Below are 141,330 nucleotides of genomic sequence, written 5' to 3' on the forward strand. Positions count from 1 at the left end.
AAGGCCAGCATTGCCTTGTTCCCACTCCCTCTACAGAAAGCCAGATATTTTTGCACTGTAGCAAATTACAGACTGAACTTGTCTCCCTGTGGCTATAATCACTAGAGGTTATTTGTTTGTTTGCTTTGTTTTGTTTTTTGAGATGGGTCTTTCTCTGTCACCCAGGCTAGAGTACAGTAGCGCCATCACAGCTCACTGCAGCATCAACCCCTCAGGCTCAGGTGATACTCCCACCTCAGCCTTCCAGGGTCTACAGGCTCGAGCTAGCATGCCTGGCTTTTTTTGTTTTTTGTTTTTTTGTTTTTTCGTGGAGATGAGATTTTACCATGTTGCCCAGGCTGGTCTTGAACTCCTGAGCTCAACCAGTCAGCCCGCCTTGACCTCCCAAAGTGCTGAGATTACAGGCATGAACCACCACACCTGGCCCACTAGGGATTCTTACTGACTTCACTGTAAGAAGCCTTTCCCCAGGTACCTCCAGATGGAAGCTTACAGGTTGGTCAGTCCGTTTCTTAGAGATGTTTCAGAGGGCATTGAGTATTTCTGAATCAGCTTCACTCTTGCATCATCTGCTTTGACAGTTTTGTTGGCTCCTGTAATGAGAAAAAGGGGGGGAAATGCAGCAGCAGCTGAGGCTGGCTTCCTCATCCCACCCTAGGAATCAGAGTCTCAGCTGTTGATAAACATTTCTAGCCATACCTGGAAAGAGGACCTTGCTTCTGTGTGTTGTATGGTTCCAAGAACTCCATGGTGAACTTCCTATGACAAACCCTCGATAACCCTCAAGTCTTCAAACCTGATGGTATACCTCATTCTGTTCCCCCGTCTCCGGCATTCCTCACCCACCCACGCTAACTGGTCTTTCCGAAGTTCATTTCTATAATATAGGATGTCCTTGGATTCAACAAACATTTGTAAGTGCCCCTGAGCCTGGTCCTTTGCTAAACACTGGGGATTGAGAGATGAGACACAAGCCCATGGGGAAATGTATGTTGTTAATTAGAAAAGTGAAAAACAAAATTGTGTATATGGGATAATTCCAACTGTTTAAAAAAAAAAAATCCTAGGAAAAATGCAAATTTCCAAATCAGCATGGTTGACTGAGCTAACTCAGGTAGGTACCCACCTCTTAAACCCCCATTTATTTGAATAAATGGGGATGCTGACCAAAGTAGCATCACTTTTCAAATAGCCTATTTCAAAGACAGAAATGGAAATCTCAAGGTGGCAAAAAAGAAGGCAGAATTCATCCTGAATATAAGTGGGGTTTTTTTGTTTGGTTTGGTTTGGGTTTTTTTGTTCATTTGTTTTGTTTCTGAGACAGGGCTTCGCTCTTGTTGCCCAGGCTGGAGTGGAATGGCGCGATCTCGGCTCACTGCAACCTCTGCCTCCCGGGTTCAAGCGATTCTTCTGCCTCAGCCTCCCAAGTAGCTGAGATTACAGGCATGCGCCACCACGCCCAGCTAGTTTTGTATTTTCAGTAGAGACGGGGTTTCTCCATGTTGGTCAGGCTGGTCTCGAATTCCCGACCTCTGGTGACCCGCCCCTTCGGCCTCCCAAAGTGCTGGGATTACAGGTGTGAGCCACTGCCCCTGGCCTAAGTGAGTATTAAAGTCACAGTGTCTCCAAGACAATAGGTCTGGGTATAGGTGGGCCTCAGGCTAGGGACTAAGGTTTGAATGCCGCCAGGGAGATAGGACACAGACTCAGGGCCTGGTAAGATAGAAACTGAAACAATGCTGTGGCACTTGGAAAGGCTGCAGGGGTGGGATTGAGGTGGTGGGGGGCGGTAAAAACTGGAAGACTACTAGCTGTTGTTGCCTCTGGGAGATGAGGTTGATACCACTGAAGGCCCACATGCTTGTGGTTGGAACACTTTGGGAGCCCGGGAGCCCCAGACCAGCCTAGACAACATGGCGAAAACCCATCTCTACAAAAAATAGATTAGCTGAATATGGTGGTGTGCGCCTGTGTCCCAGCTACAGAGGAGGCCAAAGGATGAGAATTAATTGCCTGAGCCCAGGAAGTCGAGGCTGCAGTGAGGTGTGATTGCACCACAGTACTTGAGCCCAAGTGACAGAGCAAGACCCTGTCTAAAAAAATTTTTTTTTAAGTCACGGAAGCTGGGTGTGGTGGTTCATACCTGTAATCGCAGCTCTTTGGGAGGCTGAGGCAGGAGGATTGCTTGAGGCTGAGATTTGGAGACCAGCCTGGGCAACATAGGGAGACCCCGACTCTACCAAAATTAAAAATTAGCTGGATGTGGTGATACATGCCTATAGTGCTAACTACTATGGAGGCTGAGGCAGGAGGATCACTTGAGCCCAGGAGTTCAAGGCTGCAGTGAGCTATGATAGTGCCACTGCACCCCAGACTGAGCAACAGAGTGAGAAACCCTGTCTGTAAAAGAAGTTGTTATTAATTGAAAAAAGATTTAACAGACTGGGTGCAGTGGCTCACACCTGTAATCTCAGCAATTTGAGAGGTGGAGGCAGGCAACTCACTTCAACTCAGGAATTCAAGGCCAGCCTGGGAAACATGACGAATCCCTATCTCTACCAAAAAAATACACAAATTAACTGGGCATGGTGGTGCATGCCTGTAGTCCCAGCTACCTGGGAGGTTGAGGTGGAAGAATTGATTGAGCCCAGGAGGTTGAGGCTTCAGTGAGCCATGATTTCACCACTGCACTCCAGCCTGTGCAACAGGGAGACCCTGACTCAAAAAAAAAAAAAAAAAGAGAAAAGAAAAACTCACTAGGTGCCGGGCATGGTGGCTCAAGCTTGTAATCCAGCACTTTGGGAGACTGAGGCGGGTTGACCACCGGAGGTCAGGAGTTTGCAACCAGACTGAACAACATGGTGACACCCTGTTTCTGCTAAAAAAATACAAAAATTAGCTGGGCATGGTGACGTGTGCCCTGCAGTCCCAGCTACTCGGGAGGCTGAGGCAGGAGAATCACTTGAGCCTAGGAGGTGGTGGTTGCAGTGAGCTGAGATCATGCCACTGTACTCCAGCCTGGGTGACAGAGCCAGACTCCCATCTAAAAGAAAAAAGAAAAACTCACTAGGAAGGAATCTTGAAGTCTTGGAGAAGGGAGAACAGTTAGTGAGGCCTCAGAGGAGGGGCTGCCTGAACTGGCTAGGGAGAGGCCCAACCTAAAAAGTTTCAGCTGCCAAGGCCCATGCCTGAGATCAGAACCCTGTCTTCTGGCTCAGTTTTGCTTGCGGGGCTGCTTTTGCACAGCTGTGTTGTCAGGAGTCTGTCCAGGTTTCTAGCCAGTCATTGCAGATAAATTTTTTCTTTCTCTTGTTTTTGCTCTCTGTCTAGTCTTAGTCTCATGCAAATTTCTAAGGCAACTGTACTTTAGCTGATCTAGATCCAGTTCAGCCCAAGCAGCTGTTTTTCAGGTTGTGGGTCGGCGGGGCTGGACACCTCCATGTGAACTGGATTCAGGTTTGCCCAATGTGGCAGAAGTTGCAGCAGCTACCCAGGGCACGCTCTTCTCATGGATCACAGAAACATAAGAGACCAGATGAAATCACACAAGCACATTTCAAGCCTCTGCTGTGTCACAAGAACTATCATTCCACTGGCTAAAGCAAATTACATAGCCAAGCCCAACATCAGTGGAGTAGGGAAGTATAGAGCCTGTGTTGGGAAAACTTTATGAGGTTATATGGCGAAAGGTGTGTATGTGTTGTCTTATTACAGGGGAGTGAAGAAACAAAACCAATAATGCAATCAGCCATACTATTAATATATATCAGTAGGAATAGAAGGTAACCACATATAACATCTATGTATATATGTGTGTGGAAAGGATTACACCAACTCTTTTTTTTTTTTTTTTTTTTTTTAGATGGAGTCTTAACTCTGTTGCCCAGGCTGGAGTGCGGTGGCATGATCTCGGCTCATTGCAACCTCCACCTCCCAGGTTCAAGCGATTCTCCTGCTTCAGCCTCCCAAGTAGCTGGGATTATAGATGCATGCCACCACACCCGGATAGTGTTTGTATTTTTAGTAGAGACAAGGTTTCACCGTGTTGGCCAGGCTGGTCTCGAACTCCTGACCTTAAGTGATCTGCCTGCCTCGGCCTCCAAAAGTGCTGAGATTACAGGTGTGAGCCACCGTGCCCGGCTGAGAATACTTGTTTTCAAGCAACAAAATTCGAGAATCAGTCTTTGAGACTCCATGGCCAGAAACAGCACAACATTCCACTGTATACAGGGTGCTTTGGGGGTCCTCAGTGTTCTGTTTATTGGAGTGGTAGTTACATGTTATATTTGCTGTATAATTATTTGTTTAACTCTCCATTTATGTTTGGGGCACTTCTCAGTATATTTGCTAGAGTTCAAATGTTTAAAAGTTTACAAAATAAAAGGAAGACTGAGCAGAGTAAGACAAGCCAAAAAAGTATTAACTCAGCAGGAATGGGAAAAGTTATGCAAGGAAGGAAAACTAAATATCATACTGCTGGTTCAGCTGTGATTAGAATTTACATAGTCATAATGGAAACACTGAATACTGGTCTAACCAGGATTACAGTATGATTCCATTATTACAATGGAAAGAGGAGTGATGGGAAATGTTGGCATGTGTGGTACTGTTGGTAACAGTGCAGTCTAAGCTCTAAACTCTCATCATTTATAAGGGGAACTAATGCCTAAAATTGAAAAATCAACCAGTTGCATGTTATTTTGAGATTTTTTAAATTATTGTTAATGTAGTAGCAGTATTTACTTTTAAAACTATATTTATGTATTACTGTGGTGAAAAAGCAACTACATTTTAATAAATGGGTATTTATCTTGAATGCATCCACTCCCCACCTTTCCAATTGCCAAATTTCTCGTCCAGGCCACCATCCTCTCTTGCTTGGAGTATCATAGCAGATAATTGGTCTTGATGCCTTCCCATCTCTCTCAATTCCTGATTCATCTGACATCTGCAACCAGAGATCTTTCAAAAACCAATATTCTAGGCCAGGCACAGTGGCTCATATCTATAACCCCAGCATTTTGGGAGACCAAGGCCAGATGATCACTTGAGGCCTGGTAACACAGTGAGTCCCCTTCTACAAAAAATAAAAGTAAAAACATTAACTAGTGTGGTGGCGTGTGCCTGTAGTGCTAGCTACTGGGGAGGCTGGGTGGGAGAATCAATGGATTCTCCAGGAGTTGGAGGCTGCAGTGAGCTATGATCACACTACTCTCATTGAGACCTGGGTGACAGAGTGAGACCCTCTCTCTTAAAAATAATAAATAAATTTTATCTCAGTCCCTTGCTTAAAAGCCTTTCAAAGACTAGATCGCAGGCAATGTTGTCTCCTCCCTTCCTCTTTGTTGACAGAGCCCCAGTTTGAGGGGCAGCAGGATCTCCAGCCTGCTGCTGTGAGACTCGGGCAGTTGTGACTGGTTTACAGGTGGACACGCAGGGAGAGGTCTTCTGGAGAGCTGAGATCAGAGGACAATCAACTGGCTTCAAATCTAAGGAGAGGCACAAAATGGAAGAGATGACATGGGCACTGGTTACCTGGTAAACACAAGTGGACACTGGTGAGGGACTGGGTCATGGAGATTGCAGGAGTCTTTACCTTTTTCAGGGTTTTTCACCATGAACCCCACTGGGAGCACACAGAAGACTGGAGAAAGTTTTAATAAAATGTCTCAAGATCTGGAAGAAGACAATGGCAGTCACTGTGAAAGGATCACAGTGCTCCACCCAGACCCTTCCCAAATCCTGTCACCCCCTTGGGTGAAGCCCCCTTGCATCTGGGGGAATGAACCAGAACAAAACAAAACTTTCCCTGGGCAGGGGCAGGAATACACACTGGGCCCAGAACTGGGGGAGGAACAGAAGCACTAAGGAGGCCATAACCCCAAAACCCAGGGACACAAAGGGCCTGACAGAGACAGACTTGATCAGAACAGAGAATTCCCTCCTCCTCCACCTGCCAATGGTAAGCTGACAAGCCTTGAGTAGAAAGTAAAAATGTTGGAGGAGAGGGACAAGAGCATGGAAAGAAGACCCTTTCTGAGGGTCACAGAGGGAAGACTTGAAGCTGAGTGGGGAGCACACATGGAAGGAGGAAAATACCTCTGGCAGGCCAGCCCGCACCCTCGGTCCAAGGTGTCATTGGAGGAACTTGAAGCTTCTGCATTGGGGGTAACCATCACAACAATAAACCTCAAACCTAGCCCAACTCTTTTTTTCTCATTTATTTTTTAGAGACAGGGTCTTGCTCTGTTGCCCAGGCTGAAGTGCAGTGGTGTGATCGCAGCTCACTGCAGCCTCAAACTCCTGGGCTCAAGCGATCCTCCTGCCTCAGCCTTTGTAGGAGATCAGTCAGGGTGGTGGGAGAAATTGTAGGAAAGACACAAACCATCTTGGAAGGCCGAGAGGTTTTGCAAAAGCTTCGGAAGGAAATTATGGCTGAAGGCAGCCAAATTCTTATCTGGAGCCTGAGAGCAAAGGGCAGATAACAAGGGAATTGTATAGGAACTTATCTAGATAAATTTGTTTATTCCTGTGTCCAGAAACCAACCTTTGATCATTCACACACAGGACTGCTCTCTACTTGGGGTGTTGACAATGTTTATTACCCACAAATTGTGTTTGCTCCAAGGCTTTGTCATTAAATTTGTACTAAATAAATGCGAGGGCCACCAGCTTAGGGGGACTGCTAACTCTATTCGGCCCCTAGTGCCGGCAGTCCCCTAGCCTGCTCTTTCACTGGATATCTGTGTCCGAGTACTCCTTTCATCTGTCGTTTGGCCAGAGTCTGTGAGACAGACTTGACAGGTGGTTCCCTGTGTGAGGAATGCTGCAACAGATTGCAATGGAGCCCTCAAAAATGAAGGTGAAGAGACCGCGCAGTCAGTAAGTCATTGGTGCCTCCTCAGCATTTCCAAGTTCAAGGGAATTGCGCAGGCTAGGGTTTCATCATGGAACAACAGTTGTCAGCTCAACAGCAACAGAATATAGAAGTATTAAAAGAGCTGCTAAAAGCTAGCAGAGCCTCAGTTTCACAGGCTCAATTATGGGACCTAATGCAAACTGTTGTTTCCCATAACCCATGGTTCTCGGAAGAAGGTACACTAGACGTAAAGCTCTGGGAACAAGTGGGGAGAAATCTTAACATCATGCACGAGGGCAATGGTTGCTAGTAACATCTTTAACGTTATGGGGCTTTAGTTAGGACTGCTTTGGTCCCACTCTACACAGAAGAGCCTAAAAAGGTAAGGGAGGTGGAACCGTCACCTACCCTGCCGCCTCTTCCTTCTCCCTCAGCCCTGCCATTAACAGGCAAAAATAACAAAGAGGAAACAGAGGTTTTGCCTGAGCCCCCTCCTCCAATAAATTGGAAAAAAGACAAGGGATACACTACAGCTATGGGACCCTGTCTTAGGCAAGCAGCATTAGAAGGGGAGCTCTTAGCCTGCCCGGTAATGCAAGATTGACAAGGCAATCAGGTATATGAGCCCATTTCTTTTGACGCTTATAAAGAGATAAGAAAAAAACATTAAAGGAAATGGAGCTGCTAGCCTGTTTATGAAAGGAATAATTGAAGCCATAGCAGACAACTTCTTTTGACACTTATAAAGAGATAAGAAAAAGCATTAAAGAAAACACATCCACTAGCCCATTTATGAAAGGAATAGTAGAAGCCATAGCAGACAACTTCCATATCACCCCATGGGACTGGTCAGTGCTAGCTAAAACAACTTTAAAGGCCAGTCAATACCTCCTCTGGAGGGCAGAATTTGATAAATTATGTGAACAGCAAACCTTTTTCTAATTATGGCCACTGTTATTCCTCCCCTACCCCTGATGTGGCTCTCTCAAAATCCTATTTGGGTAGAACAGTAGCCTTTAGAGAGAGAAATTACAAAAAGCCCATGAATTAGTTGAGGAGCAATTAAAAGCTGGCCATATAGAACCGTCAAACAACCCTTGGAATTCGCCCATTTTTGTCATTCCCAAAAGGTCTGGCAAATGGAGACTTTTGCATGACTTACAGGCTATCAATGCTAATTTGCAACCTATGGGGCCCCTTCAACAGGGCCTCCCTTCCCCCTTGAGGTGATTCCTCAAGATTGGCCTATAGTCATTATTGACTTAAAAGACTGCTTTTATACTATTCCCCTTGCAGAACAGGACTCAGAAAAATTGGCATTTACAATACCAGCTATCAATAATGAGAGGGCGGCCAGCTTGCTGATTTCATTGGAAAGTACTTCCTCAAGGGATGCTGTTCTGTCCTACCATGTGTCAGTATCATGTAAATCAGGCTTTGCTCCCCAGTAGAAAAGAATTTCCTAGTTGCAAGATTGTTCATTTTATGGATGATATTTTACTAGCAGCCCAAACAGAGCCAGTACTTTTAAGTTTATATGCCTCTATCATAAAGAATACTCAGTTAAGAGGTTTAATCATAGCACCTGAAAAAGTACAATTGAAATATCTTGGATACATACTAACTTCGCAGTAAGACCTCAAAATGTTAAATACTAGCAATTTACACACCTTAAATTATTATCAAAAATTACTGGGCAATATTAATTGGCTTTGCCCCACCTTGGGCATAACTACTGATAAGTTACAAAACCTGTTTTCTATCCTAAAGGGCAATACAGCCCTAGACTCTCCCAGGTATTTGACTCCTGCAGCAAAAAGGGGAAATTGAGGAAATAAAGCAAACTATTTCTCAGAGGCAACTGTATCACATAGACCCACAATATTCAGTTCAATTGTTTGTTTTTCCTACTAAACATTCCCCAACAGGATTAATAGGACAGATGACCCCAGGACTACGCTTCCTAGATTGGGTTTTTTACTCACATACCAGGACTAAAACACTGTCTTCCTATATCCAGCTAGTTAGTAAAGTTATCTACACAGGCTGCAGACAATGCAATCAGTTGCTAGGTTATGACCCTGATGTCATAAGAATTCCTTTGAGTAAAAGGCAATTTGGAGCAGTATTGCCCCTATCTCTAGATCTTCAGATAGCATTCTTTGATTACACAGGCCATATAGAGCATGCCCTTCCTGCTGACAACCTAATTCAGTTCTTATCTCGTACTCCTGTAGTTGTGCCTACAAAAGTAGTTCACTCTCCCATACCCCAATGCTTTAATGCTTTTTACTGATGGCTCTGGTAAAAATGGAAAAGCAGCTATTTGGTGGAAACTGCATAATTTCCTCACTCATTCTGGATTTACTAGCACTCAGAGAGCTGAGTTTGGAGCCTTAATATTGCCCCTGGAGGCCTTTTCCACTCTGCCTATCAATATCGTTAGTGACTCTGCTTACTCTGTTTGTTTATTGCAAAACCTTAAAACAGCCCTCATTAAGTTCACTCTCGAGCCCACCCTGTGTGCACTTTTTCTTCAACTTCAGCAATTGCTGGATCAATGTACACATCCTATTTTTATCACAGTTCACTGCCTGGCCCACTGGCTTATGGCAATGAACAAGCAGACCTGCAACTTACGACATCACTGCTTGACCAAGCCACGCAGTCGCATCAATTTTTCCACCAAAATTGGAGGAACTTAACAATTTCAACTTTCCCAAAGACTAGCTAAACAAATTATCCTGTGATGCCTGGATTGCCAGCTTATAGGCATGTCCCCTCCTTCAACAGGCATTAACCGTAGAGGACTAGAACCTAATCAGTTATGGCAAACAGATGTTACTCACATCCCTGACTTTGGAAAACTAAGATATGTACATGTATCCATTGATACCTATTCTCACCTACTTAGTGCACATGCTCTTCCTGGAAAGTCCACCTGATATGTTATTAAACATCTCTTAACTTTTGCATTTATGGGGCAGCCCACAAAAACTAAAACTGATAGTGGCCCAGCTTATGCCAACTCACAATGTCAACAATTTTGTCACACGTGGAACATCCAACATTCCACAGGCATCCCATATAACCCCCAAGGACAGGCCATAGTAGAACGTGTCCACTCTTAAAAATATGCTCAAAAAACAAAAAAGGGGGAATATGAATAAGGACCCTGCAACACTACTAGCAAAAGCCTTATTTGACCTTAATTTCTTAAATTTAAACGATAAATTTCAATCAGCTGTAGAAAAGCACTTTGCTAAAACCTCTCAAGACATAAAACCCACAGTTTTCGGCCGGGTGCGGTGGCTCAAGCCTGTAATCCCAGCACTTTGGGAGGCCGAGACGGGTGGATCACGAGGTCAGGAGTTCAAGACCATCCTGGCTAACACGGTGAAACCCCGTCTCTACTAAAAATACAAAAAATTAGCCGGGCGTGGTGGCGGGCGCCTGTAGTCCCAGCTACTCGGGAGGCTGAGGCAGGAGAATGGCGTAAACCCGGGAGGCGGAGCTTGCAGTGAGCTGAGATCCGGCCACTGTACTCCAGCCTGGGTGACAGAGGGAGACTCCGTCTCAAAAAAAAAAAACAAAAAAACAAAAAAACCCCACAGTTTTATTGAAAGATGTAAACAGTAATATATGGTGTGGTCCAGATGAATTGCTAACAAGGGGAAGAGGATACGCTTGTGTTCACATCACCTCAGGTCCTCTTTGGATTCCAGCACAATGCATCAACCTTATGGTGTGGCTAGGACCCAACCTGGTACCAGAAATGAAAGAAATGTTCCTTCAGGACCCACAGCCCTGAACAATGCAGCTTCCTCAGACGACACAAGTCCCGGACATTACCTGGGGGATGCTGAAGAAAACAACCGAGGAGGCTGAGCGAATCTTGCTCTGGACACAAACACCATTCACTCCAGATAATTTATTCCTTGCTATGCTTTATTAACCTTTTTTAATTCCCTCACTCTGCCTGCAACCAGTACCTGCTACACTCTATTGGGTCCATCTTCTTTTTTTTTTTTTTTTTTTTTTTTTTTTGAGACGGAGTCTCGCTCTGTCGCCCAGGCTGGAGTGCAGTGGCGCAATCTCGGCTCACTGCAAGCTCCGCCTCCCGGGTTCACGCCATTCTCCTGCCTCAGCCTCCCGAGTAGCTGGGACTACAGGCGCCCACAATCGCGCCCGGCTAATTTTTTGTATTTTTAGTAGAGATGGGGTTTCACTGTGGTCTCGATCTCCTGACCTTGTGATCCGCCCGCCTCGGCCTCCCAAAGTGCTGGGATTACAGGCGTGAGCCACCGCGCCCGGCTGGGTCCATCTTCTACATCCACTTTTCTTCCACCCTATTACCTGGGTGGACACCCCCTTCCCAGGCTCTAATAACGTAACTGCTTGGCTGGAAGGGGTTAACATACCCCAGTGGGGTTCCTTAGTAATGACACACACTGAACTGAGGTGGCAAGTAACACTACATGTCACTCCTTGACTGGAAAAAAATAATGTTACTGATTCTATTCATGTTTATCTTATGTTATTTACTAATTCTAGGATGCAAAGCCAGAATACAAGCAATGACCACTACACCTGACAAACCTGTTGCTGCACACGTCTGTACTCTTCAACCAACAAAACCTGATACAAAAAACAGAAAAGGGGGAGATGTAGGAGATTGGTCAGTGTGGTGCGAGAAATTATAGGAAAGACACAAATCTTCTTGAAAGGCCGGGAGGTCTTGCAAAAGCTTTGGAAGGAAATTATGGCTGAAGGCAGCCAAATTCTCTTACCTGGAGCCTGAGAGCAAAGAGCAGATAACAAGGGAATGTAAAGGAACTTAATCTAGATAAAATTGTCTACTCCTGTCTCCAGAAACCAACCTTTGATCATTTGCATGCAGGACTTGGGGGATCAACAATGTTTATTACCCACAAATTGTGTTTGCTCCAAGCCTTTGTCATTAAATCTGTACTAAATAAATGTGAGGGCTGCCAGCTTAGGGGAACTGCTAATTTTCTTCAGCCCCTGGTGCTGGCAGTCCCCTATCCCGCCCTTTCACCAGATATCTGTGTCTGAGTACTCCTTTCATCCATTGCTCGGGCAGAGTGTGTGGGACAGACTCGGCAAACCTTCCCAGTAGCTAGGACAACAGGCGAGCACCAAAAATGCGCAAGTAATTTTTATTATTTTTTTATAGAGATGGGGTTTCACTATGTTGTCCAGGCTGATCTCAAACTCCTGTGTTCAAGCAATCTTCCTGCCTTGGCCTCCCAAAGTGCTGGGATTACAGGCATGAGCCACCCACCCAGCCTATCACAGCTCCTGACTAGGTCAATTCAAACCCCCACACTAAAGGCCTAACAGAAGGAAAAGTGTGCCAGCATGGTGAAACCCTGTCTCTACTAAAAATACAAAAATTAGCCAGGCATGGTCATGCATGCCTGTAATCCCAGCTACTCAGGAGGCTGAGGTAGGAGAATCACTTGACCATGGGAGGCGGAGGTTGCAGTGAGCTGAGTCGAGATTGTACCACTGCACTCCAGCCTGGGCGACAGAGTGAGACTCTGTTTCAAAAAAAGAAAAAGAAAAAGACAAAGAAAACAATGATGTGTACTATAAATCCTAGGTCAATCGTAAACATTAACTTTTCCATATCTTTCCGACTCAGCCCCATGCTCAGTGGCGGAGCATGAAACAGGCCTAGCCAATGAGCTCATGGCATTCTTCTGGCCACAGTGACCGATTGGTGACTGAGTCAGAGACAGTGAGACACTGCAAAACTTTGCTTGGAAATGCTGGGACAATGGCAGTTGCTCTATTTCACAGAGTAAGACCGGGACATATGTGACATCTGCAGCCACCAGAGTCATGCTAGGACCCCAAAACCTGTTGGAGGATGCATTCAACATGAAGAGGTAAGGAGATGAGCGATGGAGAGAGGCTATGCAGAGGGGTAATAACTTTTTAATTACAGAAGCCAAAAAATCCTCCTCTTGGGAACTTGTTTTGGGTGGGATTTTCAATCACTTGGTTGTGTAACAAAATACTATTAATACAAATTTAGCAGCTTAAATGACACAAATTAATTATCTCAGTCTCCATGGGTCAGATGTCCAAGTGTGGGTCAGCTGAGTCCTTTGTTCAGGGTCTCATTGGGATGAAATCCAAGTATTGGCCAGGGCTGTGATTTCAACTTAGGCTTGCAATCCTCTTCCAAGGTTGCTGAATTCAGTTCCTTATGGTGTAGGACTGAAGCCCTGTGCTCCTAGAGGCCGCATGTCATTCTCTGCCATGTGGCTGCTTAACAGCCAATAGGAGAGCATCTGTGCTGCTTTGAATATCTTTCAGGGAAGGCCTGGAGGCTCTTTGATGTTTTTTGTTGCTGTTGTTTTTGTTGTTGTTGTTGTTGTTGTTTTTAAGATAGAGTCTCACTCTGCCGCCCAGGCTGGAACGCAGTGGCATGATCTTGGCTCACTGCAACCTCCACCTCCCAGGTTCAAGCAATTCTCCTGCCTCAGCCTCCCAAGTAGCTGAGACTACAAGTGTGGGCCACCACGCCTGGCTAATTTTTGTATTTTTAGTAGAGACGGGGTTTCACCATGTTGGTCAGGCCCATCTCAAACTCCTGACCTCACGTAATCCACCTGCCTCGGCCTCCCAAAGTGCTGGGATTACAGGCGTGAGCCATTGCACCCAGCCTCTGGAACCTCTTTTTTTTTTTTTTTTTTTTTTGAGACGGAGTCTCGCTCTGTCACCCAGGCTGGAGTGCAGTGGCCGGATCTCAGCTCACTGCAAGCTCCGCCTCCCGGGTTTACGCCATTCTCCTGCCTCAGCCTCCCGAGTAGCTGGGACTACAGGCGCCCGCCACCTTGCCCGGCTAGTTTTTTGTATTTCTTAATAGAGACGGGGTTTCACCGTGTTAGCCAGGATGGTCTCGATCTCCTGACCTCGTGATCCGCCCGTCTCGGCCTCCCAAAGTGCTGGGATTACAGGCTTGAGCCACCGCGCCCGGCCGGAACCTCTTTTTTTTTTTTTTTTTTTTGAGACAGAGTCTTGCTCTGTCGCCCAGGCTGGGGTGCAGTGGCCAGATCTCAGCTCACTGCAAGCTCCGCCTCCCGGGTTTAGACCATTCTCCTGCCTCAGCCTCCCGAGTAGCTGGGACTACAGGCGCCCGCCACCTCGCCCGGCTAGTTTTTTGTATTTTTTAGTAGAGACGGGGTTTCACCGTGTTAGCCAGGATGGTCTCGATCTCCTGACCTCGTGATCCGCCCGTCTCGGCCTCCCAAAGTGCTGGGATTACAGGCTGGAGCCACCGCGCCCGGCCCGGAACCTCTTTTAAAGGACTCAACTTGATCAGGTTCACCCAGGCCAATTTCCCTTTCGGTTACTTCAAAGACAACTGATTAGGGATCCTCATTATATCTGCAAAATCCCTTCATCTTTGCCATGTAACATAACCCAATCGTGAGAGTGAAACCCTGTCATATTCATAAGTATTGCACACGCTCGAGGGGAATTTCTGTCCACACATGCGTACCATGCACACCATTGGTGGGAATCTTGGTGACCATCTTAGAATTCTGCTGTTCTCTTTTTGTTTCTGGAATTTTCCGTGTTCTCCCAGACTTCCAGGCTATAGCCTGTCTGATATATTTTCACCTGGCTTTACTTGTCTCTCTTCCCAGTTGAAAGCTGAGCAATTCACCTGTCACTCTATGTCCTAGCTCACAGCCTGACATGGCTTTGGTGCTCCATAAACATTTGTTAATGGATAAGTAGGTGTGATTCTCACATTGTAAGTGAAGATAAAAATGCTAAAATACTGTAGTTCTACCCTACTGGCTCCATCCAGTCCAAATTCAAATATGACTCAAGAGGCCCTGCCTGACCTGCCCTTGTACACTTCTCTGCCCTCACCTCACTTTCTCTCTCATACCATACTGTAAGAACATTAAATCACTTCCTGTTTCTAATGTATGATTTGCTTTCTCTTAGCTCCATTCCAGTGCCTGTGCTGTTTTCTTGACCTAGGATGCTCTTCCTTACATCATTGACTGACTGACTCGTACCCATCCCTTGATAAACAGCTTGGAGGTTACCTACCCAGGAAACTTCCTCATCACCCTCTCCTGCCCCATTGTGTGGTTCGTGCCCCTGTATGGGCTTCCACAACCCTCTAAGCTTCCTTCTCCTTTCCTAGAACTTGTCATGCCTTCTATGTTAAGAGTCCCTCTCCTCTGCCAGCCTGAGCTGTCCTGGAGAGTAGAGAATGAAACTGTATTGGGTCCCAGGAAAGGTCTGATCTAGAGTTAAGACAATTTGTTGACCAAACAAACGAGTTCAGTATTCTCCATGTTTGTGATTCTGAGTCTTCCAAGATGTCTGTGCTTTCAGGTGTCCTGGGCCCCCGTGGCAGGCCAGCCTGGCAGGCTCTGGCTGCCCTGTGGTCTCCAAGCCCAGGCCACAGGGCACCGTCACAATGCTCAGATCATGGCCTGACAGCCTGTTTTCTATTAGTCCAGGAAAATTTTTGAAAAATTATTGCCCAACACATGGAACTCCTTTCAAAAAGGGTAGGCGTGGGAGATTACGAAGAAAATGACTGTCATTTAGAGCTCCATGCTGATGGAGTGTAGTTAGGCAATGTGCTGCCCGGAAGGTAGAGTACCAGTCCAGAACAGGAGCTGAGTATCTCAACAGGCACACCTCTTCCTTCACCCTGCTGAGCACTTGACATTAGCTTGAGCATCTCTCCCTTTTCCCTGAGAACCAGCCACTTCCTTTTTTTTTTTTTTTTTTTTGAGACGGAGTCTTGCTCTGTAGCCCGGGCTGGAGTGCAGTGGCCAGATCTCAGCTCACTGCAAGCTCCGCCTCCCGGGTTTACGCCATTCTCCTGCCTCAGCCTCCGGAGTAGCTGGGACTACAGGCGCCCGCCACCTCGCCCGGCTAGTTTTTTGTATTTTTAGTAGAGACGGGGTTTCACCGTGTTAGCCAGGATGGTCTCGATCTCCTGACCTCGTGATCCGCCCGTCTCGGCCTCCCAAAGTGCTGGGATTACAGGCTTGAGCCACCGCGCCCGGCCACTTCCTTTTTTTTTTTAACAGAGGGTGAGGGGGGCCCAAGCTTCGCAATGACCACACAACTGTTTAGTCCTAGAGTTGTGGTGGTGGGAATGGGGTGGGGGTCACTGTTCAGTCACTACCAAAAACAAGAATCCAACTGACTAGATGGCCAGCACAGTAAACTGAGAAGGGAATAAATACCTCAAATTGTTTGAACAGGTTACTCTTAAATTGCGATCACTTAATTATTCCTTCAATGGGCACTAAGCGTCTTTTAACCTCAATGATGATTTATTTCATTTCATTTCTTTTTTTTTTTTTTTTTTTTTTTGAGATGGAGTCTCACTCTGTCTCTTAGGCTGGAGTGCAGTGGCACAATCTTGGCTCACTGAAACCTCCACCTCCCAGGTTCAAGCAATTCTCCTGCCTCAGCCTCCCAAGTAGCTGAGATTATAGGCAAGCGCCACCATGCCCAGCTAATTTTTGTATTTTCAGTAGAGACGGAGTTTCACCACGTTGGCGAGGCTGGTCTTGAACTCCAGACCTCAAGTGATCTGTGGGCCTTGGCCTCCCAAAGTGCTGGGATTACAGGCATGAGCCATTGTGCCAGGTCTCAAAGATGACTTAGAACAAAGACTAGAAATGTTTTCAAACTTCTAGTGTTAATTTTGCATTAATGTGTAAACATGATACTTTAAATTCTTATAATGTTTAAGATAATTTCAAGAGCTTGGCACTGTGACTCATGCCTGTAATCCCAGAGCTTTGGGAGGCCAAGGCAGGAGGATCCTTTGAGGCCAGGAGTTTGAGACCAGCCTGGGCAACATAGCGAGATTCCCCACCCCCTCTATAAAAACTAAAAAAATTAGCCAGGCATGGTAGTCTTAGCTACTCAGGAGGCTGCAACAGGAGGATAGCTTGAGCCCAGGAGCTTGAGGCTACAGTGAGCTATGATCACTATTGCACTCCAGCCTGGGTGACAGAGTGAGACTCTGTCTCAAAAAAAAAAAAAAAAGAAAGAATTTTGAGAATTCTAATAGATTATTCTTGTACTAATTACAAATATGTATTTGAATAATAGATTCAGACTGTTGATTTTAAGATGAAATCTCATTTGTATTGACACATTTAAAAGTACTCATGACTCAGTATTCTTATAAATTTATTATATTTACAAGAATTACACAAGGACTTGAAAGGCTTTGCTAGACAGAAAACTGTGATACTTAGAAAAATGAATTAAATTTATAAATGCAGTTTCAAATGTTCAAAGAATTTTAATTAGCTAAGTTTATTAATGGGACCAAATAAGTGATATAATTTACTAGATTTATGAATAAAACTGTAAAATTTGGCTGTGCGCGGTGGCTGCCTGTAATCCCAGCACTTTGGAAGGCTGAGGCGGGTGGATCACGAGGTCAGGAGTTTCATGGGTTGGAGGTCTCAGGATAATAAAGAACTGTTGTAGTTGGGGGTGGGAGGTGGAAGAGAGTCATCAAGCAACTGGAATTATAAGAACCTCAGCATAAAGAGCTAGTACTAGAAATTCGGGAGGCCACAATCACAGTATCAGGGACGTAAGTAAGGGAATGGATGTCCAACTGGAAAGAAAGGAACGTCACTGGAGACGAGAAGGAAATCAGACCTGATAAGCCAGAGTGCTACTTTAGATGAGTGGCCACTATTTTGCACAATGTAAGCGGGGCACTGCTCACATGAACGTCTACGTGAATGGCGCTCCCAGGCCTTGTGCAGTGCATAACCTGCGGACCCGTATGAGATGAACCTGCTAGATCCCCAAGTACCCAAGAACTGATGACAGGAGTTCGTGTGGGGAGATGAGACAGGAGGTAAAAAAAAATAAAAATCCTTGGTAAGCAAAGATTTGTCATAATTGTGGAGTATTTACTATATGCTTGGTAATGTTCTAAACACTCTCAATAACCCTGTGAGTTCAATATTTTTATTATCATCTATACTATTTAACAGATGAAAGAAGCAAAGGAAATGACAGCCGGTCTTGAGCACACTCGTTCAAAAGCGCCACACTCTACACCGTAGAGTCTACAGCGCAGAGGAAACTAACTGCTCAGCGCGCTCACCGCCCTCCTTCCGCGTCCAGGCGTAGCGCAAGGTCACGTGCCGGCGCGGGGCGGGGCCAGCGGGGCGCCTTCGCGCCTGCGCGCCGCTGGCCGACCGAGCGGAGCCTGCCGATGCCGAGCGGGCGCTACGTCCAGCGGTCGGAGCCGCGTTTTCTCCCGGCTCCGCCACCAGCCGGGGCTCGGGTGGGGGCCCGGGCCCCCGGGGCATGGCCCTCCGGAGTGCGCAGGGCGACGGCCCCAACTCCAGCCACTGGGACGGCGGCACGGAGAAGGCAGGTACGGAAGCCGACCAGGGCGCCGGGAGCGGCCTGCGAGGGCGGCCCAGGGGGCAGTGGCAGCTGGTGGCGGAGGCGGTGCCGGAGGGGCGCGGGCTGGCGACCCGGGGCTGCGGCGGGGTTCCGGGCGGCGAGAGAGGAAGAGGCGGAGGGCCCGAGGCACGTCTGATGGGGAGAGGGCCTGGAACGGGGGGGCTCGGGCGGGTGCCGAGCTGACCCGAGGGAGTCTGGCGGCAGAGTAGCGTCCCCAGGCAGAAGAGCGGGCGGGAGCTCCGCGCCCCGGCTTTCTTCCGTCTGGAGAGGACCGGGACTCCCCGAGCGCTGGCAGGCCCACCCCGTCCCAGGCGTCCGCCACGTTCGCAGACTCCCGGAGCCGCCTCCCCGAGGGAAATCAGCTCTCCCGAACTTCATTCACTGTCGCCGGCTTGATTGACGCGCTGTCCGCGTACCGCCGATTTAATTACCATACAATTCTCCCTTTAAGGTGCACAGTTCAGTGATTCTTAGCACATTCACAAAGTTGTGCAGCCATCGCCGCTGTCTGATTCCGAAATGAAACCCTTACCCATTAGCAGGCACTCCCCATTCCCCAGTATTCACGAAGCCTGGCAACCACAAATAGACTTTCGGTCTGTCTTCTGCCACCTATTTTTAATGTTGATTAGTTGTGTAAAAGCGACCTGGCGCTATGGCTCCCGCCTGTAATCCCAGCGCTTTGGGAGGCCGTGGTTGGAGGATCGATTGAGGCCAGGATTTCGAGGTCAGGCTGGGAAGCATAGCGAGGCCTCATCTCTACAAAAAGTTTTTTTTTTAACGCCAGATGTGGAGGCTCGAGCCTGTGATCCCAACGACTCAGGAGGCTGAGGCGGGAGGATCGCTTGAACCCAGGACTTGGAGGCTACTCTATGATTGCGCCATTGCACTCCAGCCTGGGTGACAGATGGAGACCCTATCTCAATAATGAGTAAATTATTGTATACAAAGCGATTCTATTTTTTTTTTTTTTTTTTTTTTTGAGACGGAGTCTCGCTCTGCCGCCCAGGCTGGAGTGCAGTGGTCGGATCTCAGCTCACTGCAAGCTCCGCCTCCCGGATTCATGCCATTCTCCTGCCTCAGCCTCCCAGGTAGCTGGGACTGCAGGCGCCCGCCACCTCCCCCGGCTAGTTTTTTGTATTTTTTAGTAGAGACGGGGTTTCACCGTGTCAGCCAGGGTGGTCTCGATCTCCTGACCTCGTGATCCGCCCGTCTCGGCCTCCCAAAGTGCTGGGATTACAGGCTTGAGCCACCGCGCCCGGCCGCGATTCTATTTTTATACTCTTTTAGTTTGGACCATTTCTGTGAACTCATGTTTTTGTTGCACATTATGTTCTCAAATGTTTTTCATTCAATAAATACATGACAGTTAAAATTATGAATGTACACCGTGAACCAAGTTAAATAATCTTTTTTCCTTGAGGAAGACTAAGGTGACATTCCCCATTTCCAGTCCTCTGATGGATGGTACCCATAACAGAGCCAAACACGTTATTCAACCCACGTATTTTGAGGAAGCTGCTGGTATTCATATTTTATATTTTATTTGGGCTCATTTTCTGTTTTTTCCCTTTTTCTCATGTTCTGATACTGAATGAAAGTGGATGGAGCTCTGAACCCTTTGGCACCGTAACCCTTTCATTACTGGTGTTTGTGTGATGTCTGTCCTCAGTGGCATAATAGTCAATGCTCTAGGCAACATGGGTCTTGTGACCTGTTGGCAGTGCAGCTGTGTGTCTGTTGCAGGACTTTACCGCCTCTAGTTTCCTTGATTTTGCTTCTCTGGATGAATGGGACAAATTTAAAAATGAGGTTTTTTGTTTTTGTTACTGTTTTGTTTTTTAATCATATCAGAGTATTGTTGGCAAAGTTCCTAATGCTTATCCCTCTTTTGTAGCGTTTATGATCAGATTGGTTTACTCACTAGACTGGTTTTTTTCCATTATAGGGGTGAAACATTCTTAAGTCTTTATAACCTGCTTTATGTTCCAGGTAGTTAACAGAATTTTTGCTAATTTGGATACTGTTTTGTAGAAACTACTAGTTAAGACCTCCAAAAACAGAGGCTACTTTGTTTTATTTTGTGTTTAATAGGACTCTTACCCAGACTGAAGAGTCTCTGTGGTCTCCTGCTGTGGTCTTCTGGTACAGACATGGAGTTAAAGCATTTTTTTTTTTTTTTTTTTTTTTGAGAGATGGGATCTTGCTCTGTCACCCGGGCTGGAGTGCAGTGTCACAGTCAAAGCTCACTGTCACCTCCCAACTCCTGGACTTAAGTGATCCTCCTACCTCAGCCTCCTGAGTAGCTGGGACTACAGGCATAAATTTTTAAGTTAATTTCCAATGTCAATGTCAGGAGTTGTGGGTGGGTGTAGGGGGATGTCTGTCTCCTTCCCTCCACAGAAAACGTCCCCAACCCTCCATTGTTTTAAGACTAGCATTGCTTAATGTGAGCTTAACTTCAGTTTAAAGACTGTAAAGCTTTTATGATAATGCAAGCTTAAACCAAATAATCAGTATGGAATTTTGTACTCTCACACGAGATTCCATTATATAAATTAGTTGATCCAAGTTCGTATTTGTTTTGGTGATATGGAAAAATACATGAAAAAACTTTTAGATGAGGCATGGATAGTGGTCATCTTTAGTTGTTACTGTCCCTTCCCTGTATATTAAGTGCCCTAATCCAGGTGATTTTGGACATGCCTATTACTCTGAGGAGGCAGAAATCTTTACCTGGATTCTGTAGCCAGAGTTGGGAGAAATTTAAGACAGTAGTGGGTTGTGTCATCTTCATCTGAACCATTAAGAACAACAGTTCAGTTAAAGTGTCCCATTGTTAAAATTAACATTTTAGGGAGTTGAGTCTGATCTCTCTCCCTGACTACAAGACCCTGTTGCAGTTGTTTCTATACCTGTTGCTGTGGTACCCCTCAAATGAAGTCTGCTTTGCACTCTTTATAAATAAATAAATAAAAATAAGCATTCTAATGAAGAGTGGGCCAAAGTCATACCTATCTTCCTTTGTCGAATGAATTACTTTTCAGGCATCAGGGATTTATTTATAGCAGTCTTATATTTTGCAGCCAGCTGTAGGACAGTCATTTTGTTCCATCATGGTTATGATAGCCAAGACCTCTACTGTAAAGGAATTTGGAAGGTTTCAGCTTTGGAATAATAGTGCACTCTCTTGTAAATGGGGCAATAAAGAAATTGGAGAAGAAAGGATTGAGGGAGATTAGAATGACATACATTCTACCTCTAGATGAAATGTGGGCTTTTATTCCAAGCAGATATGGCATTCTCAAGTCCAGAAATGCGTGTCCTGCTCTAAATCTATAAAGTTTATCTTGAAATACAATACATAATAGGCGTTTATTTTAATCTTTTCCTGAACATCCCAAGAATAGCTCTATGGTGTTTCTCTTTCGGAAATAAACAGGATGTCTGTGAATTTGTTTTTCAGTGGAGATGCTGCTAACCTCCCTCCCTGTGTCATCTAGCAGTTGATCTCACTCTGTATTCATACATCTTTTGCTCACTTGAGTTTTCTGTTTCCTCTTCCCTTTTTATGTCACAGTGAAAGTCTATACATTTAGTTGGAATAAAGTATTTGTCAGAGTGGCACACGTGTGAGTGCTTTCTCCATCGGCCACTGACATTTACTCACTAGGGTGTGGGGTTGAGGAAGGTGGTGTTGGGGCCTGAAAAAAACAGCAGTCGAAATCCACACTGGGGCAGCATCCTACTCTGGGAAACACCAGTAGTTTTAGAAACAGGCCAAAGAGTCTGCAGATCTGTTTATAGAGAGTTCTGCAGTGAGCATCATCTTAACAGTATGGGAAAAATAATGTCATTTACTGCAAGCCAGTTTTTTCCAGAGGAACGATAAACTAAATCACTTATTATATTCTGCGTGTATTTGTTGCGTTCCCACAGAGTGCCAAAAATTTTGAAATAGTAAGTAAATTTTGAAATGCAGTATTAAAAATAGAATTGGAGGCCAGGTATGGTGGCTCAATGCCTGTAATCCCAGCACTTTGGGAGATCGAGGTGGGAGGATCACTAGAATCCAGGAGTTCAAGATCAGCCTGGGCAACATTTTTTTTCTCTACCAAAAAAAAAATATACACACACACACACACACACACACACACACACACACAGGGCAACATTTTTTTCTCTACCAAAAAAAAAATATATATACACACACACACACACACACACACACACACACAGAGTAACTGGGCCAGATGGAGCCTGTCTGTGGTCCCAGCTACCTGGGAGGCTGAGGCAGGAGGATCACTTGAGCCCAGGAGGTCAAGGCTGCAGTGAGCCACGATCGTGCCACTGTACTCCAGCCTGGGTAACAGAGTAAGACCCTGCCTCAAAAAAAAAAAAAAAAAAAAAAATTGGGACAGAATCTTAAGAGAAATGAGTTATGGGAGGTATGATTTGAGGATTTGAGTTTAGAATTAAGTAACATTCTGGCATATGGTTTGCCAAAACCTCATGGAAATTCAGTTGACTGCATAGTGTTTTTTCCCCCAAGATACAAGATTTCCTTTCCCCCAGATTGCCGAATAACTTATTTAGAAAGAGAGGTGAGGTGGATGTATGTCTAAACAAACTGAAGAAAAATTATCATACTCTTAGCAAATAGGTTAACAAGATTTTTGAATGTCAGCTTCCCTCAAGCAGTATTCAGTATTGCCGCTCAAGTGCTGTCAATTTGTGATGTGTGGAAAGTGCAGGGGTACTCCCAAGTTAAAAAAAATTAAATATGTTAGATTTTTTTCTCTTTGTTGGAAATTCTTCTCAGGTTTTGCCTCCACCAATGTTATATAAAAAGTCTTCTCTGTTTCCTGCGTGTTTTTGACCCCTCTTGAAAACATACAGCCTGGTCTTCCAAAGGATGGCCCTCAGGCCCAAAGTAAAATCCCTCCTTGTGTTCCTCCTGAGTGCAGGATAAACCCAGACTCCTGTGCGGGATAAATGCAGCCCGGCCTCTTTTACTGCGGTGCTGCCTGCTTCTGTTCTCTCCCTTTACCTGACACTTCAGCGTCATAGAACTCTTTGTTTCCTGGATATGGTGTTTCTTTCATGTGACAAGGTCTTTGCATATAACTCTTTTCTTCTGCCTGGAGTACTTTCCCCTTAACACACTCTTCCCTTTGGCAAAATTTTCTTTAAGAAGGTACCAGAGGCCGGGCGCGGTGGCTCAAGCCTGTAATCCCAGCACTTTGGGAGGCCGAGATGGGCGGATCATGAGGTCAGGAGATCGAGAGACGATCCCGGCTAACACGGTGAAACCCCGTCTCTACTAAAAAAAATACAAAAAAATAGCCGGGCGAGGTGGCGGGCGCCTGTAGTCCCAGCTACTCGGGAGGCTGAGGCAGGAGAATGGCGTAAACCCGGGAGGCGGAGCTTGCAGTGAGCTGAGATCCGGCCACTGCACTCCAGCCTGGGTGACAGAGCAAGACTCCGTCTCAAAAAAAAAAAAAAAAAAAGAAGGTACCAGAGCCCAGTGTGGTGGCTCACATCTGTAATCCTATCACTTTGGGAGGTTGAGGCAGGAGGATTGCTTGAGCCCAGGAGTTCAAGATCAGTCTGGGCAACATAGTGAGACCCCACCTCTATAAAAAATTTTTTTAAATTAGGCATGGTGGCACAGAAGTCTGAGGTGGGAGGATCGCTTGAGCCCTAGAGGTTGAGGCTGCAGTGAGCTGTGATCGTGCCGCTGTACTCCAGCCACGGCAACAGAGTGAGACCCTGTCTAAATAAATAAATAAAAATTAAAAAGAAGGGCCAGATGCGGTGGCTCACACCTGTAATCCTAACACTTTGGGAGGTCGAGGTGGGTGGATCACCTGAGGTTGGGAGTTTGAGACCAACCTGACCAACATGGAGAAATCCCATCTCTACCAAAAATACAAAATTAGCCAGGCATGGTGGCGCGTGCCTGTAATCCCAGCTACTCGGGAGGCTGAGGCAGGAGAATCGCTTGAACCTGGGATGTGGAGGTTGCAGTAAGCCAAGATCGCGCCACTGCACTCCAGCCTGGGCAACAAGAGTGAAACTCCATCTCAAAAAAAAGAAAAAAAATTGAAAAGAAGGATCCAGAATATGTTCTTGGTGAAGCCTTTCCTGACTGCTTTAGAAGTAGTCATTCTTGGCCGGGCACGGTAGCTCACTGCTGTAATCCCAGCACTTTGGGAGGCCGAGGCAGGTGGATCACCTCAGGTCAGGATTTCGAGACCAGCCTGACCAACATGGCAAAACCCCGTCTCTACTAAAAGTACAAAAAATTAGCCAGGCATGGTGGTGAATGTCTGTAATCCCAGCTACTCTGGAGGCTGAGGCAGGAAAATTGCTCGAACCCGGGAGGTGGAGGTTGCGGTGAACCGAGATCGTGCCACTGCACTCCAGCCTGGGCAACAAGAGCGTAACTCCATCTCAAAAAAAAAAACAAAGAAATAGTCATTCTTTCCTCTGGATTTTCATAATCCCTTAGATTCTATTATATATAATAATTGTTTGTGTCCCTGCTGTGAGCCCTTCAAGGGCCGGGAGGGAGTAATTCATCTTTTGTATCCCCAGTACAGTGCTTAATACAAGTAGACACTCATTAAGTGACAGACTGAAGAATGACTGGACAAATGGGCAGGCAGATGAATGGATAGAAGGGCACACCTGAGTCAAGAGCTTGACACATCTCATGAACAATTGACTAGGTGCTATGCTGACAGAAGAAACTGGAGATTTTTGTTTATTTTTGAGACAGAGCCTTACTCCGTCACCCAGGCTGGAGTGCAGTGGCACAATCATGCCTCACTACAACCCGCCTCTGCCTCCTAAGCAGCTGGAATTACAGGTGCACGCTGTCACACCCAGCTATTTTTTGTAGAGACAAGATTTTGCCATGTTGCGCAGGCTGGTTGCTCTCCAAATACCGGGGTCAAGCAATCCGCCCACCTTGGCTTCCTAAAGTGCTGGGATTATAGGCATGAGCCCCGTCTCAACTAAAAACCATGCCGGCAGTGCTTTTTATTTTATTTTATTTTATTTTATTTTTATTTTTATTTTATTTTATTTATTTATTTTTTTTGAGACGGAGTCTCGCTCTGTGGCCCAGGCTGGAGTGCAGTGGCCGGATCTCAGCTCACTGCAAGCTCCGCCTCCCGGGTTTACGCCATTCTCCTGCCTCAGCCTCCCGAGTAGCTGGGACTACAGGCGCCCGCCACCTTGCCCGGCTAGTTTTTTGTATTTTTTAGTAGAGATGGGGTTTCACCGTGTTAGCCAGGATGGTCTTGATCTCCTGACCTCGTGATCCGCCCGTCTCGGCCTCCCAAAGTGCTGGGATTACAGGCTTGAGCCACCGCGCCCGGCCTTATTTTTATTTTATTTATTTATTTTTTTGAGACGGAGTTTTGCTCTTGTTGCCAAGGCTGGAGTGCAATGGCACGATCTCAGCTCATTGTAACCTCCACCTCCTGGGTTCAAGCGATTCTCCTGCCTCAGCCTCCCAAGTAACTGGGATTACAGGCACCCGCCACTACACCTGGCTAATTTTGTATTTTTAGTAGAGATGGGGTTTTGCCATGTTGGTCAGGCTGGTCTCGGAACACCTGACCTCAGGTGATCCGCCTGCCTCGACCTCCTAAAGTGCTGGGATTACAGGCATGAGCTACCAGCCTATTTTATTTTATTATTTATTTATTTATTTTATGAGACAGAGTCTCACTCTGTTGCCCAGTCTGGAGTACAGTGGCGCGATCTCGGCATACTGTAACCTCTGCCTCCCGGATTCAAGCGATTCTCCTGCCTCAGCCTCCTGAGTAGCTGGGACTACAAGCGTGCACCACCACACTTGGCTGATTTTTGTATTTTTAGTAGAGACAGGGTTTCAACATGTTGGTCAGGCTGATCTCGATCTCCAGACCTCAGGTAATCTGCCCGCCTCGGCCCCCCAAAGTACTGCGATTACAGGCGTGCCCAGAAGGGGTTTTATTTTTAATGATTTCTAGGTAGGGTAACCATTTAATTTGGCATCCAAACTGGGACATATTTGAAAGTACAGGGAACAAAAAGGGTTTGCTGTGAACAATTTGCCAGTACTCTAGGTATAAACCAGGAAGATCTCAGACAAACGAGAACAAATGGTCACCGTACTAGGTTACCAGGAAACAGCAGTGAAGCCAGGAGGGCAGGTTTACCGAGGTGAAAAGTCACTTGTATTATCTTTCTGTCTGCACCTCCAATTGCACATGACTCCAAACCAGTTAGTGCCTCTGTTTATGTGGTTTTTATGTTTCAGGTCTCGTAGGTAGCTCACCTGTGACTTACTACCAACTTTAATTTATGTTAATAATGGGCCGGATGTGATGGCTCATGCCTATAATCCCAGCACTTTGGGAGGCTGAGGCAGGCAGATCACTTGAGGTCAGGAGTTCAAGACCAGCCTGGCATGGTGAAACCCCATCTCTACTAAAACACAAAAAACTTAGCCAGGCGTGGTGGCAGCATGCGCTTACAATCCTGGCTACCTGGGAGGCTGAGGCCTGAGAATCATTTGAACCCGAGAGACAGAGGTTCCAGCGAACCAAGATTGCTCCACTGCACTCCAGCCTGGGATACAAAGCAAGACTGATGCAAAATAAATAAATAAAAATAAAATAATAATAATAATGTACAGCTTTGTCATGGAAACAGTTTGTAGACTGTGGTCTCAGACTAGAACATTGCTGGGGAAGCTGCTTAGTGTCCCTTCTAAAATCTAATGTACCTTCTGATGTTAGTCCTTTCTAAAATCTACCCTATCTTCTGGTGATATCTTCCACTTCACATGAACTCTGGTGCCTTGCGTCTAATATATACTACATAAATGTTTTTTCATTAGTCTATTTACTGTCAAATGGAAGGGCCGTATCTCTTGGCCTTTCTTCTGTATCCTTCATCCCAGGCCCTGAATGTCCTTCCTTTCCTTTATGTGTATACACATTTAGTTTTATTGTAACAAGGCAACTTGTACTTTTTTTTCCCCTTTTTTCTTATATAAGCAGGTGAATCCATGTTCTTTTTGACTTTTTTTTTTTGAGACAGAGTGTTGCTCTTTTCACTCATGCTGGAGTACAGTGGCATGATCTCAGCTCACTGCATTCCCCACCTCCCAGATTTAAGCGATTCTCCTGTCTCAGCCTCCTGAGTAGCTGAGATTACAGGTAACTGCCACCATGCCCAGCTAATTTTTTTTTTTTTTTTTTGAGATGGAGTCTCGCTCTGTGCCCCAGGCTGGAGTGCAGTGGTGCGATCTCGGCTCACTGCAAGCTCCGCCTCCCAGGTTCACGCTATTCTCCTGCCTCAGCCTCCCGAATAGCTGGGACGACAGGTGCCTGCCAGCACGCCTGACTAATTTTTTTGTATTTTTCTAGTAAAGATGAGGTTTCACCGTAATAGCCAGGATGGTCTTGATCTCCTGACCTCATGATCCGCCTGCCTTGGCCTCCCAAAGTGCTGGGATTACAGGTGTGAGCCACCGCGCCACGCCTAATTTTTGTATTTTTAATAGAGATGGGGTTTCACCATGTTGGCCAGGCTGGTCTCAAATCTCCTGACCTCAGTGATCCACCTGCCTCAGCCTCCTGAAGTGCTGGGATAGGCTGGGTGTGGTGGCTCACGCCTGTAATCCCAGTACTTTGGGAGGCCGAGACTTGCGGGTCACAAAGTCAGAAGTTCGAGACTAGTCTGACCAACATGGTGAAACCCTGTCTCTACTAAAAATACAAAAAAGAAAAGAAAAAATTAGCCAGGCATGGTGGCGCGCGCCTGTAATCCCAGCTACTCAGGAGGCTGAGGCAGGAGAATCACTTGAACCTGGGAGGTGGAGGTTGCAGTAAGCCGAGATTGCGTCTCTGCACTCCAGCCTGGGTGACAGGGCGAGACTCTGTCTCAAAAAAAAAAAAAAAAAAAAAAAAAAAAGGGTAGGATTACAGGCATGAGCCACAGTCCCTGGCTGCTTTTGGTTTTTGTTTTTTGTTTGTTTGTTTTTTGAGACGGAGTTTTGCTCTTGTTGCCTAGGCTGGAGTGCAGTGGCATATGGCATCGTCTCGGCTCACTGCAACCTCTGCCTCCCAGGTTCAAGCGATTCTCCTGTCTCAGCCTCCCGAGTAGCTGGGATTACAGGCATGTGCCACCATGCCCAGATAATTTTTTGTACTTCTAGTAGAGATGGGGTTTCTCCATGTTGGTCAGGCTGGCCTCGAACTGCCGACCTCAGGTGATCTGCCCACCTCGGCCTCCCACAATGCTAGGATTACAAGCATGAGCCACATGCGCCTGGCTGTTGTTGTTGTTGTTTTGAAACAGAGTTTTGCTCTTGTTGCCCAGGCTGGAGTGCAATGGCGCGATCTGCAATCTCAGCTCACCGCAACCTCTGTCCCCTGGGTTCAAGCAATTCTCCTACTTCAGCCACCTGAGTAGCTGGGATTACCGGCCTGCGCCACCACGCCCAGCTAATTTTGTATTTTTAGTAGGGACGGGGTCTCTCCATGTTGGTCAGGCTGGTCTCGAACTCCTGATCTCAGGTGATCTGTCCGTCTCGGCCTCCCAAAGTGCTGGGATTACAGGCATGAGCCACCGTGCCCAGCCTTGTTTTTGTTTTTAAAGACAGGTCACCAGGATACCTTCCTCCTTTTCCTGCCAAGCCCATTCTGCTGGAGTGGAAAAGTCCAGTGCCTTGATAATAGGGTCTTGCTCTGTCACCTAGGCTGAAGTGCAGTGGTGCTATCATAGCTCACTGCAGCCTTATACTCCTGGGCTCAAGTGATCCTCTCGCCCCAGCCTCCTAAGTAGCTGGGACCACCATGCCTGGCTAACTTTTCGTACATTTTGTAGAGACAGGGTCTCACTTTGTTGCCCAGGCTGTTCTCAATCTTGTGGGCTCAAGCGATTCTCACACTGCGGCCCTCCACAGCACTGGGATTACAGGCGTGAGCCATTGTACCTGGTTCCCTTAACTCATACACTTTTGTTTGTTTGTTTTTGGGATGGAGTCTCACTATGCCTCCCAGGCTGGAGTACAGTGGTGCGATCTTGGCTCACTCCAACCTCCACCACCGGGGTTCAAGCGATTCTCCTGCCTCGGCCTCCTGAGTAGCTGGGATTACAGGCGCGCGCCACCAGGCCAGGCTCATTTTTGTGTTTTTAGTAGAGACGGGGTTTTCACCATGTTGGTCAGGCTGGTCTTGAACGCCTGATTTCGTGATCCGCCTGCCTTGGCCTCCCAAAGTGCTGGGATTACAGGTGTGAGCCACTGCACCTGGCCTTTTGCCCGTACACTTTTAACATTTAAAACTGAGCATCATCTTTCCAGTGAAACAAAAATAAAATTTAAAAATGAACAGGAACAAAATTACAATACAGAATTCAATTCCAAGTAAGATCCTACAGGTTATGCTGATTCTCCTAATCAAGTGGTGAGGCTCGAACCATCATTAAGAGAGAATTTATTGATTTATTTAAACTATATATATATGGTTGAGGCTGCAGTGAGCCATGATTGTGCCACTGCACTCCATCTTGGGTGACTGAGCAAGATCCTGGCATCAAGGCGTTGGACTTTTCCACTCCAGCAGAATGGGCTTTGCAGGAAAAGGAAGAAGGTATCCGGAAGCAATGGGAGACAAAAGTGAAGAAAAGGCAGATGTGATGGGTGCTGCTTTGGATTTAACTTAAGAGACCAAAGATAGGTGGGTCTGAAGCCGAGAGAATGTATTGATTGATTGATTGATTGATTGAGACAGAGTCTTGCTCTGACGCTCAGGCTGGAGTGCAGTGACGCTATCTCGGCTCACTATAACCTCCACCTTGCGGGTTCAAGCGATTCTCCTGCCTCAGCCTCCTGACTAGCTGGGACCACAGGCGCCCGCCACCATGCCTTGCTAGTTTTTTGTATTTTTAAAGTAGAGACAGGGTTTCACCATGTTGGCCAGGCTGGTCTCAAACTCCTGACCTCAGGTGATCTGCCTGCCTTGGCCCCGTACTTGGTCTGTACTGGGATTACAGACGTGAACCACTGTCCCCGGCCGAGAATTTATTTTAAAAAGGTTGTCTTGCACTGCAAGGATGTCCGTTAAACATCACAATTAAGCATGTCAAGAGAGTTTTGCTCCCCTTCCTTTTTAAGGTACAGTTCTCAGGTTAGCTTGGCCCTGACCCACTGTAGTCTCTGAGCTCTTGGTCATTATTGTCTGCACGCGCCTTTTTTGACAATTATAGTCTACTGCCTTGTGACATTTGGTGTTGTCTCGTGTAATGTTTCTTGTGTTTTTGACATATTTTCTCAATGGTACCGACAACCAGAAAGAACCGAAATACAGGAATCATCCATTTAAACTTCAGCAAGCCGTCCCTAAAAGCAGACATTCTGTATGCAAACTCTCAGAGCCTTTTACTCCTTTATTTCCCCTGATCTTAGCCAAAAGGACAAAAAGCAATACTCTGTTATTTCACATAGAAAAATGATATGATGGCTACTAACCACAAATTCCCAACCAATTTCCTTAAAAAAGTTATTTATTTATTTATTTATTTGTTTATTTATGTATTGGAAGGCTAGTCAAGTAAAGCAGTGGGAGTGGAAAAGGAACAAAGAAATCTGATTGTCATGAATGAGTTGTAAACAGCACCACACAGGAGACCAGCCCTAAAAAGCAGTTTAAACATGGCAAAATGCCTATGAGTAACAGACTATCGCATAAGGATGTAAGATGCTTAAAACATTACTTATTATGGTTTTTAAGGAACAGTTCCTTTGTATGCAGTGTCACAGCCCCTCACCCCACCAGCCACACTGGAAACCCAAGTACCCTTTGACACTCTGGTTTTGAAAACAACTCTGTGTTGGCCAGGCATGGTGGCTCACACCTGTAATCTCAGAACTTTGGGAGGCTGAGGCAGGTGGATCACTTGAGGTCAGGAGTTCGAGACCACCCTGGCCAACATGGTGAAACCCCATCCAAAAAAAAAAAAAATTAGCTGAGCGTGGTGGTGCATGCCTGTAATTCCAGCTACCCGGGAGGCTGAGGCAGGAAAATCACTTGAACCTGGGACAGGGAGGTTGTAGTGAGCTGAGATTGCACCACTACACTCCAGCCTGGGCGACAGAGTAAGACTCCATCTCAAAAAAAAAAAAAAAATCTCTATGTGATTCTAATGTTTTTACCAGTTGTAGTAACGTGTAACAGGAGACTTTTTCATGTGGTTTTGTTTTCAATGTAGTACTGAGTTTTGGTGACATGCATTTTTCCTATCTAAACAACAGGAAAAAATTGTTACAGTAAGAGATGTATATGCTCTGTGAAGTTTGGGAATTAAGAATGAACAGACATTCTTTTATGAAAACATTGACACTAACTGCTAGATATGCCTGAATTTACTGAGCATTTATTATAATTGTAATTCCTTGCTTGTTACTTACACAGTATATCTCCTTAGTGCTTTGCATATTACGTACTAATTAAATATCTGTAGGTTGATTTGTAAAATACGTGTTGTTTCAGAGTGAGGAGAGGAACTAAAATTTAATAAGTGTCTACTGTGTACCATGGTAACTATCCTGACAAGAGGGTGTCAGTCCAGAGGCCCAGAGCAGGGAAGTCATCTGCCCAAGATTATGGATCAGATAAGTGGCAGACCCAGGATGTGAACCAAGATCTGTCTGATTTTAACACATCTCTTTTTTCACTTATCTTTTTTTTTTTTTTTTTGAGACAGAGTCTCACTCTGTTTCAGGCTGTAGTGGAGTGGCGCAATCTTGGCTCACTGCAACCTCCGCCTCCCGGGTTCAAGCGATTCTCCTGTCTCAGCCTTCCGACTAGCTGGGATTACAGGCGCAGGCCACCATGCCCAGCTAATTTTTTTTGTATTTTTAGTAGAGACGAGGTTTCACCATGTTGGCCAGGCTGGTCTCAAACTCCTGACCTCAGGTGATCCACCCACCTCGGCCTCCCAAAGTGCTGGGATTACAGGCATGAGTCACCGCGCCCAGCCTGGCTTACCTGTTTTTTTTTTAAAATGTATTGGGAGGCTGAGGCAGGAGAATCACTTGAACCCAGGAGGCAGAGGTTGCAGTGAGCTGAGATTGTGCCGCTGCTCTCCAGCCTGGTGACAGACCAAGACTCCATCTCAAAAAAAAAAAAAATGTACGTATAGGCTGGGCATGGTGGCTCACACCTGTAATCCCAGCACTTTGGGAGACTGAGGCAGGAGGATCACAAGGTCAGGAGTTCAAGACCACCCTGGCCAACATGGTGAAAGCCCATCTCTACTAAAAATACAAAAATATTGCTAGGCATGGTGGTGCATGCCTGAAATCTGAGCTACTTGGTAGGCTGAGGCAGGAGAATTGCTTGAACTGGGACCCGGGAGGCGGAGTTGCAGTGAGCTGAGATTCCGCCACTGTACTCTAGCCTGGGCTACAGACCGAGACTCCATCTCAAAAATAAAAATAATTTTAAAAACGTATAATTATTTCTGGGCCAGGCATGGTGGCATGCACCTGTAGTCCCAGCTCTTTGGGAGGCTGAGGTGGGAGGATCAGTGTTGCCTAGGTGTTTGAGGCCAGCCTGGGCAACTTAGAGAGACACTGTCTCTTTATTTTTCTTCTTCTTCTTTTTTTTTTTTTTTTTTTGTCATCCTGGCTGGAGTGCAGTGGCACGATCTTGGCTCACTGCAACCTCTGCCTCCCGGGTTTAAGTTATTCTTCTGCTTTAGCCTTCTGAGTAGCTGGGACTACAGGTGAGCACCACCATGCCCAGCTAATTTTTGTATTTTTATTAGAGACGGGGGTTCACCATATTGACCAGGCTGGTCTCAAACTCCTGACCTTGTGATCCGCCTGCCTCGGCCTCCCAAAGTTCTGGGATTACAGGCGTGAGCCACCACACCCAGCCGACACTGTCTCTTAAAAACAACCACTAATAATTATTTCCAGTCTGTGCCTATGATTTTTGGTTCAGACCTATAAAAAGAGACTTCCTTTTTTGGCGATTTAAAATCTGTTTTATAATGGGCTCTCCAAGCCTCCCCCATGAGGGCCAGTAGACTGGGCCTGAAATGACAGTACATGTGGCTATGAGCCTTTATGCCAGCAGGCAGTCTTAGAGCTCAGAGGAGATACTACCTGTACCTCACATCAAAAAGGAGATTGAGTCCTAGGCAGAAAACATGCACGTGCTGAATATACGCCTAATTCTTCCCTATCGTTATTTTCAGACTTTAACGCCAAAAGGAAAAAGAAAGTGGCAGAGATACACCAGGCTCTGAACAGTGATCCCACTGATGTGGCTGCCCTTAGACGCATGGCTATCAGTGAAGGAGGGCTCCTGACTGATGAGATCAGACGAAAAGTGTGGCCCAAGCTCCTCAATGTCAATGCCAATGACCCACCTCCTATATCAGGTAAGGGGAGTCGGGGAGGCTGTGAGGGGAGTGTATCTAGGAGACAGGGAGAAAAGAAGTCCAGGATCTTTAATTTTTATGGTCCTTTCAAACCAAGGGTATATGAATAAATCTAGAGTGTTTTGGGAAATGCTTGGGCCCACTCTGAAAATAAGGCCAAACCAATAAGTAGAATTTAATTCAAAAGTGGGATGAGTTCTTTTTTTGCTTTTATTTTACTTATTTATTTATTTTTAAGACGGAATCTCGCTCTGTTGCCCAGGCTGGAGTGCAATGGCACAATCTCAGCTCACTGCAACCTCTGCCCCCTGGGTTCAAGCAATTCTCCTGCCTCAGCCTTCCTAGTAGCTGGGATTATAGATGTGCACTACCACCCCTGGCTAATTTTTGTATTTTTAGTAGAGACGGGGTTTTGTCATGTTGATCAGGCTCGAATTCCTGACCTCAAGTGATTCGCCTGCTTCGGCCTCCCAAAGTGCGGGGATTACAGGAGTGAGCTACCACGCCCAGCCAAGTTCTTTTTTTATTAGGGATTAAAATATCGCCTAGGCAAGTGAGTTTATTAAAAATGTATATGCTTTGTTCTACATACTTGCTTGGCAAGTATCTTTTAAAAATGCATATTTTGGGCTGGGCGCTGTGGCTCACGCCTGTAATCCCAGCACTTTGGGAGGCCGAGGCGGGTGGATCTTGAGGTCAGAAGTTCAAGACCAGCCTGGTCAAGAGGGTGAAACCCCGTCTCTACTAAAAAAAAAAAAAAAATACAAAAATTAGCCAGGTATGGTGGTGGGTGCCTGTAATCCCAGCTACTCGGGAGGCTGAGGCAGAGAATTGCTTGAACCCAGGAGGTGGAGGTTGCAGTGAGCTAAGATTGCACCACTGCCCTCCAGCCTGGGTGACAGAGCGAGACTCCGTCTCAAAAAAAAAAAAAAAAAAAAAGCATATTTTGTGGCTGGGCAAAGTGGCTCACACCTGTAATTCCAGCACTGTTGGAAGCTGAGGCAGGAGGATCACTTGAGACTGGAAATTTGAAGCCAGCATGGGCAACATTGCAAAACCCTGTCTACAAAAAGTTAAAAGTTAGCCAGACGTGGTGGTGCACCGCTGTAGTCTTAGTTGCTTGGGAGGCTGAGGCAGGATTATTTGAGCCCAGGAGTTTGAGGCCAGCCTGGGCAACATGGCAAGATTCCATCTCTAAAAGTAAAGTAAAATTAAACACACAAAAAAACACCCTCTTTTGTCCAGACACAGTGGCTCACGCCTATAATTATAGCATTTTGGGAGGCTGAGGCAAGTGAATCACTTGAGGTTAGGAGTTCGAGACCAGCCTGGCCAACATGGTGAAACCCCGTCTCTAGTAAAAATACAAAAATTAGCTGGGTGTGATGGCGCACGCCTGTAATTCCAGCTACTAGGGAAGCTGAGGCAGGAGAATCGCTTGTACCCGGGAGGTGGAAGTTGCAATGAGCCGAGATTGTGCCAGTGTACTCCAGCCTGGGCGACAGAGTGAGACACTCTCAAAAAAAAGAAAACACTCTCTTTTTATTTGGAAATACTGAGATCCTTTGGAGTTGTAAAATCCTGTAATTCTGTGAAAAGAGTTACCTAACTAATATGCAAGGCCTATGTAGTAAAAAGAGTTCCTTGGAATGCAGTTCAAAATAGTAAAGAAAAGTCCTGCAGAACAGTGAATCCACCCTGCTGGCCATTCACAGTGAGCTCACCTTGTAGCTTTCCTGCCATCATGGCAAAATGCCAACTGCTGAGGATTCTTTCATTCAGTTGGCAAATATTAGTTGTGCTATGATTGTGTGCCAGGTACTGGAGGTGATTGAAACAGGACTTCTGCCACCAAAAAGTTCACAGTGTCATGATGTCACCCAGTAGGTGTCGAGTTGCCACTTGTTACTATCCTTGGAATTGGCTGCTTCAGAGCAGTCAGCTTTTTGTTGGAAGGCTAAGGCAGTGCCATATTCACACCCTGAATCCTGAGATGATGTTCTACCAGGTTCCAAACTTCCCTCATCTTTTTATACCATGAAGCCTGCATGTGAGGAAGTGTTGCCCAGCCTTACTAGCTTTTGATTTGGGTTGCGAGGGAAATGTATGCTTATTATACAGCCCTTGGTTTGTTTGGGGAAAATGTACACTTGTTATATATGTAACAGCTAGAGACTGCCTCCTTACTTTCACACTGTATTGGACGTACCAGCTGAACACAAGGACTGTCTCGTCTTCGCAGCGTCTTAGTTTTAGAATTGCTGGGTCAAGAGATGTTAGGTGGTTCTTTGTGTGAGTCTCAGTATACCTTTCTAAACAGCTTAGTGCTCCCACAACTTTATAGGTGTTAGGGTGTTTTTCAGTGGTGTATTTTTCCCACATTCATGATTTTATTTGATCCTTGGAAGGGAATATCCTCATTTTGTAGCTGTGGACTTTGAAATTCAGAGCAGTTCCCAGTGATGAGCAGTGGCCTTCTGCACGAGGCGCCTGTTCTCCTTACATCTTTGTTCTCCTTCTCACCCCATTGTATTACCTCCTGGGAAGTCTGTGCTCCCTTCTCTTAGGGTCATTGTGACTTGCAGGAAACATAATGTTTGGAACTAAACTAGGGATTCCCTGCCAAATGTTGTATCTTGAGTCATATCCTACTCTTTGGGAGAAAGCTGACATGTGTCCTCTAGGCCTTTTGCGTCATCCTAGAATGTTTTGCTTCTGGTCTGGCTTCTTGGACATTCCTGCAGTAACGTTCCTTTTCCCTCAATAGGGAAGAACCTACGGCAGATGAGCAAGGACTACCAACAAGTGTTGCTGGACGTCCGGCGGTCGTTGCGGCGGTTCCCTCCTGGTGAGAAGCTCTCGCGGTCCTGCCACATTTGGAAAGACTGTATCTGTCCCAGGTCATACCATGTGACCTAGTATGCTGGACCCTGCCTCCTCAGGGACCTTCAGAACTCTCCTTTTGCTGAGTCATCCTTTTGTTGCCTGGTCACTTTCAGACCCCCACTGTGAAAGCCTGAACCAAAAATAATTTCTCCTGGCCTAGAGGTGGTGAATGAGAGAAGAGGGTTTGTTTTTCCTTGAAGCCACAAAAAGGAGTTAATAAGAATTGTTAGAGCCATCAGTCTGGTGTTTAAGAGCAGATTGGTGTGGAATTGGGCACCAACAAGAATGATTAATATCTTAATTAGGTTTAAAAATAATGATATCTTGCGCATACATATGTAAGATTCCTTAGAGGGAAGAGAGGACAGTCCCTGTTTGTGTAAGAGTATATTCCTTAATTTGTTCAGCAGCGATAGATAAAAAATAAATAAATACAAAGAAAACAAAAAAAAGAGAATATATTCCTAAAATTACCTCTTCATTTCTGGAAGAAAGAAAAGAAGGACCGTTGTCTCAGTTTTCACAGTGAAGGGAACTGGGCAACAAATGTCGCATGGATGACCTATTTTTCTTCCTCTGGCAACTCCACCTTTAGGTTGTGAAGAAAGGAGAATTGCTAAAGGGAACAGGAGCCTCTGAGCTCACTGCCTCCCTCTTCTGGACTGTGCTCTGGCCTGGCTTTTGTTGTTGAAGGGGCTGCTTTCCTGCTGGCATTCCTGCTTCCTGGACAGACTTTTGCAATCCCCAGGTAGCAGTAGTCTGCCAGCGTGGTTTTGATAAAAGCACATGCCCACGGTCCATTCCCTTTTCCTAGCCTGCTGGTTTGGATGAGATCACATAGGACAGATGCCTCCCTTTTTTTTTTTTTTTTAAAAGACAGAGTTTCACTCTTGTTGCCCAGGCTGGAGTGCAATGGCACTGTCTCAGCTCACTATAACCTCCGCCTCCTGGGTTCAAGCAGTTCTCCTGCGTCAGCCTCCCAAGTAGCTGGGATAACAGGTGCCTGCCACCGCGCCCGGCTAATTTTGTGTGTGTGTGTTTTTAATAGAGAGGGGGTTTCACCATGTTGGCCAGTCTGGTCTCGAACTCCTGACCTTAGGTGATCCACGTACCTCGGCCTCCCAAAGTGCTGGGATTACAGGCGAGAGCCACCGTGCCTGGCCCCCATTTTTCCTAGGTAGCCTGTTTTCCCTCTGAACCCTTTATTCCTCTTCCATTGATGTAATATCTGTGATATTCTTTCTGTAGGCTGAACTTACCATGTGGCTTCATATTCTTTTTCCATTCATGGTCTTCTGGGCTTGACTCACTGCTCTTTTGCTGAAAATTCACACAGGGTTTAATTTTTACTCTCACTCCTTTCACTGCTTCACCTATCAGCAGCCCTGGGTTTGCTTCATTTCCTTATTTATCTTTTAGGGTATGCTTTCTATTTGAGAAGGGATGGGGTAAATATGGGCAAGAGGTGAGCTTTGCTCTTACCTGCAATCCTTTGTCCAGTTTAGTTTGGGCCCTTACATTAGCTGCTTTCTCTCTCTGAGTATGTGTTTGTAACTAAAAGCTAATGGTATAGGGAAGCTGTGCATGTGCCGTTCTTCTAACGTGGCTCATGAGGCCAAGGCTTGGCATTTTTACTGCTGGCAGGACTAGCTCTGGACTCTGAAAGAACTCCCAAGACAGGCTTCCCTGTTTCCAGCTATAATACATCTTTGGATCAAGAAGATCGGTTTTTCCCGTAACGTTTGCTTTGGTTTAAAGGGAAACATGCAACTTTAACATTTTTTTATTTTTATATAATTTCATACTTACTGAAAAGTTGTAAAAATAGGACAAAGAATTCCCCAGATACCTTTTACCCAGATTTCGTTTTGTTTTCACATTTTACTACATTTGCTTTTTTAGCTGCTTTCTCTCTTTCCTTCACTTTACACATAGACATACACTTTTTCTCTGAACTATTTAAGTTGCAAACATGACATCTTTTTACCCCTAAATGTTTCAGGATATATTTCCTAAATATAAGGCTCTCACAAAATCACAGTACACTGAGCAACATCAGTAACAACACTGAAAAATAGTTAACTAATTAATCCACAGATTTTACTCACATTTCACCATTTCTTCGAGTCATGTGCTTCACTGGAGAAGGAAATACAGATTTATGCGTTTCTCATGCTGTCATCATATCTCTTTAGCCATTTTTAATCTGGAACAGTTCCTTTGTACTGTATGAGAGGCCAGTTATTTTTGTGAAATTTCTCTTACTTTGGGTGTATTGGGTATTTCTTCATCGCGAGATGTAGGTCTGTGCGCTGTTGATAGGAATCCTGCAGGCGTGATGCTGAGCTCTGTCAGTGCATCGCATCGGGAGGCAGAGGCTTCTGCGGCTCCCATGGTTGAAATACTGCAGTTAAATAATGTGTCCCAGCAGTATTAACTGCAGCGACTTGGTTAAGGTGGTGTCTGCGGCTTCCCCCACTGGAGAGCTAGCGGCTGCCTTTTCCTGTATGCCAGGTGGTATCAACAGTGGATCCTGATATGCGTTGCCAAATTATTTGTAATTCATTTTCCTTTTTTCTCTGAAAATTCATTGCTGGCCTTCTTCGACCTCCTTATTAACTAGGCTGCTTGGTGTGTTCAAAGGCATCTCCTCTCTGTTCCTGTCCCCAGGCATGCCAGAAGAACAGAGAGAAGGGCTCCAGGAAGAACTGATTGACATCATCCTCCTCATCTTGGAGCGCAACCCTCAGCTGCACTACTACCAGGGCTACCATGACATTGTGGTCACATTTCTGCTGGTGGTAGGCGAGAGGCTGGCAACATCCCTGGTAGAAAAATTATCTACCCACCACCTCAGGTACCAGTACAGAAGGACGTGAGAGGACAGGCATCACTCCTCAGCCATCCTGGGGATAACTCATTGGCCCATTTTCTGGTCAACTTTTTTTAGGAGCTTGAGCCCTTGCCATCCCCAGCCCTGATCTAAGTGTTTGGTGACCAGGCTTATTGAATTGTCTCCCTCCAGGGATTTTATGGATCCAACAATGGACAACACCAAGCATATATTAAACTATCTGATGCCCATCATTGACCAGGTGAATCCAGAGCTCCATGACTTCATGCAGAGGTACATGTGTGTCCGCATTTGTGTGTGCATGCATACACACACCCACACCCCTCCTCACAAGCCGAGCGCAGTCTCCTCATTGTCTTGGGGGGATTTGTTAAGTTCTCCCAAGTTGTTCCAGTCACCAGCAATCTGGATAATTCCGTTCTTGGAGCACTTTTTGGGGACTGTGCTCTTTGGGGGACATATCCCATCCCTGGAGTTTACATCTAGTGGGGAGAGGTGGATAAGGTAGGTATGCCAAGGTAGATGTTGAGATGATTGCCACAAGAGAAACACGAAGTCCTGTGGGATCCAGTGGCGAGAAGGAGAAGGCTGACAATGGGTTGTTTTATTTCCTAAGTACCAAAGAGAAGAACTATTTTTTTGCAAATCCCATGTGATGTTTTGTTTCTTCTCTGTTTAGTTGGAAATGTGTTCTTGGCCAATGCCTCTTTTTAAAAAAAAATTTTAAAAGGTAATGGCTATGCCTTTTTTTCTCTGAGACGGAGTATTTGCTCATTGCCCAGGCTGGAGTATAATAGCGTGATCTCAGTTCACCGCAGCCTCTACCTTCCAGGTTCAAGCGATTCTCCTGCCCCAGTCTCCCAAGTAGCTGGGATTACAGGCATGTGCCACCACACCAGGCTAATTTTGTTTTTTTAGTAGAGATGGGGTTTCTCCATGTTGGTCAGGCTGATCTCGAACTCCCGATCTCAGGTGATCCACCCACTTCGGCCTCCCAAAATGCTGAGATTATAGGCGTGAGTCACCGCGCCTGGCAGCTACATCTTAAGATATTTCATTTGTCTCATGTTAATTGAAAAATTAATGCGGTCATGTTTTCAGGCCTGGGAATATGTACCTGTGCCCCCCACAAGGGTAAGACTTACTCAGAAGGAGAATCATGGTGTAGTTCTCCGAAAACAACTGCTTCTCATTCCTGTAGTTGACATTTGTTGGCCATTAGGAGAGCACCCAGTGAGATAAAGCGGCCAGGACCCTGTTGTGGTGTTAGTGTCATGGTACACCTTGAAGACTTTGTATTAAGTATTTTCTGAGGAGAAGATGCTGAATTCCTTGGTAGCTGAATTTTCCAGAAATTCTATTCCTTAATGCTTCCTTCTCACCAGCACTGAGGACAAAGAAGGCCCAGAGAGAGGGACGGGATGGCCCACAGGATCTGACACCTGGCTTTCCTTTGTTTTTAGTGCTGAGGTGGGGACCATCTTTGCCCTCAGCTGGCTCATCACCTGGTTTGGGCATGTCCTGTCTGACTTCAGGCACGTCGTGCGGTTATATGACTTCTTCCTGGCCTGCCACCCACTGATGCCCATTTACTTTGCAGCCGTGGTAGGTACAGGCCACGAGCCAGCAACTAGATTCACCATCACCCATCCCACTGTGGTCATTTTCCCTGAAGGGAAACCTGGGGATTATGGAAAGATGCAAAAGACAGCACTTTTGAGGCTGGTGTGCCTGGACACCATTCTATGCAATATTAATGGGGGTGTCACAAAAAAAATAGTTGTGAAATGCTGGGTAAACAAAATCAGATTTTTTTGCTGCATGGCTCTTCTGAACCTTTAAAACACTAATCTGCATTGTGAATTGTCAGGGTTCCTATTGACATTGCCTGGAACATATATTCAGCTGATGAACACAATTAGGGAAGTAGTAGTACAAGCTGCCAACTCCAGATTTAAGAAGAGATCTGGTGTCATGATAGACAAGGGAGTGGCTTTTGGTGGAGGGTGGGGGCTCCAGTTAGTAGAAGGGCCTGAGGGATGGCGTGGAGATGGGAGTTCAGGGAGAAGGGCCTGAGGGATGGCGTGGAGATGGGAGTTCAGGGAGAAGGGCCTGAGGGATGGCGTGGAGATGGGAGTTCAGGGAGAAGGGCCTGAGGGATGGGGTGGAGATGGGAGTTCAGGGAAGTCTTTCAGTGGCCACTGGTCCCTTGAGCATCCGTGGGTTTGTGGACCAAAAGTCAGAAGGAAGATGCTTAAAGGGAGCAAGACTGTTCTTTCTACTGTTTTGAACCATGTCTTCTATGCTGGAGCTCCAGGAATCTCCCAGTATTCTTCTCCTTTCTTCTAAAAGAATCTCCTTCATTTCTTTCAAGATTTAAAGGGACACCTGAGCAGCCCAGTGTACCTGAAGGACTCAGATTGTAACTGGTCAGCCTTTCATGTCACGTGGTGGGAGTTCGCAGGAAGGGCCAGACAGTAGGAGTAGCGCTGAGAGTATACATGTTATTACTTCCTTGATGGATACAAGAGTTTGCTGAACATTTGGGCTGAGTCCTGTCTGTAACCAGTTTAAATTCATCTCCAAGGATAATGGAATGCAGGCAGCCCAGGCCCGTGTGTCTGGCCTCTGACCGCAAGGCTTTACTACCTCCCCACAGATTGTGTTGTATCGCGAGCAGGAAGTCCTGGACTGTGACTGTGACATGGCCTCGGTTCACCACCTGTTGTCCCAGATCCCTCAGGACTTGCCCTATGAGACACTGATCAGCAGAGCAGGGGACCTTTTTGTTCAGTTTCCCCCATCCGAACTTGCTCGGGAGGCCGCCGCCCAACAGCAAGCCGAGAGGTGAGCAAGGCTGGGATGCTGGTTGAGTGGGGGTGGCTGTAAATGAGCAGCTAAGTGAGGGAAGGTTTGTGTCTGGTGGGACAGGATTGGGGCATGTTTTCAGAGATTGAGCTTAGGCCAGTGGAATCCCCACTGTAGACATATGGGTCTTTATCAAGAAGAGCTTTCCCAGCAATGAAAGGCTCTGCCCGCCGCCTATGTGGTGTAGTTTTTCTTTTCTCCTCTTCTTTCATACCACTTCCTTCCTTCTGTCTCTTTCCCCTGCAGGACGGCAGCCTCTACCTTCAAAGACTTTGAGCTGGCATCAGCCCAGCAGAGGCCTGATATGGTGCTGCGGCAGCGGTTTCGGGGACTTCTGCGGCCTGAAGATCGAACAAAAGATGTCCTGACCAAACCAAGGACCAACCGCTTTGTGAAATTGGCAGTGATGGGGCTGACGGTGGCACTTGGAGCGGCCGCACTGGCTGTGGTGAAAAGTGCCCTGGAGTGGGCCCCTAAGTTTCAGCTGCAGCTGTTTCCCTGAAAGCCAGAGAAGACCTTCCTCTTACATCACATTAAGGTCTCACCCTTCCATGGAAGGATTGGGCGGGGTGGAATTTCCTTTATTAAAAGGGTTTCTGTCTAGAGTTTTCTATTCCTGCCACCCTGCCCTGCCTGTTGGTGTTTGCCTTTACTTCAGAGGCCAATAGGAGAGCCTACCTGACACAGAGGGCACTTGGGGGCCTGGCACAGAATCTTATGCCCCTCCCAGTGGGCTTCTGGATGGGCTCTCTGCCACCTCCTGTGGTGGTGGAGGAAGTGGGTTTCTGAAGCTTCCAGCTGCCTTTGCAACCTGCTGGGCCTGGGCTGCCCTAGTTACCGGGAACCTCCTAGTTACCCCGTAGAAAGTGAGCTGGAGCACGGGATGCCCTCTTCACTGCTCCTGGTCTGCCCGCATCCAATGAACACAGGAGGAGGGGCTGCTGCTGAAGGAGTCAGGCTTGAGATTGAGAACAAGAGGCCAGAGGACTCGTCTGGGAGCATGATCGGCCCCTCTTACTAGCAGCTCCGAAATCAGAGACAGAAGGGAACTAGGTTAACTTGTTAAATCCTACTTATTTTCCGCCTAGAGATTGCATGGGCATTTCCAGTCAAGTGGGAAGGAATGCTCATTTTTAGGGCCTAGACCTAGACTAGTTTTGCCTGCCTTTTTTTTTTTTTTCCTCCCTGTTTTCTTCTACAAGCCACAAAACATTGCTTATAAAAAGTACTTTTGTTACTATTTTTAGAATATATACACCCCATATGTAAATTACCCTCACTTTTAAAGTAATAATAGTTCCTTCACAGAAAAAAAAAATAGTTCTCATCAGAAGGATGAGCTTCTAAGATCCTGAATTTTATTTTCTACTTGATTAACATTTCACTTTAGACAGAGTTGCTATTTGCAAACAGCTTTCCACTTCCAAAGTGCCACTTTCTGACCAGTTTTTCTTCCTGTTTTCCTCAAATCATACTACTCCCACATAGGCGCCCATTCACTACCTTAGCGTCGTTTTTTGGGTCTGATTTGTCTCGTCAACTGGTCTCTCCCACCTGGTTGGAAATGTCATTGGAAACTTGCTGGCACCCAGAAAGGAACAAATGGAGCCTGAAGAGCTTGGCAGGAGCCTGGAACAGCCAAATTCCCTGCCCAAGCTTCTCCAAAGACTCTCCAGGCCTTAGGGAACAAGAGGCATCACTCAGTCCTTCCGGGACAGCTTCCCTCTAAGCAAAGCCAGGTTTGTTTTAGATTAACTCTGGCCTGAAAAAAAAAAAAGTGCCTTTTGCTGCTTTAAATAATTGGGGTATATGGTATGAAGCAGCCATGTACTTGTATTTTCCTGGTCTTTCCTGGGCACTGATCTCTCTTGGCAGGTGTTTTCTTAAAGTGAACACACCAGAAGCACTCCACCCCACCATATCCAGACCTCCATGCCCTCCTTGCATGCCTGTTGTGTGCAGGGTGGAGGGTGTCCCACATGCCAGGCAGCTGGCGAGCCAGAGCAGCTGGGAGCCCTGTCCACTGAGTTACACTAAGCACTTTATTTTTATTTATTTTATTATTATTTTCTTTTTTCTGAGATGGAGTCTCTGTTGCCCAGGCTGGAGTGCAGTGGTGCAATCTCGGCTTACTGCACCCTCCATCTCCCAGGTTCAAGCAGTTCTCCCTGCCTCAGCTTCCTGAGTAGCTGGGACTACAGGCATCTGCTACCATGCCTGGCTAATTTTTGTATTTTTAGTAGAGATGGGGTTTCACCACATTGGCCAGGCTGGTCTCAAACTCCTGACCTCAAGTGATATGCCCGTCTCGTTCTCCCAAAGTGCTGGGATTACAGGTGTGAGCCACCACGCCCAGCCACTACGCACTTTAAAACCAAAAAAAGCTCAAAGTGATGGATCATTGTCCATGGCAGGAGCCCCACCTTGGGGTAAGCCTAATGTAGATGGATTAATTTAGAAAGTGGTGTATTTATCAGGGCAAAGGAAATTCTTCCAGAGGTGATGATGCAGCATATATTCCCAGTGCTCTCCCACAGCAAGCTGGCCCTCTTGTCATCATTTCAGTGGGCGGCAGCAGCTGCCCCTCCTTCCACAAGCACTCAAACCTGTTTGTAAATACTGAAGGAATTGATGGGGTTGAGGAAAAGAGGTTCATGTGACCAGGGTCCCAAGGCCACAGCTTTTCAGATCCTAGGAAGCAAGTGGCATTTGCTTGAGTTGTGGCCTCCGAAGGATCATGTTTATCTGTTTTGTAACTTTGCTGACACCAGGATTCTCCCTGTCATTGAGAAGAAAGCATTATCTAATTACCTTCAGGTGGTTTACTTATTCTGTAAAGAATATGTGTAAATATTTTGTACAGAGCCCTGTATCAAATAAATAGCCATATGTGGTTACTAATCACCTCTTCTGTCATTCTGTCCTTGCCCACCACTCAGTGGGAATGGTCTCTGATCTGGATGCTCCCCACCTTCCATGTCAGGCCCAGAACTATGCCGTGGCCTGTGGATCGTGGTCGGCCTTGACTGGCTAGGAGACCTTGGGCAATATCTACAGTCCTGCTGTTTCTATTTCATCTGCAAGAAGTATGACCCACATGCTCCAGCTGCTGCCCAGGGCACCGTGATATTTTATGTGTGTGTGTGTGTGTAGATGTTTTTGTCCACAGTTCTGGTTCATCACTTCCATAGCCCTTTGTTGGGGCACTGCAGGCCTCAAAAATGGAATCTCTGTCTGTGACCTTATGCCCTCATTTCACTTGCTCAATGCCAGACTCTAATCTGACTGTAGCTCATAAGACCCTCATTCCAGAGAGGGTCCTGCCCCATACCCGGGAAGGAGGAACACTGCACAGAGAGATCAGGAAGCATCTAGACCGACAGGACTTGCTGGGTTTAGACCTTATGCTTTTTGTCCAGTTTCATCTCAACATGGTTGCCATGCTTCAGCCATGCCTATCCAATGATGTCTCCATAAAAGGCCCAGGAAGGTAGGCTTTGGGGAGCTTCTGGAGAGCTGAACATGTGGAGGGAGGGAGGGGAACGAGAATTTGTCCATGTGCCAAGAGGATGGCACACCCCTACTCCATGGGGACAGAAGCTCCCTCATTTGCCCAGGACCCTTCCAGACCTCACCCAGTGTGTATCTTCATCTGGCTGTTTACTTATTTGTATCCTTTCTAATAACATTTGTAATAAACTGGTAAACATAAGTTTCCCTAAGTTCTGTGAGCCACTCTGGCAAATCATCCCACCCAAAGAGGGTGGTCAGTCCAACGTGCGGAGGGGGCAGTCTCGTGGGACAGAGCCCTGAACCTGTGGATTCCATTTCCAGATACTATAGGTACGGTCAGCACTGAATTGAATTGGAGGATACCCAGCTGGTGTAGGCTGCAGAATTGCTTGCTTGCTTGGTGTTGGGAGAAATCCCCAACACATTTGGCCACAGATGTCTCTTGGCGTTGAGAGAGCAGCAGAGGAAAACACAGTTTGAGTTCATGTTTTTTCCACTCTGGGTACTGTCACAGTTGACGCAACTGGTGCGGGTCTGGGGTGCTCTGGGCTACGTTTCACACCCTGGTCTGGGGATCCTAGGAGCTGGCATTTGTTTTTGGATCCTAACCAGAGCTTGATGTGCCGCTTCTTCTCCACATGGCCTTTCTGTCCACAAAGGAGCTGCTCAGCCTGCTCTTCCCAAGCTTTCCAACATCCTCCAGACACTGCCGGCGGCTGGGGAGCGCAAGCGAGCACAGAGCAGTGCCCGGTACAGGGCCTCCACCCTGGGGATGGGGCCATCAGGGAGACCCTGTTGTCTGTGTTCATTTCCTTGGCCCAGAGGGGAGATGTGCAGGTTCCCAGGGCCAAGCCAGTGGCACTCGGCTCCTGCCACTGTGGGCCAGGGTCACGTTGCCCTTTGATCTGACAGTCGTGGGGTACACAGGGCTGCCCAGGGCACTGTGCTGCCTCTGCAAGCTCACACCAGAACTGCACTCCAGGAGCAATCTGTATCCTGCAGCAAATTCAGGGGCGCTTTCATAGAAGGTGAGGGTGGAATGTGGAGGATGAATAGAATTATGATAATTGGAGAACTGAGGAAGGGTATGTGTGGGATACTAAGAAATATTTGGTCTTCCTCCTGGGTTCCTAACACGGGGCTCCAAGCTCCAACAACCCTTGAAATTTCATGAGTGGTGAATGTCTTGGTATTCATAACCCCTTTCCAGCCCATTTGAGTTAATGCTAATGAAGTTGTTACAGTAGGGCCCCTAGATTGCCTCAGGGTCGCTCCTGCACCAGAAAGTCCAGGTGATTTTGAAGGTGGAAACTTTCAATCCCAAGCAGTGACTCCTGGGAGTCCGGCTGACTGAGGTGGAGCACTTTACAAACTTGAGATTCAGGGCTGGGCGCGCGGTGGCTCACGCCTGTAATTCCAGCACTTTGGGAGGCCGAGGTGGGCAGATCACCTGAGGTCAGGAGTTTGAGACCAGCCTGGCCAACATGGTGAAACCCCATCTGTATTAAAATACAAAAATTAGCCGGGCATGGTGGTGGGTGCCTGTAATCCCAGCTACTCGGGAGGCTGAGGCAGAAGAATTACTTGAACTTGGGAGGTGGAAGTTGCAGTGAGCCAAGACTATACCACTGCACTCCCAGCCTGGGAGACAGAGCAAGACTCCGTCTCAAAAAAACAAACAAAAAACCCAAAACTTGAGATTCCAGTGGCTGCCAGTTGCTCCCATCCCTTACCCTGTTCATCTCGAGTGTGGCTGTTCCTGCCCGCACTGCATCCCTGAGGACACCACACCAGGAAGCGTCAGGGCAGGGCGATCCTCAGTTCTGATTCACTCTGGCAAATTATTGAACCTGAGGGGGTGGAGTCATGGGAACCCCTGAATGTGTAGTTGGCCAGGAAGTGTGGGTAGCCCTGACGTTGGTGTCAGACATCTGGAAAAGTGGTGTCAGAAAACACCACACAGTATGCAAGGCTGAGGGGAAACGCCAGTGTAAAAATAACACGTGAGTAACAAGTTTAGGTGGTTTCGGGCCAGCAAAGCCCAAGAGGGCTCTGGTTTAGGGTCTGTGGAGGAAGGTGGCCCTGTCCGTGGAGCATCGGGGCCGGGTGGGGATGGCTATAGTGCTGTGGAGAGGAGTTAAGCCTGCCTTGAGGGTGATTTGAGGGTGAAGATAGGCCTTGACCTGAGCTGGGTTTGGAGGGAGAATTATTGGTGGCCTGATGGGGTCTCAGACTGAGGGTCAAGTGTGTCCCTTCCTTCCTGGCTGGATGAGCATCTAAGTCACTGCCTCTCGGAGGCTCACGTCCATAACAGTAAAGCAGGGATGGTTTTGTCTCTCCTGGAGGGCTTCCTGCAAGAGTGTTGGTGAAATGAATTTCTGTTTGTGAAGCTGTGCATTTTCGTCAGCAGTTATCAATCAACAAACACCTGTAGCCAGTCCTGCACTGGGCCCACGATCACCCAGGGATGAAGTGGTGACTGAAAGGAGGAACAGGCCAGAGGCTTCACCAGCCAAGAGGTGACGGGGCTGAGACTCAGCCTGGCTCTATCTTCCTCCCGCTGCCACTATCCCCTCTGGTGTTCTGGTGGCCCCTGCTGCCAATTCCTGCTCCTCACGAGGGCCCCTGCTCCCTGGTCTTTTCTCCAGACTTCCTCATGGTTGGCACTTGGGAGCACCAGGCTGCGGGCTCACCTCCAGCTGCCTGCATTTGAGCAGATTCCATGCCAGCCCCAGGCACTAGAGGAAGACATCAGTGAGCGCCGGCATAGGCCACGGGGCCACCTCAGTGGCAGCTGCTCTTTATCTGAGCAATGGGCTTCCACTCACCTTCCCCTGCCCCTGTCCTGCACCTGGGGAGAGAATGATCATTGTGTCACGCAAGTACATTTGGGACCTCCTGCTGCTTCCTCTAGATGGTTTGAGTCCAAAGCCCTGGGGTGTAGTTTTCATTCTGCTCTGGAGAGCTGGTGCTGGGCTCTCAAGGTCTGGGCCCCTGGCATGGGGGGAGCCTTGGGAGGTGGAGGCCCCTCCACCTGGCCCTGCAGTAGAGGGTGCCCTGGGCCTGCTCGTCTTAGATCTTTCACTCACAGGTGCGAGGAGCATGGAGCTGAGGCAGGAACCGGAGTTGGCCCCGCATACCTCGCTGCCCCTCCGCACCACTGCAGCATGGACAGGGCGGGTCAAGCAAAGCCACAGCCAGCACAGCCCTCTCTGACCGTCTCACCCTCACCTGTGATACACTGTGGGTAGAGACCCACTTCATTTTCCTCTTAAGAGAAAAAGGATGGTGCAAGGGCACTGGAAAGGCCTGGGCGTGAGTCCTGGGGTGGTCAGGACTGTGGCAAACCGGAGGGTATATACCACATGAAGAGACTTGACATCTCTGCGACTCCATTCCCCCCATGTGGAAGTGAGGACCTGGCATTACCAAGCTTTGACATTTTCAAGAGAAGCCGGGCATCGAGATTTTAATGTAGTAAAAGATGTTGCCAATTTAAAAAGATTGGCAACCAATTTAAATTTCTAAAACATTAGGTGGACTGATTACAGCCGACGGCACCACAAGAGAACAATCTCTGCTTTTGTCTGGTGCCCAGGCTCCTGAGAGACACTAGGCCAGGCCCTGGCAAGAGAGGGAAGAGTGGGTATGAGACAGCATCTGCCCAAGTGGGTCCCATCCACGCGCCTGCAGCCTGGCTCTCCTCTGCTTTTTCTGTTTCCTCCCAGTTGGTGGTTCTGCCTGGGCCTTTCTGCCTCCAGGGCCGGGAAGGCTGCCTGAGTGCGCCCCTCATCCTCTGCGATGGTCGACTGCCCTGAGCCAATGCAGGTAGTGCCGGCAGGACCCAGTCCACTCACACATTCTGGGACAGCTCTGCGCACAGTGACTGGGGCCAGCTCTTGAGTCTTGGCATCCAACAGCAGGTGGCAGTGCCTTTCCAGAGGCCAGAACAGGCCCTTCCCCACAAAACCACAGGCCTTCAGCAGAAGAGGCGCCCTCCACCTGCTATGATGATGGTCACATCACAGCGTGGACAATAAATACCAGATCTCAAAAGGGGAAGGAGGGTGGGTCACAGAATGGAGGAAAAACTTACAGAATGAGCATCCCAGGACCATGTCTTAGTCACCTCTGACCAGCACTGAGTGGGTGCTAATCAATACTGCTGAATCGATACTTTGCCGTCTTGCTTGAGATGTGAAAATTAGGATGGACCTCACCCCTCAACTGCAGCAGCTTGGTTCCTTCTTGAACTATCGACCTGCCAACCCTGGATGCCTGCTGAGAGGTCAAAAGGGAGCAGGAGTGGCAAGACTTCCCCTCCCGCCCCTAAGCCCATCCTTCTCTGCAGACTTCACATACTGCACACTCCGCCTGTTCTGGCTGACGGGGACCCAAGCGCATCCTGGTCCAAGGCTGGGCATGGGGTCCACGTCTGGTAGAAAGGTCCCAGTGCTCAGTCACAGCCTCATTCTACCATCGATGGACTGACAAGTCAACTTTCTGAGGCAGTTCCCAGAGACCTCGGGATCCTACCTGTGTGTAGGGTCCCAGCCCAGGACATTCAGTTCCTCTCAAGGACATCACACTCATCCTTTCGCGGAAAACCATTTTAATTATAATAGCTTACACACGCTGCAGAGAGGGAGACGCAGAACTGGACCTGAGGGGCTGTGCTTTCAAACTGCCCAGTCTCCTTCCCGGCTCTGAACAGGTTAGCAAGAGTTCTAAGCGCCCCGGGCCTCCAACCACAAAGGCAGAGAACAGTTAGCCCCGGAAAGCTGACAGGGGAAGGCAGGGAGGCTGAGAGTGCTTGGTATTCGAAAGATGAGTGTTGTGGTGGGCGGAGTATGGAGTCACACAGAGGCTCCACCCAGCAAGGCCTCTGGCCAGGGGCTGTGTTTAAGGCTGGGGTCAGGCAGATGTGGGAGCTGCAGGGGAGAGAAGTCTGGCTGGCAAGCCCCAAGGGAAGGACAAACGCACTGGGGCAGATGTGACCATGGACAACAGCAGTGCAGGCAGGGCCCCTACAACGCTACAGCAAGCAAGGCCGTCCACGAAGCTCAGGGACTTGGTCTCCGCACAAAAGCATCTCCCAGCCAGAAGTTGGAGCCAAAGCCCCAAGCCCAGCCCTGCCCCGTAACAGAATGTGGATGTGGGGCTGGGTCAGCATGGGGTCCCACCACTTGCTCAGTGGCAGTTCTGACAGCTTGGGTGGCAAGGAATCCCATTCACCCTGCAGCGGCAGCCCCCGCTGGTGTCTCCTGGGCCCTAGAAGATGACAGGAAGAGAAGAGAATGTCAGGGCAGTGCAGAGACTGCCCCCACAGCCGAGTACTCTCCCACCTGGGCCTTTGCCTCTGCAGGCCCTCCTGCAAGAATGGCCTTGTCGGCCTCAGCTGCCTGATGGAGAGTCACTGAGGCCTTTTCTGGGCTCCCACAGCACTCAGTCTACCCAAGCCTAGATCCAGGAACAGGCCAGGGAGAGGATCTGACCACTCTGCATATTCTAGACATGTCAGCATACTGGCAGCATGCAAGAAGGCAGTTTCCTCCGCCTCTACCTGTCTGAAAGTCTACCTGAACGTTACAACAGGCTCCCAGTTCCAGAGCACACCCCTAATAATGACAGCTACCATTTGCAAGAGTGCTCACCAAATGACAGACTCTCTAAGCACTTCTCTTGCAATTTTTCCACTTGATTCTGACAACAAGCCTGAGATAAGTCCAGCTATCATCTCCATTTCACAGAGGAAATAGGGCTGAGAGAGGTGAGCGGCAGCCTAATCACACAGTCAGTATGTGCCAGAGCCAGGGGCCAATCCACCTCTAACTCCAGATGGAACCTTTACTTGCTGTCCTCTAGGGCAAGGGTGGGCAAACACCTTTTCTACAAAGGGCCGGTCATTTTGGGCTGGGCAGCCATATGGCCTCTGCCTCTGCAGTGTGAAAGCAACCACAGACAACATGTAAATGAACGAGCACGGCTGTGCTCCAAAGCACTTTACCTATGGACACTGAAATGTGGATTTCATGTAATTTTCATGTCACAAGATAGTCATCTTTTGGTATTTTTTCAACCATTTAAAGATGTAAAGGACATTCCTGTGGCCGGGCACGGTGGCTCACGCCTGTAATCCCAGCACTTTGGGAGGCTGAGGCAGGCGGATCACCTGCGGTCAGGAATTTGAGACCAGCCTGACCAACATGGAGAAACCCTGTCTCTACTAAAAATACAAAATCAGCCAGGCATGGTGGCGCCTGTAATCCCATCTACTTGGGAGGCTGCGGCAGGAGAATTGCTTGAACCTGAGAGGCAGAGGTTGCGGTGAGCCGAGACTGCGCTATTGCACTCCAGCCTGGGCGACAAGAGCAAAACTCCGTTTCAAAAGAAACAACACTCTGACCTCGGGAGCTGTACGAAGTCAGGTGCTGGGTTGGATATGGCCCATGGGCTGTAGTTTTCCAAGCCCTCCTCTAAGGCAAACCCACAAGGGCACCCTCTCCACACCACCACCAGCGAAGACTCACCCCGGGGCCCCAGCGTGGGCCCTTGGTGACCCAGCAGATCTCGGTGTGGCAGACGGTGCAGCGGATCCAGTCGCAGCCGTCCTTCTTCTGTACCACGATCTGGCACTGGGGGCAGCGCATGGCCTCGCCCTGCAGCAGCATCACCTGGAGCGGGACAGGCGCTGGCCTTGGGGCGGGGCTGGGGCAGTCACCCAGCCTGGCTCCTCCCCATGGCAGGGAGAAGATAGAGACCCTCTGGTGCTGTGGAGTCTATCCTGTGCAGCTCCGCCAGGCCAGGCTCCGTCCAGCAAGCCCCTCTTCATTCCTATGGTCTCCACCCTCCACCCAGACGCTCTTCCCAACATGACAACTTGGCCTAAGTCCCATCTCTGGATGGAAGTGACAGCCAGAAGGGAGACCAGAGCCTCCAGGGATGTGTGAGCACAGCCCTTGCTGAGAAGCCCCCAGTCCCCACCTGGATCCCAGAACTTAAAATCCCTAGGCCTCGGCCCTGTCCCAGCCTCACCTTCAGCATCTCTGTCGTCTGCCGGGCAGCCACATCATTCTGAGCCCGCAGGGCCAGGTCCTCCTGATACTCCTTGCAGTTCATCTGCTCGTGGATGGCCTGCAGCAGGTGAGGGACTCAAGGTGAGAAGGTTCCTCAGGGGGTTAAGAAGCTGGGAGAGGTGAGGCGCAGGGCAGGAGTCCACAAAGGCACTTAATGCCTCTAGGTGTAGTCACTGGCAGGACCTCACTTTGTCAAGCATAAGCCATTTTACAGAAGAGGATACTGGCACCAGGGAGGTGAAGTCAAGGTCATCACATATGCTAACAGCAAAATATACCTCAGCCTCTTGAGTAGCACAAGCTATCAGCACATGCTGCCACACCCAGCTTATTTAAGTTCTGATGGGCACGGAAATCCCTTACACCCGTAAGGTGAAACCCTGCATCCCTGCCAAGGCCCTGCCCGGGGTTACAGGCCCAATGACCCCAGACTGAGCTTGCTCAGGCTGAGTGTGAGACCAGGCTCCAGACCTGTTTACCGGCTCCTCACCTTCCACTTTTGAGATGAAGGGGCAGGGACAGGCCTAGGGGAAGGATCATGCAGGGCTGTCTGGGTTTGGGGTCAGCACTCAGTTCAGGACAGGGGCGGAGACGTGGCATAGGGCCAGGGTCGGGCATTAGTCTGTGACAGGTTCAGTCAGAAGCCAGGGTCAGAGCTTAGTTCAGGGTCTGGGCTGAATATGGAACCACCTTAAGTGACAAGTGCAGGGTCAGGTTTGGTCAGAGGCCGAGTCTATGGACTTGGATGGGGTCAGGGCTCAGTGTGGGACTGGGATTCAGTCTGTGACTGGGGTTGACTGGTCCCAGGTCAGGGCTCCATTGTGGACCAGGGCTGCCTAGGTTGGAGGCTCCATCTGGGGCCGGGTCTGGGACCCCATCTGTGGGGCCAGGGCTTGGTTCAGGCTCGAGCCACACTCTCCCACCGACATGCAGCTCTAAGTCATGACTAGCAGGCCAGGGTCATAGCTCCCTTCCCAGGAGAACACGCACTTGCAGTGGTAAGCTCCAGGCAAGATGACAGTGACTAGGTGGGGTGAGTCCCTGGCCCCACCTTGCAGAGCAGGCAGTTGACGTGGAAACACACAGGGCAGGTGAACTCGTTGACATCATCCTCAAAGAAGCACCATCCCTTGCAATCTGGGGTCTTGCAATGGTAGCTGAAGGCACTGCGGTTTTCAGCAATGGAGATGCCCAGGTCTAGAAATCGCTGGTAATCCTCAGGGGTCAGGAGCTGCCAACAGACCACGTCCTTGTTGCTCAGGATTCAGAACACCTGACATATGACCCTTGACCACCATATACCTTCCAGAAAGCCCCCAGCCCATAAACTCCAACCCAGGCCAGGCTTTTTCCTTCATGTGATCCTCATAGTGTTGAAAAACTCCATTCAAAAAGTGGATTTTAGGCCAGGCGTGGTGGCTTATACCTGTAATCCCAGCACTTTGGGAGGTCAATCAAGGCAGGAGGATTCCTTGAGGCCAAGAGTTTAAGATCAGCCTGAGAAATACAGTGAGACCTCATCTCTACAAAAAAATTAAAAAAAAAAAAAAAAAAAAAAAAAGCAGGTGTGGTGCTCACACCTGTAGTCCCAGCTACTTGGGAGGCTGGGTTGTGAGGATCGCTTGAGCCCAGAAGGTCAAGACTGCAGTGAGCCATGACTGATGCACTGCACTCCAACCTGGGTGACAGAATGAAATCCTAGCTGGAAAAAAAAAAAAAAAAAAAAGGAAAAGAAAAGTAAAAAGAAAGTAGGGGGAATTTCTAAAAGTTTTGGTGGTGGATGGTGGTAATGGTTGCACAGCAGTGTGAATGTACTAAATGCCACTGAACGGTACACTTAAAAACTGGTTAAAATGGTAAATGTTATGTCTACTTTCTCACAATAAAGAAAGGAACATAAACAATAAGCAATGTTGGGAAAGACATGATTAAACTAGTATTCTATAAAGAAAATGTGGTACATATACACAATGGAGTACTACTCGGCCATAAAAAAAGAATGCAATTCTGTCATTTAGAGCAACATGGAGGAACTGGAGGTCATTATGTTAAATGAAATAAGCCAGGCACAGACAGACAAACATTACATGTTCTCACTTATTTGCAGGTGCTAAAAATCAAAACAACTGAACTATCGAAGACAGAGAGTAAAAGGATGGTTACCAGAAGCAGCGAAGGGTAGTGGGGCATGGGAAGGGAGTGGGGATGGTAAATTGGTACAAAGAAATAGAATAAGAACTGGTATTTGATAGCACAACAGACAGACTATAGTCAATAATTTAATTGTACATTTTATAATAACTAAGAAAGCATAACTGGACTGTCCATAACACAAAGGATAAATGCTTGAGGGGATGGCTTCCCCATTCTCCATGATGTGATTATTACGCACTGCATGCCTGTATCAAAGTATTTCATGTACCCCAGAAATGTATACACCAACTATGTACCCTCAAAAATAAAAAATAAAAATTAAACAAACAGCTGACCCACCAGCGAGGCCCAGGTGAAATCAGCGAGGCCCCGCCCAGATCAGAAGAACCATCCGGGTAAGTCCAATCCAAATTATAGTCATCCCTCGGTATCCAGAGAGAATTGGTTCCAAGATCCCTGCAGATACCCAAATCCAGGGATGCTCAAACTCTTTATATAAAACGGCATAGTATTTGCATACAACCTACCAACATCCTCCCATACACTTTAAATCACCTGTAAATTACTTATAATACCTAATATAACATAAATGTTATATAAACAGTTCATGCTGTATTGTTTCCAAAATTTGGTTTTTATTGTAATTTTTTTGTTTTCTTAAGAATATGTTCTATCCACCGTTGTTGAATTCTCCAGTGTGGTACCCACAGATACAGACGGCCAACTCAACTTGCAGATTTTTTTTTTTTTTTTTTTTTTTTTTTTTTGAGACGGAGTCTCGCTCTGTCGCCCAGGCTGGAGTGCAGTGGCGCGATCTCGGCTCACTGCAAGCTCCGCCTCCCGGGTTCACGCCATTCTCCTGCCTCAGCCTCCCGAGTAGCTGGGACTACAGGCGCCCACAACCGCGCCCAGCTAATTTTTTTTTGTATTTTTAGTAGAGACGGGGTTTCACCGTGGTCTCGATCTCCTGACCTTGTGATCCGCCCGCCTCGGCCTCCCAAAGCGCTGGGATTGCAGGCGTGAGCCGCCGCGCCCGGCCAACTTGCAGATTTATGAGCTAAATAAATGACTGTTGTTTTGAGCCTGCAGTGATTTGTTACACAGTAAGTGCTAACAACAACAAAGGCTTACCATGTGACAAGCACTACTCTAAATATATATATAGTTTTTGAGACGGAGTTTCGCTCTGGTTGCCCAGGCTGGAGTGCAATGGCGCAATCTCAGCTCACTGCAACCTCCACCTCCTGGGATCAAGCGATTCCCCTGCCTCAGCCTCTGGAGTAGCTGGGATTTCAGGCATGTGCCACCATACCCGGCTAATTTTGTATTTTTAGTAGAGATGGGGTTTCTCCATGTTAGTCAGGCTGGTCTCGAATTCCCGACCTCAGGTGATCTACCCATCTTGGCCTCCCAAAGCGCTGGGATTACAGGAATGAGCCACTGTGCCTGGCCGCACTACTCTAAATTCTATACACATATGCTCTGCCATAATCTTTGTAATCCTGGAAATAGAAGCTGTAACTCTGACTCTAACAGAGATGAGATAGAGGCATAGAGAGGTTAAATATCTGACTTATGGTCACACACCCAGGCCACCAGGCTCCAGAGTTCCCCGACTATTTTTTTTTCTTTTTTTGAGGCAAGGTCTCACTCTGTTGCCCAGGCTGGAGTGTAGTGGCACAATCACAGCTCACCGTAACCTTGACCTCCCAGGCTCAAGCAATCCTCCCACCTCAGCCCACTCACTCCTGACCCCCGCCCGAGTAGCTAGGACTACAGGCGCACGCCCTCGCGACTGGCTATTTTTTGAATATTTTTTGGAGAGACAGGGTTTTGCCACGTTGCCCAGGCTGGTCTGGAGCTCATGGGTTCAAGCAATCTGCCCACCTTGGCCTCCCAAAGTGCTGGGATTACAGGTGTGAGCTGCCACGCCGAGCCAAGTCCCTGACTCTTAACAACTCTGCTGTCTTTCCTTCATAGATGTGGTTTCTTGACTAGCTACTCCCCTCAATTCTTTCTCTGCTTGGGGTCTCAGCACCCCACATAGACAAATCTCTTGAAAAATGTCTGGGGGGCCAAGGATGGATGATCGCTTAAGCCCAGGAGTTTGAGACCAGCTTGGACCACATAGGGAGACCCCCATCTCCAAAAAAAAAAAAAAGAAAAGAAAAGAAAAAGAAAGAAAAGATGCCTGCTGCCTGAGCCAGTCCCTAGCTGCCTGCTCCGGGCCCAGTTCCTTAGGACTGGGGTATGTCTCCCACCCCGAGGCCTTACCGCCTTGATCTCCCTCTCCAGCAGCTTGCCCGAGCACGAGTAGGTGTTGTCAATGAAGGGGCAGGAGACCTCCGCCTCCTGGCTGTTGCGGATGGTGCCCTGCAGGCACTCCCTAGGGGAGGGGAGGGGAGAAGAGTTAGGATCATAGGAACCCCATCCACTGGGGACTCCACCCCTCACATGGCAAGGCCTGACCCCAGGGGCCTCACTCAGTCACCCCAGGTGGGCTTCTCCTCAATATCCCCTTCCTTCCCATCCCTCTCACCAACCCATCACCAAGGCCTCCAATCCTGTCTCCATATGGCCGCTCCAATTCTCTGGTCCAGGCCCCATATCCCCCGCCTGGGCGACTTCAGGAGCCTCCTCACTGGGCTCCCTGCATCCATCTGGCCCCTAAAGTCTATCTCAGAACAGCAGCCATGTCTCCCCAGTGACCCCCATCCCACCCAGAACAAATCCCAACTCCTCATCGCTGCTCACAGACCCAACACCTCTCTATCCTGCTCTTTGATTACCCCCTTCATCCCTCTGCTCCAGCCACCAAGAGACCTCCTCAGCCTCCTCCAACACGCCAGGCCCACACCTACAGCAGGGCTTCCAGTCCCAGCTCTGGAGCTACCTCCTTGGAAGCTTCCAGACCACCCTTTCCAGGAAGGACTCCTGTTGTCTCTTAACGTACTGTATGTAGCATTTGACATAATTCACAAGGACATCAACCAGTGATTATCCAATTCACATCAGCCTCTCTGCTGGAATGTAAGCTCCAGGAGGCAGGCATGGAGCCTGTCACCCAGGGACTGCTCCACAAGGGTCTGCTGTGGTGAGTGGGTCTGTGTTCCCCACATTCAGGGGTGGAAGGGCCATGACAGGAGACTCAGAAACTGGCAGATGCCCACAGCGAGGCTCAGAGCAGCGTGGCTGCAGGAGCCTGGGTGGTGAAAGGTAGAGGGGAAGGGAGGCTCTGGAGTCTCCACCCATGCCTGCGTTCATGTCTAGGCTGCTTCTCTTACGAGCCATGTGGCCTTGGGTAAGCTGCTTGGCCTCTCTGCACCTCAGGTTCCTCATCTGCAAAATGGGGAGACGGAGCCTACCTCGTAGGTTTTCGCGGGCGTCCAGTGAGGTATCAGAGCACAGGGCCCCACCCACGTCCAGCCCTGCGTAACTGGCGGCTTTAATAAAGCTGCATTGCCGGGGGTGGGATTGGGGGCCGCACCTGCAGAAGGTGTGCAGACACTCACGCAGCACCACGGCCTCGCCGGGCGCCAGCACCGAGTAGCACACGGGGCACTCGGCGGGCTCCGTGTTCAGCACCAGGCTCCTCTGGTCCAGCTGGACGTGCTGCAGGTAGTTCCCCTCCTGCTGCTGCTGCTTCCGCTGGGCACACGGGGCGGGGCCACGGGGTGGGTCAGGGCCTCGGGGGCGGGTCAGACCACGAAGGGGGAAGGACCGGAGGGCGTGGTCAGGGCTGGGTCAGACCAGCAAGAGGCAAAGCTGGGAGCCAGTCGGGATCGGGGATCGGGGATCCGGGATGGGGGTGGGCAGGGGTGGTCAGGAGCAGGAAGGTTGGGAGGGGCGGGGCTGGGAGAGAGGCCAGGCGGACCATGGGGAAGCCAAGGGAGGGGAGGCCGGCCAGGTAGCCAGGGAAGGCATCAGGAGAGGGAGCAGTGGCAGCAGGGAAAGGAAGGGGGCCAGGGTCTGAGTGGTGAGTCAGGTAGCAGGGCAGGGCCTGGGCCAGGGCTGGTGGAGCCAGCTCAAGGTCAGGGGTGAGGAAGTGACAAAGCCGGGGAGCAGAGCAAGGCTGAGATGAGAACAGGAGTGGGCTGGCCAGGGGTAGCACCGGGTCCAAGGGGAATGCAGGTGGGCCAGGGGTGAGATCAGAATGGGGAGCACTCGGGGGTCACTGTCTGTGTCATTAGTGTGTGTGTCATGATGGGGGCGGGGGAGGGCTAAGGCGCAAGACCAGGGTTGGGGGTCATCCCCCTAGGGAGCAGTGAGGGGCCAGGCCAGGCTCTCAGGAAGTCAAGGGTGGGCCAAGCCCGAGAGGGATGAGGTCAGGAGTAGGAGAGTACAGGGGGAGGTCACGGGGAGGTGGAGTAGGATTAGGTCACAGGCAGGTGAGGGTGAGGTCCGAGCTGAGGTGTGGTCATGGCTAGGATGCTAGGGTCATAGCCAGCCATACTTGTGTGGTGTGTCAAAGCTAGGGATGGAGCCACAGCTCACGTGGGAGTGAGGCATGTGAATCTGGATGTGCGTCACAGCCAGGGAGTGGGTCTCAGCCACAGGGTGACCTTTGAAAGAGGGTAGGTCACAGCCAGGTGCAGGGTCACTGCCAGCAGCGTGGTTGGGAGGGGCAAGGCAATAATGGGGAGGAGCGGCAATGCACAGGTGTCTCCCTTCCTGGCCTACACCTCCCCCGTTCGGTCTGCAGGTGTCTGTCCAGGGACTTCCGCACCCACCTGCTGGTACTGACGCAGCGCCTCCTCCTCGCCCGCCAGGCGAGCTCGCTCCTCCTCGTCGGGCTGGTATGAGGCGGGGACCTGGTAGGCCTCGGGGCGTGCCCGGCAGCACATCTCACAGCCAGGCCGCGTGGGCTTGTTGATGAAGGTGCACCCGGGGCACTGCCAGCCCACCTGGGAGCAGGGCGGGCTGTGAGCCGGACTAGACAGGGTGGGGCAAGGGAGGGGCACAGAAGAGGATACTGAGGCCAGGGAAGTGTGGTCAGGGACAGCTTACCGGTGGGGGCTCGGGCACTGCATCTGGCTGCCCCCGTCCGGGTTCCTGGGGGACCCTGGGCTTTGGGGGACCTGGTTCCAGAGGGCCCCGTGGCTGCAGCGTGAGGTCCTTGAAGCCCAGATCTGTGGAGAAGGGTTAAGGGGTGGTGGTTCCACGTGGCCCGCTTGGTCCACACCCATGGGGGTGGGTCTCCCTGAGCCAGCCAGGCAGACCCTCCCCCTATCCTCTCCCTCCTCCCTGGGGGCATCTCCAGCTTCCATCTGGCCAAATGGGCATCCTGGCTCCTCCAGGGTCAGGGTCCCTACTCCACCCGCAAATGCTTCTATGTCCTCTGAGCTTCAAAATCTACCATAACACCTGCCTTTCTGTGCCTCCTGAAGGATTCACCAAGTGGGACACAAGAGCACCGCTGAGGCGGTCCTGCCAAAACAGTGGCTCACTCCATTCCCCAGGAAACATCAGCCCCTACCCCCGCCACAAAAAAGAAACTGGCCTAGACTCTTTGAAAGGGATTGAGACATGACAGTTGAATGCCAAGTCTTTGCTATAAATGCTAATAGTGGGACAGCTGGTAAAATCTGAGTAAGATCTGTAGATCAGATACCAGTACTGTATCAGTGTTAGTTTCCTGAGTTGGATTGTTAGGCCTAGTAATGTAAGAAAATGACCTTTCTTTTCAAGGGAATGCACACTGAATTATTTAGGGGAAAGAGACACCATGGCTGCAACTTACTCTCAAAACGGTTCAGAAAATAAAATAATTTTATATAGAAAGAGAATGATAAAAGAAAGCAAATATGGTAAAACCCACATGAAAGGCACACGGGAATTCTTTATATACTACTTTGTAAAATTTGGCAACTTTTCTGTAGGTCTGAAACATTTCACAAGTTAAAAATTAAGAATAGGCCGGGCGTGGTGGCTCACGCCTGTAATCCCAGCACTTTGGGAGGCCGAGGCGGGCGGATCACGAGGTCAGGAGATCGAGACCATCCTGGCTAACACGGTGAAACCCCGTCTCTACTAAAAAATACAAAAAACTAGCCGGGCGAGGCGGCGGGCGCCTGTAGTCCCAGCTACTCGGGAGGCTGAGGCAAGAGAATGGCGTGAACCCGGGAGGCGGAGCTTGCAGTGAGCCGAGATCCGGCCACTGCACTCCAGCCTGGGTGACAGAGCGAGACTACGTCTCAAAAAAAAAAAAAAAAAAAATTAAGAATAAACACTAGTTATCATCACCGTCATACCCAGTTTATGATTTTAGCAAACTGGGCAGCAGATGGGACTAACCTTGCCCAAGGTCACACAGCTGGGAATGCCAGAGCCTGGATGGAATCCACCCGTCCCCATGCCAGCTGTTGTCATGATGGGTCCCTGAAATGCTCCCTCCCATGTGTCTTAGGTCCTCTCTTCCCCACTTGGATAGGGTCCTCTGGGTGAGCCCCTGACTAAAAACCCAGGGGCTCTGCCCCTGCTTGCCCTACACTCTCAAGTGAGTCCAGGGCCCCTGCTGGGTCCCACGGTGCTCGGGCAGAGCCTCACCTTCCAGCATCCGCAGCTGCCGCTCCCGCTGCAGCTCCTGAGGGTTGAGGGAGGTGTTGCGGGCTGATAGCAGATAGAGGTAGGCACTGTCCCCATTCTGCCGCACCCCATGGGAGTGCAGGGTCTCCTGGTCTCGTGCCAGCCGCTGCCCAATCACCCACTGCTGCAAGACTGGTGGGAAGCCATAGTCCAGAAAAACCTGGTGGGGGCACCGAGGGAGAGAGTGGGAAGGCAGGGCCAGAGGAGAGAGAGGAAGCAGGAGCGAAAGGGAGAGCCTCCACCCCAGTGTCGCCCTCAGCCTCCTCACTCACCATGTCTTTGAGGGATGCCACTGTCATATCAGGGCGCACTGTGAGCCAGATGGTGACAGTGTGCATCTGAGCATCCTCCACGCTCACCCACAGCCTGCAGAGAACAGCAGGGGCTCAGCATGGGCTCTGGCCAGGGGTCCAGCCTCAGCCACCGGCTACAGACATGTACGTATTTGCACACAGGCGCATGGCCATGCACATACACACACACAACCCCCAGTCTGGGGTAGGCCCCCACCCATGCTTCCTCCTTTATTGGAACCCAAAGTTAGGCCCCTCCAATGGCTCCATGCTACTCTTAGAATCAACTCATGGCAGCACACGAGGGCCTCCATGATCTGGCGCCTCCCTGACCTCTCCAACCTCTTCTATCTTCTCTCTCCTGCTCCTTAGTCAAACCACCAAAAGTTGTTGTTTACTATATGCTAAGACTATTCAATGCACTGAATGTGTATTAACTCATTTAATCCTCTTAATGAACCCATCAGGCAGGTACTGCTGTATCCCTGTTTTACAGATAAAAATGTGAGGCACAGATAGGTTACAGTGACTCTGCCAAACTAAGCAACTAATAACTGTTAGAGGCAGGATTCATTTGTATATATTGATTTACTTTTAAGGCACAGGCTCTCTTTCTGTGGCCCAGGCTGGAGTGCAGTAGTGCTACCTTGGCTCACTGCAGCGTCAACCTCCTGGGCTCAAGGGATCTTCCCATCTCAGCCTCCTAAGTAGCTGGGACCACAGGCTCATGACCCCATGGCTAATTTTTTAAGTTTTTGTAGAGACAGGGTGTCACTGTGTTGCCAAAGCTGGTCTCGAACTCTTAGCCTCAAGTGATCCTCCTGCCTTGGCCTCCTGAAGTGGGATTACAGGAGTAAGCCACTGTGTTCAGCCAGAGGCAGGATTTAAATCCACATGGTATTATTCCAGAGAAAGTGGTTTTAACTTTCTCGAGGATCCTCCAACATTTTTGAAAAATCAAAAGCATGAGAAGATGAAAAAGCAGAACTGACCCCAAAGCAAACAGAGATCATTTAGGGTATAGAACAATAAGCAACAGTGAAGTCTAAGTAGTACCTTCAGAGAGATTTGGGAAAACATTGCATTCAGAAAGCAAGAAAAGGCATGAAGTAACCAAAAAATGAGAAAGAGTCCTGCACGTTAAAAGTGACTGCTGAATCCCAGCACTTTGGGAGGCTGAGGTGGGTGGATCACAAGGTCAGGAGATCAAGACCATCCTGGTTAACACAGTGAAACCCTGTTTCTACTAAAAATACAAAAAAAAAAAAAAAAAATTAGCTGGGCGCTGTGGTGGGCGCCTGTAGTCCCAGCTACTCGGGAGACTGAGGCAGGAGAATGGCATGAACCCGGGAGGCGGATGTTGCAGTGAGCCAAGATTGCACCACTGCACTCTAGCCTGGGCGACAGAGTGAAACTCTGTCTTAAAAAAAAAAAAGGAAAAAAAAAAAGTGACTGCTGACTACCTGAACCTTTATCTCTAACTACCAGTTACAGGAAAAATGGGAGATAGTAAATGACACTATGACAGTCTGGGTATTTGTCCCCGCCCAAATCTTATCTTGAACTGTAATCCTCAGTATTGAAGGTGAGGCCTGGTGGGAGATGTTTGGGTCATAGGCACAGCTCCCTCACAGCCTGGAGCCGCTCTCACCGTAGTGACTTCTCGCCACAGTGAGTCCTCGTGAGATCTGGCTGTTGTAAAGTGTGGCACCTCCCCCGCAACTATCTCTCTTTCTCCCTCTCTCACCATGTGAAGTGCCTGCTCCCGCTTCAGTAAAAGCTCACTGAGGCCTCCCCAAAAGCCAAGCAAATGTCAGGACCATGCTTCCTATGCAACCTGCAGAACTGAGTCAATTAAACCTCTTTTCCTTTTTTTTTTTTTCCTGAGACAGAGTTTTGCTCTGTCGCCCAGGCTGGAGTGCAGTGGCGCGATCTTGGCTCACTGCAAACTCCACTTCCCAGGTTCACGCCATTCTCCTGCCTCAGCCTCCCCAGTGGCTAGGGCTACAGGTGCCCACCGCCACGCCCGGCTAATTTTTTGTATTTTTCGTAGAGACGGGTTTCACCGTGTTAGCCATGATGGTCTCCATCTCCTGACCTCGTGATCTGCCCACCTTGGCCTCCCAAACTGCTGGGATTACAGGCGTGAGCCACCGAGCCCCGCCAAACCTCTTTTCTTTGTAAATTACCCAGTCTCAGATATTTCTTTGTAACAATGCTAGAGTGGCTAATACATACCATGAAGAGGTAATGGATAGATCCAGAATATGGGGAAAATTCTAGAGGTCAAAAGACCAGGTTTCTTAAAAAAAACTAGTGGCATAAAAATAGAGAAGAATAAAAGAGACTTAAGACATATTAAGAAATGCTATGTGTAGATCTTGTTTGGTTCTTGATTTGAAGAAAACAAACTGTAAAAAGCACTAATGAAATAGGAAAATTTGAATATAAACAGTGCATTAGGGGATTTTAAGGAATTCTTATTCCTTTTCTAAGGTGTGATAATAGTATTGAGGGTTTTTTGTTTGTTTTTTGTTTTTTTTTGAGACAGGGTTTCGCTTCTGTCACCCAGGCTGGAGTGTAGTGGCATGATCTTGGCTCACTGCAGCTTCAATCTCCTGGACTGCAGTGACCCTCCCACCTCAGCCTCCCGGGTAGCTGGGACTAGAGGGGTGCACCACCATGTCCAGCTAATATTTTGTAGAGATAAGGTTTCACTATGTTGCCCAGGCTGGTTCTGAACTCCTGGATTCAAGCAATCCACCTGCCTCAGCCTCCCAAAGTGCTAGGATTACAAGCATGATCCACCGTGCCCGGCCAAGTCCTAATTTTTTGAAGACACATACTAAAGATTTAAGGATAAAATAATATCTGAAATTTGTTTAAAAGTAGTCCAGAAAATGTTCTTAAAATTCTTCAGGTAAACAATTTGAATACCCAGTCGACTGTCAATGAATTGAGAGAGCAAAATACAGATTTTTTTTTTTTTGAGGAGTCTCGCTTTGTCGCCCAGGTTGGAGTGCAGTGGCGCGATCTCCACTCACTGCAAGCTCTGCCTCCCGGGTTCACGCCATTCTCCTGCCTCAGCCTCCCCAGTAGCTGGGACTACAGGTGCCCGCCACCGCGCCCAGCTAATTTTTTGTATTTTTAGAGACGGGGTTTCACCATGTTAGCCAGGATGGTCTCGATCTCCTGACCTCGTGATCCACCCGCCTCGGCTTCCCAAAGTGCTGAGATTACAGGCATGAGCTACCGCGCCTGGCCTAGAAATTTTTAAACATGCAAAAACTAAAAATTTACCACATTTTCCACATGAAAAGTTCTTGAAAAACAAAAATAGATGAGTCTCATACAAGAGAATAGAAGAAAAGTAAAACATGAAAAGGACTGGATCTTAACCCCAAAATGTTCTTCCAGCAATAAGGGTTTTGAAACATAAAAGTGCATATGGTTTCGACTGTGCTAGTTATTCTATAGTGAATAATATTTCCATAATCAAAATACTATAAATCCTTTCTAGTAGTATTGCACTTTTAGAATCAACCTAGAGGCAAAGCATAAAAGCCTTAATTATGTTAGAAAACAAAATTTTTAAAAGCTATAATCTTAACACTATCAACAAAAAAATACAGCTGGAGCTCATTCAATGTCACATCAAGATCGCTGGTGAACAGCAGAGCATCACAAAAACAGCTGCAGTCAAAGCTTAAACACTTAATTTTAACTTACATGCTATAAATGCATATTCACTGGCCAGTCTCTAGGTGTAGAGCCAACGGCTTTTCTCTCTTTCTTTCTTTGAGACAGGGTTTCACCTTGTCACTCAGGCATGATCATGGCTCACTGCAACCTCAACCACCTGAGATCTAATAATCCTCTGGCCTCAGCCTCTCAAGTAGCTGGGACTACAGGTGTGTGCCACCCAACCTGGCTAATTTTTTCATTTTTTGTAGAGACAAGTTCTCACTATGTTGCCCAGCCTGGTCTTAAACTCCTGAGCTCAAGTCATTCTCCTGCCTGAGCCTCCCAAAGTGCTGAGCCGCCATGTCCAGCATGAGTTTATACCTGCTGACTGGAGTTTCCCATGGATTTTTCTTTTTTTTGTATGAATCACATCCATAATCATGATCTATATATTTCTAGTAGTGGCTTCTTTAAAGTGAGCAAGAACTTAGACACACTCCTGAAGCATCAGAGCACAGAGCCCTTCTGGATTTTTACTGTATTTCCTTACTACTGTCTCACCCAAAAGTGTTAATCTGTGTGTGTGTGTGTGTGTGTGTGTGTATGTGTCTGTGTGATTTGTCTCTTGTCTTTTTAAAGCAATCAGCTTATTTTCACAGAAACAACTCTTTCAGTGCTCATGTTTTATTAATTAATGTAACAGCTAAGTAAACTATGTTATTACCAATAACACATACAACAGGTATCATTTGCTAGGAAGCATAGGGTCCATCGATGAGAACCCAACAGCAGGTCTGGAGAGGTGCTGGTTGCCCACAGCCTCTCAAAACTCAGGTTCTGATCCAGCAAGTCTGAGGTGGGACCTGAGATTCCCCCCATGTTGTGGTCCAGGGGCCACACTTTAATAGCAAGATGGTGGCTGACATTGTACATTTTACAGAGGAAACGCCAGTGCCAGTTAGTTAATTCAGGGGATCAACTGGAAGTCAACTGGGAAAATGTCCACAATGATACTTCAACAAAAAAAGTCATGAAAAGCAAAGGTGGAAGATGAGTATGTTAACTTCCTCATTTTTCATAGCAAGGAGTACACAGGTACTGTCTCAATCAACCATTTCAAGAAGTAGATATACCAATATTTTGTTTAAAATCAAGTGGCCAATGATCTACAGATTCAATGAAATCCCTACCAAAATCCCATTTGTTTTTTTTTTCTTTTTTGCACAACCAGACAAGCTGATCCTAAAATTTATATGGAAATTCGAGACTTGCAATAACCAAAACAATATTGAAAAAGAACGAAAGCTGGAGAACTTCCATTTCCTGATTTCAAATACTATGAAGTTACAGTAATCAGAACAGTGTGGTACTGGCATAAGGGCAGATGTATATTATAGTTCAATGGTATAGAAATGAGAGTTCAGAAATAAGCATTCATATTTATGGTCAATTAATTTTCAAAAAGGTTAAGATGATTAAACAGGGGAAAATAGTCTTTTTAACAAATAGTGCCGGCACAACTCAATATCCACATGCAAAAGAATGAAGTTGTACCCTTACCTCACACCATATATAAAAATTAAATCAAAATGGACCAAAGACCTAAATGTAAGAGCTAAAACCATAAAATATTTAGGAGAAAATATAGAGGTAAATCTTCATTACCTTGGATGAGGCAATGATTTCTTAGATATGACACCAAAAGCACAAACAACAAAATAAAACATAGACTACCTGGACATCATCTAAATTTAAAACTTTTGTGCTTCAAAGGACACCATCAACAAAGTGAGAAGACAACCCACAGAATGAGAGAGAATTTTTGCAAATCATGCAGCTGATAAGGCACTTCTATCTCAGATGAATAAAGTATTCCTACAACTCAATAATAAAAACATAAACCCAGCTGGGTGTGGTGGCTCATGCCTGTAATCCCAGCACTTTGAGAGGCCAAGGTGGGTGGATCACCTGAGGCTTCAGGAGTTCAAGACCAGCCTGGCCAACACAGTGAGACTCCATCTCTACTAAAAATACAAAAATTAGCTGATGTGGTGGTGGGCACCTGTAGTCCAGCTACTCAGGAGGCTGGGGCAGGAGAATCATTTGAACCTGGGAGGCGGAGGTTGCAGTGAGCTGAGATCGCACCATTGCACTCGTGCCTGGGCAATACAGTGAGACTCCATCTCAAAAAAAAAAAAAAAAAAAAAGATAAACCCAATTTTAAAATGGGCAAAAGACCTAAATAGGCAAACCTCCAAAGAAAATATGCAAATGGCAAATAAGCACATGAAGATGCTCAACATCATTTGTCATCAAATGGTTAGGAAATTGCAAATCAAAACCACAATGAGATACCTCTTCAAATTTACTAGGATGACTATAATAAAATAGATAAATAACAAGTGTTAGAGAGGATGTGGAGAAACTAGAACCCTCATATATGCTGGTGGGAATGTAAAACGGTGTAGCCACTTTGGAAAACTGTCTGGCATTTCTTTAAAAGGTTAAACATAGAGTTACAGTATGACCCAGCAATTCCACTCCTACTATATACCCAAGAGAAATGAAAACATGTCCACACAAAAAGTTGGACACAAATGTTCATGGCAGCATTGTTTATAATAGCCAAAAAATAGAAACACCCAAATGTCCATCAACTGATTTAATCAGTAATGATAATGAGGTATGTCCATACAATAGATTATTATTTGGCAATAAAAAGGAATAAGGTTCTGGCTGGGCATGGTGGCTCACACCTGTAATCCTAGCACTTTGAGAGGCTGAGGTGGGAAGACTGCTTGGGCCAGAAGTTCAAGACCACCCTAGGCAACACAGCAAGACCTTATCTCTACAAATTCTTAAAAAATTAGCTGGGTGTGATGGTACACACCAGTAGTCCCAGCTACCTGGGAGGCCAAGACAGGAGGACTGCTTGAACCCAGGAAGTTGAGGCTGTAGTGAGAGATGACGGCACCACTGCACTTCAACTTGGACAACAGAGTGAGACCTCATGTCAAAAAAAGGGGAATGAAGTTGTTATACATGCTACAACATGGATGAATCTAGAAAACATGATCCTAAGTGAAAGAAGCCAGACACAAAAGGCCACATGTTGTATGATTCAACTTATATGAAATTTCCAGAGAAGGGAGATCCCTAGAGATAAAAAGTAGATTAGTGGTTGCCTAAGGTTGGGGAGTTAGGGAAAAGGTAGAGAGATGGAGACTGACTGCTAATGCGTACCAGGTTTCTTTACAGGATGATGAAAATGTTCTAAAATTGATTGTGATAATGGTTGCACAAACTTGAATATACTAAAAGCCATTGAACTGTATACTTTAAATGGTTGAACTGTATGGATAAATAAATAAATAAAACTGTTTTAAGAAAAATCAAATGGGACCTACCATGAAAACTGAAAATCAGAAACCATAAAACTATTGCCTTACTATCCAGTAATGAAAAAGCAGTCAAAAAAGAACCATAGACACTAATGTTTATTGAGTGCATAATACACGCCAGGCACTGTGCAAAGTGTTTCAGCATTGAGTTTAAGTCTCCTGGAGCAGAGACTGACAGTATCCATTCTCTTCCCTTCCCTTACCAAGCAAACCCCTGAATTCTAGTTGAATATCCTGACTATACAGTCTTCCCTCAAGTTGAACTGTAGCTGTACAAATCAGTTCTGGTCCATAGAAATTAATGGAAGAAGTGTGTACAACTTTTGAGCTATGCTCTTTAGAGGAATGTGGAGGGGTGCCTTTCTTCCCTTCCTCCTGTGATGTGATGGCTGGATGGAGCTGGAATGGCCATTTTGCACCATGAGGAATCTGGGAATGAAGGGCAGAACAGTGAGAGAAGCAACATGAGCCTCTGAGGACTGTGGGGAGCAGAACCCCCCTATCTGGACTCCCTGCCATAAATTTGTTTACATCACTGTTCTGTTTTCTTCTGTTGTGTAAGGACTAACATACAGTACACCTCCTAACAACCCTATGAGATAGCTACTGTTACGGTCATCCTAATACAGTACACCTCCTAACAACCCTATGAGATAGCTACTGTTACGGTCATCCTAATACAGTACACCTCCTAACAACCCTATGTTATGGTCTGATTTTTAACATGAGGACACACTGAGAGGTGAAGTGACCTGCCCTATATTTCACAGTTGATTAATGACATAACTAGGGTTAGAAGCCAGGCCTGCTGAAGCCAGAACCTGCCATTAGGAAGAACTGTTTTACAGGCAAGAATGTCCTGTCCTGTTGTCCCTAGGGTTCAGGCCAGCCATGCACTCCTCACCTGATGTCCTGCGTTGGGGAGACCTCAGGCTTCAGTTGCACACTCAGGGGCACCCGTTGCTCTGCCAGCCAGATAGCACACTTCATTGCCACCTGTTCATCCCCGCCCGCCACTGCTCGGGTGAGGCTCAGGGCCATTTCCTCTGCTGAAAGCCAGTACAGCAGGAGCCAGTTAGCACAGGGTTTTATTTTCAGGAGGTGGGCGTAATGGGGTAGGAAAGGAGATGATCCTTTGTGTGTGCTGCTTTCTCTGTCTTCCTGGTGAACTCCTACATATCCTTCAGCACCCAGGCTAAAAGTCCCTTTCTCTGGGAGGGGTTCTTTGATATTCCCCACTCCTCCTCACTCTAGGCTCATTTGGTTCTGTTTGTCCTTCATATTCCCAGGGTCCCTCATACTTCTATTCATTTATCCAATAAGCAGTTATTGAGCTCCTACTGTGTGCCACCCACTGTCCCAGGAACTGGAATCCCACAGAGATTTATAAACAGGGTCCCTCTCCTTATGGATCTCCCTGCCCAGTGGGGAAACAATGAACAAGTTTAACAAGAAAAAAAAAAAAGTCAGATTGTGATCCTTGCTGGCAGGAAAATAAACAGGTTAAGGAGACCAGGGGAGGCTTCTGGGAGGGAGTAACACTGAAGGTGAGACCTGAAGGAGGAGAAGCTGCACGTGTCAAGCCCCAGTGGGGAAGAGTGGTCCAGGTGGAAGGAAGAGTAAGGGCCTTGGCCAAGAAATGGTTGGATGAGAACCGAAAGAAGCCAGTGGGGCTCCAGTAGAGTGAGCATGGCGGGGTGACTGAGGAGAGATGTCCTGTGGGCCACCCAGGGGCTCTGGGTTTTGTTTGTAGAACACAGAGGGGCATGGGAAGGTTTCCAGCAAGGCAGTGACTGACTTCTGTTCTACAACCCTAGGTGCAGGGGGCAAGAGAAAAGGCAAGGACCCCTGCTACTCAGGTCAACTGAGGTCTGTATCCCACCAGCCCAGGAGGTCTCCAAGTTCAATGCCCTGTGTCCTCTGCGAGTCCCCAAGCCCCATCTCAGCACAGAGCCGGCCCAAGGAGTTCTCAGGGCCCCAAGATGGCTCTGGAAGCCAGTAGGTACTAAAGGAGGAAACTGATGGGGAGGGGGGCAGAGGGAGGGCAGGCTAAAGCCCCCTCTCCAAGGTCCTTCCAGGCAGGCAAGGCCAGGTCCTGCGGGGCCCACTTCCCACCGGAAGGTCCCCAGCCACCTCCAGCCTCTGCCCACCTTTCTTGGTCTTCTCGTCCATCTGGCGTGGCTGCGCCCATCCCCCTGCGGGGGACCGTGCCTCCTGGGAAATGCTACCTCCGGGTCGCCTGGGAGAGGCGGGAGACCAGGAGCAACTCAGCCAGGCCGTGTGGCCTCCGGCGCGGCCCAAGTTCTGTCTGTGCCTCGCTGTCCCCGCGGCAATCGGGAAGCATCACACTGCCTGGTGACCAGGCCGGGATCCCGAGTGGGGCGGTGAGAGGGCAGCGGGCGCCGAGACAAGTCCGCACTGGGCGCAAGAGGAAACGGGACCAGCCGAGGTGGGGAGAAGCGGGGAAAGGACGCCCGGACACCGCCCAGCCGGGGCGTTCCAAGTCCCGGAGGACCCCCACTTGCGGGAGCACTCCTGGCGTCCTGGGTTTCAACGCAAAGCCCTCTCTCCTCCCAGGAGGCCCCAGTTCTTCGCAAGCGGAGCGGCTTCGGCGGAAGAGAAAGTGAAAGTGGCGGCCCCGGAAGTGGGGCGGGACTGGGAGGGGGGCCGGAAAAATTGTCGCCTCATCCGGGACCTCCAATGCCCGGCCACCCGGCGGCGGCGGACGCCGAGGGCGGGGTTCCAGCGCTCCCGGCGCTCCTGTTTGGGGCGACCCCACCCTGTCCTCCGGGGCTGACCGCGGACCCCCGGACCCCCGCCGGGCTCACCCTGCGGCCTGCACCGCGGAGCAGCGGGAGGGGGCAGGGCCGAGAGGCGGGGTGGGCGGGGCGCGGGGCGCGGGGCCCGGGGCCGGGGGCCGGGGGCCGGGGGCAGTAGCAGGAACCTGAGCAGGAGCTGGAGCCGGGGCTGGAAGGCGGCTAGATCCACAGCGTCGAGCTGCCGGGGACGGGTTAGGAGCGCCCCCTGCGAGGCCGGCGCCTGCTCACCCAAGCCTCAGGCATACCACGGGGCAGGCCCGGTCCTTGGCTCCGTTTGCAAATGAATAAACGAAGGCTCTGTTTGTTGATGACCTGTGCAAGGCCACTCAGCCGAGGTTTGAATCCAGGCCTGGCAGGCTCAGGAACCCGCCCTTACCCAGGTCCGACGCTGCCTCTCAGCGGTCACCGTCTGTCTTTTCGTTGAGCTATTGGTGAAGTTTGCATTCGCCTGCTTTAATTTTTCTCCCGCTCCTCGTCCCATCGATCAGCAGATCCTGTGGGCTCCACTTGCAGACTCTCATCCCTCACCTCCTCCGGCCCCATCCCGCTCCAGCTCCATCAGTGCTCCATCATCTCAGGGGTCCTGAATCAGCCTCCTCCTGGGCCTCCTTGCTTCTCTTTTTGCCCTCTTCTGTCCATTTCCACCCAGCTGCCTGAGAGTCCTGTTAAAATGTAAATCAAACTCAGGCCACTCCCCGACTCAAGTACTCCCATCTCGCTTAAAGTAACAGCCGAGATCTTCCCCAGTGCTTGCAAACTGCCTCCAGATCTCTGTCTTCGTAGCTGACTACCCTGCCCTTGCCTCACTCCACTCAAGTCCCATTGACCTGCTGGGTCCTGGAGTAAGTCAGACACACTCCTGCCTTAGGGCCTTTGCACCTGCCGTAACCCAAACGTCTGCATGGCTCGCTCCTTCCCTTTATTTTGGTCTTTACCCAAAAATCTTCCCTAGCTACTCCATCTGAAATTTCACAGACACGCATGTATCCAGCATTTCACATCCGCCTTCCTGGCTTCATTTTTTTTTCTTCTCAGCATCTATTACTGTCTAACGGAGCATATTTTACTTATTTATGTTTTTCTGGGTCTGTTTTCCTCTCCTCGAGGGCAGGGACTTTTTGGTTTGTTTTGCTCACTGCTGTGTTCCTGGTGTCTAGCACAGTTCCAAACACGTAACGGAGGCTCCATATGTTGAATGAAGGAATGAACCTGATCTTCATCTGGGATAATTTTTCTTTTTTCTTTTTTCTTTTTTTTTTTTTTTTTTGAGACAAGAGTCTCGCTCTGTCGCCCAGGCCAGAGTGCAGTGGTGCGATCTCGGCTCACTGCAAGCTGCCCCTCCCGAGTTCATGCCATTCTCCTGCCTCAGCCTCCCGAGTAGCTGGGACTACGGGCGCCCGCCATCAGGCCTGGATGATTTTTTGTATTTTTAGTAGAGACGGGATTTCATCGTGTTAGCCAGGATGGTCTCGATCTCCTGACCTCATGATCCGCCTGGCTCGGCCTCCCAAAGTGCTAGGATTACAGGCATGAGCCACCGAGCCCGGCCCATGTGTGATAATTTTTCTTTTGCCTGAAACGCATCTCTTAAGACAATGTTTTTCAACCTTGGCTGTACATTTGAATGGCCTGGGGCAAGCTTTTTTTTTTTTTTTTTGAGACGGAGTTTCACTGGTGTTGCTCAGGCTGGAGTGCAGTGGCGTAATCATGGCTCACTACAGTCTCCAACTCCTGGGCTCAGCTTCCCGAGTGGCTGCAACCACGGCCACGTGCCACCACACTTGGCTAAGTTTTGTAGAGACAGGGTTTGGTCATGTTCCCCAGGCTGGTCTTGAACTCGTGGGCTCAAGAGATCTGCCCACCTCGGCCTCCCAAAATACTGGGAAATGGTTGCTGTTGAGACATCATCACCTGTCAATCTAACTGCTGTTCTTTTTATAAACAACTTTATTGAGATATAATTTATATGCCATAAAATCCACCCACTTAAAATATACAATTTAATAGTTTTTAGTAACATTTACAGAATTGTGCACCCATCACCACAATCAAATTTTAGAACATTTTTGGCTGGGCATGGTGGCTCACACCTGCAATCCCAGCACTTTGGGAGGCTGAGGCGGGCAGATCACTTGAGGTCAGGAGTTCGAGACCAGCCTGGCCAACATGGTAAAACCCTGTCTCTACTAAAAATGCAAAAATTAGCCAGGTGTGGTGGTGGTCATCTGTAATCCTAGCTACTGCGGAGCCTGAGGCATGAGAATTGCTTGAACCCGGGAGGCGGAGGTTGCAGTGAGCTGAGATCGCACCATTGTACTCCAGCCTGCGTGATAAAGCGAGATTCCATAAGAAAAGAAAGGAAGGAAGGAAGGAAGGAGGGAGGGAGGGAGGGAGGGAGGGAGGGAGGGAGGAAGGAAGGAAGGGAAAGAAAGAGAGAGAAAGAAAGAAAATTTTTATCACCCCAAAATAGACCTGTACTCATTAGCAGACATTCCCTCTTCCCCATCCTCCAACTGACAGCACTAATATACTTTATGTCTCTATAGACTTTCCTCTTCCTGATATTTTATAGAAATTAGATCTTACTGATGGGCCACAGTGGCTCGTGCCAGTAATCCCAGCACTTGGGGAGGCCAAGCCGGGTGGATCGCTTGAGCCCAGGAATTCAAGACCAGCCTGGGCAACATGGTGAAACTCCATCTCTACAAAAAATATAAAAATTAGCCGAGTGTGATGGTGTGCACCTGTAGAGCAGTGATTGCCCCACTGCACTGCAGCCTGGGTGACAGAGTGAGACCAAAAAGAAAATTAGGCTTTGACAATATGTGAACCTTTGTGACTGGCTTCTTTCACTTGGCATAACATTGGGGTTTTTCTTGACATAATGTTTTTGAGGTTTATCCATGTGGTAGTACTGGGTATTTTTTGTTTTTTGTTGTTGTTTTGGGATTTTGTTTGTTTGTTTTGTTTTTTGTTCTTAGAATCTCTGAATCTTTTCCTCTGAGTGCTTTTAAGAATTTTTTTTTTTAATATTTGGGGTTTTTTTTGCATTTTTACTATGATGTGTCTATGTGTGAAATTTATGGAGTTTCTTGAATCTGTGATTGGTGTCTGATTTCTGTCTCATTAATTCCCTCTTTAGCCATGTCTAATTTGCTGTTTAGCCCATCTTTTAAATTTAATTTTTGTGTATGTGTGTGTGTGATGGAGTTTCACTCTTGTTGCCCAGGCTGAAGTGCAAATGGCACGATCTTGGCTCACTGCAACCTCCGCCTCCTGATTCTCCTGCCTCAGCCTCCTGAGTAGCTGGGATTATAGGCATCTGCCACCACTCCTGGCTAATTTTTTGTATTTTTGGTAGAGACTGGGTTTCACCATGTTGGCCAGGCTGGTCTTGAACTCCCGACCTCAGGTGATCCATGTGCCTCAGCCCCTCAAAGGGCTGGGATTACAGGCATGAGCCACCACACCTGGCCAACATTTTGTTTTGTAATCTGCATCTGATAATACTGATATGCAAACTCTGGGCATATCTGTTTCTGTCCGTTTTCACTCCTATTGTCTTGTTTTCTCCTAATGACCTTGCTGATTTATTATGGTCATGTACCATCAGCCCTGAGTGACCTGCACATATTTATATTGGGGGCAGCTATATTGTTTCAGGTTTTCTGGTCTCAGCCTTGGCCCTTCAGGGGAAGAGCTGGCATTCAAATTGAACACCCTTCACCTCAGTGGGTAGACTCTAGTCATTCAAACTTGGGTTCCAATCTCAGTGCTACAGTTCACTATCTCTGTGACCCTGGACAAAGATTCCCCCATCTGGGCCTCAGTTTCTTTCTCTGTACAATGGTGATTATAATGGCTCCTCCCACATAGGCTGTTGTGAGAATCTGTACAAGTTATTAATTATTGATACATAGCAAATTTCCCAAAATTAACAGCTTAAAACAGCAATAAACATGTATGCTGTTACACAGTTTCTGTGGGGTAGGAGCTGGGGAGCAGCTACATAGATGGTTCTGACTCTGGGTCTCTCATGAAGTTGTAGTTAAGATGTTGGCTGGGGCTGCAGTCATCTGAAGGCTTGACTGGGGCTGGAGGATCGACTCAAGAAAGCTCTCTCATGTGCTTGGGTGGTGCTGGTTATTTGCAGAATGCCTACGTTCCTCACCACGTGTACGTTTCCACAGGGGTAATTGAGTGTCCTCACAACATGGCAGCTGGCTCTCCCCAGAGCAGATGATCCAGAAAAGCAAAGCAGAAACCTTAACATATTTTATGACCTAATCTTAAAAGTCATACTTTCTCATTTCACAATATCCTATTAATTACACTGGTCAGCCCAGCTCAGGATAGGACGAAACTGTTCAAAGGTGTGAATACCAACTGGTGAAGGCCACTGGGGGCCATTTGGCTGTCACATATGAAGTGAGATGATGCAGGTAAAGCACTCAGAGCCATGTCTGGCACGTGCTATGTGTTCATCCCAATCAGTGTCCTGGCTTTGCTCTAGGCAGGTGGAATCTGTACAGGAACAACTTTTATTCAATCATTCCACAAACATTTATTGAGCACCCCTGTGTACCAGGCACTGTTCTAGGAAATGAGGGAACAGTTATAAACAAAACATAGTCCTTGGCCTTATGAAACTCAAAAAAACATAAAATATACTGCCCGGTGGTGCTCAGCGCTATGAAGAACCATAAAGCCAGGTAAGGGAAGAGAGAACAATGAGGAAATGAGGCCTGGGTGTCTTTCTCCATGGATCTGGTACAGCTGTAGTGGTGGCTTAGATTCTGACCTCTGCTAAAGCCCTCCCTCCCCTGTGAGTGCATCCTGGCATCACAGGCATGTAAAATTTATACCCATTTTACATCTAGGCTAAAGTCAAACTGGTCCAGAGAAGAGCTGAAATAAGATTTGAGTCCCCAAGGAGTCCGAATTTCTTCAAATACAGAGGTTCTCCAACTTGGAGGCCCAGCAGCATCACCCAGGGAGCTTGTTAAGATGCAGGAGCCCAGATGTTCTGACTCTCTAGGTTGGGGGAGGGTCCAGGGATCTGCATTTTAAACAAGCACCCCAGGGATGGATGCAGGAGATCAACCAATCACATTTGAGAAATGTTCTGGTTGTGGATAGTGGTCATGCCTGTAAACCCAGTGCTTTGGGAGGCCAAGGCAGGAGCATCATTTAAGGCCAGGCATTCAAGACCAGCCTGGGCAACATAGTGAGGCCCCTGTCTCTACAAAACAAATTTTTAAAAAATTAGCCAGGCATGGTGGCACTCACTTGTGCTCCCAGCTACTCAGGAAGCTGAGGTGGGGAAATAGCTTGAGCCCAGGTGTTCAAGGCTGCAGCGGGCCATGATCACACCACTGTAGGTGACAGAGCAAGACCCTGTCTTTTTTTTTTTTTTTTTGAGATGGAGTTTCACGCTTGTCACCTAAGCTGGAGTGCAATGGTGCGATCTTGGCTCATTGCAACCTCTGCCTCCCGACTCTGTCTTTTTTTTTTTTTTTTTTTTTGAGACGGAGTCTCGCGCTGTTGCCCAGGCTGGAGTGCAGTGGCCGGATCTCAGCTCACTGCAAGCTCCGCCTCCCGGGTTTGCGCCATTCTCCTGCCTCAGCCTCCCTATAGCTGGGACTACAGGCGCCCGCCACCTCGCCCGGCTATTTTTTTGTGTTTTTTAGTAGAGACGGGGTTTCACTGTGTTAGCCAGGATGGTCTTGATCTCCTGACCTTGTGATCTGCCCGTCTCAGCCTCCCAAAGTGCTGGGATTACAGGCTTGAGCCACCGCGCCCGGCCGACCCTGTCTTTTTTTAAAAAAGACACCCTGTTCTGAGGGCTTAGTGGCCAGGCAGGGCTCTAGGTCCAGCCTCAAGTGATGGATAGGGCTTAGCCATGCAGAAAGAAGACGAACAGCTGGAGATCCAGAGACACCAAGCAATTTACCCAGGGGCATACAACCTGTAGGGACAGTTTTAGGTGCACATCATCTTATTTAATCAAATATATCTCATGTTGTACAGTAGTTCCCCACTCCCACCCCCATGATCTGTGGTTTTGCTTTCTGCAATTTCAGTTACCTGCAGCCAACGACATGATGAAATCTCACGCCATCCTGCACTACTCCACCTAGGATGTGAATCATCTCTTTTCCACTGTATCCATATTGTAGACGTTACCCACCATTAATCATCAACATCATCTGCTCCTGACATCCAACCATGGTCATTGTCATGGCTTCATGATCCTGGATCACCCAAAGGAGATGATTCTCCTTCTGACGTATCGTCAGGTCAGCAGTAGCCTAATGCTAGATCACAATGTCCATGTCATTCATTTACCATCATCTCATCACGTAGGCATTTTATTATCTCCCATCATCACAAGAAGGGTGAGTACAGAGCAATAGGACATTTTGAGGGAGAGACCACATTCAGATAACTTTTATTACAACATACTGTTATAACTGTTCTATTTATTGTTAACTCTTTTTTTTTTTTTTTTTTTTTTGGAGGTGGAGTCTCACTCTGTTGCCAAGCTAGAGTGCAGTGGCGTGATCTCGGCTCACTGCAACCTCCACCTCCCGGGTTCAGGTGATTCTCCTGCCTCAGCCTCCCAAGTAGCTGGGATTACAGGTATGCGCCACCATGCCCAGCTAATTTTTGTATTTTTAGTAGAGACAGAGTTTCACTACATTGGTCAGGATGGTCTCGATCTCTTGACCTCGTGAGCCGCCCACCTCGGCCTCCCAAAGTGCTGGGATTACAGGCGTGAGCCACTGTGCCCGGCTGTTGTTAACTTTTAATTTGTAAGAGTTTAATTTACAAATTAAATTTTATCGTAGGTATGTGTATATAGTAAAAAACATGGTATATACAGAATTCTGTACTATCTGTGGTTTCAGGCATCCACCGGGAGTCTTGGAATGTATCCCCCCTGGATAAGTGGGACCATTGTACGTTGAAAAACAAGACCACACATTATTTTCAGCTCCTCCTGTCAAGAGAAAGAATCTATTTGCCTACATCCTGAACTTGACATGAAATTTGACATGCTATTTGATATGCTTTGATGCTAGTGCAGCTTGAATACTGGAATTTGTTCTCTCTTGTTGCTTTCTGAAACTCTGAGACCACCATAGGAAGGAGTGGGCTATGCCTATTGCAGGATGAGGCCACGTGGAGCAGAGAAGAGCCTTCCTGGCAAGGTAGACATTTGAACTGCTTGCTGCCTGCAGCTGCAGGAGTGACCCAGCAGAATTCAGCCCAAATTGTCAACTTACAAGATCATAAAGTACTGTTTGGGGTTTGTAATGCAGCAGACTGACATGGCCTTGTTACTGGTGGAGAATATTTTTCCTCCCTTCACTAGGGGCAAATTTTCCTTAGTCATGGTAATTAACACTATCTACCAGACAAACTCCAAATCTGAAAGACTTAACACAAGAAGCTTTATTCCTTACTCAGTGAAATCCAAGGTGGATCTGGTGGTTCTCTTCCAGCTTGTAGCTAAGGGAACTCATAGCTGCAAGGTGGCTGTGGCAGGGGAAGAGAGGGATGAGGCTCACCAGCTCTCCATTGCTTCAGCCTGCCACTCCTACACACACCCCATTGGTCAGAACTAGTCATGTGACTGTAAGGGAGTCTAGAAAATGTAGGGGAGCTCCTGAAATATTGAGATCTCTGTCTTTGCCACAACGAACTTCCACAAATATAATTAGCTATGTCATTTGTATGGTTATCTGTTTAACATCTCTCTCCTCTATTAGACTGTGAATCCTTGAGGGCAGGAGTACATCTGTCTTGCATGGCACCTGGACTATAGTAGGCATTCAGCAATGTTGTTAAATTGCTAAATGAGTGAATAATCTGGCAGGTCACAATAGGATCTTTTGTGTTCAGCCCCCAGTGGCAGACATTCCTCAAGTAATTTTCTAACAGTCCTTCCCTTTCAGTAATATACATGTACTAATTTGATAATGTAAAACTCTTATACAATGATGATTAAATGAAGACAAGTAGAACATGAAAGTCCTCACTAATTAGGGTCAGGGGTGTGGTGACATCCATTATTTGATAAGAGTGAATATTACATTTTATTATTATTTTGAGACAGAGTCTTGCTCTGTCACTCAGGCTGGAGTGCAGTGGTGCAATCTTGGCTCACTGCAATCTCTGCCTCCTGGGTTCAAGTGATTCTCCTGCCTCAGCTTCCCAAGTAGCTGGGATTATAGGCACACACCAACATGCCCAGCTATTTTTTATATTTTTAGTAGAGACGGGGTTTCACCATGTTGGCCAGGGTGGTCTTGAACTCCTGACCTCAAGTGATCTGTTGGCCTCAGCCTCCTAAAGTGCTGGGATTACAGGCATGAGCCACTGCTCCGGGCCGATATTACATTTTTAATGGGTAGTTTTCATGTGGCTGCATCTGTGCATGTTGCAGGAAGTCAGGGACCCCGAATGGAGGGACCAGCTGAAGCCATGGCAGAAGAACATCAATTGTGAAGATTTCATGGACATTTATCACTTCCCCAATCAATACTCTTGTGATTTCCTATGCCTGTCTTTACTTTAATCTCTTAATCCCATCATCTTCGTAAGCTGAGGATGTATGTCTCCTCAGGACCCTGTGATGATTGTGTTAACTGCACAAATTGTTTAAACAATATGAAATCTGGGCACCTTGAAAAAAGAACAGGGTAACAGCGATGTTCAGGGAACAAGGGAGATAACCATTAGGTCTGGCTGCCTGAGAGCCGGGCGGAACAAAGCCATATTTTCTTCTTTCAAAAGTAAATAGGAGAAATATCGCTGAGTTCTTTTCTTAGCAAGGAACAGCCCTGAGAAAGAGAATGTGTTCCTAGGGGGAGGTCTCTGGGAATGTCTGTCTTTTACGGTTGTAGATAAGGGATGAAATAAGCCCGGTCTCCTGTAGCGCTCCCAGGCTTATTAGGATGAGGAAATTCCTACCTAATAAATTTTGGTCAGACCGGTTGTCTGCTGTCAAACCCTGTCTCCTGATAAGATGTCATCAATGACAATGCGTGCCCAAAACTTCATTAGCAGTTTTAATTTTGCCCCGGTCCTGTGATCTTGCCCTGCCTCCATTTGCCTTGTGATATTTTATTCACTTGTGAAGCATGTGATCTCTGTGACCCACACCCTATTCCTACACTCCCTCCCCTTTTGAAAATCGCTAATAAAAACTTACTGGTTTTGCGGCTTGGGGGGCATCACGGAAACTGCCGACATGTGATGTCACCCCCGGATACCCAGCTTTAAAATTTCTCTCTTTTGTACTCTTTCCCTTTGTTTCTCAGACTGGCCAACACTTAGGGAAATAGAAAACAACCTACATGAAATAACGTTGAGTTATTGGGGGCAGGTTCCCCTGATATCTGGCACGCCAATGTGGTTTTTTCTTTCTACCAAGTGCATGTGGGAACCTGATTCCCTTTGGTAGGTGCAGAGAAACGTCATCGGTTTGGTCCACTGAGACGCTTGTTCGACTCCCTGACGACTGGTGAGTAGTCTCTGTATGGTCCGGGTTAACTATGGGTCACGCGGAGTCTAAACATCATGCTTATCTCTGCTATATTAAACTCCTGTTAAAACAGGGTGGTGTCCGAGTAACCATGGAAAATATGGTCACTCTATTCAAGGCAGTAGAAAAATACTGTCCTTGGTTTCCTGAAAAAGGAACCTTAGATGTAGAACTATGGGATCATGTTGGTGCAACATTCTGGGAACTGGTCTCCACAGGGAATTATGTTCCCATCACAGGGGTGATTGGGCCTTAGTATGTGCCGTCCTGATGACATACCAATCCCATGACCCCCTACAGTTACCACAATTTTCTGAATCTGACAACCCTCCACCTCTTCCTCAACTTCCCTCTCCCGCACGGCCTTCGTTATCTGATCAGCCTCTCCCTTCGGCTACTCCTCCCCAACCTGATGATGTTGAGAATTCAATGTCTAACTCCAGTGACTTTGGATTGTGGTCACCCCCTGATGATCTTATTTCTTTTCACGAAGAGCCGGTACTTGTAGCTCCCGTGCCCCGACTCACATAGCCCAGGACCATATATATGCTAATTCTTGTCTCTTCAAACCTCCAGAGTCACCTAATGGCTCTGGGACCAAACTACAATTTACCTATAATTCTTCAGGCCCTCCCCCGTCCACTTCAGCCCCTCACCCTCCTGTAGTTTCGGTTCCTCAACCGGTCACTTTGCCATCCACTCAGCCTGCTTCTCTGTACCCTTCTTCACACATGGATGCCAGTAATCACCAGTATACTTCTGCTCCTTCTGCTCCCCCGATATCTGCAGCCTTGTCAAAAGTTCCTGCTTCAAGGCAAAACCAGAGGAGTCTTTTTCTATGTTGTGGGGTCTTGGATGAGTCTTCTGCTCTCTCTAAAGCTCATTTGTCTTATCTGTAAAATGACAGGAGCATCTACCTCACTGGATTGTCTTGAGGAGTAAATGAGTCTCTTTGTGCAATGGAGTAAAGTGTTGGCACGGTACCTGCCCTTGGCAGCCCTCCCGTTCCCCTTGCTCCATTGGTAGGTATCCGGCCAACATTCAGCTTGGAGGGAGCTGGGACAGGGTCTGTTGGAAGCTGGAAGGGGCAAGATAGAGGTCAGGGGCTGCCCCATGAGACCCTAGACACAGGTAGGCCCTGTTCTGGGAAATGCTGGGTGCACAGAGATGAGACTGACTTGTCCCTGTATGCATCGGTTAGCTTTTGCTGTAAAACAAAATAGCCTCAAACTTAGTGACTTAAAATCACAATGATTGGCCTGGTGTGGTGGCTCGTGCCTGTAATCCCAGCACTTTGGGAGGCCGAGGTGGGCGGATCACCTAAGGTCAGGAGTTGGAGACCAGCCTGGCCAACATGGCAAAACCCTCGTCTCTACTAAAAATATAAAAATTAGCCGGGTGTAGTGGCGTGTACCTGTAATCCCAGCTACTCGGGAGGCTGAGGCAGAAGAATCGTTTGAAAATCTGGGAGGCAGAGGTTGCAGAGAGCCGAGATCACGCCACTGCACTCCAGCCTGGGTGACAGAGTGAGACTCTGTCTCAAAAAACAAAACAAAACAAAAACAAAACAAACAAACAAAAAAACACAACGATTTTATTTAGCTCAATTATCCAGAGTGGCGGCTCTCGATTATCTGCAGTTAGCAGGCTGTTGGCTGGGCCTCTGCACTTCTGCACATTATTTTCCCTACGATCTCCTCCCTCTTTGAACCTGGTTTTGCTCCGTAATCACTCCCCCTCCATATGATGCACGAGCTCCACCTACAGCTCGAGCAGTGCCATGGTTAGTGTAAGCCTGTGTCCCACGAAAGTAAGCTGGTGATTGGTCAGAAACGGCAAGTGATGCAGTTCTGACCAATGAGAAGTGTGGGAAAGTCAGTCAGGAGCGCTTCTGAGAAAGCTTCCTCCATCCCAAGAAAGAGATGTGGGAGCAACTTTTTTTTTTTTTTTTTTTTTTTTTTTTGAGACAGAGTCTCGCTTTATTGCCCAGGTTGGGGTGCAGTGGTGCGATCTCGGCTCACTGCACCTCCTGGGTTCAAGTGATTCTCCTGCCTCAGCCTCCCGAGTAGCTGGGACTAAAGGCATGCACCACCACGCCCAGCTAATTTTTGTGTTTTTAGTAGAGATGGGGAGATGGGGTTTCACCATGTTGGTCAGGCTGGTCTCAAATTCCTGACCTCGTGATCTGCCCACCTTGGCCTCCCAAAGTGCTGGGATTACAGGCGTGAGCCACCACGCCCAGCCAGGAGTAACTTTTATTGTGGGCTTATTGTGCCAGGCGCTGCTTGTTCTAATTGCTTTACACAAAATAAGTCATTCAGTTCTCATAAGTTAGGTAATATCGTTGTCCCCCATTTTACAGATGAAGAATCTGAGGCACAGAGTGGTTAAGAAACTTGCCAAGGGTCAAACAGCTATTGAGTGCTGGAGCCAGGATTTAATTCCGGGCAGCCTAACTCCAGAGTTCTGAGTTCTCAGGTATTACAGTGACCCCTGGCTTCTTCCTCTGGTCACGGACCTCTTTAATGTGACACCTGCTGTAGCCATTGGGCCAGCAGTCTCAAGGGACAATACAGCCAAGAGACAGAAGGAGCCTGGAGAGCCGGGGTCCCTGCCCACAGCTTTGGGAGTTGAATGGACCAGCACTGAAGCCCACCCTATGTGCTGACTTATTGCTTTCTGTGAAACGTATTTCCATCTTGTTGAAGCCATTTTGACTCAGAAAGTACCCTAATAGAGACACTGCTGCTGCCAGAAGAAACAGAGGGAGTGCAGGAAGACCCGCCGGGCTCCGGGTAATCTGTTATCACAAACCACTCAGCCCAGGTTGTGACACAATTCTATGGCCTTTCTCCATGGGGGTCAGTTTTGAAGGCAGGGAAAATTGGTAAGAGATGGTTGGAAAGGATGGAAGAAATCGCCTAGAAAAATAAAATTATTTCATAATTCTCCTTTATTAGGCACAGGTAAAAATACATACTCACAGTATCCAAAACTTAGAGTATGGACCTGGGATTGTGGACCCCAAGTGTCCCCAGAACAGTCCCACCTGGGACTTTCCAGGTGGCCACAGGACAGACCCTGCCTAATCCTGTCCCTCAACCTTGGTGCTCAGGTCAGAAACCCCATGGTTGACAGGCCTGAACCCTCATTCCAGAACATTCTTGAGTTAGACAAGAACTAGCCTCATAGTTTGGATTCTTATCTCTGGCCCAAATCCCAGGCTTAGGCCTGGAAGGAGAATCTCTCAATCAAGAGGACAGTGATGCTGGGAACATGGGTCCCAGAGTGAGCTGGGCTTGGGTCCTGAGTTGCAGGGGAGAGGCCTGGAGCCTTTGGCACAGGGATACCTCCCTTTCTCTGAAAAGGTACAAGATACAAAGGCAGCTGGTTTGTTTGTGAAAGGGATTGTCCTTGGACAAAGGTGCCTGAGCACCAGCATCAGTGGAGGCCGACACTGGTACAAAGTGTACCCAGTGTAGACAATGACCTATGGTCATGGGAAAGTGCTGTCAGCTCAAGAATGCCAGTTTGTCATCTCTGTGAGCAGGGAGTATCGTCCCCTTTGCTCACTGCTGTATTCCCAGCACCTAGAACAGGTCTTGGCACTTGATAAGCACCCAAGCAGGAATTGCCTATGTGTGAAACAAAGCAGATGTGTACACAGCACACTCCACACGGGCTTCTGCCTTTCTCCCTTCTGGAAGGCACTGAAGGTTTGGCTCAGTTCAGAGGCAGGAGAAGGCTTGGAGCCACCCCAAACTCAATCCACTGTTGGCAGCCGAGCATGTAGTAGGGTGGCCCTAGCCATACAGAACCACTTCTCTGTCTCCCTCCTCTTCCCTGGCTTCGTCCGGCCCCGGTCCATCAGGGACCACCTGGTCAGCCTCCCAGAGATGGGATCTGGTTGGGGCTGAGGGGATGGGGTCCTCTTGCAGCCAGGGGTGCAGGAGGATGCCTGTGGCTGTGAGCCGCTCAGCTGGCTCCCGACGAAGGAGGCAGCGAACCAGACAGCGGGCAGGGGCTGAGAGGCCTGCAGGCAAGGCGTAGGCCCCGCGGCGGATCTTGCCAAAGAGCAGGACAGGCTCTGAGTCCTGGAAGGGGTAGTGGCCTGCCAGCATGGTGAAGAGCGCCACGCCCAGGCTCCAGACATCTGCTGCCTTGCCTGAGTATGATGCCCGTGAGCTGAGTATCTCAGGTCCCACGTAGGCTGGGCACGCGTGCTTGTCCCACAGGGAATCATCCGGCCCAGTCAGCACACAGGCGTCCTCCAGGTTCTCCAGCACCAGCTTCTTCCTGGGACATGGGGAGACACTGAAGGGTCAGGTCCTACCCAGAACCCCCATGCCACCACCCCATACTGTCACCCTAGCGGTACCCACTTTCCAAGCGCCTGCTGGCCTTTGACAGTCCTGTGATATCTGATCCTGTTTTATAGATAACCAAGCCCAGGCTCAGAGAGGTTAAGTCATTTAAGGCCACAAAGCAATTACATTTAAACGAAAAATTCTGAAAGAAATACATTTTTCAACAGTCCCATGGGGAGGAGCCTGATGGGGCTGAGAGGGTTAAGCCTCTCTTAAACCAGATACAAACTTAGGGTCCAGGCAGGTAATAAAATGAGAGAAACAGGAAGTGTGCCAGACATCTTAGCACAAGCCCTGCCTAAAAAGGGTACCACTAACAATGCATTCTAGGGTTTATCGAGTTTCTGCTGTGTTCCTGGCCCTTGGCCTCTCATTACCTGGCTTATCTCATTCTATCCTGGCTACAACCTGCAAGGAGGACACCATTTTACAGCTCTAGAGAATTGGCCTGGGATGGGAACCCTGGCTGGCAGATACCCAGAGCCAGTGCTGTGACCCGCTCTCGTAGTTCCCAAGATGGCCCCACGTTCCCATTCTTTTCCCAAAGAGAAGCCAGGACTTGTATTTTAATGAAAAAGTCCCCATTTAAAAAATATTGGCAACCAGTTTCTATAAAAAACACAAACAGGTAAGCAGGGCAAAAAGAAAGTGTGTATAAGGCTGGGCGCGGTGGCTCATGCCTGTAATCCTAGCACTTTGGGAGGTCGAGGTAGGGGGATAGCTTGAGTTCAGAAGTTCAAGACCAGCCTGGGCAACACGGTGAAAACCTATCTTTACAAAAAATATAAAAATTAGCAGGCATAGTGATTCGCACCTGTAGTCCCAGCTACTTGGGAGGCTGAGGCAGGAGAGTATCGCTTGAGCCCAGGAGGCAGAGGTTGCAGTGAGCCGAGATCACGCCACTGCACTCTGGCCTCGGCGACAGAGTGAGACCCTATCTCAAAAAAAAAAAAAAAAGTTTGTCCTGCCATTTGCAATTTTTACTTTAAACAACTCCTATGGAGCACTCTAAGATGACTTTAATAGTAATCATTCTATTACCACTGCTATTAGTTTTTCCTTTATGGCCCTACTTCCACTATTTCCTGGGTGTCCAGTGGCATTTCACAAATACTGACCAATCCTATGAATCACAGTATTGGGGGACAAAGAGTGTCAGCATTATTAGCCCATTTTACAGATGAAGAAACAAAGGCTCAAGCAGGTGAAGTCATTTGCTAAGGGCCAAAAAGCAGGTAAGAAGCAGAACCCAGGATTTAAACACAGGTCTATCTAACTTACGGTCCCTCTTCTACCAATGACTCTCATGTGATTTTTCTTTTTTTTTTTTTTTGAGATGGAGTCTCGCTCCGTCGCCCAGGCTGGAGTGCAGTGGTGCAATCTCGGCTCACTGCAAGCTCTGCCTCCCAGGTTCATGCCATTCTCCCGCCTCAGCCTCCCGAGTAGCTGGGACCACAGGCACCTGCCACCATGCCCAGCTAATTTTTTTTTTTTTTAGTATTTTTAGTAGAGATGGGGTTTCACTGTGTTAGCTAGGATGGTCTCGATCTTCTGACCTCGTGATCTGCCTGCCTCGGCCTCCCAAAGTGTTGGGATTACAGGCATGAGCCACCACGCCTGGCCCCTTCTTTTTTTTTCTTTAGAGACAGGGTCTCACTCTGTCACCCAGGCTGTAGTGCAGTGGTGCAGTCCTAGCTCACTGCAGCCTGGAACTTCTGGGCTCAAGCGATCCTCCTGCCTCCGCCTCCCAAGTAACTGGGATCACAGGTGTGCATCACCACACCTGGCTAATTTTTCTAAATTTTTTTGTACAGATGGGGTCTTGCTATGTTGCCTAGACTGGCCTCGAACTCCTGGATTCAAGCAATCCTCCTACTTTGGCCTCGCGAAGCCCTGGAATTACAGGTGTGAGCCATCAAATGACTTCTTGAAAAGAGCAGGAAGCACGCTCTCTCCTCCAGTAGGTCTGGGGCAGTTGTATCTCCCCTAAGCTTAAAATGTGTTTGAAGTCATGTACTAGCTTACAAATCATTATAAATTTTACTTCTTTAAAAAAGGCCTGCTTATTTTAATACAAAATGTAGAAGGAAACATTAACAGCAAATCAGCCTTAGGGGCCGGGCGCAGCGGCCCATGGCTATAATCCCAGCACTTTGGGAGGCCGAGGCAGGCGAATCACTTGAGGAGTTGGAGACCAGCCTGGCCAACATGGCAAAACCCCATCTCTACCAAAAACACAAAAATTAGCCAAGCGTGGTGGTGTGCGCCTGTAATCCCAGCTACTCAAGAGGCTGAGTCACTCACTTGAACCCAGGAGGTGGAGGTTGCAGTGAGCCGAGATCGTGCCACTGCACTCCAACCTGGGCAACAGAGCGAGACTCTGTCTCAGAAAAAATAAAAGAAAAGAAAATAAAATAAAAGAAAAAGAAAACCAGACTTAGGCAAACACACAATAATAACTGCTATAGGCCATATAGATGGCTGCTAAAATTAGTGGGTGAAAGTTGAGGAAAAACAGGATATTTATATGCTTAGCTTACCTCCCCCCAAGGTATCTGTCAATTACAAAGGGTAAATTAGGAACTTTACAGTAGAGAAACCTGGCAGGTCCTACTCTAACCAAGTGATCAAGGTTACAACACAGTGATGACTATCAACTCAAGCATCTCCTGATACGATGTGGAGAGGGGCCTATCAATTCTGTGTTGTTCTTGCCAAAAATATATAACTGCAGTCTAACTATGAGAAAACATCAATCAAATCCAAATGGAGGGACATACAAAGTAACTGATCAGTACTCTTCAAAAATCTCAAAGTTATAGCCAGGAGCGTTGGCTCACACCTATAATCCCAGCATTTTGGGAGGCCGAGGCAGGCAGATTGCTTGAGCTCAGGAGTCCGAGACCAGCCCAGGCAAGACCCCATCTCAATTAGCCAGGAGGGGTGGCACACACCTGTAGAACTAGCTACTCAGGAGGCTGAGGTGGGAGGATCACTTGAGCCCAGGAGATCGAGGCTGCAGTGAGCTGTGATCACACCACTGCACTCCAGCCTGGGTGACAGAGTGAGACCCTGTTTCAAAAAAAAAAGTGTCAAGGTCATGGGTCATCAAAGATAGGGAAAGACTGAGGAACTGTCTCAGATTGGAAGAGACCAAGGAAACCACTGACGACTAAATTAGGATCCTCACTGTATCCTGCACAGCAAGGGGTGTTAGTGGGAAACTCAGGAAATTGGAATAAATCTGTGGCTTAGTTAATAGTACTCTACCAAAGTTGATTTCTTAGTTTGGGTAATTGTACCATAGCTATGTCAGGTGTTAACATTGGAGGACACTGGTTAAAGGATATATAGAAACTCTTTGAACTATTTTTGTAGGTTTTCTAAAAGTCTAAAATTATTTCAAGATAAAAAGTTTTTGAAAATGCAATGGGGTCACACTCCTTTCTCCACAGAAAACTCCTGTGTAACTGGCAGCTTAGTGCACTCCCTGGCACATCTTGACTGCCCCCAGGAGTCTGGAGACGGAACAGGAGGCGAGTCTCTCTGCCCTTCTCCCCAGAATTATCTTTTAAAATGTTTTCTTAGCATCTAGGTCAGGTACAGTAGCTCACACCTGTAATCCCAGCACTTTGGGAGGCTGAGGCAGGCGGATCACCTAAGGTCAAGAGTTCGAGACCAGCTTGGCCAAAATGGCAAAACCCCGGGCACGGTGGCACATGCCTGTAGTCCCAGCTATTTGGGAGGCTGAGGCAGGAGTATTACTTGAACCTGGGCAGCAGAGGTTGCAGTGAGCCAAGATCACACCATAGCATTCCAGCCTGGGTGACAGAGTGAGATTCTGTCTCAATTAAAAAAAAAAAATTCTTAGCATCCCAACCTAGAGAAGGAAGATTATCTTTTAACCAAAAAGTGCTAATTCTCAGTTTCACAGAAAAAGTGCCCGTGTGGGGAACCTCAGACCATGTTTTGGCTGTGGTCTTAGAATCCTGAAAACACCCTAACAATCCAGCCCTTTTCCCTACCAATGGAGAAACTGAGGCTCGGAGACACTAGGTCACCCAAAGTCAGTTGGTAAGCCCAGCCAGGCCCCCTGCCTCTCACGCTCAGATTGAATTAAGACCCAGGCTCTGGAGTCAGATCTAGGTTCAAATCCCAGCTCTACCACTTATTTTGCTATGGGATCTTGGGCAAGTTACTTGAGTTCTCTGGGCCTCAGTTTCCTTGATCATATGAGAATAATAATAGCACCTGCCTCATGTGTGTAAGGATGGAAGACCTCATTAGATAATGTGGCGATGCCTTCATCACTGTCAGCTACTATGACTTTCACATCTCAGTGCTCCATCCCAGCCTTCCAAAGGGGCTCCCAAGAGGACTGAGTCAACTCTTTTTTTTGTTTCTGTTTTTGTTTTTTTTTGAGATGGCGTCTCACTCTGTTGCCCAGGATGGAGTGCAGTGGCATGATCTTGGCTCACTGCAACATCTGTCTCCCAGGTTCAAGCAGTTCTCCTGCCTCAGCCCTCCGAGTAGCTAGGATTACAGGTGTGCACCACCACACTCGGCTAAGTTTTATATTTTTAGTAGAGACGGACTTTCACCAAGTTTGCCAGGCTGGTCTTGAGCTCCTGACTTCAAGTGATCCACCCACCTCTGCCTCCCAAAGTGCTGGGATTAAAGACCTGAGCCACTGCACCTGGCCTCAGTCAACTCTTCTCAGGGAACTAGACAGGGGCTGCTAGTTACTCCAGCCTCTCCACTTCTTGCCTAAGTTACTTTGCCTTCCTGGGCCTCGGTTTCTCTCCATCATGGCCCACCCCCTGGGTGTGTCTGTGGCTGGGGCTCTGCAACCACACTCACCTCTCACAGTCAGTGAAGACAAAGCGACACAGCTTGAGATCACGCAGGACCAGACCGTGCTGGTGACAGTGTGCCAGGGCGGTGGCCATCTGGCGGAAGAGCACAGCAGCCTCAGGCTCAGGGATGCGGCGGCAGCTTCGCACCAGGCTGTGCATGTCTCCGTGGGTCCGAGTGAAAAAGGCATAGAGGAGCTGGGTACCAGCCAGGACCTCAGCGGGCTGAGCCACATGCTTGTGCGGGGGCAGCCGCGCATAGGGCTCCAGCACGGCTAGGGCCTCATGGATGGGGTACACCTGTGGGCAGAGAATGGTGTGAGCACAGCTGGGGACTCCCGGGAGCTGAGGCTGGCATTGCAAACAGTCACAGCTGGCCTAGCTGTGCTACCATGTGCTAGGCATTGCACTAAGCGCTTCACTTCCCGAGTCATTCAGCCCTGACCCCACCCTGTAAGTAGGATGACTCACTCCATTTTACAGTTAAGGAAGCTGAGAGGCCACACAGCCAGCAAGCAGCACAGCTGGGATTTGAGCCTATGCACTCCATTGTCTGTGCTTTTTTGTTTTTTGAGACGGAGTCTGGCTCTGTCACCCAGGCTGGAGCGCAGTGGCGCAATCTCAGCTCACTGTAAACTCCGCCTCCTGGATTCAAGTGATTCTCCTGCTTCAGCCTCCCATGTAGCTGGGATTACAGGCGTGTGCCACCACACCCAGCTAATTTTTGTATTTTTAGTAGAGATGGGGTTTCACCATGTTGGCTAAGCTGGTCTCAAACTCCTGACCTCAGGTGATCCTCCTGACCTCAGGTGATCCTCCCGCCTCAGCCTTCCAAAAGGCTGGGATTACAGGTGTGAGCCACCGCACCCGGCCTTTGGTCTGTGCTCTTAACTGCTAGGCTATATGGCCTCAAACATCAGATAAATGAAAAGTAACAGGTCACCCAAACAGAAAAATAACCCTCAAAGCAGGAGGAATCCAGGAGGGCAGATGATGCAGAAGGCACCTGATGCTCATCACCATCACAGCTCCTGTCCTCTACACTTGACTGTCCACCCACCCTTTCATTCATTCAGTATGCTGGCCCTGGGCCTGTGTGGGCCAGCCACATGTCCAGCAGGACTGACAGCCATGGGCTCTGCTCTCCGGTGCCCGCTGGGAGGCCATGCAAACATGCCCAGAAACTAAATATTGACAAATGCTGATAAGCATTGCAAAGGAACAAAGAAAGATGCTGGAATAGAGGTGTTTTTTTGGTTTGTTTTTTGTTTTTTGAGACGGAGATCGCTCTTGTTGCCCAGGCTGGAGTGCAGTGGTGTGATCTCAGCTCACTGCAACCTCCGCCTCCCGGGTTCAAGAGATTCTCCTGCCTCAGCCTCCCGAGTAGCTGGGATTACAGGCACCTACCACCATGCCTGGCTAATTTTTTGTATTTTTAATAGAGACAGGGTTTTACCATGTTGGCCAGGATAGTCTCGAACTCCTGACTTCAGGTGATCTGCCTGCCTCGACCTGAGCTGGCGTGAGCCATTGTACCTGGCCTGGAATAGATTATTTTGGAAGGGGGCACCCATTTTAGAAAATATGGCTCAGAAGCCGGGCGCAGTGGCTCACGCCTGTAATCCCAGCACTTTGGGAGGCCGAGGCAGGCGGATCACAAGGTCAGAAGATTGAGACCATCCTGGCTAACACGGTGAAACCCCATCTCTACTAAAAATACAAAAAATTAGCCGGACGTGGTGGCGGGCGCCTGTAGTCCCAGCTACTTGGGAGGCTGAGGCAGGAGAATGGCGTGAACCCGGGAGATGGAGCTTGCAGTGAGCCAAGATTGCGCCACTGCACTCCAGCCTGGGTGACACAGCAAGACTCCGTCTCAAAAAAAAAAAAGAAAAAAAGAAAGGAAGTATGGGACTTTCTTTCCCAGAGCCCCCCAGGAGGGACTCTGGGAAAGTGATCTGAATGATTCAGAGATGCTCATGGAATAAGCTTTCTGAGTAGGGGCACAGACAGTGCAAAGGCCCTGAGGCCGGAAACAGGTTGGCCTGCTCTAGAAACCCAACCAAAGATCAGCGTAGCCAGAAAGGGATGGGGAGGGGAAAAAGGACATGTGATGAGGGTGGCAAGCTTGATGGGAAATGTGCTAGGCGTCTGTGGGCATTACAGCAAAACTTCACCCTAGCCCTGAAAGGTATGACCCATTTTACCAATGATAAGACTGGGTTCAGAAAAGGAAGGTGACTTACTAGAAGCCAGGCAGCTAATTGGTGGCAGAACAAGTATACTCACTTTGGTTTGTCTGACTTTAAATCCTTTGCATGTTATGTTGACTATGCCACAAATAAAAATAAATAAGACACATACATATTTAATCTATGATAAAAAAAAGTTAAAGTACCTGACTTTAAAAACCAGTTGGGGCTGGGCGCGGTGGCTCACGCCTGTAATCCCAGCTATTCGGAAGGCTGAGGCAGGAGAATCACTTGAACCTGGGAGATGGAGGTTGCAGTGAGCCAAGATCATGCCACTGTACTCCAGCCTGGGCGACAGAGTGAGACTCCATCTCAAAAACACACCAACAAAAAACAAGTTGGAGTGACATGGGGGAAATAACACCAAAACAGAGATGATTATTATTTGTAGTTGGGGCGAGCCCATTCCTGCTCCCGTGCACTCACACTTGCTGCCTGCATGCTCTTCCACTAGACCTGCAAGCCTGACTCCTTCCATTTGTTCAAGTCACTGCTCAAATGTCACCCCTCAGAGAGGATTTCCTGGACCTCCCTTGCTAAAATCACCTACACTCCTGCCCTCCTTGTCCTCTGATCTCTCTATTCCCAGCTTTATTTTTCTCCATAGTGCTTGTGATTACCTGACACATTTTATTTATTTATTTATCTTTTGAGACGGAGTCATGCTCTGTCGCCCAGGCTGGAAGGCAGTGGCGCAATCTTGGCTCACTGCGACCTCTGCCTCCCGGGTTCAAGTGATTCTCCTGCCTCAGCCTCACTAGTAGCTGTGATTACAGACACTTGCCACCGTGCCTGGCTAATTTTTGTATTTTTAGTAGCAATGGGGTTTCACCATATTGGCCAGGCTGGTCTTGAACTCTGGACCTCGTGATCCACCTGCCTCAGCCTCCCAAAGTGCTGGGATTACAGGCGTGAACCACCGCGCCCGGTCACCTGACACATATTTTACTTACTCACTTTGTTTATTGTCTGTATCTCCCACTGGAATGTCAGCTTGATGAGAACAGAACTTTGTTTTTTAACCACAGCAGGGTACATGGCAAATACGGGTGCTCAATGAAATTGTGTTGAATTAATGAATAAGGTGATAATTTACAAAGACAGGAGTTTGATCTTTCTACACACTGACCAGAAAAGCTGAGGAAGTGTGGAAATGGCTGTTCAGCACCCGTGGTGCACACTGGCATGGGGATGAGTATGTTCCAGTGGATTTTCCCAAATGTTTCTGGAGAATCGGGGCCCTGTGAACGCAGGACGCGTCCGTCCTGAGCCTGCTTGGGTTATTCCTCTCATCGTGGACTCACCTCCCCAGGGAGAATGGAAAAGAACCTGTGATGCTGCAGGAGGGGGACCCAGAGTTCTGGGCTCCTTACAGCACCTGCTAAGAGCCCTGGAGATCTGTGCACAAGAGCCCAGGTGAAGCTAGGAGCTGGACTCCGTCTGGATCTACCCCGCTGCTCACTGCATCTCCATCAACAGAGCAAAGCTCTGCTGCTGCTCCCAGGAGGAGGAGGCTTAAGTCCTTCCACCTCTCTGTGCATTCCCAAGGGACCCAGGCCCCCGCTACTCTCCATTGAGTATCCAGGTCCCCCTTGTCTTCCTTATGCTTGCCTGCCAGGGCAGCCTGCCCTGATTGTGTCTGAAACGCTTATCCTAGCACAGGCACAGGACTCTCTGGGCTCAGCCTCCTGGGCCCAATCCCAGCTCTGATACCACCTGGCTCTGTCACGTGGCAAGTAACCACGGCTTTCTGAGTCTCAGTGTCCTCTATCTGTAAAATGGGCACAATGATAGTAACCACCTCATTCGTTGTGTGAAGATTAAGAGATTGTGCACACTAAACAATCAACATAGTACTTGTGTTACACTTTTTTTTCTCATCTCTGTCCTCTTGGACTGTCACTTGCCCGTGTCCTGCATGGGCTGACCCTCAGGGGCCTTGATCCTGTCCATTTCCTGGTTTCGGCCAGGAAGCTTCAGACTTTTCTACCCCTTACCTTACCCCAGGAGCCAGGCCCAGTGCTACGTGACTTCACGCATGGCCCTTCCCCTGTCTTCATCTCAGTCTTCCTATCTGTAAAATGGCCACGGGTTAGGCTCAATCACCTCCGGGGTCCCAGGAGTTTTGATGTCTACCATGCCCTACCCTTCTCTTGTGCAAACATCTTCAGTAGCTCTGCACAGCCCAGTGGAGGCCCCTTGTTAACACCTTCATGACCAGCTGCTGCCAGCCCTCATCTCCTGCCCCTTTCTGCACACCCTCTCCACTCTGGCCACAGATAAGTCCTTTTCATTCTCTAAAGTACTATCCCCTCACATTTCTAGGCCTTTGAACAGCTGTTCCCCCTGCCTGCAACTCCCATCTCCCACTTCTATCTGGTATCACTCCAGCAGGGGGTCACTGGATGCTTCCCCACTAAACACAAGAATGAATGAACATAAGGACCCCTCTGTACCCTGGCAATCCTTTGGAGGCCTCCTTTCCAGGCCTCCTGTGATGCTGGGGGACAGTGGCCCATGGGCACGTACCTTGCAGGTATACTCAGTGCCTGTAGGGCAGTGCAGGGCCCGGTAGGCCCGCCCGCCCCCCTCGGGCTCCAGGAGGACATAGGGCCCAAGACGGGAGGTAGTGGCCACAGCAGTTGCACGATCTGGAGCAGGAGGTGGGCTCAGGGGCAACAGGCAGGGGGGCAGCCTGGGCTGGGGCCCACTTCGAGCTCGTTTCTGGACGGGATGCTCGGTGTCTAAGTTGTCATCCAACTCCAACTGCTTCTTCCTGGACAGGGAACCTGCAGGAGTAGCCAGAGGGGTGGCTCGCATCTAGCAAAAAGGGGAGAAAAGCAGTAGAGTGAGACTGCTTGGCGACCCTCCTTTCCCCTGCTGTATCCTCCCACATACATGGCCCAACATTTATAGGGGGTGATCTGGCAGTGTGTGTTAAAATGACAAAGTCACATACCCTTAACTGGGTGACCCACCTCTGGGAATTTATCCTCCAGTTAAACTTCTTACCAAAAAATTAAATATAGTAAAGGCTGTTCATCAGAGCCTTGTGTCCAACAGCAAAAGCAGGAAATATCCTAAATGTCAGGCAGTAGAAAGCTAGTTAAAACTTCATGGTATAGCCATGTAGCAGAATACTACACAGCCCTGAAAAAGGACAAGGAAACTCTCTATATATTGATGTGCACTGATCTCTAAGATGTATTAAGAAAGACAAACACAGAGTTATGTATTATAGAATACTTTTATGGTGGTTTTTTTTTTCCCCCCAAGAGATGTTGTTGCCCAGGCTGGTCTCAAACTCATGGCCTCAAGTGAACCTCCCACCTCAGCTTCCTAAGTAGCCGGGACTCTAGGAGTGAACCACCTCACCTGACTATGCATTTATGTTAAAAAAGAATATATATAAATATGTTATATTATATATGTATATATTTTTATATATATTATATATAAAATATATAATTATTTATATATACAATATACAAAATGTATATATGTATATATATTTTTGAATATGTATAATCTCTGTCTCTGGAAGGACGCACAAGATTAGGAGGAGACTCTTACTATCACAGTTCACTTGCAGCCTTGACCTCAGCATTCAGGTGATCCTCCCACCTCAGCCTCCCAAGTAGCTCGAATACAGGTATGCACTATAATGCCTGGCTAATTTTTTTATTCTTTGTAGCGATGGGGTCTCCCTATGCTGCCCAGGCTGGTCTCATCTGAGCTCAAGCAATCCTCCTGCCTCAGTCTCCCAAAGTGTTAGGATTACAGATGTGAGTCACCATGTTTGGCCGACTTTTATAGTTTTGAATTTGAGCCACGTAAATGTATTTCCTGGCTGGGCGCAGTGGCTCACGCCTGTAATCCCAACACTTTGAGAGGCCGAAGTGGGCAGATCTTGAGGCTGGGAGTTCAAGACCAGCCTGGCCAACATGGTGAAACCCTGTCTCTACTAAAAAATACAAAAATTAGGCTGGGTGCAGTGGTTTATGCCTGTAATCCCAGGTAGCAGCACGTGACCAAGGCAACGCCAAAATACAGCCCACGGCCGCACTTTGGGAGGCTGAGGCGGTGGTCAGGAGTTTGAGACCAACCTGCAAACATGGTGAAACCCCATCTCTACTAAAAATGCAAAAATTAGCCAGGCGTGGTGGTGTGGGCCTGTAATCCCAGCTACTTGGGAGGCTGAGACAGGAGAATCACTTGAACCTGGGAGGTGGAGGTTGCAGTGAGCTGAGATCACACCACTGCCTGGTGCACTCCAGCCTGGCCAACAGAGCAAGACTCCGTCACGGGGAAAAAAAAAAATTAGCCGGGTATGCTGACGCGCACCTGTAATCCCAGCTTCTGGGAAGGCTGAGGCAGGAGAATCGCTTGAACCCAGGAGGCAGAGGTTGCAGTGAGCCGAAATTGTGCCACTACACTCCAGCCTGGGTGATAGAGTAAGACTCTGTCTCAAAAAAAAAGTATTTCCTAATCAGAAATTTACATTTAAGAAAATAAATACCTGCTTGAAAACCCAGCTTGTTCCTAAAAATTAAAGTAAAGAAGATCAACTAATCTCGTAACCCATGGCTCTAGTACATTCACAGATGAGAGATATGATCTTGTTCACTCACTTAACACTGGGTGCTAGGGAAGAGAAGTGGGTTAGACAGCATTCTTGCCATCAGGATCTTCCGGTCAATTTGGAGGGCAGATGAAATCATAAAATCATATCCAAGACTAGGTGCAGTGGCCCACATCTGTAATCCCAGCACTTTGGAAGGCCAAGGTGGGAAGACTGCTTGAACTCAAAAGTTCAACACCAGCTTGGGCAACATAGGGAGACCCTGTCTCTATCAAAAAAACCTTTTTTTAATTAGCTGGGTGTGGTGGTGGATGCCTGTAGTCCCAGCTACTCGGGAGGCTGAGGTGGTAAGATTGCTTGAGCCTGGGAGGTTGAGGCTGCAGTGAACCATGTTTGTGCCACTGCACTCCAGCCTGGGTGACAGAGTGAGACTCTGTCTCAAAGAAAAAGTCACGTACAGTGTGATCAGCCCTATTATACAGAGAAGCGTGGGCCTCTAGGAACCCAGAGAGGCCTCTCTCCTGGGCTGGTGGGTCAAAAGAGGACTTCCTAGAAGAGGTGATATCTACACTGAGACCTGAAAGTGAGGCAGAGTTAGCCAGGTGACATGGAGAGTCACCATGGTTCTCCATGACCATGGAGAGTCGTGGTTCTCCAACTTGAGCAACCATTGAGATCACCTGAAGGCCTGTTTCCACATATACTGCTGGGCCCGACTCCCAAAGTAGCTTATTCAGAAGGTCTGAATCTGCATTTCCATCCAGTTCCCAGGGGAAGTTGATGCCACTGTCCAGTAACCCCTGTTCTGGGGTGATGGAAGAGGCAAAAGAACATGCTGCATGTTCCCCAACAACATGTTGGAGAATGAGCCTGACTGCAAAAAAAAGTGAAAAGTTAAAAAAGAAAAAAAAAATAGGCGGGGCGCGGTGGCTCACGCCTGTAATCCCAGCACTTTGGGAGGCCGAGGCAGGCGGATCACAAGGTCAGGAGATAGAGACCATCTTGGCCAACATGGTGAAACCGCATCTCTTCTAAAAATACAAAAATTAGCTGGGCATGGTGGCGGGTGCCTATAATCCCAGCTACTCAGGAGGCTGAGGCAGGAGAATCACTTGAGCCCGGGAGGCAGAGGTTGTAGTGAGCTGAGATCTTGCCACAGCACTCCAGCCTGGTGACAGAGCAAGACTGTCCCAAAAAAAGAAAAAAAAGAAAAGAAAGAAACGTCTATTTCATTTGAGCTATTAAGTGGCTGTTTCTATATTACAGCTGAGCCTAATCCTAATTAACACACAATAGGATTTGGAATTCTCCAAAGGCAGTGGGGAGCTACTGAAGGATTTTCAGCAGGGGAACATCATGCCTTTAGGGTGGATTTGAAAGTACTAGACAGGCAGTGAGACTAGCTAGGAGTTCTGCACAAGCAGGAGTCCAGGCAGGAAAAGGTGACCTGGACTAGGGGGGTTGCTAGATGGAGACACGAAGTTAAGGGCTCATAGGAGGAGGATCAAGAGGACTCAGTGGCAGACTGGATGGACTGGATTGATTGGACATGGGGGTTGACGGAGAGGGTGGAATCGAGGTGAGGTCCAGCTTTTGGCTCCTGCAATGAGAAGAGATGATGGCTACATGTCCTGAGCTGGAGGAGAAGCCCTTATTTTGGGGACTATGGAAGAAAAATTTTAAGTTTAATTTCAGACCTGTTATGTCCTGGCAGTATCATGAAAAGTGGGTTTATTCTGTGGAATAGTGGCAGTGCACCCACTAACAATGAACACAGTGCTAGTGGGGGAATAAAAGGTGCAACTTTCGAGGAGTGCATTTTGACAATATCAAAATGAAAAACAGGCTGGGTGCAGTGCTTCATGCCTGTAATCCCAGCACTTTGGGAGGCTGAGGCAGGAAGATCACTTGAGCCCAGGAGTTCAAGACCAGCCTAGGCAACATAGCGAGACTCTGTCCCTAAGAAAAAAAAAATTATCTGGTCATAATGGCACACACCTGTGGTCCCAGCCATGCAGGAAGTTGAAGTAGGGGAATCACTTGACCCCAGAAGGTAAAGACTTCAGTGAGCCATGGTTAGGCACTCTAGCCTGGGTGACAAAGTGAGAATGTCTCAAAAAGACAAACAAACAAAAAAAATGAAGTGTGTGAGTTTTGATTCAGCAATTAATCCCATTGCTAGAATGTATCCTGTAGAAGTGTGCTTGTGTAAGCATGCAAATACAAAGTTATCCTGCAGCCCTTGTGACAGAAATAATTTGCTGTCTATAATTACAGGGCTGGTTACATAAATTATACTTCATCCACACAACGGAAAAATTTGCAGCCATTTAAAAGGTTGAGGACGCTGTTTATAGCCTAATCGAAAGGATCTCCAGAGTGAACTGTTAAATGAAAAGAAAGCCACCATCCACGCAGCTGTGTGACTGTGTGTGGGGTGGCTGAAGGAGAGGGCAGTAGGGCATGTCAGGGCAGGAAGGTTCTCTCTAGAACCCATCTGCCCACCCACTTAAACTCCATTCCAAGGATGTGCATGCCCAGGTCTGAGCACTGGTGCGAGAGGGACCTCAGCCTGGTGAAAGACCTTCCCAACAGTTCAAGGCAGGATGAACAGGGAAACATGAGTCAGTTACCAGACAGAGGCCCACCTCTCCAAGTACGCGGCTCCTAAACGGAAGAGCTGCCTTGGAAGGGAAGGTCTCCCCACATGAGTGAAAGGTCATGACTTTGGCTTGGTAAGAACGCAGTAAGGAGTGGCTTAGTCAGATATTCCTGGGTTCTAATCCTGTCTCAGACCCTTTCTAGCTGGGGGGTACCCCTGGTCAAGTTCCTCAAGCTTTCTGAGCCTCAGTTCCTGTAAAGTGGGAACAGGATGCAAAGTTTACAGGTTTTTAGTGATGATGAAATGAAAAAACAAATGAAGCACGTAGAGCTTATAGACCTGTTGCAGGGTAGGTGTCAGGAAATGGTCACTATTAGCACTCATCCTGTTGTTCTTCACAGCAAGATGCTTAAGTACCATCCTTGGGAGTCTTAGAAAGCTCCCCAGGTTCGAGGCTGGGATGACAGAACAGTCTCAAGGCTGTTCTGAGTCCCGCAGGATGCTACCTGGCCGTGCACATGCTTTGTGCCCTGTGCAGCAGGAGACTGCCTGGAGTCCCTCTGGCCTGTGCCACATCAGTACTCCAGGCTGCCTTGGCCCCAGTCATCCCTCAGAGCCTGTTGGGGCCTGGGATAAGCTCCACCCAGATGGGGACAGATGGGGTAACTGAGTCTATAAATCTTGGGCAAGGCATTTTGCAGACCACACTGCAGAATAGAATCTGTGCTGTGGAATGAAAGCAGCCCCTAATATCTACCTCTTGCTGTTTCCTGCCATACTCGAGACCCAGGGAAATGAGGGCGGGTTACATCAAGCGTGCGCGCGCTCACAGGTGTACACACACCCCTGAGACACTGTCTAAGCCAGCCAGCGACAACACATCCAGGGAAGACAGACATTAAGTGACACACCCTTGCCCTCCACGGGTAAGCGTTAGCGCGCACACACACACACACAGCCCTCCCAGCTATCACACCCATGGTCTACACAAGCAAGGCCGGCCCCACCACCCCCCGCCCCGCCCCCCGCAGCCAGGCCCCTTCAGCGGGAGCGAAAGCGAAAGGCGGCGGTGTCCCAGTCAGAAGTTTCAGCGGAAATTGAAGGGCGGCCCTGGGACAGGAGGGGGTGAGGCAGAGGGAAAGAGGTGGCTGTCGTCCCCCGCCCTCCCCGGTCTGCAGGCACAGCACACACCGCAAACACACGCGCACCTTCCACCTGCAAACCCGGAGCCACGCAGCGGGAAGAACCAGCGGCGCTGCCCGGCCGGGGATCCCGCGCTGCGACTTCGCTCCCACTCGTTCGGCTCCCGCACCACTCGCTCAGTTCGCTCCCAGGGCACCCCACCCAGCCCTCTCCCGGCCGTGTCCTCTGCACCTCCAACCCCTGCCACCAAGTGCCCAGCCCTCCAGACAGTTCTCACCATCCCCGGAGGCACAGGTCCCCGGGACCCACCCTCACCCAGAACTCTCTCCTACGGGTTCCCGAGGACCCCCGCAGATCCCCCGCAGATCCTCCGACACCCCCATAAAGAGTCCTCCAGTGCCCCCCACAAGCCCCTCACCTCACCACACGACTCCCCTGTCCCACACTCACGCAAAACAGACCCTCGCACACCCTCCTCTAGGGATGACAGCCGGACACCTCCGTCCCTGGCTTCCCCAGCCAAACTCGGGCGACCCCACGCCCTGCGGGGCCGCGTCACCTGAAGCCCGGGGGGAGCACTAGGCCCAGGGTGTCCCCCGACGGCAGAGTCTGTTAAAAGGGGTGTTGTGTGTGTGCGCGCGTAACACGCAGCAACACGCAGAGGCGCAGAGCCTCCCGGCGCCCCTTCCCCGGCCGCCCGCTCCAATCCCCCAGGCTCCGGGCAAGTCCACAGTCCGCACCCCGCCGAGTACCTTGTCCTGCCGTCCCGCGTGGGTCCTGGCGCCGCCGGTGCTCAGAGCCTCTAGGGTACCAGCAGGTGGGCCGGCCCGCTTCGCTGCTGCCGAGCTCGGGATCCCGGTCCAGCTCCAGCCCGGCCCGGGTCCTAACAGCGGACGTGTGCGGAGCCGCCCCCACTTCCGCTGCGAGTCTCGTGCGCTCCCGGCTCCCAGCCTGGGTGATGTAAACCTGAGCTAATCAGCCGCCGTCTGATGCCCTCAGGCCCAGGATTGCACCATCCCCGCGCCCCGCCTCACCGGGTCGCCGCCAGGGCGCGCTCCGCCAGGGCCTCTCTCCTCCGCTGCACCTGGGGACCCCGCCCTTGTTGGCCCACTAGGGTTGTCTGGTCTCAGTGCAGACACCAGCCACGGACTCTCCCTATCACCTTGGAAAAAAACATTTGCTTTTCTGAGCCTTACTTTCCCCACCTATGAAATGGGAAGAACATTCCTCCTTCTCGGGATGGTGCTCAAAAGAGCAAACAGTGACTGTTGTCCGGGTGCTTCCCCTTTTGTAAAGCACATTACCAGCACCGCCTTATAAAACCTTTAGGAGAAGTGGACATCTGGCAATCTCCATTCTCCCCCTTCTACTGAGAGCCAGCCTGAGGCCCAGCTGTGGGCAAGTGGTCCAGAAGCTTCAGGAAGGCCTATGGACCTAAGAGCTGACTCTGGGCTCAAAAGAACCACTGTGGCACCCTGGGGAGGCCTAAGGTCTGGTGAACTTCCCCGCGTTCCTTTGCTAGAGGCAGTGCGGCCTAGTGGCGAAGAGCCCCTAGAGCCAGCTGGCCTAAGAGTGCACTCCACCTTCCCCTCCAACCCACAGTGCTACCCCAGAAAAGCTACCTAAAACCCTGCCTCAATTTCCTTTTCAATAAAATGGGCTCATAATTGTGCTCACTTCATAAAGTTATTGTGAGGATTAAATAATGTAATATGTGTAAGACGCTTAGAACAGTGTGTGGCACATTGCGGATGCTCAATGGAGTGTAGACAATGGAGACAGAGAGGGAAAGAGGCCTTTAATATGCTTGCACCCTAGGCCTGGGAGGGCTTGGTGCTACTTCCTTTGGGGTGAAACATCCCTCTGCGTCCCAGGGGTCCAGCACCTTTCTTAGAAATCCCTTTTGATCTGAATTCACTAGTGTCAAAATATAACTCCTCAGCTGGGCGAGCTGGCTCATGTCTGTAATCCTAGCACTTTGAGAGGCCAAGACGGGAGGATTGCTTGAGGCCAGGAGTTTAAGAACAGCCTGGGCGACGTAGTAAGTCCCTGTCTTTACAAAGAGAAAAAAATAGTGGGCATGGTGGTGTGAGCTTGCGGTCCCAGCTACTTGGTAAGCTGAGGTAGGAGGATCACTTGAGCCTAGGAGTTCAGGTTACAGTGAAACATGATTGTGCCACTGCACTCCAGCTTGGGTGACAGAGTGAGATCCTGTGTCATAAATAAATAAATAAATAAATAACTCCTCTAGAGGCCAGACGTGGTGGCTCACGCCTGTAATACCAGCACTTTGGGAGGCTGAGGCAGGTGGATCATGAGGTCAGGAGATCAAGACCATCCTGGCTAACACGGTGAAACCCGTCTCTACTAAAAGTACAAAAAATTACTAAAAATACAAAAAACACGCCTGTAGTCCCAGCTACTCGGGAGGCTGAGGCAGGAGAATTGCTTGAACCTGGGAGGTGGGAATTGCAATGAGCTAAGACCGTGCCATTGCACTCCAGCCTGGGCGACAGTTTGAGACTCCATCTCAAAATAAAATAAAATAAAATAAAATAAAATAAAATAAATAAGATAACTCCTCGGCCGGGCGTGGTGGCTCAAGCCTGTAATCCCAGCACTTTGAGAGGCCGAGACGGGCGGATCACGAGGTCAGAAGATCGAGACCATCCTGGCTAACACGGTGAAACCCTGTCTCTACTAAAAAATACAAAAAACTAGCCGGGCGAGGTGGCGGGCGCCTGTAGTCCCAGCTACTCGGGAGGCTGAGGCAGGAGAATGGCGTAAACCCAGGAGGCAGAGCTTGCAGTGAGCTGAGATCGCGCCACTGCACTCCAGCCTGGGCGACAGAGCCAGACTCCGTCTCAAAAAAAAAAAACAAAAAAAACCAAAAAAAAAACCAACAAAAAAAAACTCTTCTAGGCAGAGGCTGGATGGGAGGCAGGGTGGAGTCATATTTGTTTTCGTGTTTCCAAATCCCTGGGGACCAGCTCATCTGTGTCCCAGAGACCTCAGGGCATACCAGGGCATTCTGGGATCTCATTTAACGCTAGCAACTCCCCTCCTGGGGAGGGGTGAATAAACTCATCTTCTATCCTGGGACACCGAAACGGTTAGGAAGATCCCACAGCTGTAAGCGGTGAAGAAACGTGGGAGGGTTGTTTCCTGAGCACCCCTCTGCAGGTGTGCTGGGTTTCCTTGTACATTCCCAACTAACGTTATTTTGTGCTGTGTCAGCCCCTGTGCTAAATGCTGGGGACTCAGCAGTGACCAGACTGATCCACCCCTGCCCTTACAAATCTTACAGATCAATGGAGAGAGAGACCATTATCAGGAAAATAAAATTAAAACCATGATCGTTTAAAATAGATTGCATCATGCATTTTCTTGAATAAAATAGGAAAGATTTGTTCTCTGTCATTTTCAGCAGGGCTTATCAGAAAGGTGATGTTTAAACTAAAAGCTGAGGGAAGAGAAAGGATGAAGAGTGCAAAGGTGTGAAAGGGAGACAGAGAAAAACAGTAAGTCACCTCCATTCTGCAGACAAGAAGAGTTAAGGTAAAGGACCTACCCAAGACCACCCAGCTGGGCGCGGTGGCTCACGCCTGTAATCCCAACACTTCGGGAGGCCGAGGCAGGCGGATCACCTGAGGTCAGGAGATGGAGACCAGCCTGGCTAACGTGGTGAAACCCTGTTTCTGCTAAGAATACAAAAATTTAGCCAGGATTACAGGTACAGGCACGTATCTGTAATCTCAGCTACTCGGGAGGCTGAGACAGGAAAATCGCTTGAACCCAGGAGGTGGAGGTTGCAGTGAGCCGAGATTGCGCCACTGCATTCCAACTTGGGCAATAAGAGTGAAACTCCATCTCAAAAAAAAAAAGACCGATTTCAGATTTGAACTTGGGGCAGCTGACTCCAGTGCCCATGCCATCCTGGGATATTTCACAAGCTTTGTATCTCTGCAGCCTCCACATGGATCTATGGGTATGGTGACAGGATCAGCACCCCGGGTATGGCCCCCAAATTTTGGTGCCTTGTCACAGCTGGGGTTGTCAAATCCCAATTCTCTAGACCCTTCTGTGTTCCAATAGAAATATAATGCTGGCCGGGCGTGGTGGCTCACGCCTGTAATCCCAGCACTTTGGGAGGCCGAGGCAGGCGGATCACGAGGTCAGGAGATTGAGACCATCCTGGCTAACATGGTGAAACCCCATCTCTACTAAAAACACAAAAAATTAGCTGGGCGTCGTGGTGGGCGCCTGTAGTCCCAGCTACTCGGGAGGCTGAGGCAGGAGAATGGCGTGAACCTGGGAAGCGGAGCTTACAGTGAGCCAAGATGGCACCACTGCACTCAAGCCTATGCGACAGAGTGAGACTCCGTCTCAAAAAAAAAAAAAAAGGAAATATAATGTGAGCCACATATGTAATTTAAAATTAGTCATGCACTAAACACACTGGTGAAATTAATTTTAATAACCCACTCTATTTAACCCAACATACTCAACATAGTATTTTGCCAACTGATAATATAAAAATCAGTAATGACATCATTAAAACTATTTTTTGCTGGGCGCGGTGGTTCACGCCTATAATCCCAGCACTTTGGGAGGCTGAGGCGGGCGGATCACCTAAGGTTGGGAGTTCGAGACCAGCCTGACCAACATGATGAAACCCTGCCTCTACTAAAAATACAAAAATTAGCCGTGTGTGGTGGCCAGCACCTGTAGTCCCAGCTACACGGGAGGCTGAGGCAGGAGAATTGCTTGAACGTGAGAGGCAGAGGTTGCAGTGAGCCAAGATCGTGCCACTGCACTCCAGCCTGGGCAACAGAGCGAGACTCCATCTCAAAAAAACAAAACAAAACAAAAAACCATTTTTCATGCTAATGTCTTCAAAATCTAGTGTAGGCTGAATGTAGTGGGTCATGGTTGTAATCCCAGCACTTTGGGAGGCTGACGTGGGAAGATTGCTTGAAGCCAGCAGTTCAAGGCCAACCTGGGCAAAGCAGTGAGATCTCATCTCTACAAAAAATTTAAAAAGTTAGCCAGGTATGATGATGCATGTCTGTAGTGCTAGCTACTCTGGAGGCTGAGGCAAGAGGATGCTTTAGTCCAGGAGTTCAGAGGCTGCGGTGAGCTATGATCGCATCATTGCACTCCAGGCTGGATGACAGAGTGAGATCCTGTCTCTAAAACAAAAGAAAACAAAATCTGTTGTTTATTTTATGCTTAGTTTGTACACAAATGAGTGTGAAAGCTACACTGCCAATGGTTAAAGTGAAATGTAGTCCTACCAAAACAATTAAATTGTATTTAATAGATAAAAATATTTTACCTGCTTTGGTTTTAAATTTAAAATTCAAGGCCGGGCGCGGTGGCTCAAGCCTGTAATCCCAGCACTTTGGGAGGCCGAGACGGGCGGATCACGAGGTCAGGAGATCGAGACCATCCTGGCTAATACAATGAAACCCCGTCTCCACTAAAAATACAAAAAAATTAGCCGGGCGTGGTGGCGGCGCCTGTAGTCCCAGCTACTCGGGAGGCTGAGGCAGGAGAATGGCGGGAACCCGGGAGGCGGAGCTTGCAGTGAGCCAAGATCACGCCACTGCACTCCAGCCTAGGCAACAGAGCGAGACTCCGCCTCAAAAAAAAAATAAATAAAAAATAAAATAAAATAAATAAATAAATAAAATTCAGCCAGGTACGGTGGCTCGCACCTGTAATCCCAGCACTTTGGTAGGCCGAGGCAGGTGGATCACTTGAGGTCAGTAGCTCGAGACCATCCTTGGCCAACATAGTGAAACCCTGTCTCTACTAAAAATACAAAAATTCGCCAGGCATGCTGGCACACACCTGTAATCCCAGCTACTTGGGATGTTGAGGCAGGAGAATCACTTGACCCTGGAAGGTGGAGGTTGCAGTAAGCTGAGATCATGACCTGCACTCTGACCTGGGCGACAGAGGGAGACTCCATCTCAAAAAAATAAATTAATTAATTTAATTAAATTAAAATATTCAATAAAATAAAAAAATTCTCAGTCACACTAGCCACATTAGCCATACTTGAAGTGCTCAATAACCACATGTGGCAAATGGCTACTGCTATGGTTTAAATGTGTCCCCCAAATGTCATGTGCTGGAAACTTAATCCCCAATGTGGCAGTATTGAGTGGTTGGGACATTTAAGAAGTGATTGGATCGTGAAGCCTCTGCCCTCATGACTGGACTAACCCACTCGTGGATTAATGGATCTGTGGGTCATCACAGGAGGAGAGTTGGTGGCTTTATAAGAAGAGGAAGAGAGGCCGGGCGCGGTGGCTCAAGCCTGTAATCCCAGCACTTTGGGAGGCCGAGGCGGGCGGATCACAAGGTCAGGAGATCGAGACCACAGTGAAACCCCGTCTCTACTAAAAATACAAAAAATTAGCCGGGCGCGGTGGCGGGCGCCTGTAGTCCCAGCTACTCAGGAGGCTGAGGCAGGAGAATGGCGGGAACCCGGGAGGCGGAGCTTGCAGTGAGCCGAGATCGCGCCACTGCACTCCAGCCTGGGCAACAGCGTGAGACTCCATCTCAAAAAAAAAAAAAAAAAGAAGAGGAAGAGAGACCAAAGCATAGCATGTCAGCACGCCCAGTCCCCTCGCCATGCTATGCCCTGTGCCACCTCCAGACACTTCAGAGAGTCCCCACCAGGAATAAGGTCCTCACCAGAAGTGTCCCCTTGGTCTTGGACTTCCCATCCTCCATAGCTGTAAGGAATAAATTCCTTTTCTTTCAAAATTGTTCAGTTTCAGGCATTCTGTTATAAGCAACAGAAAACAGACTAAAACCACTACATATTGAGCAGTACGACCCTGTACCAAGAATTCCTAACACATGGTCCAGGGGTGCAACAGAGGCGAAGAGTCTAGGTAGGCTGGAGTTTGACTCCTAGATCTACACCATAAACACCAAATAGCCTCAAGCCTTGGTTTCTGCATCTATAAAATGGAATTAATTATACCTCCCTTGCATTGCAGTCATAAGGATTAAATGAATTGAGGCTGCCTCATGTCATAGTTGTACCACATTTCTTGGGTTCAAAACCACATCTATTTTGGGCAAGTTGCTTCAGCTCTTTGTACTTCAGTTTTCCCATCTGTAAAATGGGGATAACAATAGTTTCTACCTCACTGGTTTGCATGAGAATTAAATGACAATATTTGTGAAGTGCCTGGAATATAAATGCTATACAATCATTTGTTCAGAAGCGAGAAAGAAAATGGTGACCAATCCCCCCAAAATTAAATGCAGAAATATACTCTTTTCTGGAGAGAGAGTCAGGCTTTTATGAATTTCTTTCTCCAGGCTCAGAACATCTTTCTACTCAGGTTTCTGAGCCCAGAAAGCTGCTTTTCTCTTTGCTATAGTTTTGTGTTTTTTTTTGAGACAGTGTCTCCCTGTGCCGCCCAGGCTGGAGGGAAGTGGCATGTGATCTTGGCTCACTGCAACCTCCGCCTCTGGGTTCCAGCATTTCTCCTGCCTCAGCTCCCTAAGTAGCTGGCATTACAGGTGTGCACCACCACACCCCACTAATGCTTTTGTAGTTTTGGTAGAGACGGAGTTTCACCAAGTTGGCCACGCTGGTCTCGAACTCCTGACCTTAAATGATCCACCCACCTCGGCCTCCTAAAGTGCTGGGATTATAGGCGTGAGCCACTGCGCCCAGCCTCTTTCCTATAGTTCTGATGAGTTCCGTCTCTGACTCCCAGCACTGGGATGAGAAGTTCAGAGGGCTGTGCTCTGAGGAAGAAAAGGATGTGGGGCCCACAGCAATGATATGAGCCATGCCCGACTCCTTCCATTCCACGTGGGTGTCCCTAATGACTGCCATATGCCTAAAATTCCACCATAGGTGTCCTTGAAACTTTTCATCTTCATACATTTCCCCCACAAAAGTGACATGATGCCTTAGAACTTCTGGTTGTGTTCCAGGTCTGGCTGAAGCCACTGAGCCTGTGAGATTGTGGACCAGTCACCTCCCTTTGGGGGGCCTCAAATTTCTTATCTGTAAAATAAGAAGAAAGGCCGGGCGCGGTGGCTCAAGCCTGTAATCCCAGCACTTTGGGAGGCCGAGACGGGCAGATCACGAGGTCAGGAGATCGAGACCATCCTGGCTAACATGGTGAAACCCCGTCTTTACTAAAAAAATACAAAAAAATAGCTGGGCGAGGTGGCAGGCGCCTGTAGTCCCAGCTACTCGGGAGGCTGAGGCTGGAGAATGGCGAAAACCCGGGAGGCGGAGCTTGCAGTGAGCTGAGATCTGGCCACTGCACTCCAGCCTGGGCAACAGAGCTAGACTCTGTCTCAAAAAAAAATAAAAAATAAAAAAATAAGAAGAGAAAGTTGGAGTAGGTCAGTGTTTTCTGAAATATACTATGTACAACAATGGCTGAGTGCCAGAGGGTTTTAGGGTCTCCAGATTCTGTATGAAATAACATTGAATCATAATTGTGATACACTTATACCCTTTCAATTTTCTTCATGTTTCTCCAAGGACTCAGGGAGAAAGTCTCATTTAACAGCTTCTATTTATTTTATTATTATTATTTTTGAGATGGAGTCTGGCTCTATTGCCAGGATGGAGTACAGTGGTGTCTCGGCTCACTGCAGTCTTCGCTTCCCAGGTTCAAGCAATTCTCTTACCTCAGCCTCCCGAGTAGCTGGGAATACAGGCGTGCAACACCACACCCAGCTAATTTTTGTATTTTTACTAGAGACGGGGTTTCACCATGTTGGCCAGGATGGTCTTGATCTCCTGACCACGTGATCCTCCCACCATGGCCTCCAAAAGTGCTGGGATTACAGGCATGAGCCATTGCGCCCGGCCAACAGCTCTATGTTTTTTTTTTTTTTTTTTTTTTTGAGACAGAGTCTTGCTCTTGCTCTGTCACCCAAGGTGGAGTGCAGTGGTGTGATCTCAGCTCACTGCAACCTCTGACTCCTGGGTTCAAGCGATTCTTCTGCCTCAGCCTCCCAAGTAGCTGGGATTACAGGCATGTGCCACCACGCCTGGTTAATTTTTTTTTTTTTTTTTTGGTATTTTTAGTAGAGACGGGGTTTCACTGTGTTAGCCAGGATGATCTCGATCTCCTGACCTTGTGATCTACCCGCCTCGGCCTCCCAAAGTGCTGGGATTACAGGCATGAGCCACCATGCCTAACAGCTTCTATGTTTTTTAACACCTCTCTTGTTAAGAATGAGAGAGCAGGGTTTAGCTTGGAGCTTTCAGCAAGAAACAGGATTTAGCTGGAATGGAATAACTTGGTCTGCTTTTTTTTTTGTATTTAATTTTATGCTTACCTCTTCTTTATGGCAAATCATATAGTTTTCTATTTGAGGTCAGTGATTTAAAATTTTCACGTTAAATAAATTTACATAAGTTTTTAAAAATGAGGTGGTTGCAGCCGAGTGCAGTGGCCCATGCCTGTAATCCCAGCATTTTGGGAGGCAGAGGCGAGTGGATCACCGGAGGTCAGGAGTTTGAGACCAGCCTGGTCAACATGGCAAAAACTCATCTCCACTAAAAATATAAAAATTAGCCAGACAGGGTGGCGTGCAGCTGTAGTCCCAGCTACTTGGGAGGCTGAGGTATGAGAATCGCTTGAACCCAGGAGGCAGAGATTGCAGTGAGCCGAGATCATACCACTGCACTTCAGCCTGGGTGACACAGCAAGACTCTGTCTAAATAATAATAATAATAAAAATAAATAAATAAAAGATGGACTGGTTGGAAGGAAAACATTATGGAACTAATATAAAAAATAAGTACATGGATTCAGACCAATCAACTAGGGGAAGACAGTGGGTGATTCAAGAATGGCAACTCCAGGCTATGATCCTCTCTGGGATCCCTTATCTAGGAGACTAGGCACCTCCCTTTCTAGAGGCCCCTGGGGGCTTTGCAGAAATCCCTCACCATCCAGATCATGCTAGGCTGGGCCTAAGGAGAGACAGGAAGGCCAGCCCGGTGGTTGTCCCAGGGACGGCCTGGGATTCTTCCTGAGAAAGTCTCATGCCGGTGGGTGGAGCATGGCCCTGTGTGAGGACCTCCCTTATGTCATCTTGTGTCATCCTCAAACTTCCCCCATGAAGCTGATGTTTTTATCCCTGGAGACAGATGAGGAAACTGGGGCTTAGAGCAGTGCCATCACTAGTTTAAGGAGGGAGGGAACAGTGGGATTCAGAGCCAGTTGGCCTGGCTCAAAATCCATATGGCCTCTTGTCCACTGTCTTGGACAAAGTCCTGGACAAAGTCACTTAGCTACTCTGAGACCCACAGCCGCATCTATAAAGTGGGATTCATGACAGTGTTTTCCTGTAGGGTTATTGAACTGCTTATTGTCACTGGGATTTTCTGTTCTTTCTCTCTCTCTCTCTCTCTTTCTCTCTCTCTTTCTTTCTTTCTTTCTTTCTTAGAAGGTCTCGCTCTGTTGCCCAGGCTGGAGTGTGGTAGGGTGATCATGACTCACTGTAGCCTCAACCTCCCAGGCTCAAGCGGTCCTCCCACCTCAGCTTCCTGTGTAGTTGGGATATGGGCACGCGCTACCATGCCTGGCCTGGGAACTGTTATTGGATTAAATGGAGGGTTAAATGGGCTAATACAAGTTAAGTTCACCGCTTAGGAGTGTTCCCAGCACATGGTAAGCACTGGAGGGTGAGTGGCTATTATTATTTCCAAGGCCCCAGGGCTGCTGCACCTCCTCTCCCAGCAGACACACCCTGTGAGAGCTGAGGATAAAGGGGGAGGTGGGGACACACTTCCTGAGAGTGGCCCCTGTGGAGCCTAGGCTGTGCCTTCCAGTGCTTCCTCACGTCAGCCTCGCCACAGCCCTGTGAGCTAAGGATGCATTTACGCCCACTTTGCACGTGAGCAAATCCGGTGTCAAAGAGTGAAAGTAACCTCCCCAGCATTACACAGCAAGCCAGTGGGGTGTTTTGAGACAGAGTCTCACTCTCACCGAGGAGTGCAGTGACGTGATCTCAGCTCACTGCAACCTCCGCCTCCTGGGTTCAAGAGATTTTTACGCTTCAGCCTCCTGAGTAGCTGGGATTACAGGCGTGCACCACCATGCCTGGCTCATTTTTGTATTTTTAGTAGAGACGGGGTTTTACCATGTTGGCCAGGCTGGTCTCAAACTCCTGACCGTAAGTGATCTGCCTGCCTCAGCCTCCCAAAGTGTTGGGATTACAGGTGTGAGCCACTGCTCCCGGCCTGGGATTTAAACCCAAGTCTGTGTGGTTCCAAAGTCCACGTCTTTCCACCATTTCAGGAGCCTCAACAAGATTGACGAGAGGTTCCTGGGGAAGTCCTGTGCCCTCCTCAAGGGTGAAGGGCTCTCTCTCTGTGTGGTGGAAAGAGCTAGATCGTAGTCATGGGCTGAAGACAGCTGGTCTGGTTCTGACCCTGCCTCTGACCTTGGGCAACTACAGGTCTCTCCCCAGGCTCAGGCATATAATTGCTGCTTTGAGTGTATAAAGGGTTAGGATCTCCGAACTTCTAGGATCCTGATTCTCTTTCTCGCCTCTCAGCTGGAGGAGGAGGGAGCCCCAGATCTGCCAGCTCCCAATGCTGGACTCATTGCTGAGTCACCTGACCTTCCTTCCTTCCTTCCTTCCTTCCTGCCTTCCTTTTGTCTGCAGGTCCTGAAGCCATCAGAGGCCAGAGAAGGAAGGGGATTATGTGTGTTCAGTCTGGATAACTGCCCAGCCCTTGCCTTTCTGAGAAAAGCTTGGGGGGTGGAGGTGGAACGCTGAAGCACTCAGCCAGTTGCATCAGAAAACCTTGCACAAGACGCCCTCCTGGGTCAAACACCCTGTCCCATAGTCCCCACCCCTACCCTGTCTCCTGGGGTGCCAGAGTGAGGACTGTTTGGCCTTGTGAGGGACACTGAGCCAGGCCAGGCTGTCAGGGAGTGATGGAGGAAGTTGAGGGATGGAGGAAGGCTTTGGGGCCAGTGCTGAGAGGGCTTAGGCTGCCTGGGTGATGGAACTTGAGCTGGAAGTTGCTCCTCAGGGCATTTAGATCCAACTCATCCACCTGGCTCCCCTCCGGAAGAAGAGGAGACAAGGCCAGTGCCCTGTACACTGACTGAGCCCAGATCCTTGACTCTGGTCCTGAGGTGAACCCTATTGCCTGAATTTGCACTTCAATCTGGCCTGAAACCTTGAATGTAGTCTGAGCCGTGATCGCTAAGCCCTGAGCCCTAGCCACAGCTAACCCTGACCCAGGCCCCATACTGAACACTGTCTTGGTCGTTCACTGGGCAGCCATCTTTTCCCCACATGATCCATAAACTGAATTTGAATTCTAACTCCTGATTTAGTTATAATCCTGGAGACAAATTTAACTCTAATCCATCATGTGTGACCCCAGCCCCAGATAAACCCCAACTTTAGCCCCAGATACCCTGGACATAGATTCTCTCTCTAGTCTCAACAGGGCAGTGCTCCGGCACAGGCATCAAGAGCTTGGCACCTGCTCCCCTCCCCTCTGGCCTGCTCCCCACCCCTCCCCAGGTCGAGGAAGGCTGAGGGGCTGGGTTGAACATGAGGCAGCCCCCTGACCAGCCTGACTGTTACTCAGCAGGGTCGGGGCTGGAGGTGGAGTCAGGCAGGACCACTGGGGATAGGCCAGGCAGGTGCTGAGTCAGGGCAGGGAGAGAGGGGACAGTCTCTGAGAGCAGAGCTGGTCTGGTAATGTGGGATGTGCATGTGGTCTGAAAGGCCCTTTAAGGCAGGTAGCCCCAATCCTATCCATCCCCATCTACCCATTTATTGTCCATTTTTCCATCACTTATCCATATTATTCTCTCCCAGAGCATCCTGTTCTTTTCCACCAGAACACTCACTATAATTGGAATTATGCATGCATTTGTTATTTGTTTAGTGTCTGCCTCCCCCACTGAACTACAGGCTCCCTTAGGACAGGCATCTTGCCTGTGGCTCACCAGTGTCTCTAGCACCTCATACAGTGCCTGGCACACAGCAAGTGGTCAGTAAATAGTAGCTGAAGGGATTATATCCCTCCACCCATCTATTCATTCCTTTTCCATCTATGAATTATTCTTTCATAACACATTCCCACCATCTAGCCATTCGAATTGCTCGCTGTTCTTTCATCTACGTTCCGTTGGACAAGCATCCATCCATCCACCTACATAGCTTTCCCATATCAATCCATGCTATTTATACATTCATCCGTTTCTTCGACAAATATTTACTGAGTACCTACTACTTGCCAGACAACATTCCAAAGGCTGGCGATACTACAGTGAAAATAACAGACAAAAGTGGTGCTTACATCCCATTAGAAGGAAATGTGCAGCCAGGCACAGTGGCTCACACCTGCAATCCCAGTACTTTGGGAGGCTGAGGCGGGAGGATCACTTGAGCCCAGGAGTTTGAGACTAGCTTAGGCAACATGGTGAAACCTCATCTCTACAAAAAAATACAAAAATTAGCCAGGCATGGTGGTGAGTGCCTGTAGTCCCACCTACTCAGGAGGCAGAGGTGGGAGGACGGCTTGAGCCACGTAGGCCAAGATTTCAGTGAGCTGAGATCACGCTGTTGCACTCCAAACTGGGCAAGAGAGTGAGACCCTGTCTCAAAAAAAAAAAAAGAAAGAAACATGCAAGAAATAATTACCATAATAAATACATTATAGCATATTTTAGAGGGTGATGAATGCAAGAGGAAAAAAGAGTAAGTACAGAGGATGAGGACTGTTGGGTGGGCGGACAGTGGCTGTACTGAGTGGAGTGTTCCAGTGGATGCCCTGAGACTATCTGAAGGGCAAATTGTTCAGGAAGAGGAACAGCTCATGCAAAAGCTCTGTGGGGAAGCTGACTAGCTGACTGGTGTGCCATCAGAGAAGGTCAATGTGGCTGGAGTGCAGCAAGTGACAGGGGGGCAGCGGCAGATGAGGTCAGAGAGGTAAAGGGAGTTCAGATAATCTGGAGACTTGGAGGCCTTTGAAAGGATGCTCGGAGTCATGGGGAGGCAGGGGAGGGTTTAAGGAGAGGAGGGAAATGATCTCACTTACCTTTTTTTTTTTTTTTTGAGATGGAGTCTCGCTCCCATCATGCAGGCTGGAGTATAGTGGCGCGATCTAGGCTCACTGCAACCTCCACCTCCTGGGTTCAAGCAATCCTTCTTCCTCAGCCTCCTGAGTAGCTGGGATTACAGACGTGCACCACTACGCTCGGCTAATTTTTGTATTTTTAGTAGAGACAGGGCTTCATCGTGTTGACCAGGCTGGTCTCGAACTCCTGACCTCAGGTGATCCACCCATCTCAGCCTCCCAAAGTGCTAAGATTACAGGCGTGAGCCACCATGCCCAGCCTTTTTTTTTTTTTCTTCTTTTTTTTAACATAGAGACAGGGTCTTGCCACATTGCCCAGGTGAGTCTCAAACTCCTGCACCTGAGTGATCCTCCTTCCTCGGCCTCCCAAAGCACTAGGATTATAGGCATGAGCTACCATGCCCAGCCTTGACTTACTTTTAAAATAAAATCATTTAGGGATCTGTACTTGGAATAGACTGAATGAGGCAAGGACAGGAAGACAAGGGAGCAGATGTTGCAATAATTCTGTTAAACTCCAGTGGCTCAGAGCAGGGCAGTGGCCGTGCTAGGGGTGAGATGTGATTGGATTCTGGGTGTATTTTTTTTTTTTTTTTTTGGAACAGAGTTTCACTCTTGTTGCCCAGGCTGGAGTGCAATAGCACAATCTCGGCTCACTGCAACCTCCGTCTCCCAGGTTCAACTGATTCTCCTGCCTTAGCCTCCTAAGTAGCTGAGATTACAGGCATGCACCACCACGCCCGGCTAATTTTTTTATTTAGTAGAGAAGGAGTTTTGCCATGTTGGTCAGGCTAGTCTCAAACTCCTGACCTCAGGTGATCCACCCACCTCGGCCTCCCAACGTGCTGGGATTACAGGCGTGTGCCACTGCGCCTGGCCCGGATTCTGGGTATATTTTAAAGGTGGAGTCAACAGGTCTAGATGTGGAGTGTGAGGGAAAAGGAGGTGTCAAGGTGCTGCCAAGGTTTCTTGGCCTGAACAGTGACAGGTATGGAACTGCCATCAAATGAGATGGAGTGAGGTGTCTGGGGGAAGCCCAGGTTCAGCTTTGGTTCTGTGGAGTCTGTGATGGCTTTTAGACACCCTCGAGGAGACATCAGGTAGGTATTTGAATGTATGGGCTGGAGTTCAGGGGAGACGTATGGGCTGAGGATACAGTGTTGGGAGTCATAGACGTGAGACTGGATGAGAGCTCCAGGGACCGAGTCCTGACTGCTCCAACAGGAATGGGAGAAGCAGGGAGCCTGAGAAGGAGGAAAGCCAGCAGAGAGTGGAGGCCTGGCCACCAAGTGAAGAGAAGTACATCAAGGGGCAGGGAGTGGTCAGCTGTGTCAAACTGTTGATCGGTTAAGAAGATGAAGAATGAGCCGGGCGCAGTGGCTCATACCTGTAATTCCAGCACTTTTGGAGGCCAAGGCAGGTGGATCACGAGGTCAAGAGATTGAGACCATCCTGGCCAACATGGTGAAACGCCATCTCTACTGAAAATACAAAAATTAACTGGGCTTGGTGGCTTGTGCCTGAAGTCCCAGCTACTTGGGAGGCTGAGGCAGGAGAATCGCTTGAACCCAGGAGGCAGAGGTTGCAGTGAACCAAGATCGTGCCACTGTACTCCAGCCCGGATGACACAGCAAGACTCTGTCTCAAAGGAAAAAAAAAAAAAAAGATGAAGAATGAGAACTGAGCATTGGATTTAGCAGTGTGGTGAAATTGACAAAAGCAGTTTCAATTGGGGAAGTGACAGGTAGAAGCATGATTGGAATGGAGTTAAGAGACAAGAGGCCCTGGTGTGGTGGCTCACACCTGCAGTCCCAGCACTTTGGGAGGCTGAGGTGGATGGATCACTTGAGCCTGGGAGTTCAAAACCAGCCTGGGCAACATGGCAAAACCCAGTCTCTACAAAAAATACAAAAATTAGCCAGGCGTGGTAGTGCATACCTGTAGTCCCAGCTACTTGGGAGGCTGAGGTGGGAAGATCGTTTGAGCCCAGGAGGTTGAGGCTGCAGTGAGCCACGATCACGCCACTGCACTCCAGCCTGGGTGAGAGAGCAGATCCTGTCTCAGAGGGAGAGAGATAGAGAAGAGAAATTAAAAACAGTGAGGATAGACAATTTTCTCCAAGACCTTTTCTGCAAAGGGGAGAAAAAATAGGGTGGTAGCTGTGGGGAGGGCTTAGGATTGAGTAAAGGCTGTTGTCTTAAAGACCCACCCCATGAATCTATTCAATCACCATGTACCTGTACCTGACCATCCTTACCGTGCATCTGACCCACCATCCGTTCCTCATCCGTAAGCTGAATCTGTCCAGAACTCCTATAGGGTACCACCTCCCACGCCAGACACTGCAGTGGGGCATGGAGGGCAAGAAACGGACAAGCCCAGACTCTGGCCCAGAGTAGGTAACTCAGTTTAGGTGAACTGAATGAATTACAGAGCAAGAAGACACTGTGCCTGCCCCTCCAGCGGGAGAGACCGAGTGTCAGTGCTGGAGAGCATTGTCTAGTACAAGCCAGGGCTGTGGGTGTCTTGCCTGAGGTCACTTAGGGTCAGTGATGGAATCAGGACTCACGCCCAGGCCTGCTGTCTTGGGAGACAGATGATCTCTTCCAGGGAGAGTTCCATGGGGACAGAACTTAGCTGAGGGCAAGGAGTGTGTAGGAGTATGTGGCACTTTTGAGCAGACTTTTTTTTTTTTTTTTTTTTTTTTGAGACAGAGTTTCACTTCTGTTGCCCAGGCTGGAGTGCAATGGCGCGATCTCGGCTCACTGCAGCCTCCACCTCCCGGGTTCAAGCGATTCTTCTGCCTCCGCCTCCTGAGTAGCTGAGATTACAGGCATGCGCCACCATGCCCGGCTAATTATTTTGTATTTTTAGTAGAGACGGGGTTTCCTCAAAATTCAAAGGCACAGAAGGGTAATACTTGAGAAGTCTCCCTCCCATTCCTATCCGCATCTCTTAGTTCGTCTTCCTGGGGTCAAGCCATTTTCTTGTGTTTCCTTCAAGACATAAAATATGACTATTTATTGTCACTTTTTTACACAGACGGGAGCACACTCCATGTTCTTCAGATTGCCTTTTTCCTTCCTATTTAACAATTTATCTTGGGGACTCTTCCATATCAGAAAGTTCAGAAAGACCTGCCTGGTCAGTTTTTACAGCTTGGTCCTATTCCATGGTTAGGAATGTACTGGTTTATTTAAACCATCCCTTGTCAATGAACATTTAATTATTTCCAGTCTTTTGCTATAACAAAAAATGCTGCAATGTTCATACATGGGGTTGTAGAGAGAAGTTCTGAGCTAATTTCCTTTAATTAGCTAGAATCTTTAATTACCTAGAATCTTTCTTTCTTTCCCTCTTTCTTTCTTTTCCATTTCTTTTTTCTTTTTTTCTTTTTTTTTTTTTTGAGACAGTTTTGCTCTTGTTGCCTAGGCTGGAGTGCAATGGCGCGATCTCAGCTCACTGCAACCTCGGCCTGGGAGGCAGGGATTACAGGCGTGAGCCACCACGCCCTGCCTAGAAGAAGAGTTTCTAGGCACAGTCAAATATTTGTGCATTTGCACTTTTAATAGAGATCTCTGGCTCCTCCTCTATAGAGATTGTTATCAGTCTACCTCCTGCCAGCAAAGGATGTGAGTACCTGTTTCCCAGAACTACAACAGCACTGGGTGTTACCAAAATTTTTGATTCTTACCAAACTGATTTAGAAAAATGTAATCCCAGCACTCTGGGAGACTGAGGTGGGTGGATCACCCGAGGTCAGGAGTTCGAGATCAGCCTGGCCAACATGGCGAAACCCCGTCTCTACTAATAAAAAAAAATTAACTGGGCATGATGGCAAACGCCTGTAATCCCAGCTACTTGGGAGGCTGAGGCAGGAGAATCGCTTGAACCTGGCAGGCGGAGGTTGCAGTGAGCCAAGATCACGCCACTGCACTCCAGCCTGGGCGACAAGAGCAAAACTCCATCTCAAAAAAATAAAAAAAGTCTTCCTGCAGCTTTCATAGGTATTTCTCTTTTTCTAGTGGATGAAACTTTCCATGTTTTACAGCCATGAAGGCAGATGTGGAAGAGGAGCTGTCTCATAGTCGGCACCACCCAGGCTGCCCTGGTGGGCAACAAGTGTCCCATCTCTGAGGTGAAGCCGGGGAGGTGAGAGGAAGCAGGACATGTCCGCTGAGTGAGGGCTGTGGTGAGTGTGGAGGCCCTACGCTTCTGAGAACTGTCTTCACTCCCTCTGCTTCTCTGTCCTCGGCGCTCCCTCACTTCCCTAGAGGGGATGTCCCCAGCGGCTCTATCATCTCCCCCCATCTCCGTACCCCCACAGGCCACCTGAGTCCCCCTACACCTCCTTACTAAGCCATTTCTCTCTTTCTGCCATTTAATCTTTCTTTGGCCCAGAGCTTCTGGAAGGCTGGGGTAAGGTGACATCTGGCCCTCCTACTTGGCCCCACAAGACACTAGAGAAAAATGTTAGCGTCTTAGACTATCATGGCTGGTCCAGCCCTTAGTTGTGTGTCAGCATGCAGATGTGTGTGCACGTACATGTGCATGTGTGCCAATGTGCACACATTGTTGTGTATGGCAGGGATGCACGTCTTTGAGGCTGCCCGGAGTGAAGGACAAAATGCCTGGGTTCTGAAACCAGAACAGACCTTCGAGGTTTGCTAAGTCATCCAGGACAGACCTGCCAGGCTTGCTGAGTCATCCAGAACAGACCTGCCAGGCTTGCTGAATCATCCTCCAGCTACACTCCCTTTCTCCTAGTCCTCGAACCTACCAAGTTCTTCTGCCCCAGGGCCTTTGCCCTTGCTGCGCCATCTGCCTGGAACTTTTCCTATATCTTTCCAGGCTCTTCTTCTTCAGGTCTCAGATCAAATATCTGCTCCTCAGAGAGGCCCTCCCTGACCACTCATCAAGTATCATGCCCCATCTAATCCCTACAGTTTGTCTCTAATCCATAACTCTTCCTTATTTTATTCATAGCACTTGTCAAGGTTTGAAGTTATCCCATTTATGTATTAAATTATCTTTTTTTTTTTTTTTTTTTTTTTTTTGAGACTGAGTCTCACTCTATCACCCAGGCTGGAGTGCAGTGGCTCAATCTCCGCTCACTACAACCTCCACCTTCTAGGTTCAAGTAATTCTTGTGCCTCAGCCTCCCGAGTAGCTGGGATTACAGGTGCCCACCTCCACACCTGGCTAATTTTTGCATTTTTTCGGTAGAGACAGGGGTTTCACCATGTTGACCAGGCTGGTCTCAAACTCCTGACCTCAAGTGATCTGCCTGCCTTGGCTTCCCAAACTGTTGGGATTACAGGCGTGAGCCACTGTGCCCAGCCAAATTGTCTTTTGTCTGTCCCTTCTTCCCCATTAGAATGTAAGAACCTTGAGGGCAAAGATGCTGCATCCCCAAGTCTAGCCCAGCATCTACCAGTTGTTCAGTGAATGTTTGTCAAATGCATGAAGGAATGTAAAGTGCTCAGTGCAATGCCCGACATAATAAAAAATCAAAATTGCTGGCTCTTGTTGTTATATAAATGTTAGTGACTATTATTGCTATTTATGGGGACTACCTGTCACTCAGCAATTCTTAGAGCAGGTAGTTATTTGAGTCCTGTATAATGGAGTGTCACAGGAGAAACGGGGATATAAGAGTCAGTGGATACTGCTGAGGAATAGACAATATAGCTGGGAAGGCAGGAACTCAGGAAAGAAAATCATGATGTGTTGAGGTCATGATGCGTTAGGTTATTCTAACAAGACTGGGAGTGAGTATAATTACCCTGTTTTTAGATTAGAAACCGAGGCTCAGAGAGGGTGACGTGCTTAAGGTCACCCAGCATGTCTCCAAAGCACTTAGCTCAGTGTTTGTGGAAACTCAGTGGCCAATGTGTCATCTGCACATCTGTCTGGACCGCCCTGGGGCATCTCCAGCACTTGTGTGTACCTGGGCACACTCCATGCACATGGGCACAGGGCGGTGGGCTTTGGGTGTGTGAGTTTCTCACAACTCTGGGGATCCTGGTGGAGAGGTCCATGCTGAGGAGCACTAGGGTCTGGGAGTTCTTTACCCCTGGGGTCCGGGGTCTGGGCTGAGGAGGCCTTTGTCCTGTGACTGGAAGAAGAAGCTTTTGTGTGGGTGTCAGGCATGACGTGGGGCAGGCCCAGCTGGCACACAACAGGGGCAAGGTGAGGCCTGGGAGGGTGAAGAATGAGGATGCACTGTGCTAGTGGGGGCACCTGCATTGGCCAACATCTGTCTGTGCCGGCGCACACATGTGTACACACGGACACACACAGGCACACAAGTACACACACACATCTCTCATAGCCTCTTGCTCCCCCAGGCATGCTGACAACCCCTGCTCACACTGGCTGAGTCACTCTGCATGTCAAGGGCCCTCCCATTTCCCCAGCCTGACTGGTGTCATTCAAGCTCTTAATGTGGCAATGACTGGGCTGTGTCCATCTTGCTCACCAGACATCCACAGAGACCCATCCAGGGCCAGTACAGAGTGAGCACTCAGATTTGTGTAAAAAATAAATTCACAGCACAGCACAGTGGCTCACGCCTGTAATCTCAGCACTGCAGAGGCTGAGGTGGGCAGCCATTTGAGTTTGGGCAAACCACTTCACTTCTCTGAGCTTTATCTTTTTTAACATTTTTTTTTTTTTTTTTTGAGACAGAGTTCCATTCTGTCACCCAGGCTGGAGTGCAATGGTGTGATCTCGGCTCACTGCAACCTCCACCTCCTGGATTCAAGTGATTCTCTTGCCTCAGCCTCCTGAGTAGCTGGGATTACAGGTGTGAGCCACCACACCCAGCTAATTTTTGTATTATTTTTAGTAGAGACAAGGTTTTACTATGTTGGCCAGGCTGGCCTCCTGACCTCAGGTGATCCGCCTGCCTCAGCCTCCCAAACTGCTGGGATTACAGGCGTGAGCCACGGCGCCTGGCTGCTTTATCTTTCCTTACCTAGAGTAGGTGCTCAGTAAATGTAGCTGCTAAAAAATTCAGGAGCAGAGTGAGTGCAAATGCAGTGCGTCAGTGTCTGCAGACCTCCTCACCATCATTTACATGCCCATTGGTGTGTACATGAATGCATGTTGGTGTGCATCCAGGCATGTAATGTGCTATTCAAGAACTTGGGTGGGTCCCTCAATTTGCATTTCACTGCATGTGTCTGTGAAGTCTTCAGAGCCGATTGTTTTTCTCAACAAATGCACATCATTCCTGGTGTGGTGTTGTGGAGGATTTTCTGAGCAATTGTCATAGACAGGAATTGGTGTGTATCTGAATAGACACGTGTGTGCTTGCCTGTGTCTGTGTGGACCTGTGTGAGGGGTTATGAGTATGACCTCCAACCTGATTAGTTCATTTGTAGAATCTGTGGGGTCATTTCTGCATCCGGGGTATTCTGGACCTGGATTACTTGGGTTCAAATTTCAACTCCACTAGCTATGCCATCTCAGACAGGATGCTTAAACACTCAGTACTGTTTGCTTTTCTGTGAATTGGAGATAATGGTAACCACCTTATGGTGGTATGAGGACTGCAAGACCTAATGTATGTGATGGACTGAGTACAGAGCCTAGCATGGACAAGCGCTTGTCTCTCACTGCCCCCGTGCCTGCCCCTGTGATAAGATATTACTTTGTTCTTCTATTACAGTGCTTACCCAGGTATATTGCCATTTGCTGTCCACAGGACTGTCCTTTCCACTAGACTGTGAGTCCCTGGAGGACAGGACCCTGCCTGAGCCCTCCATCATTATAGATTACGTATTGCCTGCTAGTTCTGAACCTCCATCTTCTCTCTTTCATATAACAGCTGGCATTTAGGGCCCATGTCTACGTGCCAGGTCCTGTGTTAAGTGCATTAAGTCTTCAAACAATCTCAAGGGATTGGTGTCCTTGTTGTTCCCATTTTGGAGACAAAAAGACCCCTGACATTCAGAGAGGTTAAGAAATTGCCCAGGTTCACACAGTGGCTTGAACACTGGCAGACAGATTCACTCTCAGCCTGCACTAGATATAAGCTGTGGGAGGAGACTGTGGGGGCAGGAATGTTGCTGAACAGAAAGAATGCCTGCCTTCTGGACTGCCCCAGCAGGCTCTCTCTCACTCCACCCCCATTAATCCCTCCCCCATCTGTATGACTGTCACTGTTTTTGGCCGGATGCAGTGGCACACGCCTGTAATCCCAGCACTTTGGGAGACCTAGGCGGGCGGATCACCTGAGGTCAGGAGTTCGAGACTAACCATGACCAACATGGAGAAGCCCTGTGTCTACTAAAAATACAAAATTAGCCGGGGGGCATGGTGGTGCATGCCTGTAATCCCAGATACTCCGGAGGCTGAGGCAGGAGAATCGTTTGAACCTAGGAGGCGGAAATTGCGGTGAGCCAAGATTGCACATTGCACTCCAGCCTGGGTAACAAGAGTGAAACTCTGTCTTAGGAAAAAAAAAAAAAAATCACTGTTTGTCTCTCTTACCCTGGGGCATCTCAGCCCCCTGCCCTGGCACAGTGTTCCCAGGGACGAGGCAGTGGCCCCAGGTCACTCCCTCTTTGGTCCAGTTGTGGGTGAGTTAGAGAGACGTCTCTGAGCTAACCTAGTCCCCTGGGTCAGTAGGGATGGGGAGGGCATGCCGGACTCAGCAGGAGGGAGGGGGCCTCCAGGGTGGTGTGGGGGTTGGTTGCTCAGAATCTTGGATAGAAGAGGGGTGAAGTAGAAGGTGGACCTCACCGGTCAGCCTCCTCTCCTTCCCAGATCTTCCCACCTCAGAGAGGAGAGGGAATGGTCCTTTCTTAGGTCCTTTTTGGGGTGTGTTAAACCAGATCCCTGTTACTCCATCTTGACCACAGTAATTTTTTTTTTTTTTTTTTTTTTTTGAGACGGTGTCTCACTCTGTTGCCCAGGCTGGAGTGCAGTGGCACAATCTCAGCTCACTGCAAGCTCTGCCTCCTGGGTTCAAGAGATTTTCCTGCCTCAGCTACTCGAGTAGCTGGAATTACAGGTGACTGCCACCATGTCCGGCTAATTTTTGCATTTTTAGTAGAGACAGGGTTTCACCATGTTGACCAGGCTGGTCTCGAACTCCTGACCTCAAGTAATCTGCCCTTCTCAGCCTCCCAAAGTGTTGGAATTACAGGCGTGAGCCACCGCGCCTGGCCAGCAATTGTTATTTTTTGCTCTCTATTTTGAAGTAATTGTAGATTTATTGAAGAGTTACATGGACAGCACAGGGGTATCCTTCAGCCATGTCTCCTTAGTCTCCTCCAACCTGAGAATGTTTCTTGTCCTTTTGTGACCTGGACACCTTTGAAGAGTGCTGGTCAGATCTTTCGTAGAATGGGTCTTCTCATGATTAGGCTGAAGTTACAGATTTGGGGAAAGAGTACCACCCAGGCGAAGTGCCCTTCTCACCACATCATTTCAGAGGCTGTGATATCAACAAGACTTTTGACTAGCGGTGCCAGCCTTCATTTGGTTAAGGAGGTGTCTGACAGATTTTTCCACTGTGAAGTCACTGTTTTTGCTTTTCCACATTCTACTCGTTAGAAGCAAGTTGCTGAGTCCAGCCCACACTCAAGAGGAGAAAAATTAAACTCCATTTCCTAGATGGCAGAGCATCAAAGAACTTGTATGCATATGTTAAAACTGCCATACTAATTAATACATATTTGGAGGTAGATACTTTGAGTCTGTGCAAATATCTTGTTTCAAGCCTGGTGGGGTAGTATGTACCTGTAGTAGCAGCTACTGGGGAGCATGAGGTGGGAGGATCCCATTGAGCCCAGGAGTTCCAGACCAGCCTGGACAATGTAGTAAGATCCTGTTTCTAGGAAAAAAACCTTGCTTCTCCTTAAAGTTTCACCCATTAATTTTACTGTTCATTGCTATATGTTGCCTGCAGCAATTATTATTCTGGTGTTCTAATGATGATTTTCAATTTCTCTCAATCCTTCTACATTTACTAATTGGAATTCTTCTGTAAGAAGACTTGTCGGCCGGGCGCGGTGGCTCACGCCTGTAATCCCAGCACTTTGGGAGGCCAAGGTGGGCAGATCACAAGGTCAGGAGATCGAGACCACGGTGAAACCCCGTCTCTACTAAAAATACAAAAAATTAGCCGGGCGCGGTGGCGGGCGCCTGTAGTCCCAGCTACTCAGGAGGCTGAGGCAGGAGAATGGCGTAAACCCAGGAGGCGGAGCTTGCAGTGAGCCAAGATCGCGCCACTGCACTCCAGCCTGGGCGACAGAGCGAGACTCCGTCTCAAAAAAAAAAAAAAAAAAGAAGACTTGTCCTGGCCAGGTATGGTGGCTCACGCCTGTAATCCCAGCACTTTGGGAGGCCGAGGCAGGTGGATCACCTGAGGTTGGGAGTTCGAGACCAGCCTGACCAACATGGAGAAACCCCGTCTCTACTAAAAATACAAAATTAGCCAGGCATGGTGGTGCATGCCTATAATCTCAGCTACTCGAGAGGCTGAGGCAGGAGAATTGCTTGAACCCAGGAGATGGAGGTTGCGGTGAGCTGAGATCGTGCCATTGCACTCTAGCCTGGGCAACAAGAGTGAAACTCTGTCTCCAAAAAAAAAAAAGAAGTGTCCTTTCCCCCCAATTTTTTTTTTTTTTTTTTTTAAAACAGAGATAGGGTTTTGCTTTGTTACTCAGTATGCAGGCTAAAGTGCAGTGGTGTGATCCTCCTGCCTCAGCCTCCCAAATATTAATAGCTGAGACTACAGGCATGTGCCACCATGCCCAGCTAATTTTTAATTTTTTGTAGAGATGGGGCCTTGCTATGTTGCCCTATGTTGCCCAGGCTGGTCTTGATCTCCTGGCCTGAAGTGATCCTCCTGCCTTGGCCTCCCAAAGCACTGGGATGACAGGCGTGAGCCTCTGCACTCAGCCTTACCGTATTTTATTAATTAGTCCCCTACCGTGAGCATTTATGCTGTTTCTAAATGTTTTCATTACAAATAATACTATAGTGTTCCAACATGTAGAGTTGAACCTAGAGATCCACCTGCATAAGAGGGAGAAATCAAAGGGCATGTGTATTTTCTATTTTGATATTGTCAAACTGCCTGCACCATTTATTCCCCGTGTTAGCTTCCCTTTATTTTTTTGAGACAGTCTCGCTCTGTCCCCCAAGCTGGAGTGCAATGGCGCGATCTCGGCCCACTGCAACCTCCACCTCCTGAGTTCAAGTGATTGTCATGCCTCAGTCTCTCGAGTAGCTGGGATTACAGGCATATGCCACCATGCCTGGGTAATTTTTGTACTTTTAGTAGAGATAGGGTTTCACCATATTGCCCAGACTGGTCTCCAACTCCTGACCTCAGGTGATCTGCCCACGTTGGCCTCCCAAAGTGCTGGGATTACAGGTGTGAGCCACTCCACCTGGCCGGCATGGTTGCATTTTTTTGTTTTTTTGAGATGGAGTTTCTCTCTTGTTGCCCAGGCTGGAGTGCAGTGGTGTGATCTCAGCTCACCACAATCTCCGCCTCCCGTGTTCAAGTGATTCTCCTGCCTCAGCCTCCTGAGTAGCTGGGATTACAGGCATGTGCCACCATGCCCGGGTAATTTTGTATTTTTAGTGGAGATGGGGTTTCTCCATGTTGGTCAGGCTGGTCTCCATGCCCGACCTCAGGTGATTCACCTGCCTCAGCCTCCCAAAGTGTTGGGATTACAGGCTTGAGCCACCGTGCCTGGCCTGGTTGCAATTCTAAATAGGCTGCTCAGGGATGGCCTCACTGAGAAGGTGGTGTTTGAGCAATGACTTGAAGGAATTGCCCATGTGGTCAACTGGGGAGGAGCACCCCAGCAGAGGGAACAGCGAGGCAAAGGCCCTGAGTCAAGATCCTGGCTGGAGAGGACGCAGGAACCTGGAGAGCGATGGGAGTTGGGGTTACAGAGGAAGGTGCGGGGGGAGTGGAAATCAGCAAATTGTGTAAGGCCTTGGAGGCCACAGGGAGGGTTTTGGCTACTCTGAGTAAGGTGGGAGTCATGGGAAGGTTTGGAGTGGAGGAGGAACATGATCTAACTTATGTTCTAACAAGATCTGTCTGGCTGCTGTGTAGCAATTAGACGTGGGGAGTCAAGGCTTGGGGTAGGGTGGGGTCTAAACCTCAGAAGCCAGGAGACCAGGGGGAAGCTGGTGCAATGATCCAGATGGGAGGCGATGGTGGCTCAGACCATAGAGTCAGCCATGGGGATGTCGAAATGTAGTTGGGTAGAAGATATATTTCCAAGGTTGAGTTGACAGCACTTGCTGATGGAATGGATTCAGGGTGTGAGGAAAGAGAGGAAGTTTTGGCTGGAGCAGCCAGAAGGATGGGGCCGCTACTCTCTAACATGTGGGCAGCATAGTAGAGGCAGGTTTGGTTGGGGAGGGGTAATAAAGAGAACAGTTTGAGATAGCTGAGTTTAAATTCAACATACAGGTGAATGCAGATGGAAACGCAAGCCTGGAGTTTAGGAAAAACTAGGTTTGAGAATAATAGCCGCCACCTCAGAGGTTGTTGTCTTGGTTAAATGAATTCCTGAATTCTGTAAGGCACTAAGAACAAGGCCCAGCCTCTGGTGAGTGCCAGAAGGGGTTAATTACTCTTCCAGGCCTGGAAAAGATCTCATGTTTGGCCTCAGCCCCCTCTCCCACACCCTGGCCCTCACATTCCTTTCAGAACTAGGGGAAGTGAGTTCTCAAGGTGGCTGAGAAATCTCCTTCCCACCCAAAGACAGGAGCTCCGCACTCAGGCAATAGGCCAATCAGGCTAAGCATTTTTTTTTTTTTTGAGACAGAGTTTCACTCTGTCACCCAGGCTGGAGTGCAATGGTGTGATCTCGACTCACTGCAACCTCTGCCACCCGGGTTCAAGCGATTCTCCTGCCTCAGTCTCCTGAGTAGCTGGGATTACAGTCGTGCACCACCACGTCCAACTAATTGTAACTACTAAGAAGTAGTTACAGGGTTTTACCATTTTGGCCTGTCTGGTCTTGAACTCCTGACCTCAGATGATCCACCCACCTTGGCCTCCTAAAGTGCTGGGATTACAGGCATGAGCCACCTCGCCTGGCCCAGCCACCACTCCCTGCCCTTGGCTGAGCATTTAAATCCACTGCAGGACTTGGGTGGAGCTGGAGGCCATGATCCTAAGTGAAGTAACTCAGGAACAGAAATCCAGATATAGTAGGTTCTCACTTATATAAGTGGAAGCTAAGCTATGAGGATGCATAGGCATACGGAGTGATATAACGAACTTTGGGGACTGAGTCCGGGGAGGTTGGGAGGGGATGAGGGATAAAAGACTGCCTATTGGGTGCAGTGTACACTGCTCCGGTGATGGGTGCACTAAAATCTCAGAATCACTATGGAACTCATTCATGTAACCAAAACCCACTTGGGCCCCAAAGGCTACTGAAATAAAAAGAATTAAAAATAAAAATAAAAAGTAAATCCACCATGGGGAAGCCTTAGGCAAAGGACTCACCTCTCTGATCATCAGTTACCACATCTGTAAAATGAAGACAATAAGGCCGGGTACGGTGGCTCACCCTGTAATCCCAGCACTTTGGGAGGCTGAGGCAGGCGGATCATTTGAGGTCAGGAGTTCCAGACCAGCCTGGCCAACATGCTGAAACCCCGTCTCCACCAAAAATACAAAAATTAGCCAGGCGTGGTGGCGCGTGCCTGTAATCCCAGCTACTTGGGAGGCTGAAGCAGGAGAATCGCTTGAATCCGGGAGGTGGAGGTTGCAGTGAGCGGAGATCACTCCGCTGCATTCCAGCCTGAGCGACGGCGCGAGACATCTCAAAAATAAATAAATAAATAAATAAATAAATAAATAAATAAATAAGGCCGGGCGCGGTGGCTCACACCTGGTATCCCAGCACTTTGGGAGGCCGAGGTGGGTGGATCACGAGGTCAGGAGATTGAGACCATCCTGGCTAACACAGTGAAAACCCGTCTCTACTAAAAAAAAAAAAAAAGAAGAAGAAGAAGAAGACCAGTTCTTTTCTCAACAGGTTATTTTGAGGAGCAAATGAGGAGAAATAATGGGTCGTGCCCAGCACACAGTAGGTGCTCCTAAGAGTCTTTCTCCTCCCCACACCCCAGTGGCCAGGGAGAAAGGAAACAAAGTCAGTATCCATCCCAGCTGTTTATTGGAAGGGAAGGTGGGATGGAAGGGGTGCAGGATGAGGAGGGGGTGTGAGGCACAAGGACAGTAGGGCGTGCCCTGGTGGGGGCGGCCTGAGGATCCCCCAGGAGGCCTTCAGGCTGGTGGAGACTGAAGGTAAGTTAGGGAGGGGAGTGGGCTAGAGCCTTGAGTACTGCTCTCCAGCCGTTTCGGAGCTCCCTCTAGTGGTACAGAAGAGAGATGACGCCTCCGGCTGGCTGGTGCCTCTGAGAGGGCACATTTATTATCAGGGTCACGGCCAAGGCTTGTGGGCTTGGTTTCTAGGTAGGTGGACTTTGAGGGGCAAAGACAACCCACGATTCCTGCCCCCTATCCCCGGCTCTTAGAGACCATTTAAATCCATATCCAAAGAATATCCAGAGCCACCTGGGACCATCAGGCCTCTGGCTAGTCTTTCTGGGCCAAACCTGTCCTCCACCCTGAGGACACTCAGGGAACCAGGAAGGTGTGGGGCTGGCTCTGCCCCACCTGTAGCACAAGAGCTGGCCCAGGAGGAGGCTGAAGATGTGTTTCTAGTTCCTGCATGCTGCTTTGTTGTGTGACCTTGGACACTGTCACCTCCAGCCTCCTTCACCCACCTCACCTATCAACTGGGGCTAGTAATTGCCTATGGTGGGTGGGCTGGGGGGCTCTGATGCCAAAATGCAGGTAGAAGACACACTGTGAGAGGCATACATCTTCATACATCCTGCAGGGAAAGTCCAAGTGAGCATCTGGGACCCATTCGAGCTGAATGACCCCCACCCCTTCATCTGTGTCTATGGAGGGCAGTGCGTGTCCTCAGCCTGGCAAGAAGAGGAATCAGATCCAAAGCCCTCATGGCGGAGAGGCAGGAGCTGATGGTTTGAAAGGGCAGGGGGCTTGCCCAAGGTCATGCAGAGGAAGGAGTGGGGACGGGTTGAAGGAGATGTTTTCTGCCCCTGAGGGCCTTGGGAAGAGGGTGTGGGTAGGAAGTTTTGGGAAGACTTGAGGAAGGTTGGCATCTTGGAAGGGCTGGGGCCCCAACCTTGGGAAGGGAGCACTGGGATTTGAGCGCCAGACTTGACCTGGATTTGGGCTCTAAAAGGACCCTGCTAAAAGGGAGAAGTCGGGGAAACACTGAGAGGGGGTTGTAGTGAGAAGGGGGAAGGATCCAGGACCCACATCTGGCTCCTCCTTAGACCATGTGGGCAGCTCAGGAGTCCCTCTTGGGCTGGATAGTCTGCACAGAAGATTGCCCAAAGGGGCTGGCGGGTGGCGAGAACCATGGCTGGCCACTGGCATTGCGGAAGATGGGGGACAGCTGCTGCTCTGGCTCATCCCCGAAGACCTCCACGTGGCTGTCGGCTTCGGGGTCCAAGGGCTCTGCCTTGGTGTCCTGGCTCAGCCAGCCTGTCATGGCCCAGAAGAGGCAGACGGCGAGCAGAACTCCAGCCGCCACACAGAGCGCTGTGCCTGCCAGGCGACAGGTGCCCAGGGCCTGGTTGTAGTCGGCTGCCCGCTGATCCAACACCAGGAACTCACCCTCACCGATGCCCTCCAGCTTGGGGGGCACTGCATAGCCGGTAGTCAGAGCCGCCACACCCAGCAGCAGAAGCAGGGTCCCCGAGGACAGGCTGATCTGGGGAGAAGCAGACAGACCAGGAAGCAGGGTCAGCCCGGGGCCCCTGACCAAGGGATCTTCTTGGATCCTCACCAGACTTAAGGGTAACCACTCTATCCATCCTTAGGAGATTGGAATCACAGAGCACACTTGCTGGGGTCTAACTGAGAGGAGGCATAAACTATCATGTTCTATTTGGAATCTTGAGGCCTCTTAATTTCCTGCCCAGCTCCCACCCAGCAGTGGGTTTCTCCGGCCAACCCTGCATTTCCCTCCATCCCAGTTCATCTCCTTGTCCTTTCTACCTTCCCTGTCTCTACTGGGTTAACTCCTATGCACCATTAGATCTCATCTCAAACCTCACCTCCTCAGGGAGGAGATCCCTGGACTGAGTTGGGTCCCTTGCTTTACTCTGGGCAAACTCTGTGCCTATTCATTCTTCAATACACTTACCATTGTGCACACTTGGACATGTATTTTGGTTGCTATGTAAGTGATGTCTGCCTCTCCCGCAGTACTGAGAGCCCCATGAGAGCAGAGACTGTGCCTGTTTTGGCTCACTAGGAGTCTTCTGTGCCTAGCATGTGCTGGTACAGAGCAAAGGCTGAATAAATGTTTGCTGAAGGACTAAATAAACCACAGCTAAAAGAGTTCGTCAAGGACAGGGACTTCGTGTCTTAAATTCTGTGTTCCCAAGAGCCTAGCACAGTGCCTGGCAATAAGATGCTTAAAAATTTTAAGGCCGGGCGCGGTGGCTCAAGCCTGTAATCCCAGCACTTTGGGAGGCCGAGGCGGGTGGATCACGAGGTCAGGAGATCGAGACCATCCTGGCTAACACGGTGAAACCCCGTCTCTACTAAAAATACAAAAAACTAGCCGGGCGTGGTGGCGGGCGCCTGTAGTCCCAGCTACTCGGAGGCTGAGGCAGGAGAATGGCGTGAACCCGGGAGGCGGAGCTTGCAGTGAGCCGAGATCGCGCCACTGCACTCCAGCCTGGGCGACACAGCGAGACTCCGTCTCAAAAAAAAAAAAAAAAAAAAAAATTTTAAATACACACTAACCTTTCCTTGGAAGTCTTCCTTGATCATTTCCTCTCCTGGTGTTCTCTACAGACCTGACCTGAAGTTATGTAAGTTGGTCTCTCTGCACAGGTTGGCACCTTACCTCCTCACTAGAGTGAAGTCCTTTGAAAGCAGGAGGGACCCTCTGCCTCAGTCTCCCGAGAGTATTTAGCAAAGAGCTATGCCCATAGCAGGGACTCAGCTCATTGCCACCTCTGCACCTTGACCCATTGGTGCACCCTGGCCGACTAGTCTCCTTGGCTGTTACAGACATCAATTCTTCACATTTTTTTGCTGCCCTGGCAAGATACTCCAGTCTACCACTGGGAAACCACAGTAAGATTTAAGTGAGATGAATCTCACTTCCTACCAGTCAGCATAGTCCATCTCTTAACCATAGTAATTAGTTCAAGGCTGGCAAGTGACCCAATAAGAGCCAATGCAATGCTTGTCAGGACTTCTGGAAATGAAAAGCATTGTTTCTTATAAATGGCGTTTTAAATTTCTGGCTATCCTGAATCTTTTACCTCTCCATATAAACTATAGAGTCAGTTTGTTGATGTCCACAAAATAACTTGCTGGGGTTTTGATTGGCATTGCATTGAATCAAAGATCAGGTTGGGAAGAACTAACATCTTGACAATATTGACTATTCCAATCCATGGACATGAACTATTTCTCCATTTATTTAGTTATTTGATATCTTTTGAGTTTTGTAGTTCTTTTCATCAGATATTTTGTTAGATTTACACCTAAGTATTTCTCTCTTTTTTGGTGCTAAGGTAAATGGTAATATGTTTTTAATATCTTGCTATTTTGCTTTCTCTCTTCCTTTTTTCTCTCTTTTCTTTTCTTTTTTTTCCTTAACAGAGTCTCACTCTGTTGCCCAGGCTGGAGTGCAGTGGCACAATCATGGCTCACTGCAGCCTCTACCTCCTGGGCGCAAGCGATCCTCCTGGCTCAGCCTCTTGAGTAGTTGGCATCACAGGCCCGTGCCACCACATCCAGCTAACTTTTTATTTTTAGTAGAGATGAAGTCTCACTATGTTGCCCAGGCTGATCTTGAATTCCTGGGCTAAAGCAAACCTCCCGCCTCAGCCTCTCAAAGTGCTGGGATTATAGGTGTGAGCTAGTACCCCTGGCCATTTTTCTTTTTCTTTTTTGAGACAGAATTTCACTCTTGTTGCGCAGGCTGGAGTGCAATGGCATAAGCTCTGCTCACTGCAACCGCTGTCTCCCGGGTTCTAGTGATTCTCCTGCCTCAGCCTCCAGAGTAGCTGGGATTACAGGCGCCCATCACCACACCTAGCTAATTTTTGTATTTCTAGTACAGATGAGGTTTCACCATGTTGGCTAGGCTGGTCTCGAACTCCCGACCTCAGGTGATCCACCCGCCTTGGCCTCCCAAAGTGAGGGGATTATAGGCTATTTTCTTTTCTGAAGGAAATACCACATGACATGCTGACTTCCCTTAGATGGTGTGGAGTGAAGATCTGAGGGTCCACACAGTAGTGGCTATTTGGGGAACATGGGAGAGTCTGAAGCTAACAGGCTACCAGGGTGGGGGCACCATGAGGAGGCTGAAGACTAAGAAAACTTGCAAAGTCCGTGGTGTAAAGGGTTGAACTACTGGATCAAACTTTGCCTGAAAGTATGCAACCTTGGGTCTCTTCTAAAAAATGAGCAACATTTTCCCTTCTTCTTCTTCTTCTTCTTTTTTTTTTTTTTTGAGACAGAGTCTTGCTCTGTCACCCAGCTGGAGTGCAATGGTATGATCTTGGCTCACTGCAACCTCTGCCTCCTGGGTTCAAGTGATTCTCCTGCCTCAGCTTCCAAAGTAACTGGGATTACAGGCGCATGCCACCACACCCAGCTCATTTTTTTTTCTTTCTTTTTTTTTTTTAGAGGGAGTTTTGCTCTTTCGCCCAGGCTGGAGTGCAATGGCTAGATCTCAGCTCACTGCAACTTCTGCCTTCCGGTTTCAAGAGATTCTCCTGCCTCAGCCTCCCGAGTAGCTGGGATTACAGGCACCCGCCACCATGCCAGGCTAATTTTTGTATTTTTAGTAGAGATGGGGTTACACCAGGTTGGCCAGGTTGGTCTCGAACTCGTGACCTCGAGATCCGCCAGCCTCAGCCTCCCAAAGTGCTGGGATTACAGGCGTGAGCTACTGCACCCAGCCCATTTTTGTATTTTTAGTAGAGACAGGGTTTTGCTATGTTGACAGGGCTGCTGTTGAACTCTAGACCTCAGGTGATCTGCCCACCTCAGCCTCCCAAAGTACTGAGATTACAGGCATGAGCCACTGCACCTGTAATTATTTACATACAATAAGTATGTAAATAATTTGCATGTAAATACAAATACAATGAAGGCTCCCTTCATTATTTAAACCCATTTGAATTGGATTTTCTGTTGCTTAAATGTGCAAGACTCCTAACTACTACGCTATCTCTTCTTTTTTCTTTGGGCCTCAAATTCAGACTCATTTCCTCCATCAAGGCAGAGGAATCACAGGAGTTGCTCATCTGGCCTTACCTTCCAACACAGTGAGGGCCAGGGCCGGCGGGAGCACAGGACCAGAGGTCCCTCAGGGTCATCGCTGAGAGCAGTGCCTGCACAGTCCTCATAGAAGAGGTGCAGGTAGGAGCGGACCCCATACCACTTGCCATCCTCCACGTTGGGGCCGCGGCTACAGCTGCAGGAACGATTGCAGCTCGGCATCATGGATCCTTGTGGAGCAGGTAAGGTGCAGCTGACGGAGGGAGGGATTAGTGGGAGCTGCTCATGGTGACCTTCATAAGCCCCCCAAATCTTTATGCCCCACCCGCTTCTCCTCCCACTTGAGACACCCTACACTCATAGCACAGTCTGGCCTTTTGGAATCCCAGCCTGTCCTTCCCGAAGCACAACGCGAATGAGCCAATGCACTGAAGGGCTTAGCCCAGTGCCTGGCAACTGGAGGTGTCAATAAATGTACATGTTTACCCTGGAGGCCACCCAGTACCTGGGACTGTGGGCTCTGGAGCCTAACCACTTGGACTGGAGTCGTGGACACACTGCTTCCTGGATGTGTGACCTTAGACAAGTGCTTCCACCTTTCTGAGTCTCAGTTTCCTCATCTGTAAAACAGACCTAATAATCATACTTGTTTCATACAGTTATTGTGTCTGATGCTGAGAAATGGTAGCTGTTGTGATTAGTACTGTACTTTTTTTGTTATTACTTCCATCTTGAAATTTTTAGGCTCCACCTCTGGAGTGAGAGCGCCTCATCCTCCACTCTCCTTCAGACCCCCTTCTGGGGGGTAGTTGTCATGGCTGACACTTGGGCTGGAGTTCCCAAGCTTCAAGGCTATAAAATGTCCTCCCCAAGACTTCCCCGGAAAGCCTCCAGATTCCAATGAATTTTGACTCCCTAGGAAGTGAAAGTCAAGGGCCCTCAGGATTAGAGGCTCTTAGGCTTAAGGGCTGTTAGATTTCCAGAGAAATCTATCAAATAACCCCCTCCCCTCTTTTTTCCACAAAAGTAGACACAGATCTTGGGAATGGAAGGTACTTGTGTATCCATATACAGGTTTGGCCCAAACCAAAGCCAGGAGGCGCTGGGGGAGGACTGGGCTTCTACCCCAGTCTCCATAATGGCCCTCAGCCTTAATTAGCAGCATCCTACAAAATGAAACAATGTGCTTGTTTCAAAGGGTAAAATAAAGGTCCTGACAGTCCCTCTCACTTCCAATCAGATGTAGTCCTCAAATCCCTGCATAGAGAAACTCACCGAAACAGCACAGAGAAACACACAGACATGCTCACAAAGCACACAGAGACATACCCAGATAGGTACGACATACACACACACACACACACACACACACACCCCACACACACACGGTTGGAGGTTCTGCTTGGAGTCACACGGCACACAAGATTGCTGTCAAGAAAGCCTGTCCATAAATAGTGGCTTTACACCCTCCTCACTTACAATTCAGGAAAAGAAGAGCGGGGAAGAAAAGGAGGAAAAACAACAACAACAACAGCCATGACAGAGAAAGGGAAAAGGCAGACACTAAAAGCGACAGACCCTCGGAGGAGGAGGGCGAGAGGTCTGGAGAGGAGGGCTCACCGGAGGAGGTGGGCGGGGCGGGCTGTGAGGAGGGGTGCGGCCAGCGCTGATCCCGCCCCGGCGAGGCGCTGGGGAGGTCCGGGTGGGGAGAATAAATGGGGCCCGGGGGACGGTAGGAGCCTCAGTGCGGAGACCATTATTAAAGACCGCAGGTGAGGAGGTGTGGAGGGGGCTTCGGGACTGTTGGCCTGGGTCGACTCCTCCCCTCCAATTCACCGCTTCCCCTACTCCAAATAGATGTAATCACTCAGTCCTGCTGGTACTGGAGAAGGAAGGTGACCTTGACGGTGCCTCCCCCTCGGCCTGGCCCCTCCCCCTCGCGTTTTAGGGTTGCAGGGAGTAGGTCTAGCTGGCAGGGGGCGGGGCGCAGGTAACCGGGACGAGGGTTGCCATGGGAACAGCTAGGGAGGTGTCCCTAGCCGGGAGCCAGGAGGAGCTTGGTGGGAAGGGAGCGGGAAGAGGAGGGGGCTGCGTTGTCCGACTTGGGGAGACTGCGGCGGAGGGAGGAGGCGAGGGGTGGGAGGCCTAGGCAAAGGTGACAGGAGCCAGGGGCCGAAGATGGATGGAATCTGTTGCCTCAGCACGGCCTCATTCAGTTCTCCTTCCCAGACCCTCAGACTCGCCCACTACAGCGTCCAGCGCTGCCCAGGCGGGGGAGAAGGGCGTCCTCCAGAAGGGGGAGGAGTGGGGGGTGTTGGTCGGGGAAATCAGGCCATTTCCCCCCTCCCCTTCTCCACCTGCACCCGCACCACTCTTTCTGACAGGACCATCGATCCCCTGGTCCACACTAACTGCGTCCTTTTCCCTAGAGAGAAACTGAGGCAGAGACGGGTAGGAATGGGTTTTTGGTTTGAAGTGTTGGCGGGGGTAGGGTGTGTCCTTTCAAGTCTCTGCCCAGCCTATCAACCCTGAGGTGTCGAGGGGCGATGGAGCTGGTGCTACCTCTGCCCCCTGCTACTTCCCTGGGACCCCCACCTCCCAAACCCGGGGCTCAGGCGCAGCGGTCCTGTCCCAGGCGGGACACAGCCTGGGCTGAGGATGCAGGCAGAGCGCGGGGATTCTCCAGGGGATGGGGCTGGGGTCTGGCCGCGCGTGGAGCAGGGCTAAGCTCACCTCTCTGCTTGCAGTCTCCGCCGAGCAAGCGGGAGCCGGAGCGGGAGCCTAGCAAAAGCGGGTTCGGTTCGCGCCTGCGCCGCAGTTCGGGGCGGGGGTGACATGGGGGCGGGGGAGGGGGGCGCCGGCCCGTCTCAGGGACTGGTTCTGCAGATAGCGGCCCGCTGCAGCTCCCCCAGCTCCTGTCCCCTTCCAGAGTTCCCTTCTCGCTCTGACACCCCAGGTCCCTCACAGAGACCCCTCGGACTCCCTGGGTCCCAACCCCTCATGCAGTCCCTCAAACTCCTTACCGAAGCTCCCATTACTCCCGCAGTTCACCACCCCTCTCATGGAAGACCCATCCCCTCACTGAGCCTTCATCTCCTCGCTGTACCGTCAGTCCCTTCTCTAGGTCTCTATCCACTTTATGGAGCCCCCACCCCAGTATATAAACCGGCATCTCCTCGCTGAGCCCCGCCCTCTTCACAGGTTCCCATCTCTCTCTGGGCTCCTACCGGGAAGTCCCCTCCCACTTGCCTTGGGAGCCCCTAATCTCTCTGAAGTCCTCACTTCTCACTCAGTCCCCATCCTCTTTTCGTCCTCTTTTCCTGTTTGAGTCACTACCCCTCCCTGGTACAGGATCAGCCCTTGTACCTTGAGAAGGGAGTTTGGGTGGAGGACTAGGGGCTAGCCCCAGTTCTGCCCTGGGCAATGTGTGCCCACTGCCCATCTCCCTGGAGAGCCAGCCTGTGCCAGTCAGTTGCATCTACTTCACGCCCTGTCATGAGCTGTCAGCCTTGGTTTTGTCCCACATTTGCTGTGTGATCTTGGCAAAGTCATTGTGCCCCTCCAACCATCATCAGGCACCCTTGCACAAACATGCCTTCGTGTCTTGAGCATCCATTCTGTTTCTCCTTGTGCTAGGGGCTGGGGACACACAGATGAATGAGCTCTGCAAGATAGGGCCACATCTTCCTTTTTAGCTTTTTTTTTTTCTTTAAAAAAATTTTTTTTTAAATCTGTTGCCCAGGCTGGAGTGCAGTGGCATGATCACAGCTCACTGCAGCCTTGATATCCCAAGGCTCAGGTCATCCTCCCACCTCAGTCACCTGAGGAGTTGGGACTACAGGCTTGCACCACCATGCCCAGCTAATTTTTTGTATTTTTAGTAGAGACAGGGTTTCACCATGATGCCCAGGCTGGTCTTGAACTCCTGAGCTCAAGTGATCCACCTGCCTCAGCCTCCCGAAGTGCTGGGATTATAAGCATGAGACACCGCGTCTGGTCAAGGCCACATATTTCTTGTTCATGTTGTATCTGTGAGCCTCCCATAGTGCTTGGCATTGAGTAGGCAGCCCAGTAAATATTTACTGAACACAGTCTAATAATAGTAGCAAACATATTATGCTCATTATGTGCAAAGTGTTTAAGCGCTTTGTATGTTCTGTTTAATACTTATTCATTTAAGAGTGTGTGTGTGTGTGTGTGTGTGTGTGTGTGTGTGTGGTGGGAGGAACTCTTGCAGCTCAAAACTAAAGGCCCCAAATGGTGACAGGAGATGGCATTGGAGAGGCAGGCAGAAGTGAGACCTCGTGGGGCCTCATAAGCCAAGGTAAGGAGTTTGAGCTTCAACCCAAGGGTAGTGGGGAGCCATGGAAGAGTTATAAAGAGGGGTGGGGTGTGATCTGACTTTCATTCTGAAAAGACATCTGGCTGCTGTCAGGAGAACAGTATATTGAGCACAAGAGTGATAGCAAGAGATCAGTGAAGAGATCAGAGATGACAGCATCTTGGCCTGGTGCAGAGAAATGAAGAGATTCAAGAGATGTTAGACTGTAAAATGAACTACAGGAATAGCAACAGATTGGAGACAACCTGTGGTGGTTTTAAAATACAGCTACAAATTCTTTAGCATTCCTCTGTAGAGAGGTGGGATCCTTGTACCCTCTCTGAATCTTGGGTGAGCTGATGACTGCTTCAACCAATGGAGTATGGTGGAAGTAACGCTCTGATTTCCAAGACCAGGACATAAAACTACGCACAACTTCTGCTAGAACTCTAGCTTTTGGAGCCCTGAGGCACCATGCCTACCTAGGGCTCCATGTCTACCTAGAGGCTGCCATGCTGTGAGGATGCCAAGACCATCGGGAGAGGCCACATGAAGGCACCACAGTCCCAGCTAAGCTTAGCATTGAGTCATCCCAGTTCAAGCATAAGAGAAGTGAGTGAAGAAGAACCAGAAGAGGCAGGGCATGGTGGCTCACATCTGTAATCCCAGCATTTTGGGAGGCCAAGGCGGATGGATCACCTGAGTTCAGGAGTTCAAGACCAGCCTGGCCAATGTGGTGAAACCCCATCTCTACTAAAAATACAAAAATAGCCAGGCATGGTGGCATGCACCTGTCATCCCAGCTACTAGGGAGGGTGAGACAGGAGAATCGCTTGAACCCGGGAGGCAGAGATTGCAGTGAGCTGACATCGTGCCATTGCACTCCAGCCTGGGCAACAAGAGCAAAACTCCGTCTAAAAAAAGAAGAAGAAGAAGAATCAGATGATTCCAGTGGCCAGTCATTGAATCAGCTTCAGCCTTCAAATCTTCCTAGCTGAAGCCTCAAACATTGCAGAGTAGAAGCAAGCTGGCCCCATTGTGCCCTGCCTGAATTCCTGACACACAGAACTCACAAGGATAATCAAGTGGTTGTTGTGTTATATCACTAGGTTTGGGGGTTTTGTTCTGTGCTAATGGATAACTGGAACACAACTTAAATATCCATCAATGGAAGACAAGTTATATACATTATATCTCTGTGGAATACTATGCAGTCATTAAAAAGAAGAAATTAGTGCTGTAGTTATTTATATTAATCAAACTTCAAGAGAAGAAAAATGCAGTGTTCTGAAAAGTCTTGATAGTATGCCTCCATTTGAAATTCTCAGAAAGATGGCACATATAGAGAACTTCTGGGAAAATAGACAAGAAAGAGGTAACAGTAGATGCCTTGGGGGAGGGTAACTGATGGCAAGGGTGGGAATGAAGTTCACTTTTTTTTTTTTTTTTTGAGATGGAGTCTTGCTCTGTCACCGCGCTGGAGTGCAGTGGTGTGATCTCAGCTCACTACTAGTTCCGCCTCCCGGGTTCAAGCAATTCTCCTGCCTCAGCCTCCCGAGTAGCTGGGACTACAGGCACATACCACCACACCCAGCAAATTTTTTTGTATTTTTAGTACAGATGGGGTTTCACCATGTTGGCCAGGATGGTCTCTATCTTCTGACCTCATGATCCGCCTGCCTTAGTCTCCCAAAGTGCTGGGATTACAGGCATGAGCCACCGCACCTGGCCGAAATTCACTTTTTACTATACACCTCTATGTTAGTTATCTATTGATTTTGTAAAAATTTAGGTGAGAAATAATGAAGGATTGGAGTGGGCAGGAGAAATGGAAAGGAGGGTGCAGGTCTGAACAATGTCCATAAAGTTAAGTTGGCAGAACTTCTTGGTTACTAAGAAGTAAGGTAAGTGAGAGGGATAGAGAGAGAGAGAGAGAGAGAGAGAGAAAGAGAGAGAGAGAGAGAGAGGGGGGATAGAGGCCCAGTGTTCTGTTTATAGGTCAGGTGGGTGATGCTCGCATTAACAGAGATGTAAAATAGATGAGGGAAGGCCAAGCTGTGGAGAAGTTGATGCCCTTAGCTTTTGGCAGAGCTGAATGGCACTGTACAGGACACACTGGCCGAGAGTCAGGGGCAAGGTCTTGGCCTTAGATACAGCATAGAGAATTGTTGTCACTGCAAATGGCAGTTTTAAACTTGAACTGGCTTTAAGCAAAGGGAATATAAATGCTCACATAATTGAGAAGTCAAGGGACACTGGCT

At 48.7% G+C, this 141,330-nt stretch overlaps 4 protein-coding genes across 23 annotated transcripts; 1 reads left to right on the forward strand and 3 right to left on the reverse strand.

Moving 5' to 3' along the window:
• Window positions 1–18,119: 18,119 nt before the first annotated feature.
• TBC1D20 (TBC1 domain family member 20) lies at window positions 18,120–45,299 on the forward strand. Of its 2 annotated transcripts, XM_015457692.3 has the most exons (8): window positions 18,120–18,299; window positions 33,605–33,790; window positions 36,558–36,638; window positions 39,347–39,533; window positions 39,702–39,803; window positions 40,994–41,135; window positions 42,190–42,377; window positions 42,645–45,299. In XM_015457692.3, the coding sequence occupies exons 1-8, from the start codon at window positions 18,230–18,232 to the stop codon at window positions 42,898–42,900; spliced, it is 1,212 nt and encodes a 403-aa protein (XP_015313178.3). In that variant the 5' UTR covers window positions 18,120–18,229; the 3' UTR covers window positions 42,901–45,299. The 2 variants fall into 2 exon arrangements, 1 of the variants encoding a protein (XP_015313178.3); XR_012419227.1 differs by lacking the exon at window positions 40,994–41,135.
• A 5,207-nt stretch (window positions 45,300–50,506) lies between these two features.
• Window positions 50,507–72,597, reverse strand: RBCK1 (RANBP2-type and C3HC4-type zinc finger containing 1). Of its 17 annotated transcripts, none has more exons than XR_012419220.1 (13): window positions 71,255–72,597; window positions 70,009–70,153; window positions 61,999–62,092; window positions 61,688–61,886; window positions 60,149–60,270; window positions 59,872–60,045; window positions 58,654–58,789; window positions 57,416–57,527; window positions 55,481–55,597; window positions 54,039–54,218; window positions 52,947–53,045; window positions 52,442–52,585; window positions 50,507–51,182 (listed from the first exon to the last, which is right to left on the reverse strand). XR_012419220.1 is itself a non-coding variant. In XM_005568592.4 (12 exons), exons 1-12 carry the CDS (start codon window positions 71,274–71,276, stop codon window positions 51,102–51,104), a joined length of 1,533 nt encoding a protein of 510 aa, XP_005568649.1. In that variant the 5' UTR covers window positions 71,277–72,597; the 3' UTR covers window positions 50,507–51,101. The 17 variants fall into 17 exon arrangements, 9 of the variants coding, with proteins under 9 accessions (XP_005568649.1, XP_073861065.1, XP_073861067.1 ...); XR_012419221.1 differs by having other exon boundaries at window positions 58,629–58,789; XR_012419225.1 differs by lacking the exon at window positions 58,654–58,789.
• Window positions 72,598–84,414: 11,817 nt separating this feature from the next.
• On the reverse strand, window positions 84,415–102,171 carry TRIB3 (tribbles pseudokinase 3). Its single transcript, XM_065522934.2, has 5 exons — window positions 102,098–102,171; window positions 102,025–102,057; window positions 95,475–95,765; window positions 90,704–90,996; window positions 84,415–85,772 (listed from the first exon to the last, which is right to left on the reverse strand). The coding sequence occupies exons 3-5, from the start codon at window positions 95,763–95,765 to the stop codon at window positions 85,280–85,282; spliced, it is 1,077 nt and encodes a 358-aa protein (XP_065379006.1). The 5' UTR covers window positions 102,025–102,057; window positions 102,098–102,171; the 3' UTR covers window positions 84,415–85,279.
• Window positions 102,172–129,545: 27,374 nt separating this feature from the next.
• On the reverse strand, window positions 129,546–137,540 carry NRSN2 (neurensin 2). Of its 3 annotated transcripts, none has more exons than XM_005568597.5 (4): window positions 137,482–137,540; window positions 135,254–135,368; window positions 134,785–135,001; window positions 129,546–131,203 (listed from the first exon to the last, which is right to left on the reverse strand). In XM_005568597.5, the coding sequence occupies exons 3-4, from the start codon at window positions 134,971–134,973 to the stop codon at window positions 130,778–130,780; spliced, it is 615 nt and encodes a 204-aa protein (XP_005568654.3). In that variant the 5' UTR covers window positions 134,974–135,001; window positions 135,254–135,368; window positions 137,482–137,540; the 3' UTR covers window positions 129,546–130,777. The 3 variants fall into 3 exon arrangements, with proteins under 3 accessions (XP_005568654.3, XP_065379007.1, XP_045218628.2); XM_065522935.2 differs by lacking the exon at window positions 137,482–137,540 and adding an exon at window positions 136,369–136,687; XM_045362693.3 differs by lacking the exon at window positions 135,254–135,368.
• Window positions 137,541–141,330: the final 3,790 nt, after the last annotated feature.

The sequence above is a fragment of the Macaca fascicularis genome, chromosome 10, assembly GCF_037993035.2.
Source record: "Macaca fascicularis isolate 582-1 chromosome 10, T2T-MFA8v1.1".
Taxonomy (NCBI): domain Eukaryota; kingdom Metazoa; phylum Chordata; class Mammalia; order Primates; family Cercopithecidae; genus Macaca; species Macaca fascicularis.

Coding starts and splice junctions, on each gene's coding strand:
- RBCK1 (XM_005568592.4), bottom strand. CDS start 71,276: ATGGACGAGAAGACCAAGAAAG. Junction 60,271..61,687: donor GCAGCTGCGGATGCTGGAAG/GTGAGGCTCTGC, acceptor CCTTCTCCACAG/ATCTGGGCTTCAAGGACCTC. Junction 57,528..58,628: donor TGTCTGCACACCTTCTGCAG/GTGCGGCCCCCA, acceptor CCCCTCCCCTAG/GGAGTGCCTGCAGGGCACCA.
- TBC1D20 (XM_015457692.3), top strand. CDS start 18,230: ATGGCCCTCCGGAGTGCGCAGGGCGACGGCCCCAACTCCAGCCACTGG. Junction 33,791..36,557: donor TGACCCACCTCCTATATCAG/GTAAGGGGAGTC, acceptor TTCCCTCAATAG/GGAAGAACCTACGGCAGATG. Junction 39,534..39,701: donor TTATCTACCCACCACCTCAG/GTACCAGTACAG, acceptor GTCTCCCTCCAG/GGATTTTATGGATCCAACAA.
- NRSN2 (XM_045362693.3), bottom strand. CDS start 134,973: ATGATGCCGAGCTGCAATCGTTCCTGCAGCTGTAGCCGCGGCCCCAAC. Junction 131,204..134,784: donor GGCCCTCACTGTGTTGGAAG/GTAAGGCCAGAT, acceptor GCTTCTCCCCAG/ATCAGCCTGTCCTCGGGGAC.
- TRIB3 (XM_065522934.2), bottom strand. CDS start 95,765: ATGCGAGCCACCCCTCTGGCTACTCCTGCAGGTTCCCTGTCCAGGAAG. Junction 90,997..95,474: donor GCACTGAGTATACCTGCAAG/GTACGTGCCCAT, acceptor CTCTGCCCACAG/GTGTACCCCATCCATGAGGC. Junction 85,773..90,703: donor GTCTTCACTGACTGTGAGAG/GTGAGTGTGGTT, acceptor CCCATGTCCCAG/GAAGAAGCTGGTGCTGGAGA.